Source organism: Sardina pilchardus, chromosome 20, assembly GCF_963854185.1.
Source record: "Sardina pilchardus chromosome 20, fSarPil1.1, whole genome shotgun sequence".
NCBI lineage: Eukaryota > Metazoa > Chordata > Actinopteri > Clupeiformes > Clupeidae > Sardina > Sardina pilchardus.
Window position 1 is genome coordinate 4,264,968 of NC_085013.1, and position 132,500 is coordinate 4,397,467.

General features: G+C 43.0%; 8 protein-coding genes across 13 annotated transcripts in view; 7 read left to right on the forward strand and 1 right to left on the reverse strand.

Annotated features, from left to right (window-relative positions):
• Positions 1-12,434: 12,434 nt before the first annotated feature.
• rpap1 (RNA polymerase II associated protein 1) lies at positions 12,435-37,205 on the reverse strand. Its single transcript, XM_062523251.1, has 25 exons — positions 37,105-37,205; positions 36,491-36,685; positions 36,167-36,315; positions 35,926-36,018; positions 35,645-35,828; positions 35,096-35,257; positions 34,189-34,431; positions 33,180-33,295; positions 32,651-32,749; positions 32,190-32,291; positions 30,132-30,299; positions 29,510-29,689; positions 29,052-29,186; positions 26,871-27,041; positions 26,156-26,313; positions 25,651-25,824; positions 23,538-23,733; positions 22,930-23,039; positions 22,319-22,514; positions 20,950-21,096; positions 20,219-20,361; positions 16,695-17,487; positions 14,962-15,138; positions 13,536-13,592; positions 12,435-12,913 (listed from the first exon to the last, which is right to left on the reverse strand). The coding sequence occupies exons 2-25, from the start codon at positions 36,678-36,680 to the stop codon at positions 12,734-12,736; spliced, it is 4,323 nt and encodes a 1,440-aa protein (XP_062379235.1). The 5' UTR covers positions 36,681-36,685; positions 37,105-37,205; the 3' UTR covers positions 12,435-12,733.
• Positions 37,206-38,083: 878 nt separating this feature from the next.
• On the forward strand, positions 38,084-44,740 carry si:dkey-13p1.4 (transmembrane protein 151B). The gene is made up of 2 exons (XM_062523445.1): positions 38,084-38,188; positions 43,112-44,740. Exons 1-2 carry the CDS (start codon positions 38,084-38,086, stop codon positions 44,738-44,740), a joined length of 1,734 nt encoding a protein of 577 aa, XP_062379429.1.
• A 1,507-nt stretch (positions 44,741-46,247) lies between these two features.
• heatr4 (HEAT repeat containing 4) lies at positions 46,248-54,660 on the forward strand. 2 transcript variants are annotated; one of them, XM_062523118.1, is made up of 17 exons: positions 46,248-46,376; positions 46,689-47,475; positions 47,723-47,910; positions 48,424-48,582; positions 49,024-49,227; positions 49,400-49,543; positions 49,832-50,008; positions 50,427-50,596; positions 50,717-50,821; positions 50,986-51,104; positions 51,668-51,848; positions 52,225-52,294; positions 52,826-53,015; positions 53,228-53,306; positions 53,646-53,811; positions 54,077-54,138; positions 54,525-54,660. In XM_062523118.1, exons 2-17 carry the CDS (start codon positions 46,727-46,729, stop codon positions 54,573-54,575), a joined length of 2,814 nt encoding a protein of 937 aa, XP_062379102.1. In that variant the 5' UTR covers positions 46,248-46,376; positions 46,689-46,726; the 3' UTR covers positions 54,576-54,660. The 2 variants fall into 2 exon arrangements, with proteins under 2 accessions (XP_062379102.1, XP_062379101.1); XM_062523117.1 differs by having other exon boundaries at positions 46,259-46,376; positions 46,652-47,475.
• Positions 54,661-55,125: 465 nt separating this feature from the next.
• On the forward strand, positions 55,126-62,329 carry lrrc57 (leucine rich repeat containing 57). The gene is made up of 6 exons (XM_062523365.1): positions 55,126-55,408; positions 55,918-56,161; positions 56,357-56,492; positions 56,799-57,067; positions 57,981-58,166; positions 61,235-62,329. Exons 2-6 carry the CDS (start codon positions 56,078-56,080, stop codon positions 61,274-61,276), a joined length of 717 nt encoding a protein of 238 aa, XP_062379349.1. The 5' UTR covers positions 55,126-55,408; positions 55,918-56,077; the 3' UTR covers positions 61,277-62,329.
• A 1,664-nt stretch (positions 62,330-63,993) lies between these two features.
• tyro3 (TYRO3 protein tyrosine kinase) lies at positions 63,994-84,041 on the forward strand. The gene is made up of 19 exons (XM_062523208.1): positions 63,994-64,390; positions 65,373-65,559; positions 67,668-67,768; positions 68,553-68,723; positions 71,183-71,269; positions 71,535-71,650; positions 72,339-72,528; positions 73,912-74,054; positions 77,707-77,845; positions 78,328-78,454; positions 79,053-79,147; positions 79,275-79,370; positions 79,861-79,941; positions 80,135-80,227; positions 80,599-80,720; positions 81,052-81,161; positions 81,272-81,431; positions 81,760-81,896; positions 82,238-84,041. The coding sequence occupies exons 1-19, from the start codon at positions 64,330-64,332 to the stop codon at positions 82,650-82,652; spliced, it is 2,631 nt and encodes an 876-aa protein (XP_062379192.1). The 5' UTR covers positions 63,994-64,329; the 3' UTR covers positions 82,653-84,041.
• Positions 84,042-92,732: 8,691 nt separating this feature from the next.
• mgaa (MAX dimerization protein MGA a) lies at positions 92,733-119,193 on the forward strand. 3 transcript variants are annotated; one of them, XM_062522797.1, is made up of 25 exons: positions 92,733-92,808; positions 99,248-100,410; positions 101,092-102,415; positions 102,580-102,658; positions 102,762-102,872; positions 103,078-103,203; positions 103,362-103,463; positions 103,716-104,404; positions 105,074-105,392; positions 105,487-105,647; positions 105,804-105,881; positions 106,140-106,170; positions 106,591-106,653; positions 107,720-108,285; positions 108,494-108,737; positions 109,088-109,432; positions 111,014-111,280; positions 111,585-112,996; positions 113,198-113,277; positions 113,939-114,098; positions 114,590-114,701; positions 114,988-115,311; positions 115,628-115,810; positions 116,073-116,180; positions 116,514-119,193. In XM_062522797.1, exons 2-25 carry the CDS (start codon positions 99,320-99,322, stop codon positions 117,398-117,400), a joined length of 8,862 nt encoding a protein of 2,953 aa, XP_062378781.1. In that variant the 5' UTR covers positions 92,733-92,808; positions 99,248-99,319; the 3' UTR covers positions 117,401-119,193. The 3 variants fall into 3 exon arrangements, with proteins under 3 accessions (XP_062378781.1, XP_062378783.1, XP_062378782.1); XM_062522799.1 differs by lacking the exon at positions 109,088-109,432; XM_062522798.1 differs by lacking the exon at positions 106,591-106,653.
• Positions 119,194-121,011: 1,818 nt separating this feature from the next.
• On the forward strand, positions 121,012-122,112 carry LOC134067953 (C-C chemokine receptor type 1). The gene has a single exon (XM_062523446.1). The coding sequence runs from the start codon at positions 121,012-121,014 to the stop codon at positions 122,110-122,112; it is 1,101 nt and encodes a 366-aa protein (XP_062379430.1).
• A 1,366-nt stretch (positions 122,113-123,478) lies between these two features.
• Positions 123,479-132,500, forward strand: part of mapkbp1 (mitogen-activated protein kinase binding protein 1) — a 53,591-nt gene continuing 44,569 nt past the window's right edge. The window contains exons 1-3 of one of the 3 annotated variants that reach the window (XM_062522900.1): positions 123,479-123,707; positions 123,852-123,965; positions 128,457-128,548. In XM_062522900.1, coding sequence (XP_062378884.1) covers positions 123,852-123,965; positions 128,457-128,548 — 206 coding nt within the window. In that variant the 5' untranslated portion in view covers positions 123,479-123,707. Of the gene's footprint in view, positions 123,966-127,159; positions 127,307-128,456; positions 128,549-132,500 lie in introns of those variants that run through there. The other 2 variants (XM_062522899.1, XM_062522901.1) reach the window with 2 other exon arrangements.

Sequence of the window (132,500 nt, forward strand, 5' to 3'; positions counted from 1 at the left end):
AAGAGCATCTCTTCCCGCTCAATCATTCACTCAGGCAAAGGGGAGGGCTGTTTTATGTCCATCACGATCCAGTTCTCTTTCTCTGTCCAGCAACGGGGACATAACTGCCATATGCGGCACACTGATCATCTGAAACGTTTCACTTGCGCTAAGTGACAGGTTTATTTGAGCTCCCTGGCATCGCAGCGCGGCGGGAGATTTATGCAGATGAAGGTCGCATTTCCCCGTATACGAGATGGACTGGCCAGGGCTCGGAGGCTACTCTCCATCAGCGTAACTCTCCGCCGACACAAACCGCTCCAGAGCCCATACATCAAAAGCAGTTTAAATCAAAAGCGCTAAACAGCCCACTTGCACCACAGTAGCTTTTCCACTGGCCGCTTGCACAAAGCACTGATTTAGGTCTTAACCGGTTTATGGCGCCTCTTTTACCAAATCTACTCGACTCAGCGTAAATTGGTCACCTTGAGTCACCACTAGGAGAAATGATTCAGACAGGCCTTGTAGGGATCAGTGGACAGTAGGAGAGGTTAATAAATGTTTCATGGTCCGCTTGAATACCAAGGGGGAGAATGCGTATGACTGGAGGGACTTTGGGAAGGACCTTGAATGCAGAGTGCTTATTACTTACACTAACAACTCCATGTGCAATCCATTTAAACCTTCTTTATTCAGCAGGGTCTGACAGAAACACTATCCATCATAAAAGACAAAACCACTGCCTTCTGACAAATAAACTCCCTGGGAGTCCAAGTGAGTGTGTGCGTGTGTGTGTATGTGTGTGTGTGTGTTCAGATTTTTTCTTCTCCTTGAATACTGCTGGTAGCTACTGGTGAATACATTAAATTTACTCATACTGCTTTTGATCAGCTTCCAGTTGAGAAAAAAAGGTAACACTTTACTGGATAGTCCACACACTGTTGAGATTCAAGTTGTTGTTGAATTACTGAGCATCACCTTAACCAAACCCAACCCCTAACCTTTACCATACATTGCAGTTCACAGAATGCCAACAAGACAGTTTGTTGATAATCTGCCTGAGCATGTGTAGATAGTATCCAACTAATAGGTGACCCAAACATTCAAACCCTGAAGGTTTGAGACAGTTGTATTCTAAAGGTACAGTAATTGTAATAACTTTGTTATTACACATGCATAGAGCTAACACATGCACAGAGCTTCACTGCACAGATAGTGCATAAGTAAATCCGAAGAAACTCCAACCATTGAACTTGTTAAGATTACATTTCTTTGCGTTGGTCAATACAGACTGCCCTGGGAGAGGACTGGAGGTCGCTGGCTTGCTGGGCTGGGAGATTTGCTATAGATGTGACAAGTGTTTTTCTCTTCTAAGACTGTTTACAGTTTACAGTTTGAATTGAAGGTAGAAATACTGCCGCCCGTGTGTTTACGTCCCTGTCCCCGAGTTCCTTTCTTATTAAATCACAAGTGCCTGTGCATCTCAGTGTAATTTGCTGCAAAGGCAAATGTTTCTTTCTTTCTTTTTTTTTTTTGAAAGCAGCAGAATGCTGGACAACATTACACAGGAGGCATCCACTATTCACTTCCCAAATGGATTCTATCCTCAGTTTACTCCAGAAGAATCCTGCAGCAATTCGAGTCATTTTTATAGCTTGTCTATAGAGCCAGCGTTTTGGAACGAGAGAGAGGGTGGACAGAGACCGTGATGACCAATGGAAGGCTTGACTTGGGGCTGTAGAGTGGAGCAGTCCACAGTCCGACTGCTTGTTTTTTTTTTAAGCGGGACAGTCTGGGATGTCGGGGGATTCAATGGCGGCTTTGTGAGAGGCCCGAGCCATCAGCGGAGCATCACGTCCACAAGCTAATATAATCAGTCGCCGTGCATTACTAGCCAGGGTAATGACATTAGAACCTGGTGACACCAATTTGGCCCACTTAAGGGAGGGGGTCCCGGTGACGGCCCACCCCTCGTAAAAACAGGGTCAGAACCACCCGTGAGGACCCACCTGAGAGAAACAGAGTGAGAGAGAGAATGAGAGAGAGGGGGGAAGAGAGAGAGAGAGAATGAGTGAGTGAGAAAGAGGGAGAGAGAGACAGAGTAAGAGAGAGAGAGAAAGAGTGAGAGAGAGAGAATGAGAGAGAGGGGGGAAGAGAGAAAGAGAGTGAGTGAGGGAGAAAGAGGGAGAGAGAGACAGAGTAAGAGAGAGAGAAAGAGTGAGAGAGAGAATGAGAGAGAAAGAGAATGAGTGAGTGAGAAAGAAGAAGGAGAGAGACAGAGTAAGAGAGAGAGTGAGAGAGAGAGAGAATGAGAGGGGGAAGAATGAGAGAGTGAGAAAGAAAGAGTGAGAGAGAAACAGAGTAAGAGAGAGAGAAAGAAACGTGGGTGTCGCACCAACACAGCATACCCAGCTGAACCGGCACAGGAACTGTACGGTGCGGATGGCGTTCTGGTGACAACCCTGCTGCACAGCTCCCCATCCTTTACAGCGGGATGCAGTGTCATCATGAAGGATAGGAAGCTAACGTTCCATGGATGTTGGGAGGCAGACATCCACTTTAGCTTTTTTTCCATGTGATTTAAGAAATGATAGCGACCGTGATAGATAGTCGCCAGCGAGGAGAGCGAGCGAGAGGGAGAGGAGAGACAGAAAGATAGAGAGGAGACAGAGGGAGAGCAATTGCACTGATCAGATTTTGGAGAAAACTAGGTTACAGGGAGGGTCATCCAAGTGACGAAGGGATGCGAACGCTTTGCATGTAAATAAGACTGAGCGGGAGTTGGAAAGCGCAACAACAAAAAAAAAGATATACATCAGATATGAGAATGACTAATACACGCTGTCTTTTTTTTTTTTTTTTTAAAGCAATAGCGGAACGAAACATAGGAAAAATAAAATAGGCCGCCGCACTCGTCCCGCTTCCATGATATGACAGTTGGCCACTCGTCTGAGTCACCCACATAACTGTCTGCATCTGCGAATTCGCACAAGTAGCCAGGAGCCAGTCGGTGTGGCCACCAACCAAAACCCAAGGGATGGGGAAGGGGATGGGCGCCTGCCAGCACACCACATTTGTTGCATGCCAAGGCCTCGTTTCAGGGGCACCCAAACTATTCTCTCCAGCCTGGGCTGAACTCACTTATAAGACTTTTTAGGTATTTTCCATTACCCTTACGACTCCGAGGGGCCACATGACCAACCTGGAGAGATATCGCTCCTTTTTTTTTGTAAAACTCATTTCGCTGTTAATGCAATCATTTTTAGGAAACTGAGCCATATTGGTTTATTTCCTGGGCCCTACGATTATTAGCCGCACAAGCTAGTTAGACGAATGCACAACATCCTGTGGATTTTTCCTCAATTTCATGCACCCTCTTAACAAACAGGAAGAACTAGATTAGATTATCTGTGCAATAAAAAACGCCACGGGAAGTCCAGAGACATTATGCGTGTGCCACTCAGAAATGAGGTAAAATGGGCAAATTTACTGTAACAATGCCCATGACCAGGAAGATGGCCTGAATGTATCATGCATCCTGTGACGTTATGCCTTATCAAGATGAAACTGGCATTTCATGTTTGGTGATATCGCCAGCTACATTGTTCAGCGAAGCAAGCACAAAACACTCTTTGTGTAGCTGTGAGTGACAGGGCCGGGGCTGAGCCAAATAGTGGTTCCTTATGTGAAATGATTAACAGTCTTTGTGAAAAGAAAAAAAAATTAGACTCGGGCTTTCTTTTTCCTCTCCTCGAATAATACATGAAGATACAACGTTTTTTTTTTTGTCGAAACTGATGCCCATCTCTGGACTGGTGTCTGTGGCTACATTGTGCTTTAGACTTTAAAGATTAAACAAGATTGAGCGCAGTGATAAACAATGGCAATGCTGTCTTTGTGGCTTTTGCTGTCTCTAACTTTTTTTATCCTTAATTTTCCACATGCCTTGGCAGCGTTCGTCGAAGGACATGTTTTTCATTTTCCCCCAAATCAAGAGCGTTTGCAACTCAAAGCTTCGAATGACATTTGCTCTTGAAAGGAATCAACTCTGTGATCCTTAAATCTGTGGCATAATCAAAGAATAAGAACTGGGAGGAAGGTCCTGCTGGGTCAAATCCAGCTCACTCACAAATACTATGGAAGACGCATGAATTTAGAGAATGAAGACATCATTTTCCATGGAACCTTGCTGTGTCCGTCTTTTTTTTTTCCCAATGTGTTTATTAGATTTTCTTTTTTTTTTTAACACGAACATGGCATACACAGAGTCAAACAAGACATGTCAACAGATCAGAAACAATAATAATAATAATAATAATAAAAATAAAAAATAAAACAAAGGACAGAGGAATAGAAAAAAAAAAAACCACACATTAATACGGCACGTACTCAATGGTACAGAGGCAGGCATTACATAGGCTCTAGATTAGCTATACTAGAATCATTGGCCATACTAGTAGAGGGGTGTTACTATACATTACTGTAGGGTCCTCAAAAAGAGTGGACCCTGTACGAACTCCATAAATGATGTCCACATTTCTTCAAAGAGTGAATATTGCCCTTTAAGTGAATATGTTATTCTTTCCATTGCTAAAACTTGTATAATGTCATCAAGCCAACATTTCACATTAGGTCTCAGCAGAGACTTCCAGCCTTTTGCAACAGTCCGTCTAGCTTCAAGCAGGCAGAGAGTGACCATTTTCCTGTTGGCTTTGCTGAGATTAGTGTCCTTTGGTACAAGACCCAGAATGCACATTTTGGGGCACAAAGGAAGATCCACCTCGGTTGTTGAAGAAAGAACATCAACAACCTCCTTCCAGAATTCTTGTAGCTTTGCACAAGCCCACAAGCAATGAAAAAGAGTACCCTTATATGTCCCACATTTAACACACACATCAGGAATATTCACATTAAAACGATGCAAAACTTCCGGAGTGATATACATCCTCATAAGCCACTTGTATTGTATCAATCTGAAACCTGAATTAGATGTTTGCTTTTGAGATTGGGCACATACGGTTTGCCAGTCAGACTCTGATAATTCATCCCCTAAATCGGCACACCAAGCAAGTCTCCTGTCCTCAGAGGCTTCACTGGAACCCAAAACTAAAATCTTATAGAAGATGGAAATAAGGCCTCTCTGGGGTGGGTTCACTACTATATTTTCTATTTCTGATAGTCTAGGCAAGGACAACATGTTTTGAGTCTTATAAACAAAGTCTCTGACTTGAAGGTATTTAAAAAAATACTTAGATGGTAGATCAAAAATCTGTCTCATATTATCAAATGACATAAAAATGCCATCTTGGAAGAGGTCGGCTATTTTCCCTATACCTTTGTCAGCCCATAGTTTGAAACCCTTGTCTTTCGCTGCTGGAGAAAAATTACAATTTCCCCAGATGGGTGAGAATTGAGATAACTTGAAGGAAGAGTTTAAATATTTATGTACTTCATGCCACACATAGATTGCATTTGCTACAAACGGATTACTTGTTGTTTTCTTTAATACATCAGGTTTTGCAGAGTATAGGTATAATTGCAAAGGAAGGCTAGTAGAAGTGGCATTTTCTATTGACACCCATGAGTGGATTGAATTTGGTCTAAACCAGAAAGAGGTTGTCCAAAGCTGGCAAGCCCAAAAGTACCATTTCAGGTTGGGGAGTTTCAACCCTCCTCTCTCATACGGCAAGTACAGCAAGGAAAGGCGAAGTCTGGCCTGTTTGTTATTCCATATAAAGTTGCGGAAAATTTTAGTCATATTTGAGAAGAAGTGTGTTGGTGGCGGAAGTGGTATGCATTGAAACAAATAAAGAAATTTAGGCAAGATATTCATTTTAAGAATATTGATCCGGCCTATCATAGAGAATGGCATTGTTGTCCATCTGTTAATTAGAGTAGTCACTGCTGTTACCACTGGGTTATAGTTAGTGCACACAAGGTCCTCTATTTTAGGAGTAATTTTGATTCCCAGATAGGTAAAACGTTCTGTATTCTTAAAGGGGGTGTGAATCGGGGGGCAAATTCTCTCTGAATGATTAAGAAAAAGGATATTTGACTTGGATTCATTTACTTTATATCCAGAGTATGACCCAAACTCATCTATGATCTTGAGAAGGTTTGGAATTGAACAACGTAGTTCTGACATGAATAATACTATATCATCCGCAAAAAGACCTATTTTATTCTCAATATCCCTTATTCTGATCCCAGTAATACCCCTGCTCACTCTGACAGCAATAGCTAGAGGCTCGATTGCTAACGCAAACAAGAGAGGAGACAGGGGGCACCCCTGCCTGGTCCCACGTTGGAGTTCGAAGGGCTGAGAAGTTATATAATTAGTCATGACTGCAGCGGTAGGGGAGCGATAAAGCATCATCACGCAATTGCAGAAAAACTCACCAAACCCAAATCGTCGCAGGACTTCAAAGAGATAGTTATGCTCTACCCTATCGAACGCTTTTTCAGCATCCAATGCGACTAATGCTGTGTCTGTGCAATCCTTTTTCTCATGTATAACATTTAACACCCTTCGGATGTTATGGAAAGCTTGACGTCCTTTTATGAAGCCATTTTGGTCTGGCGCTATCAAAGACGGAAGATGGTTCTCGAGGCGTCTTGCTAGAACCTTTGCAATAAGTTTTGCGTCAGAGTTTATTAAAGATATTGGACGATAAGATCCACAATTTGTGTGAGGCTTATCTGGTTTTAATATCAGTGTTATCAGAGCATTGTACAAGGAGGGAGGCAGTAGTCCGTCCGCATGAATTGACTCGGCTAACATGTCAAAAAGCGGTGGCACAAGCAACTCCTTAAAGCGCTTATAAATATCAATGGGAAGTCCGTCGGGACCCGACGCCTTCCCTCCGCTCATAAAAATCACCGCATCAAACAGTTCCTCCTTCGTGATCGGAGACTCCAACTTCAATTTCACCTCCTCCTCCAAAACCGGAATTGGAAGTTGGTCTAAGAACGCATTGAGATCACTGATTGAGTACTGAGATTCGGACGTATAAAGATTCTTATAGTACTCTTGGAAAGCGCTGTTAATCTCATTTGGATTCGTTGTTACCCCCCCTTCCACCTCAATCTCAGTAATAGATCTTTCGTTTTGCATCGCTTTAATGCGCCAGGCCAATAGCTTCCCCGCTGCCTCTCCCTGGTCATAGTATGTTTGTTTTAACCGTGCAATACTATTTAAGGCCTTGTTGGCGGTAAGATCATTATACTTAGCCCTGGTTTCTGAGAGCTTTTGTACAGTCTCTGGAGTATTATTTACAGATAACTCACTTTCTAGTTCTTTAATATCTCGTTCAAGTTCAGTCATAAGTAAATGCGTTTGATTTGATTTGTTACTCGTATAGCTAATCATTTGACCTCTAATATACACTTTAAAGGCTTCCCATCTGATGGATGCTGATGTTTCGTTTGTGTTTACAGCAAAGAATACCTCAATATTCGTTTCAACAAATTTTAGAAATGACTGGTCTTGTAACCATCTCGGACCAAGCCTACAGGCGGTCGACCCTCTCGTGGAGGTGAGACGGTAGTAAAGAAACATTAGGGCGTGATCTGATATGACAATACCTTTATATCCACAATCCTGTATATTCGTTGTAAGAGATTTTGAAATTAAGAAATAATCAATGCGTGATTGCGTTTGGTGAGTATTTGACTGGCAGGAATATTCCCGTAAAGTAGGATTCCTGGTTCTCCAGATATCACTTAGATTTAGATCAGACATAAAGTGGTCTATCACTTTGCGGGATTGAGTATGAGATGAGTCTATTCCGGTTGATCGATCTAGTTCTGGGCACAGTGTGCAATTAAAATCACCTCCCATTATAATTTCACCCTGAAAGGAGGATATTGACATGAATAAATTGCTAAAGAATGAGGCGTCATCATTGTTGGGCCCGTATATATTCACAAAAATAATTTCCTGATTCAGCAGTGAGCCCCTGACTACAACGAATCTGCCCCCCGGATCTTGGTGGAATTTGTGCATCCTAAAGGGTACCGATTTGTGGATAAGGATCGCCACTCCTCTAGCATGGGTAGAGTAGCACGAGGCAATCACCTGACCTGGCCATCTCTTTCTTATGCGAGGTATCTCATCTGGGAGCAAATGAATTTCTTGTAGAAATGCGACTTTTGTTTGAAGATGTTTAAGTCTGGACAATACTTGTTTAATCTTAACTAATTTTCTCAAACCCCTGACGTTCCATGATGCAATGTTGAGGACAGTAGGCCTAGACATTATTATAGCCTATAGAGATTTTAAGCTCAGACCTTCCTTTAACAGACCTCTGACCAAAGTACCCGCCTAACAGTGTGCAAAAACAACAAAAATCAAGAAAAATAACACACATAGCAAACACCCCCTCTCGAGAACGGAGAAGGAGCTCTCCTGAATCCCTACGCCCCCTATTTGCGTAGACCCCTCTTTCCCTCATAGCCTTAGTTCGAACCACCAGCACCGATCCTTAATAAAGGAGCAGACACAAACAATGAACAAAATAGTGTCGAACCCACGTCTGGCCAAATAGTCGAATGAATATAAAAAACAAAAAACCGTATGCAGAATATTCTTCAGTCGAATAAGCTAGTTTGGCCCACCCCATCATCATCTAACCAATGTAAAATAATCTCTATAGTACGGTATTCAACAAGTGGGCCACTGATTTTGAAACCCGTCTTTAACAACAGTCTCTTGAAGTAGTCTTACCAAAGGGTTATGCCGTTATTTCAGACTTAACTGCAGGCTCAGTCCAAGTTATTTGCGGTCAGAGACCGTTCCGTCTGGATCTCCTTAGCGAAGGCCTCCGCTGCTGCTGGAGACAGGAACGAGTGCACTTTACCCTTGTAGTAGATTCTCATCTTTGCTGGGAACTGTAATCCAAACTCGATGTCGAGCCCGTGTAGTTGGCTTTTCACCGCGTCGAACATTTTCCTCTGCTGCTGGACCTCCGCTGAAAGGTCAGGAAAGAACATCAGACGCTTCCCCTCGAATAGTATAGTTTTCTTCTTCCGTGCAGCTTTCATCACCCGGTCTCGGTCCATCAACCAGCGAAACTTCACAAGGATCACCGGTGGAGCAGGTCTTCGATTTGGATCATTAGTGCTGCTCTTACTTGGTAGCCTGAAGGCTTGGTCGACGGATGGGGAGTTCGGGAAGTTGTCTGGACCAAGGATCTCAGGTAGCCACCCACCGAGGAATGATACTAAGTCGCCTTGCTCAGTATTTTCGGGCAAGCCCACTATTCTCAGGTTTAGGCGACGTTGGCGATTTTCCATGGACTCCATCGACTTGGTGAGAGCTAACAGCTTCCGTTGGGTTGTTGCGTTGCCCTTCTCAAAGTTATTCAGTCGGTCCTCTGCAGCACTTATTCGGGTTTCTGTGATGTTAATTCTTTCCGTAATCGAATTGATAGCTTCTTTAATACCGTGGTTTGAGGAGATTACCTCTTGAAGCTGTGCAGAAAAGTCTTTTCGAAGAGCATGGATAGCTGCAAGAATGCCTTCATCTCTTGGATGGGGTAAGTCAGTTACCTCAAGTTCCTCTGTGTCCTGCGTTAACATTAGCTGATTTGGACTAGCTAAGTTGTCGCCCTCCTGTTTTTCGCTTTTCTTATCTTTTCCTTTCGGTTTATTCGGCATTGTCTTTCTCGTGTATAACTTGAACTTTTAACAATCGTCCTAACTCACTCAAGTCTTTAAACAAACGGTTTTATATATTTATAAAGAAGATATTGCCAGAGCACATGGGTTCTGTGACTTCTCAGGTCCACGCCATAACCGGAAGCCTGCTGTGTCCGTCTTGACTCGATACCTTAGTATCTACTGACAGATCATACTGTACTTCCTCTTAAATAGTTTTTGTAGGATATAAGTGTCCCACCGGAGTTAGGCTCTCCAAAGTGCTGCGGCCTTAACCTTGTCTGTTTCCATGCGAGACAGAGGGGGAGTTTTCTCTTCTTTTTGGAAAACTACTGAGTATCTGTCCTCTGTCAAGTTTAGATTGTGTAAATTGTTTTAGCAGACAGTCCCCACCTACTCTCACCAGATGCAGCTTGACGGGAAATTAACAGTAGGGTTATTAGGGGGCACTTACAACGAAAAAGAGCAGTCAGCATTCCAGGGAGGTTATCACAATTGGAAACGCAATGGAAGTTAAATCCAACTGATGTGTTGAGAGGTCAAAGCCAAGCACGAGAGCTTCCAAGATTAACGTCTTGAGGCGTCAAAAAGACCGAGATATTTACATTTCTCTGAAATACAAGGGTGGTTCTCACGAGACGGGGGCTACTTCATGCTCGGCCCATTCATCCAAGATCAACAAAGCAGGCGCTCCTGTATCAAAACCGGCCAAGTCTTACCAACTGACCATAGCGGAGTTGTCATGTTGAAAGGGGCAAGAAGAAAAGCAGAGAGAACACACAGTGATATGGAGACCCACAAATCAACCAGGAATTGCTGAATGGCTCTCAACCATTACACAATCATGATTCAAGGAGGTTAAACTAAGCTACAACAAGGCTCCTGAGGTACAGTGAAGAACATCTGCACTGTTTTACTGGAGAGACTGACACAACTTTATATTGTCCTTGGCTTTGTTAACGCCTTTACATTTTTTACTAGCATGAAGTTTTACAAGGTCTTTAAAAATGACCATTCTGCTCTATTCAATCTTTTGCATATGTTCTCATATAGACACTCAGGCCGTTAGCACACCTTTTTTTTTAGGTAGAAAAATCTCTAGAAAAAGCTTTTTATTGATATGTGGATGGTGTGTGTAAAAGGCCTTTATAGGAGTGCGACGGCAGGATTCAGCGGTTGTGCGATTCGTTCCCAGCGCGTGGAGAACTCAGCAACCCCTGCTCACCGGACAATGCGGACCAGATGCAAGTGGAGACCGTGTGATTAGTATTAGATGAAATCCACAGGAGGTTGCATTGTGTTGCACGACTGGCAACCGTAGAATCAACATTCCTTGTGGGAGCAAACAAGAAGCCTTGGACAAAAAAAAAAAAAAAAGTTGAGAAAACAGCAAAAGACATGTCTCTCTCTGTCTCTGCAAGTCACACAGAAACCCCAACATTGATGCTTTCGAAAAACAAAAATGGACAAACAACCTGAAGGAGGAGGAGGAGGAGGAGGAGGAGGTGGGAGTGGGAGGGATGAAGGTTCACCACCAACCTGCCAAGCCTCGAGCACCACACGAAACCACAAACAACCAACATGCATGACCGCTCGTGTGCAGACTGGGGTAGATTGGCTCTTGATTCCTTGGCTTTCGAAGCACACAACTAACTGACACAACAACAAGGAGATCATTGGGAACATAAAGAATTACAGCCGAGGACAAGAATGCAAACAAAAACAGTCGTCATGGTAAGTGTGGGAAAAGCAGGCGGGAAAGGCTGCGAAGAGAGTGACATCCAGTGCTGACCAACCAGATTGCTGCATTGTAAAGCCAGATCCTTATGGTGTGCCGCCGCCAGCCATACCTTGGTAGGACTGGAAAGAACAACCAACCCATTGTCTGCCACAGCCCGTGGGCATTTTCCAAATTTGATTTTGGGCAGGCATTTGTTCAGTCGCCTCAGTGAGAGAGAAATGGGAGTGAATCTGGTTAAAAGTTAGCAGGAACTTTCTCAGAAAGACATTATCTTCCCTGGACTACTGCTGCAAGATACTGCGGTGGGGGTAGAGAGAGGAACCAACAATGACCTGTTGTCTTCCTGCCTTGACATTAAAAGTGCATTCGAATTTATTTTGTAACTCTCTCCCAAAAACATGATTTGGGCTCGACAAAGGGCTTTGTTTTCCTCTAAATTGCTTGGCTCTTCTCGTAGCTTCTCCAAATTTATTTGTGCTGGGGGCTGGAGTCAGGCACTGGCCCATGGTCTCCCTTGCACTGATATACTGTTCACTTACAGAGGCCCCCTGTGTGTCTGTGTCTTTAAAATACGGCTTGCTATGTGACTGATTGCTTTACCTGCTAAGCTAAGTTACCTTTCAAACTTGGCCCCGCAGCTCTGTGCTGTGTGATTTATATACGTGTGCAAGTGTGTGTGTGTGTGTGTGTGTGGGTGTGCAGTTTCATATAGTGCATGGTATGAAAATGCAGTAATGCCTGAGGCATTGTGTGGCTTACATTTTTCATGAAGAGTCCATGTGTGAAAGCTTGTGTTATATATGCGCACTAATGCACAGAGTTCACTCGCACATACTCATTAACGTCGCTGTCCCACTGTGCAAACCACATATGCAGCTCCACTTAAATCTTCTCCCATTTCCATAATCTTTGAAATATGACAACCGACTCACACATCTATACATAAAGCAGCTTTACTTACAAAAAGGCATTTGTATCCACGTTTGACACAGATGCTCAAGTGCATGTCCAGACTTCACTAGCACTGTACTGACATCCCCCCACCCCCACCCCCCACACACATTCTATTATTCCTCCAGTAGACCTCTGATATTCACCTACAAAAAGGGAGCAGACGTAGATACCATCTTTGCCCATATAGGTAGATCCCGATCTCGTTATATAAGCGATGATGGCAGCTTTGGGTCCTTTTTAATAGGCAAACTTCGGAGGTCTATGGAGACCTATGCAGTCTCTCCATCCCCTTTCCCCCACTGGAAACCTCTGCAGTCTCCTCCATCAGGTGCCAGCAGAGCCGAGGTGTGAGCCTCATGCCCGTCTGCTCCTCTGGTCTCAGTCTGCCTCAGTTGGCATCAGTCAGGGGTTTCTGCTGGTCTGCCCTGCGGCAAGGGCGGCAGTGCCAGCGGTGCCCTCCTCCAGACCCAGCTGCTTCTCCAGCCAGCGTGCCCGCAGGGGAGGCAGTCGCTCGTAGGTGAGGAAGCCCAGCTCGCTCTGCTGCTGCGGGAGCTTGTAGTGGAGCAGGTGGGCCCTCAACACCTGAAGCCCAAAACGACGACAGGAGGGAAAAAAAAGAGAGAGAGAATGCAGAAACAGATGTTAGAGGAGGAAGACGGAGGGAAGGAGAGAGTGTGTCTGAGAGAGAGAGAGAGAGAGAGAGAGAGAGAGAAAAAGAGGTGAGAGAGGGAGAGAAAGGGAGAGAGAAAAGAGAGGGAGGAAAAGAGATGAGAGAGAAAGGAGGAGAACAGGCATAGCATATGGAATGGAAGGGGATGGTAGTAGGGGTGGGGGGGGCTCTATAGGGGAAACAGACATGAAGAGACATACAGTAAGAGAGCATGACAAGAGACAGGAAAAGGGAGGGCAAATAGATGAGTTAAATAGAGGAGGGGGGAGGGGGGCAGTGAGGGACGAGAGACCAAGAGATCAAGAGAGATCAAGGCAAAGATCAGAGAGAAGAGGAGCACGGATAGAGCAAGACGGAGAGGACAGGAAAGAGAGAGAAAGAGGTAGATTACAGAGCGAAATAATAGAGATGGGATGGCAGAGGAAGAGAGAGGGATGGAGGTGGTCAGGCAGGATGCCCGTAGGGGAGAGAGAGAGAGAGAGAGAGAGAGGGGGGGGGGGAGAGGAAGTTACCTCTCTCCCCTGATCAACCTACCTCATCTGTCAGGTAGTAAGTCTTTCTCAACAGGCTGCGACGCGTCGCCTCGACCTCCTGCACCAGGGGAGACAGACACACACATACACATACATCACATCAGCCCCACCACATTATGAGGCTGTCTACAGAAAATGGCACGGAGTTAGATAAACAGCACAGGCCATTTTTCAAAAACAGCTCGAAAACTGAGTGGGGTATTCACCGGGGAAAGGGGAAGGGTGTGTGTGTGGGGGGGGGGTGGGGGGGGGGGGGGGGGGGGGGTGAGCGGGTAGAGAAGCGCTTCAGGGGCACTGATACCACAAAGGCCATTTTGGATCTGTGGATCTGTGAACGTGATTGAGACACACACGGTCCTCGCATATACATCATGTCCTAGCGAAGAGGCAGAGATCTACATTCGGACACTTCCCCGAGGCGAACCGTAAGTCATGGCGGAGAGGAGCTCCTGAATTGTCTCCTAATGCCTTAGGCTACAGGGCTGTTTTAAAATGGAAAACGAATGAGGCAAAATGCTGAGGCAAAGGCAGGGTCAAGGTGTCCTACTGCTGCTGATATGCATGACTAAAAAAACACACATCTTAGCTGTCAAGAGGCTTTGTAGGCACGAGTGTCCATTTTCTATGAGGATGGAAAAAAAATAAGATGATATCCCGCTTATTTAAGAGAGGCAATTTCACACATGGGGGATCACAGTATAAGCTTGTGAGCTGTTCTTCCTTGACAAAATGGAGTAGCTGTTTGAGTTGACTGAATTTTGTCATAAACAACTCTATGGTGTGAAATGTTGAATAGGCTTGGTTGTTGATTGGCCACCTGCAGCACAAGCAATTGAACACCTCTCCTGTGTAAATATGAAAAGAAATGGATCGTGGTTCAACAGTTTGACAGTGTGGCTCACTGAAAATAACTAAAGCGCACAGAGAAGCACTGTCCACTGAACACCTGAAGAGTAAGTTAATGTGATCTTCAGTTGAAACAAATGAAATTGCTACCTTTTTCATTGTAGCTGAAGGCCAGGGTGATTTCTCAAGCACATACAATTAGGATTAACCTTACCCACTAGTTATATATAGTTGGTAAGGCTAGGATAAAAAAAATAGGTGCAAACAACGTGTGTGAGTGTGTATGAGGAATTCTATACCATATTAAGTGTATGAGTGTGAATGTGAATGAGTGAGTGAGTGAAACAGAAAAATAGTGAATACTAGACGTGTGGTATGGTTATGAGCAGATTTGTGTGTGTGTGTGTGTGTGTGTGTGTGTGTGTGAGAGAGAGAGTGTGTGTGAAAGAGAGAGAGAGAGAGTGAGTGAGTGAGTAAGTGAGAGAAAAAGAGACAGCTAGCAAATGCAAAAATCCAAGTGTATTTGTGTTTGTGTGTGTGTGTGTGTGTGTGTGTGTGTGTGTGTGTGTGTGTGTACACACCTGAGCTGCTGGCTCCTGGGAGAAGATGAAGGTGTTGACATGGGCCACAGCCACCACGTACAGCACGGGGCACCAGGCTCGGCGCAGCGTGCAGGTCACCAGCGCCCGGAAGTAGAGACGCAGCAGTGGCACCGACTCCTCAGGCGGACTCGTGTAGTTCTCCAGTGGAGCAGGCAGCTGTGGACAGACAAATACAAACAACAACAACAATAACAATATCAATCCAGCAACAGTTAACAATTCAACAACACCTGGTTTAGGAACATAATCACTCCTTTTTTTATTATTAAGTCACCCACTTTCAGCATTAATGGATTTCCCTAATTTGTTTTTAACGATTTATTTAACAATTAAGTGACCACTTTAATGCAAACAGCATTTCTGAGATTTTCCAGTCTGGTTTTTGCCCCCATCATAGCTCAGGGACAGCACCAGTCAAGCTGGTCAATGACCTTAGAATGAGCCCAGATGAGAACAAAGTTTCAATTCTAGCACTTGTAAACCCGTACTCTAGCACTTGTAGTACCCGTATCTGATAGGGCTGACCACAGTGTCCTCATTAGCGGTCTGCAAATCTGGGCTGGCCCTTCTGGCAAAGTCCTAGACTGGTTCAACACCTATCTGTCTAGCAGAGACTTTCATATCTCTCTTGGTGAACACTGCTCAACAAACACTACCATTTCATGTGGGGTTCCTCAAAGATCCATTCAGGGCCCAGTACCATTCAGTCTCTACATGCTGCCATTGGGAAACACAAACAGTTAAGCAGATGACACACAACACCACATGAGGCCAGCCCCATTGATAAACTGGACAAGACTCAGGGTTTCTCATGTAGAGCTACAGTAACTACCAGATGAAGAGGCTGGCTAACTTGAGCTCCTCTTGCTAAGAACCACGGTGTGCTCCTGGACCTTGATTTGAACCTAGAACCCAACATCTGCTGCCAAAAACTGCTTTTATCAGTTTTAACATTCGAAATAACAGATGCAGATCGTTGCTGAACGTTACAGATGCAGTCCATAAACAGGATCAGAAAGTTAGCCCACATCACACCTGAATATTTTTAAATGATTTTTAAGATTATTTTATTGATTTTCAAATTGCTCAATGGTCTAGCGCCCCAATACTTGTCAGACATGCTTTTACCATACACTCCCTCAAGACCACTCAGATCAGCTGCCACTTGTCTGACCATTAACCATTCCAGAGTTGAAGACAAAAAAGGGGGGCAGCAGCTTTTAGTGCATATGGTCCCCATCTTTCAACCTTTTCACCAACATTTTTCGTCTAGCTTTTATCTTTTCATCTATTTGACCAATTTCATTCATTTATTCTTTTATTAATCTTACTTCTGACTCATATTTATCCTATATCTATCTATGATACAGATAAAGGCCTTTATCTTTAGAGTGTACAATAAATGATGTTGAGTATATATGATCATCTAGGAGCTCCCTCTTCTGGTGAATACTATGAAGTGCATATTATATGTGAACTTTTAAAACGACAAAAATCACCAGCTCTGCTAACATTCAGGCAATGGGCCAACTATGAGGACAACTGCATACTGCACCAACCGGATTCTGTTCATAAACAAATGAACATTTGGCTGAATGGTTGAATGAGTGAAAGACTGTCTTGGCAGAATGAATGACGGCAGCAAAGTGAAGATAATGGATGAAGCACTGCTGTGTTGATGAATGAGCGGTGAGTGGCTGTGCGTTATTTACCTTCTGCAGCGGGACGCGGAGCGAGCGCAGCAGGCCCACGTGCTCGCCGAACACGGCCAGCCTCATGATAGCGCTGTACCGGCGCTGAAGGGGCAGCAGCAGGAAGCGGCCAAACAGCACGTCCCCGAACGACACGGCCTCGTACTGGGCCAGCAGTGCCTCGTACAGGTCGTGGAAGGACGCCTGGCCCGGCGGGGGCACCTCGAGGTCCAGCGCCGCCAGCCTCCGGGGACGCGTGAGCGCCCCGAACAGGGCCCCGGTGAGGCGCTGCACGGGGGGCTCCAGGAAGAGGTCACTGGAGGCCAGGAAGACGCAGGCCAGCCGCGCCAGCTTGGCCACGGGGGGCACGACCCTCAGCGCCCCCTCCCTCCAGCTCTCCAGCAGCAGGAGCCACTGGAGGCAGTGGACGACCGACGCCAGCGAGCCAGCCGGGAGAGACTCGGTGTCCATGCCGCCGCCGCCTCCGCTTCGGTCCGATTGGCCCATGCGCTCATACAGGCTGACGAGCGGCAGGAAGGGCCAATCGGAGGGCAGGGAGGGCCCGGTGGAGAGGTCGGGGAGGAGGAGGGACCGGAGCCAGGGCGTGCGGCCCAGGTGGAGGTTGCGGGAGGCCAGGACCAGGGGCTCGGAGTGGGCCAGGTGAGTGAGGTAGCAGCCGCGGAGGGAGGGGAGGTGGCCGCAGGCGTCCCGGAGGAGAGGGCCGAGAGGAGGGCTGGCGGGGGGAGAGGAGACCCCTTCCTGGAGATGGAGCTCAGCAAGAGCAGCTGCCTCTGGACCTCCACTGGTGCCCTCACTAACAAGAGAAAGGAAGACAGAAAGAAAGAAAGAAAGAAAGAAAGAAAGAAAGAAGGAGGGGTAAGGGAGGGGTGCAAGGGGTAATCTGAGAAACACTTATTTACACGCTGACATGGACATTAAAGCAGACTACACTCTTTAAAAAAAGGTTCTTGGGGTGCTATATAGAACCAAGCAGGCTTTAAAGAACCCTTAGGGGTTCCGTTGATGAACCCTTCAAAATGGTTTAAAGAGCCATTTTGGGGTGCCATATGAAGCATGCAATACAGAACCATTTTTGGTTCTAAATAGCACCCTCTCAATCACAAACGGAAGAAGTTGGTGTCAGAAAATGTTAGTCATTAAAGCATCCCTATCAGAACCCCTATGCCAGCAAAACCAAAGCAGGATTGTAAATGTTCCACAGCAGTCATGTTGTTTTACTAAAGAGCAGACATATGAAAATCTTAAAACTTTGACCAAAAACAAACATCACAGCCTTGATGATTGTTTCCACACATATTCCGAGTTAAACAATTATGGTGGGCATTACGGTTTATTTGAAAAGCTGCAAAATTATATGAGTGCATACTCCCAGTGTTTGTTTTTCGAATCACAATGTAAACCTTAAACCCAACAGGTTTAAATTAAAGCCCTGCACGCAGAAAACGGTCCCATCACCTTGCAGCGGCATGGGCAAATTAAGCATGTCCAAAATCCAGTGTTTGATTCATAAAACTTAGAGAGCTGTCAGCTTTTTCTGCTGAGCATCAACATTTTTGGCCTTGCCCTTGTGCACCGAGACTGTGGACTAGTTGGTTTATAGAAAGAAATGACATCTGTGTATTGGTTTGTTTATAACACTGACCAGAGTAATGAGCATCAGGCCTGCTAATGAGACCGTGTTAGCCTTGTCTGGTTCACAGGCAACTGTGGATGGTTTTGCTTTCAAATTATTTTCTAACAAATGAAAGTGCTTCATCAAGCCAGCCCATACAAGCTGGCTGCTAAAGACACGGAACATGAGTGTAATTTGAAGTCTTTTCTACAAAGGGAAAAAAGGATGTTTACAAGATTTGCGTTCTATTTAAAACTTCTTAGATCCCCAAACACCAGTTTATTGTCAGCTTTCTGACAGACAGAATAGCTAATGGGAACATTCATGATGGCTTAGACGTCAATTAAAAATAACATCCTGTGAGGGATTATAAACAAACATACAATTTGGCTAAATTCACAATAGTCTAAGCAAGACAAATGCATTATCAAGCACTCATCCAAAAACTTGTTTGCTAATCACAAACATGGTTACATTTTAGGAATAGCATACTGTATATGCTTGCGGAAAATCTCTTAAAACATTCAAGCTGGTTCAGGAAAATGATTTTTTTTCATTTTTATGGAGGACCTGACACTTTTTATGGCTGTTTGCTGTTCTGAACTGAGTATCTGCATAAATGAGTGCTGATCTGTGGAACTCGTCTGCAATCAAAACCGGACTGAACCATCACATTTGTGCACAATTGGCTTTTACAAGCTAAAGGATGGCGCGGGTGTGGGGATATGCCTGGGTATGGGTAAATACGTGATCAAAGCCTCTCCACTTCATTCTGCCTCACAAAAAAGAACAAAAACACCTGTTTGAGTCGTACTTCCTGGGACATTCCATGCCAGCGTGGGGCAAATTAACTGTAGTCAGGCCAGCCTCTGTTTACCAACTAAAATTAAGGGAATCGAAGCATAATATGCACCAGATGCGTAAGGAAGTCAGCGCACGGGCGTAGAGGATATCTACTATTCCTCCTCAGTTTAATCTTGACTCTAACAAAGTCATCCAGCCATGCTGACGCTTTAGCAGACTGCTTCTTGCACATCGGGAGAGGCTTAGGGATGACAGGAGTCAGACCACTTTCACTGATCTCGCAACAGTGTTTGTGCATCTCTATGGTGCCATCACACGTGTGTATTTCCGTGGTGCCCTGCCTGTCATCTCCAAGCTCAGAAGGCAGCGGATTTTATTTATAGTTTGCTCATGGTGTGCTCCTTTGCCCGCCATGCATCTTTTATGTGCTGTTCTATTCCGGAACACAAACACATTAATGTTTGATGAGGCTGAACTTGTTGGTGGCCTTGGGGAAAGGTACATCTGTGTGTGTTTAGGTGTGTGTGTGTGTGTGTGTGTGTGTGTGTGCGTGCGTGTGTGCGTGCGTGTGTGTGTGAGAGAGAGACAGAATGTTTGATTTTCAGTTTATCCCTTGAACAGTTTCAATGGTAGCTATATATGGATCATTACTCTAACAAAAGGAAACGGAGCATGCACAGAGCATGCAACTGGAGACAATCTGCCCTGGCAGGAAATGGATCCTGGCAAAACAATGAAATGTCTACTTAGACAGATGCTGGAAAAACAGTGTATGTTGAACTAACTAATCATCGGCAGTAACAGATACCGGTACAACAATAAAAACAGGTCTGGTGGAGTTATGTGGTAAATGTTTAGGTCTCTACTGTCAAGAGCAAAACTGCACAAGCTAATCTCAATTTCTTTCTTTCTTTTTTTTTTTTTTTTTTTTAAAAAAGGCCTACCTAGCCGCAGTAAACTATGTTCTTTGCTATGGTCCTAACAGCAACCAGACGACTTTGGCAAAGTCAATGTAGGTTTTCTAAATCTGCTGCACCACAAGGGACAGCTTTGTCAGTGATTGACTAGAGAAAGGAAAGTCATTGATTGCAAGAGAAAGGGAACTCACGGTATGAAGGCCTGATTGAAGACGATGGAGGACATCAGTTCATGCGCCATGTATTCACTTCCTGGTAGTAGCCACGGAAGCATCACCAGGGCAACCTGATGGAAAAGGGAGGCGTGCTTGGCAACTTCGGGATCGACGGGTACCTGAAAGACAATTTAGTAACATTGCAGGGATCTTAAAACAATGCACACAGCACACACAATTAAAACAAATACACATACATATTGCTCATGAAACTAGGATATCTAGAGTGCCCTTAGTAACTTGAGAGGGACAAGAAATTGGTTCCCAGAAACATGCATACTGGCATGCTGGTACTAGGTACTCAAATAAACTAAAAGGTCAATTCACCTGAGGAAGGTCCATGACCGAAACGTTGTGAATTCTAAATAAATGTATGCATGCGTAATGGACAGTGTGCAGGATTCTGTTTTACAAGTTTAACTGGGTAACCTATTCCGACGCACCTGTCCCCACAAAAGAGGTGTGCAAAAGCGTTTTGTAAACAGAGGTTCTCAAATCAAATGCTCTGGAATACAATTACTACTTGAAGAATGCATGCGGGCACACACACACACACACACACACATGAAAACACACACACACACACACACACACACACACACACACACACACACACACACACACACACACACACACACACACACACACACACACACACACACACACACACACACACACACACACACACACACACACACACACTGTACCAGTCTGTATGCCAGGCGGAGCAGCAGGTAGAGCAGGTGGTGCTCGTGCCGGAGGAGCCAGGCGCTGCTGTGGGAGAGAGTGGGCATGGCCTGGGCACAGCCGCGCAGGTACACCAGCACAGGGTCCGCCAGGAGCAGCACGCTGACCTGGGGTCAGAGCAGAAGGCCAAAAAGACAACGCAGGTTAGACAGTTTAGGATCACGAAACAAGGACTATGGGGATGATTTTCAAGATCTTACAAAGGTGAGTGAGCTTCAGAAATTTCTAAGCTGATCTTTTTCTGGAGGGCAGTCTGAAATGTCTGAAATGGTTTGGCAGACATTTCTCAAGCCCGAATCTGGATCGCAATAAGGCCGTTTCCACAGCAGGAACTCAGGAGTAGTTACTGTATGAAGGGTCTCATACGTGTGTGCATATTTGGCCAAAGCTAAGAATTTGCTAGCTGTAGCAAAAATGGCTCAATAAGCTCAATAATAAATTAAGCTCCCAATACAGTTCCTTTTCATTATTTAGTAACGTTTCAGGCTTTACAGCCTTTCCTCAGACTTCCTAATGTTTAAACCCAGCACTGTAACTGAACATGTAAGCAACGTTCTAGTAAGTTGGATGTTAGGATTTAACAGCAGTGTGGTGTCAGTTTTTTTTGTAACTCCCATTCATCGAAGTAGCATCGCGATCACAAAAGCTGCATTGGTGGGTCCTGTAGGTCCATGTAAGCAGTGGAGACATAACAGCTGAAATGGCTGAATAGCGAGGAACTCCTTTACATGGCCCCCCACTACCTGGGTAGTGTGCAGAGTTCCTGCGATGGAAACCCGACTAATGTGTCTCATAACAGAGTGCCCACACTGTATACCGTTTCTGATTAAAAAAACACCAATATTGGTCACTAGATGGCAGCACAAAACACATTTGAAAGGGAGGTCCTTTCAGTCAGATTAGGTCATTATTTTACAGTTTATAGTACATGCACTAGGGTCATGGCTAAATTGCCTCTGTTTCTACTGTATAAGAAGTACAAGAGAGAGAGAACACTGCCAGTATAAAGCATCATGGCTAGATTGCCTCTGTAGATATAGATAGATAGATAGATAGATAGATACTATATCGATCCCCAAGGGGAAATTAAAAAAATCTGTCTTTACTGTATAAGGGCATAGAAGTATAAGAGAGGAGAACACTGCCAGTACAAAGCATCATGGCTAGATTGCCTCTGTAGATAAAGATAGATAGATAGATAGATAGATAGATAGATAGATAGATAGATACTATATTGAATATTGAAAAAAATCTGTCTTTACTGTATAAGGGCATAGAAGTATAAGAGAGGAGAACACAGCCAGCATGAAGCGTTAAAGCGCTCTTCACCTTCTTGGCCAGGCCCTTGTGTATGCCTGTGATGGTGTCCAGGAGGTAGCACAGGCTGGTGAGGAAGGGGAAGGGGGATCCTGGGCCCACCAGGCCGCCTCTGTTCCTGTCGCCAGAGCAGGCCAGCCCCGGCAGGCAGGCCAGGGTCTCCGGCCCCGGGCAGCAGGAGGACGGGTTGCACACAGCTGAGCGGGACCTGGAGCATCCGGGGGGGGGGGGGGGGGGGGTCAGTGACTCAACGCAACAAAAAAACATGCCTAAAATTGAAAAACTTCGGAGTGGCAAGGTCACATGAAGGAAGATGTAGTCCACTTTAAAAAACACACACACACACACACACACACACACACACACACTCACTGAAACATTCTAAACCACTAATGAGCCTGCAAACAAGAGCCATTTGATTAGAATGCGACCGCACACACACACACACACAAAGCAATACTAACACAAGATGAATTTTCAAACACTTTTTCATTAAAGCACATGCTACACTCTGTCACTGAAACATTGTAAGCCACTGATGAGCCTAGGATACAATTTCATTTGAATGCGTAAATGAAAGCAGAGCACCAGAGCATAGCCACACAGTCTGTCGGATGGCTTACTTGAGGCTGTCCATCATGCGGTGCACTGCCTGATGGGAGATCAGCGGCAGCAGCACGTCTGCGGTGAGAGACTCCAGCTCCTGCAGACACTCCACCGGCTGGAAGCAGCTCTGGTGTCAAAACACACAACACACATTACATACCACTGCTCCGGCTCCCTCAAGAACTCACTCAAGATTAATAAGGGATCCTTCTCTCTCACACTCTCTCTCTAGGTACCCATCTCTTTCTCTCTTTCTTCTCACAAAATAGCACTGCAATCTTTCTTTCTATGTGGAAATATGAGGCAAACAAAAGAAAACCGTAAGAAACATAGGCATAGCCTTTGTTCTGACGTGTTCCCATCAATCTCGTAATATTCGCTTGAACGATTTAGGGAGTTCTTGGCAGGTCATAGAGAACTGGAAGTCACAGTAAATGGAAGAAATCTGTCTTTTTTATTATCTTCACACATGGTGACACACCGTCTGTTTAACAGCTTAACGGTGACACACCATTTTTAACAGCTTAATTCACTCAGTACAAAAGAAAAATCTCTCGTGTGCTTTTTGAACATCTACATTTAAAAAAAAACAAACACTCATCTCCGGCTGTGTCACAGCACTCACCTGTAGGGAGAGCTGTGAATAGAAGGCCCCCAGGTAGAGCAGGTAAGAGGGAAGCAGACGCAGCGAGCTCTCCAGCCTCCCCAGGCCAGCCAGGCCCTCCATGCAGCCTTTCAGCTGACCAAACACAGTGGGCTGCAGTCCAGCCACATGACCCCACGCCACCGGCGGGGGAGGAGGGCACTCAGACCCTTGGGGACTGTGAAATAAAATGCAATAATTGCATTACATTAGATCAGGGCTGTACACTGCGAGCAGGTCGTCGCATTTGCGCGCAAATATATATTAGTGCGAATATAAAATTTAAAATGCTCGCACACGTGCGAGTACTGATTTCAACCCTTTCATTCGCATTTTGCTCCTAAAATGAATCCACACCAAGTGGATGAAAGTATAGTACAATTTTCGCGCATCTAATTTCAGAGTTGACAACTCTTACGCACCTGGCTAGACACTCATGCTTTCAGCATCAACCTCGCAAGAAATGTCACTCCAAATCCAGTCTTCTTTTTTCTTCAATCTGTTCGTAATTAGTTGGTGACTATGCGATTACCGGTGAAACGGTAAAAATGCTATAAATGATAAATAATGTTGACTGTAACAATTACCGTGTTCATTTCAAATAGGCTATTATTATCACGGTTGATATAGCTAAAGTGGAAACCGTGCGTTAAATTCCTCCCAGCTTCACCCAAGCCTGCATTTGACATAGGCCTGGTAGACTTCTATGAAACAAAGATGGTATCCTGATTCAGTTGTCTAAATGATGTATAACCACGGTTCGGTGTAGGCTACATCTGCTTTAAAAAGGCGGAACATATTCATCGCAAATATGCGCTGTATCATAGCCACTCTGCGTCTTTTTATGGCTACATTGATCACATTAAATCCATTCCACTAACGTTATCAGGAGGAGAATACCGTAACGTTTTAGTTTTCAGCACTGGTTGTCACTCATTGGATAGCCTATAACATATAAAGGCTATACCAGATTCCAAGACATGGTAGAGTAAGTTAAGCACGCAGCCAACTAAAGATGACCAAGACAAAAGTGAACGGACAACTCATAATGCCATGCTACGGTGGCTACCTAAATCATAGAAGTTCACATTGCTGGACACTCATCTTTTCTATTACACCGGAAATATTTGTCTTTCCCGTTGTAAGTATTTTGAATTTTTGAATATATAACATTCATGTTATTGAATGAAAACATATAGGCTAGGCTATCCTTGAACTATGCGTTTATATTTTCCTAAAACCGAATGAAATCTAATTATGTCCACGTAGCCTATACGGTACTGCTTAAAGTGACAGGCACTCGATTAGACCTACACACCACCCCTGTAATATCATTAAAGACAAGTGTTAGTGTAATCAATATGAAGTATTCAAATTACTTTGAATTTTAAGCTATAAGTAATTATGCAGAACCGTTAATGCTATTAATTGTTAACAAAATGTATACAAATTCTGAATTCAAAATATGAAATAGAAACCAGACAACCCATTTTCTGTGTGTGTGCAGGGTTTGAGCAGAGACTAGGATTGCCACTGCTGTGAATGATCTGTATCCTGCTTAAGGCAATAAGGTTTTCAAGGAAATTTCATAGTGCTCCTAAAAATTTTTCTGTGCTCCTAAATTTTTTCATTTAGGAGCACCTATGCTCCTAGTGAAAAAGCTAAGCGTACAGCCCTGCATTAGATGATTTAAACGATGCAGGCATAAAGCCCAAAGCTGCTAACAGTACACTGCAGATGTAGATGTTTTCATCAGTACAGTACATATGCCCAGGGGTTCAAGACCTTGGGCTTTTTTTTTTGCTGGAAGGTTTACTTACAAAATATGCAAGCTGCTAGTACCTTTTTACGCAAGAAAAATGATGTAGGTCATTATGTTTACAAGGGCTTTACTCAGCGAAATGTGAAATGTAATGACCCATAAAACTTCTGTTTTGTAGTGCATGAACAGGAGCAGGATTAAGTGCTGCTGCACAAAAGCATGAGCCGTCGCACACAAGGGTAGTCTGTATCTCCAGCCAATTCCTCCAGTCGAATGGGGGGGTGAGTGGGTTTCTCCAGGTGAACGGGGACCCCACACACCCTCCGGTCTCACCTGGCCAGGGCGGCCTGCAGTTCCTGGTGGCAGCCCGCGGTGTGCGTGACCTGGGTGAGCAGCGCCAGGATGGCCTGGGCTCTCTGGAGCTCCAGCAGGTGCAGCAGATGATCGGAGGAGGAACTGGGTCGAGGAAAGGACTGCAGCGCTTTCATCAGAACCGGGTACAGATCACTGCAAGGGAGACAAACGGGGGAGATGATGATTTACTCCAGTGCACAGATGACCAGATGCACAGCTCACCTGCTCAGGCTTTCAGGAGAGACTGATGTGTTTCATCAAGCATGCAATCCTGCTCATCTGAAAAGCAAACCTAAAACCTCATCACGCTATCTTGAGATAACACTGAACACCTTTCATATAATGGCAAGAGCCAGTAACAGATGTTTTTAAGGAGATCAAGTGATAAATCAATAGAAGGAAAGTGATTCCAGACATTCAGCCTTCTAATCTGTTCAGTGTTCCGGTTCCGGTGGGTTACCTCACCTGTGGTTCTCATTCTCACCTGTACAAATTGCAGGCCTGTCCATAGCTGGCGGCTACAGTCCACATCCTGTAGGCCTCTGTGCTGCAGCGAAGTGCCTCTCCTGCCTCTAGCAGCAGCTCGCCTGGTTCCACTGACAGGAAGAGTGACAAACGCTCTTTCCCACCCAGCGAGTGCAGCTGGAAGCGCACAAAAAGTATTCACAGTATGTTAAAGTTGACTACAGTCATTTCCTGTGTATAAGACCGCATTGTGTATAAGCCGCAGTGCAGTGTTTTATACAAGTTAAAAGAAAGAAAAGAAAACCATATTAGTACCATATTAACTATCCCCATGTGTTTACCTCATAGCTGAAGAAATTTTGCAAAGTCAATGTATAAGCCGCGGCTAATAGTTGGGAAATGATGGTAGTTATAGTTGACTGGTATCTATCAGACACTTGGATCCAAAGCAACTCGCAGCAGACCTGGGACGACTACTTGTCAGGCGATGACACTACCACAGACTACTACAAACCACTCCACCACAGATCACTTCAAGAGATCAGGAAAAATCAAACAGTGCAATATCACCTCATACTGATGGCAAACTGACTGCCTAAATGGAAAATTACAGAGCGCTGAAACCAGCAAATGCCACTGCTGACAGAAGTGTGATGGCACCTTTGTCAACATGGATGTGTTAATTGGCTAACTGCGTCGGTGACAGTCGGCCGTGCCACTCATGCCACACTCACCAGCCTGGCACAGACGTGCCGTCCCGCTGTGCCCAGCACACAGAGGAGCTTCATCGCCATGGCAACGGGCAGCCCGTACAAAGAGTGTGGAGCAGGTGAGGTTGGCGGGGCCCAGGAGGCAGGAAGGAACTCTGACATCACGGTATCCATCAGACGGGGACAGTCCAGAATCTACAGTTACCAAGGCGACGAGGAGAATGCCGATAGACAGGTTAGTGCTACACGCAGTAGTCGAGTTGTTAAAAAATGGCAGGGGGGATGGTGGATTTTAAAATGCACATCTGGGTATTAGTCTTGTAGGGGGTATGAGGGTCCTCCCCCAGAAAAAAAATAATTTTTAAGATGCAATTTCCTGTATTCTAGTCCATTTATAGCGTGACCTGCTGGACATTGGCAAATCCTAAATTTCTTCCAATTCATGTACATTTTATGAGTCACTAACATTTTAGATCATGTCTACGTCGAGTTGCTAAAATTGATCCCAGTTCAGAGTAACATTATCACTTAAATATACTAAATATATATCAGATCTGAATTAGTGAACCAGACATCAATTTTAATGCATTCAATGATGACTTGTTATAATTACCAATCTAGCCAAGTTAAATGGAAGCAACAAAAAAAGTTGAGACTTTTTGCTTTCACTCTGGAATTCTACCACCATACAGTAGCCTAGAACAGAAACTTTAATTGCCACACATCAATGTTGGTGGGATACTTTTTAGCTCAGTCTCAGTCTTACGTTCTACCTTTAAAAATGAAAACAAAAGCATATTCTTTGTGCCTAAGCTACCTACACAGCGGACTAATAATTCTAAAGATGAACAGATGCTCAGACGTTTGTCTCTTCAGCCACCTCGTGACATTGTCTATTTGCTGAACCGCACACTACAAAACTATTCTTTCGTGTGAGTGAGGATGCATTCATACATCACTCTGAATAAGATGACCTAAAAAGTTGGACAACATTGCGTTAGCTCGCCATGAGCCGCTACGGTAGCCTATCCTTTCCAATTACATTATGGCAAGTTTGTTCAGAAACAGCTGGAGTGAACACCTAGCTCTCGCTAGCGGGCTAGGTACCTTCACTTTAGCAAACAAGGGAGACTGGGCGTTTCAGGTTTGAGTCTAAGGTTGCTTTCACACTAGGTCCGTTTAGCTGGACCGGACCCGAGTGCGGTTACTTCTGCCTTAGTTGGTCTCTGTTCACATTACATGTTTGTCTGCGGACCCGGGTCCGTTTGCGTCATAAGCAACACGAACTTCCAGAATTCTGTTTACAAAATATCACTTACCAACACAGCAAAAGGCAGTGCAATGAAGAGGACAAAGGTAAAGATTCTTTAGAATCTTTTGAACGTTTGCTTAGCAACCTTCTCCAGCGTTCTAGCGAACCGGACCCCAGACCACCTTTTCAGGCGGACCCGGGTCCGGTCCCGGGTCCGCACCTGAGTTCGGTACGGTTGCGTTCACACTATCAAAAACAACCAAACGAACCCGGGTCCGGTCCAGCGGACCTAGTGTGAATGGGCCCTAAATGTACTCTTTCTAATTCATCAACATTTTGTCCTCTTAATAAAGCCGACGTCCCTTAGATCAAACTTTGCTTGTCGCTTGGCCATGATGCTGCTGAATGAAATCACCTGTCGTGTCGTGCGCATAGACAGTAAAAGAAGGCTGCATGCTTCTACAGTATATGTCGCTGATTGCCGTGACAATAGGAGGAGCATGCCCCTCGTCCACAGTATTTTAGCCTCGATGTGCGCAAAAGCTAAATGTTGAAAATGAAATAGTGGTGATATTTCCACATTCATTGAAAAATTACAGGGGATGGGGAGGGGGATGGCCGTTTCAGAGGGGGGATGATTTTGACCATATCAATTCCAAAGGGGGATGCCATCCCCCCTCATCCCCCCTCAACTCGACTACTGGCTACACGTCTCCATCTGTGTGCATGCCTAATATCTCTTTGTGGAAATTCCTATTCAGTGTCAAGAAATCAAATACCTGTCAACTAGGCCTCAATTCTCTATTGCTTTTAAATATGAAAGTGTGTGTGTGTGTGTTTGTGTGTGTGTGTGTGTGTGTGTGTGTGTGTGTGTGTGTGTGTGTGTGTGTGTGTGTGTATGTATGTGTGTGTGTGTGTGTGTGTGTATGTATGTCTATATGTGTGTATCTGACCTGTGTGGCAACAGCAGTAGAGTGGCGAGCGATCCGCACCAGCACCTCCAGCAGGTCCAGCACCACCCGTGGAGACGGACGCACCACCTCCAAGATGTAGCGCACCCGTGACAGCACCTTCATCTTCAACAGGCCCTTTTTAACACGCCACACAACAACATTATGTTATCACAATGTAATTACAACACTTTGAGATTACAAAGTGATGCCTTCGATAACTCGCGTGCAGTGTTTTCTGTATAATATACTGTACAATGTATATTTCAGTGACGCTGACGAAGATGTAATCAACGTTAGTCTTTTTTTTTTTTTTGCTGTGCACCGTTGCATTAAAAAACTTTTTTTTTTAAAGTCTCAAAAACGTATGTGCTGCTCTGGTATCCTTCCTCAATGTATATTTCATGTTTGAAGGACAAAAGAGTCAAAACAAAGCACAACAGCCAGGAAACCATTAACACCTTGATGATGTCCTGCCGCGCCACCTCATGGTCGGACTTCCTCTCCTCCTTCTCTTTCTCCGTCTCTCTGACATTCATCCCCTCTTCCTCATCATCATCCTCCTCTTCCTCCATGGTGGTGGGCAGGAGTGGAAAGGAGGCCATCCCCAGCAGCCAAGAGAAGGTCACATCTCGACTGTCCTGTGGCACACACCCAAATGCATACAACTGAATAGATAGATGGTCATCTCACTGTGAACACAAACATGACTTTTTCAACAATGTACCTGTCCAATTTGGGCTTATGTTTCACTTTTTAAAGGGATGGCCTTAAAAGGCAAGGTGCTTCTCTGTACAGCTATGCTCAAAGATAGTCCTGACAGACTATAGTTACGTACAGTAATAATGTCATTTCCCGACTATAAGCCGCGGCTTATACATTGATTTTGCAAAATGTCTTCCACTATGGGGGTAAATACAGGGGGGCAGTTAAAATGGTGTTAATATGGTTTTGTTTCTTTTAACTTGCATAAAATACTGTCCTGCGGCTTATACACAATGCAGCTTATATGCAGGAAATTACTGTACGTTATCAGTTCAAAGTTCAAGTTCCAATCACATCTTAACAACATGAGTCAGTCACCTCGTCATCGGTGGACACCAGCAGAGCGTGTAGGGCCTGCACGGCGGCTGCAATCACCCCCTCCACACCGTCATCCAGCGAGAAGCGCAGCAGGAAGAGCAGCCCTGCATCCAGCAGGGTGGACAGAACACTGCCCTTCAGCACTGAGGTGAAGGCCCCTGCGCGAGCCTGCCCAAAGAGACAGGGAGAGAATCAGATAACAAATATATATTCTTCAACATATTCTGTCTTTCAGTAATTCAGTAGTAATTACAACAAATTAGATCGTTTTAAGCTCAGTCGTATGAAAGCTTTTTGCCTATTTAATATGAGGCATCTACAACAGAGGATTAGTACGACGGAGGATTAGTGCAACATGAAAATAATATTTTTTCAATAACTTCGAGAATAAAGTCATAATGTGACGAGAATAAAGTCATTAATTACGAGAATAAAGTCATTAAGTATGAGAATAAAGTCGTTTATTACCGAGAATAAAGTAATTAATTATGAGAATAAAGTCGTCTATTATCCTCGCAGGACTGAAGTTTCAGTTTCATGAATGAGCCGGATCTGCGTTTCTACAAAACTAGCTCACGAGGTTTCAAACTTAGACCCACAAAGCACAAGTGGTCATTAAGTAGGCTATTGTCAATAGAAACATGTTAAAGTTATAGGTTGACAATATATAAAGATAAACGGTAAATGAATGAAAGAGAACCTGTGTTTACTGACGTGACAGAAATGTCTGCAAAGTTTGTGTAAATGAAAGGGCTCTCTGCCTCATACCCTCACCACACACACTATGCGCGGGACGGCCCGAAACCTGCGGGACCCGGGGGTTAGCCCGTGGGTTGGGTGGGCCAGGTTGGTTTTTATAGGAGGAAATCGCGGGTTGCGGCCGGGTTGGGTCAAAATATCCATAATTTACCTATACATTTTATGTAGGCTATCAATTCGTAGGCTTTTTTTTGGTGTGAGCTTGAGATGTAGCCTATTCTCCTTGTCTCATCTGTCATGCACACGGTAACAGATCTCCCAAAGTCTTTTGTGCGCAGCTAAAAATGTATTCATAGACCGTTTATCTATATATTGTCAACCTATAACTTTAACATGTTTCTATTGACACTGGCCTACTGACCACTTGTGCTTTGTGGGTCTAAGTTTGAAACCTCGTGAGCTAGTTTTGTAGAAACATTCATGAAACTGAAACTTGAGTCCTGCAAGGATAATAAACGACTTTATTCTCATAATTAATGACTTTATTCTCGTAATTAATTACTTTATTCTCGTAATAAATGACTTTATTCTCATAATTAATGACTTTATTCTCGTAATTAGTTACTTTATTCTCGTAAGATTATGACTTTATTCTCGAAGTTATTGAAACAATATTATTTTCATGTGGCACTGATCCTCCGCCGTAGATTAGCCACGTATAATATCAAACTTTTTTTATATTAATAACCACTATAATCTATCCAATAGCAGACTCTACTCCATCTTACTCTTACAGAAATAAAGGACATTCTGCTATGACGTCTAGGGGAATCTGAGGGATAATGCTGTTTTTATCTGGGGAAATCTGAGGGAGAATATTGTTTTTGCTGTTTGTTTGTACCTGAAGAAAGTGGAATAGAGCATTTTGTTCACTATTCCCATATGTGGTTTAATGTTCTGCATTTCTCACTAGGCCCTAGTAGGTCAATTTGACACTAAAAATGTGCTCCTACGTTGCAACCTTGTCTGATATCTGTACTGTTCCTAAAAATGGATAAGGTAAGGCGTCATGTTTTACATCAAAAAAACATTTGCGTCATTGATTAGGGTAGACTGGATGGCTCCTGACTTTGCCACAGTTACTGTATGATTATCTACCCTTTACTGTTGTGTACAGTGTTGTGTATAGTTACCCTAACTCCTATCTCCTTGTCTAGTTAAAACAGTTGATCTTTAGGTGAAGTCATGCTGTCTCTCCCTTGATGCGCATCACTGTAAATAAAACTCTGTTCCTGATTTTTCCTACCATTGGTCTGACTGGGTCTTCATTCATCTGTGGTATCAAAATGACCATCATACCTTAGTGATGATGTTGGCTAGTGTGCTGAGGGCCAGTGTGCGCTGCTGGATCACCAGACTGCGAGAGAGAATGAAGAGCTCCTGCAAAGAGTAACCTGCCAACTAATAGAGAGAGAGAGAGAGAGAGGGAGAGAGAGAGAGAGAGAGAGAGAGAGAGAAAATGGGGGTGAGGGGGTCAGGTGAAGTAAAGACAAAAAGTTCAGCAAAAATGTAAAGCACCGTCACAAGAGAGAGAGGCATTTCAACACTCACTGAACACCAATGACTGTGGCAAACAGTAGTAGAGTTGAGATGAGTTCTGGCTTCACAAAGTCAAAGTAGGCAAGGTAGCAATAATCAATAGAATCTACCTGTTTCGAACAGACTTCTTTTTAAATCAATGATCATTTGATGAAACTAATGGCTTGGTTCATAGTTCTCAGTCCTCTATGAAAGCTTGTCTCTGCCCTGGCTGCATTTACCTCAGGCTCGTCTCCATGGTGATGCAAGCCCAGATGTGTAGGCAGGTCTTCCGTTGGAGGGATGAGGTTACCAGCAAAGTCGAACCGCGCCTGCATGGCCTAGACGAGACACAAACAAGCCAGGCAAGCTGAAAAACGGTTTCCGAGCAGCTACTTTGCGGACCATTACCCTCCCTATCAATCCCATTTAGAACTATAAAGGGGGAGAAAAGCATTAATCGCAACTAAATTTATTCTGCTTACAAGAGTCCAATCGTCTTAATGTTGCTCTAAGTACTAATAGAGTGAAATAGCCAGTCGGGGGGAAAAGGTCTTGCTCCTGTTGCTCCTATACCAGGGCTTGTTAACTGATTGTGACAGAGAGACCTCCATTTTGACAAAAAAAAGCAACTTGAGTACCAGCACAGAATAAGAAGACTCCCACAATGGCACTATTATTTAACACATGGTCAGGGACAACCAGTTATGTCTCCATAGACCAGGGTTGCTCTAAACTCTAGCACTACTTCTGTTTGTATGCCTCTCTCACCTTCTTCGTTCCTTTTCGTCTGGGTCGGGGCAGGTCTTTGGTCCACTCTAGTTTGTCCGGCTCCAGTTTGTCCATGTGCACCCAATCCTTTTGGGGCTTCAGTGGCAGGTCCTCCTCTATGGTTTGTGAAGGAGGCAATGCTTTAATTAATAAACTTGCAGCATGACAATGGCAACGATATTTCCTATGGAGTGACAGGTCATTATAGAGATAATAAAATAGCATTTTACTGATACACAAAACATATTCATAGGAATCCATCAAAATGAACACACCACCACCATTACACTTCACATTGTCCCTTTTTAATATGGAGGGGAGAAAAAAAAATACTCTAGATGGAAAAGAAACCGTACAGCCAAATCCACAAACCCCCCCAGGACAGGGAAAAAAAACAGCGTGAACTATGTCCCGGCAAGAGACGCATAAATCTTAGGACTCATGTTCATATGTATGAACCTCCACCGTTTGCCTACATTACCCAAAATGAATTTCAGCGCTCGCCACGGCCAGCGCAGCACTAATCAGGCTAATTGAAATCAATGCAGTATCAGTCCAGGGATTCAAGTCACGCAGACATGCCTTTAGGTTCTGCCAAACGTACATTACTGTATTATATGCAATTAAGTTGCAGGGGTAGGGGGAAAAAGAGAACAGCCAGCAATTCAGACACACTGGCACAGCCAGAGCTATGGCAAAACACCTTGTACTTGTTATGTTCTGTAATAATTTAATAATACAGCTATACTAGGAACAGTCCCAAAAAATGTGAATCTATCAGGCTCCTCTGCAGTTTTATAAGCCATCTATTCACTAAAATGAATTAAAAAATATATATATATAAAAAAAAAAACATTTTGAAATCAAACTTTAAAATAGCTCTTCTTTTGAGCATCGAATTATAAAACGACAATGTTTTTTTGTGAAAGGAGCTATACAAATGTAACTTGTTATTTATTAAAATGCACATCCATACCGGACATTCTCACACATATCAATACAGCCTCACCTGTGATTTGCTGGGTTGCTTCAGGCTCCTCTGCATCCTCTGCATCCTCTTCATCCTTCATGTCTACTTGCAATGTTTCCTGCCTGATATCTGTGACGTCCTTGACCGAAACAGGGGACACGCCTGAGGTCCTCTCTTCCCTGACCCCACCATTCTGAGCATTGTAATCCGACTGCCCCACCGGACCAGAATCGGACATTTTCTGCACCTTACGAGACCTCACAAAGTCCACCAGCCTGGGATCTGGAGAAAGGGAAGACCACATCAACCATGAAGCCAGTAACTAGTGATTATTTGACATGGCAAACTAAAACACAACTAGAAGAGAAGATTACATGTAATCACAGCTTTTGACAACTACGGACAAACAGGCCTGACATTGTCAACCAGCTTATAATGGCCTTAGTTCTACATTCAAATGAGAAACAATAGTTTCATTAGAAACATTAACTTCCAGGCTTAACTCCCGGAAGAAGGCATGTAGCCGAAACGCATCAGAGTTTTTAGAAGGTTAATATGACCAAGCCATAACAATAAAGGCTTTTTAACTTAACGAGAGTGCCTTGGAGTTTCTTTGTTTGTTGAGAAACAAACATTATTCAGAAAATCACTGGAGACCCTACACAGAATTACAAAGGAAATGGATAAGACATTGGTGCAAATAAGAAAGACCTCGAAAATGGAAATACCCTGAAATAGCATTTGTTTTAAATGTGTCCTATTGTTTCAGGTCCTCATAATCTTGCATACACTATAAACTATCCAAAGACTGCTTTTAGTACCATTGAGACCTCCAGAGGAGTAGCCAGATCATTTTGCATTGGATGAACTCAGCGACATTGGTATCTTTAACAGGAGGCTGAGCCAACACACAATAACTCTCTCGCTCTCTCTCTCTCTCTCTCACCAAGCTGTGCCAGCAGCTTGCTCTGCTCCTCCAGGATCTCCTCCCGGGTCATGCCGGACAGACGCGCCTGGTTCTCCTGGTGAATCTTCACCCTCTCCTGATCACTGCCCCCCTGCATCAGGCCCTGCCCCGACACTAGGGCAGGCCCGGCATTTACACCTGCTGGAAAGGGAAATAAACAATCCGAAAGTGTATGCTCTCCTTCATCCACCCATTCACCCACTCAATCATTCACTCACACACCAATACACATACACACACACACACACACACACACACACACACACACAATCATACACTGAACATACTGAAAATAATATGTCTTACATGCATGCATCCAAAATCTAAAACTCGCAAAGCTGACCTCCCCTAAAAATATCCCATTAAATAAGGAGATATGGATGCCAATGCACAAACAAGTTAAGTGGATGGTGTCTTGCCAAAGACTGACAAACTGAATTGCTAACAGAGGAGCACTCCTTTCGGTTTTGGCAGGGATCCCCTTGGTGTCCTTCCCTGCATTTCAAATCAAGCGAGAGTTCTACTTACCACCCATTCCAGGTGGTGTGTCTAATTCCATGCTGGCGGTGGATGCAACACTTTGGGGTGATTGTGCCTTAGGAACAACAGAGATTGATGTCTGTTGTGATGGTAGTCTTCCCTCTTTGGCCCTCTGTGCAGCAATCTGACGGGCAAAAATGCTCTTCCTAGTTCCAGGGACAGTGCTTTTGCCCTGGAAAATGAAACAGCAATCAATTGGTCTCACATAAGCTCTGAAACATTTTGCTCTTGCTAAAGGCTTGAGTAAATTTGCACTCTCTTTTGATTACCTGAATAATGCCTTCAGATCGATGCATAACTTTTGGAAACGCAATGCCAGTAACAGCTGGAAGGCATACTGGCACAGTGCTCGTGTCTCTTTCCTAAAAGAAAGATGAGAAAAGGCCTATTTGAGTTTTCTTCCCACACAAAGGACTGAAAGACGATTAATGACAGGAATGGAGAAACCAAAACAAAATGTTGGACATTTAAAAAAAATACATTAAAAAAAAATCATAGAGTATCACTGACGACTATCTTGGAGAGAACAGCACTGATGTGTGTGTCATGTCTGTCCAGCCTCTCCTCTGCATCTTCATCTTCAAAGCGTACTTGGGCTTTTTTGAAGCGTGACTTCTTCGGGGGTGCAGGTGTCAGGGAGGGGATTTCATCTGGAAGATCTTTGAGCAGATAAGACAGAATTAGACCATTGTACATCATCTGAATTAGCCTTAGCTCAGCTTCAAAAGCAAAAAACAACTTTTCGTTTAAAAAATGTATTCTGTCAGATTTTGAGAGGAAAGAAACTGCTGAGGATTTACTGTATTAGTCATCTGAGAGATTGGACTTGGATACCTTCGATGGTGACGACATCTTTCTGGGTGTCCTCTCCTTTGCCTGGGTCACCCGTCCCCTGTTCGCCTCGGCGCTTGTCAGGACGTCGCACTACATTGACAACTGATGGTGAGGTACCTGATGACAGAAACCGTTCCTGCTCACGTAGGAGATCTTCCTCTGAGTCGGTGGGTTTGGGACGTCGCAACATCCCTCCTTCGGAGAATGACAAAACCCTTAAGGACAATGCAACATCTGCTACATCACAGTATCATCTGTTAACGTTGCACAGATTTGCGCAGATTCAGCTAAACTTTGAGTGAGTATAGCCTATGCAATATCAAGCTCGTGTTAAAGACCATGATTACTGCTGCTACTTAACGTTATACGCATGGCAAAGACTATCTGATGTTAGGACTATGTGACAGGTGTTGCCTGTTCCAAACTTAACCATTGATGAAGCTGCCTGAACTCATGTATCAACCATCAACGTGAACTATCATGGGACCCTGAAGTTGTTGCTAACAGATTCCTTTCCTTTTCGAATGCTAGTTAGCTCATTTCTAACGCGATCGACTACCAAAAATGCAAATAAATTGTATGACAAAAAGAGTGGATGGCATAAATATGTTTACCTTCATTTGCCTATAAATGATTTAACCTGGAATATGTAATACAAAGAAATATGTGCTCCTGCTGCTGTTCACGTTAACTTCAAATCCAGCGTGTGTTGACATGACACAATGGATGGACTTCCTGTTCATACATATTTGTCAAAATAAAAGTTCGAACACTACTTCGTAATTCTTGAGGGGTTTTTTGTTTTTCGTTAAATTGACAGATCGACGGCTTCACACAGGACCACAAAATTAAAGAAAGAACATTGCACTTTATTAATAGTTTCACTGTGAGCTTAGGCCACCTGCAACCATTTTAGTCATAATGTTAACATTTCTTAGAGGTCCATGCTAAACAATAAGCCATTGTTTTATTTTTTAGTTTTATTTTTTTTAGTTTTATTTTTACTTTTTGCAGATTCGTTTGCATTCAACTGAAATTGATTTCTTAGAGTGGTACAGACAGTAACATTCATTAGGCTACCTATAAATGTAAGCCTATTTATTATTAGCCTAAGTCTAAACAAGTGTAAATCTTCTATAGGCCTAAGCATTATTTTTTTGTTTGTTTGTTTTTGTTTTCATTGTTGAAACAGCTATAGTCTGTAAGTTCATCATTCTCCCCCATGAGAAATGTGAGGAATGCCCATAATATGCATGCGCCGTCGCCGAGCAGCCTCTCGATCTGCAAACTATTCGTTGCGCTGTTGGAGAGCGCGCATGCCAGCCGATGTGGTCAGCATCAGGACCGCAAGCAGCGACTGTGGGCTTCTTTTTTTCCCCACTGTCCTTGAACATGCTGGGAAGCCTCTGCAGTCCCCCGATCCCCGCCCCTCAGCCCCGCGCGATGGGAACACCCTGCGGGATCCCCAGTATCCCTTGGCTTTTGGCCCAGCTGTGCTAGGTTTAGAAGTTGTGCCTTTGCCGCTGCTGCCGGCATTGGGAAAGACAGGTCCGAAGTAGTGGTGGCTTGAGTGTGCGATGTCCAGCCAGCAGAATGTTGTCTCCAGATTTGGAAACTGATACGACTGCGGAAGACACATTGGCCAGCTCCCCGAACGCAGAGACGGACACGCCGGCAAGTCTGGATGTTCGGGAGGAGGTAAGGTATAGCGTGCTTGCACACCGGGATGGTGATGGTCCTGTTCTCATCCGATGCCAGACGGATTAGCCTAGATGAAGATGCTGATGTGCGCGCTATTTCATTTTCTAAATTAACAATGCAGTGGCTTTTCCCCATCTAAACGCTCGGCACTGAAATTATATTGTCTGGTGATCAGGTTTAACGCACTCCAAACTGTCCTCTTTTCTGTGCAGATCTACAAACTCCAACTTAAAACTGTTCTAGTTATGATGTCATTGTCGTCTAACTTATTGGTTAGTATTCAAGGAGGCCGACTCTCTTGGTGCATGGATATTAGAGAGGACCACAAAGTGAATGCACTTGCCAACAGACATAACATCATCACAGTGTTTTGGTTGTGGGATCTGCTTTGTGTATATTCACCTGCTGGGCTTCTGTAAAGCTCAGATATGAGTTGTCAGTTTTTTTTTTCTGGTGACAGAACACAGCTGAAGCGAATGCCTCTGCAGATAATCTCCTTAAAAGTTGCCCATGGCTGAAAGCCGATAAATACCCCCTGAAGTGACTGTCTGAAATTGACAATCCATCAGCAGACACTAAACACCCCACCACTGATTTCAGGCTAAGCCCAGTAAATGGATGTGTGCAGAAGAGCGTTATCCATCCCAGTATGTGATGGCACAGTTCAGGGTCTAATTCAGTTTGGGGGCACATGAAGACTGTTCCCATATTTCCGATGCACAATTCCAGACCCTTGTCCAGGTAAAATGTCATTCCATCTTGTCAGATGAATTTCGCATGGACCATTTGCTTCTTTTCTATCCAGCCCTTTTCCTTTTTGTAAATGTAATTTATTTATTTTTAGCCCTATTTTTGTCAGTGTTGTGCACTACACGTGGACCCGTGAGCACACCCTGATGCCAGTGCTATTTTTGAAGTGTGACTCTTCGAGATGTGTCTCTGGATAGCTCATCTGAGTCAGTCTGCCCAGTGGAGCCAGGCCACTGTCATGTATGACCATCCTCTGAATCACCCACATCAAAGGGGCGCGCATCACTTCTCATAGCCTCTGGTTTTGTAGTGACACAGACCTACAACTGCCTCTTAAGATGACTGATGACTATTGTATTAGTGCTTTACTGTCTGGGAACACTATTAAAGTGTGAATTAAAGAAATGGGTCAGACCTTTAAATACCAATCATCACTGCTCCTTCCTCCCAGTGACAAAAGAGGATCTCTTTCATCCCTTTGAAGAGTCAACTCATGCAGGCAAGATCAATGCACAACTCCACATATAATCACAATGTGGGTTTGTGATGCATCCCCAACGGAGCATCACCAAACTGATATTAAGTACAAGAATGTCGTAACCTACAGTTCAGAATGTGTGAAGCCTCCTGCCTGCTTACCTGCTTGGCTCCTTATCCCCCCTGCTGCCGATGGGCAGCAGCATCAATGGATAAGGGCATGACTGGGCAGCTCAGAAAGGACGAAAAAAAAAACACCCTGTGCTGAAAATAAGAAATTAGCTGGTGGTCCAAACTGCTAGTGTGAGCATTTTTTCAGCCCAGGCTGGGCATAGCAGAGCTATTGCACTAAACACTGCAGCCTAAAAGGTTGCAAGTGCATGCTACTAACATGTTGTTTGGGTCAGAGATTTAGTGTGATTATACACATTGAAGAGACAGTGTTGTGTGTGCCACATTGAATTTCTCATAATTTAGCAGACATCAGTGGTTAAGATGCACCACTCCTCATGTTTGACGGGGATTTGTGGGCTGCATTACGGCCACTCTTCCCCGGGGTTTAATGCAAGTGCGGCAGCTTCATTAAGGAATCACTCCTCATCACACCGGTAACTAAATGAACTTTACTCAGTGGCGAGCTGTCTGTCTGACCGGGGAGAAAACCCACTTTGATAGATCAATGCTCCCGCTGTGTGCACCGAAACAAAGTGGGGACTGAAGAGGGATGGTGCCCTAACACCACGCTGGTCTTGAACGATTCAAAAAAAGCCCAGCAGTTTTAGATATAGCACAGTTCATTCACTCGTCTGCCTGGAGCTACCAAGGATTTACTGTACTGTTTTCTGTCACAGTGGGGAGTGAGTAGCATGTGGGGTGCTGGCTTTTGAGCATGTGTTTGCCATCCTCTTCCATGGGACAACTTAATTATTAATGTTACACAGCCCCGTTCGTGCCCTGAAAAACCATTCAGCTTGAATGAATTTCAAACACAATGGTATCACATGTGCTTCACTTACAAACATATTCATTGTATGTCCAGGATCATAAAAGAGATGTTTGATTTAAGAACAGAAAGTGAGGTGAATGAAGCGGGAATCTGGTGAGATAAAAGTGTCGTGAATGATTACAAGCTACATAATACAAGATAATATAACACCATTATCACACAAAGTGATGGTACTGCAAATGTACCGTAGCTGTCCTCCTATCATTGGGTATTTATTCATTATTCATGCCATATCAGACAGAAGACATTTTTGGGGCGGCTAACATTTTGTCTTTTCTGTGAAGCTTTGAAGTTGGAACTAGAAACTAAATTGACCTTACCCAGTCGAGGCTTTTTTTTCCTGAAAATTCAGAAAATCGGAAATGAGGAGGTTGATTAACCCCCAACCCAACCAATGTATTTGAATGCTCTGTCTCTGTCACTCTGAGGTCTTTGTTCACTCTTTTCCCATCTTGAGTTAAATTTTCATGATGTTTCATGTCATATGCTGACCTCAAGGCAGACACATTGTGTGTGCAAATGGGAACAATACATGGTTAAAAATGATGGGTCATTTCATCCTTGAAGAACAGGAAATACAATCGGCAACACTTGAGCTCCTCCATGTATTGACACACAGATGCTGCTGTCTGAAATCAATGGATACAGAGCACTCTGTGTTTATCAATCAGTCATGAATGAGGGTATTTTAAATGCTGATAGCCTGTAAAAAAACAACTTTAAAAGATTGGTGTTGCCTTTTGCTAGATATGCTCTCTGAACATTGGAGTTAAGTAATGTTATATCAATCGGACCACACTTACAAGGAGGTACTTAGTGATTTAGTTATATGGTGAATGCAATAGTGCTGAATTGCTTGATGCTGAATCCTTGAATCATCCTTAATCACTAGCAATTTATGGTTTGAAATAGGAAGCATCTTGAAATTCAGAATTGCAGTCAACCCACCAAGCTGCTATAGTTTACAGTGCCTATAGAAAGTCATCATACCCTTTTGAAATAGTTACTTTTTTTGTCTTACAGCCTGAAATCAAAACCCATTTTAAAAAAAATCTTTTCCAGTTTTATTAACAAATTTAGCTGTACAACATCAAAATAATGAAAAAAAAGTAAACAGTTCTGAAAATTAATAAAAAATGAAAAACTAGAATAACAGGGTTGGAAAAGTCATCATACCCCTGACTTAATACTTTGTAAAGCTTCCTTTTGCTTTCATTACAGCCATCAATCTGTTTGGATATGTCTCTATTATAGCTTTGCACACCTAGATAGGGGAATATTTGCCCAATTTTCCGTACAGAAATGTTAAAATTTAGTCAAATTCTATAGGGAATGGCGATGGACTGCTCTCTTCAAGTCAATCCACATATTTTCTATAGGATTTAAGTCAGGGCTCTGACTTTGCCACTCAAGGATATTCACCATCCTATCCTTAAGCCACTGCTTTGTTCTTTTGGCAGTATGTTTAGGATTGTTGTCGTGTTGGAAGGCGAATGACCTCCCCATCCTCAGCTGTCTAGGAGAGGGACGCAGGTTTTCCTTAAGAATGTGGGTGTACTTGGCATTATCCATTTTCCCTTCTATCCTGACCAATTGCCCAGTTCCCGCTGAAAAGAAACATCCCCACAACATAATGTTGCCCCCACCCTGCTTCACACTAGGTATGGTGTGTTTTGGGTGGTGTACTGTGTTGGTTTTCGCCAAACATTGCGCTTGGAGTTCAGTGCAAAAACACATCTGGAATATTCTGCTACCATGTGGAAAAAGCTTATATGGTCAGATGAGACTAAGATCGAACTTTTTGGAGACTAAGATTGAAGTTTTTGGACTGAGCTCCAGGCGCTAACCAAACACAGTATACACACCCAAACACACCCAAAACACACCATACCTACTTTGAAGCATGGTGGGGGCAACATTATGTTTTGGGGATGTTTCTCTTCAGCGGGGACTGGGCAATTGGTCAGGATAGAAGGGAAAACGGATGCTGCCAAGTACACCAAAATTCTTGAGGAAAACCTGCGTCCCTCTCCTAAACAGCTGAGGATGGGGAGGTCATTCGCCTTCCAACACGACAAAAATCCTAAACATACTGCCAAAAGAACAAAGCAGTGGCTTAAGGATAGGATGGTGAATATCCTTGAGTGGCAAAGTCAGAGCCCTGACTTAAATCCTATAGAAAATATGTGGATTGACTTGAAGAGAGCAGTCCATCGCCATTCCCTACAGAATTTGACTACATTTTAACAATTCTGCACGGAAAATTGTGTGCAAAGCTATAATAGAGACATATCCAAACAGATTGATGGCTGTAATGAAAGCAAAAGGAAGCTTTACAAAGTATTAAGTCAGGGGTATGATGACTTTTCCAACCCTGTTATTCTAGTTTTTAATTTTTTATTAATTTTCAGAACTGTTGACTTTTTTTTCATTATTTTGATGTTGTACAGCTATATTTGTAAATAAAACTGGAAAAGATTTGTTTTTAAAATGGGTTTTGATTTCAGACTGTAAGACAAAAAAAGTAACTATTTCAAAAGGGTATGATAACTTTCTATAGGCACTGTATCTGTTAAGTGTTAGTCTAGCTATTTATATGTAAGTAATATGCAGGCATTGTATAGTTTACCTATTAAGTGTAGCCCTGCTATGTGACTTGTGTGCGTTTGTGTTCTGTATCTGTGCAGCAGCGGCCAGTGAAGCAGTCTCTCAGTGCGTCCATGTGTCGGGATTCCCATTGGCGCTGCCTGCTGCTCTCGCTCCTCATGTACAGCTGCCTGGGCGCCGTGGCCTGGTGTCAACTCACCAGCGTGACCAAGCTGAGCTTTGACTCGTCCGCCACCTCCTCCCTGACCGCCTCCATCAACTCCATGCGCGGCGGCGGCGGACCGGGCCGCTCCATGATCTACCACGACAGCCCGTGCGCCGACGGCTACGTCTACATCCCGCTGGCGTTCCTGCTCATGCTGTACGCGGTGTACCTGGTGGAGTGCTGGCACTGCCAGGTGCGCAGCGAGCTCCAGACGCGCGCCGACGTGGAGAGCGTGTACGAGCGCGTGCTGCGCATGCGCCAGGCGCGGCCCTGCATCTGGTGGAAGGCCATCAGCTACCACTTCGTGCGCCGCACCCGGCAGGTGACGCGCTACCGCAACGGCGACGCCTACACCACCACGCAGGTGTACCACGAGCGCGTCAACACGCACGTGGCCGAGGGCGAGTTCGACTACAACCTCTGCGGCATGCGGGACGTCTCGCGGGACCTGCAGGGCCTGGAGGGCCACTCGGCCACGCGCCTCCGCTTCACCAAGTGCTTCAGCTTCGCCGGCGCCGGGCCCGAAAACGCCTACCTCAACCAGCGCGCGCGCTTCTTCTCCGAGATCGAGGGCCTGGACGACTACATGGAGGCGCGCGAGGGGATGCAGCTGAAGAACGTGGATTTTAAAGAGCACCTCTTGGCCTACGTGGACCTGGACCGGCTGCCGTGGTACGCCTCCCACGTGGCCTTCTGGCTGGCCGCCATGCTGATGCTCTCGTGGCCGCTGAGGGTGCTGATCGAGTACCGCACCGCCTACGTGCACTACCGCGTGGAGAAGCTGTTCGGGCTGGAGTACAGCAGCCCCTCGCCGGAAGAGGAGGAGGAGGAGGTTCCGATGCGGAACGGCCTGCCGGCCTGCAGCCTGCCCCGGGCGGAGACGCTGGACAGCACGGAGCTGGAGTGGCACATCCGCTCCAACCGCCAGCTCATCCCGAGCTACTCGGAGGCCATGCTGATGACCGTGGGGGCCTCGGGCCAGACCGAGTGCCGCTCCTCTGCCAACTGCCTCCTGCTGGACAACCGGCCGGCTCGGAGCTACGGGACGCTGGTGCAGGACTGCGAGCATTGCCGGCGCCTCCAGGGCGGCGCCAGAGCTGCCGGCGGTGGCGGTGGGACAGAGGGTGGCCCCACAAGGCGGATGGCACTGCTGAGCTCCAGCTGCTCGTCCATCTTCTCGCGGCACGCCTTCCACTCGCGGCTGTCGCTGGACACGTCGCGCTTCTCGCTGTGCCGCATGTACGGCTCGCAGCACACGGTGGGCCTCTGGCGAAGCCGCAGCAGCACGCTGACCGGCGGCGGCGGCGAGCACTGCTGCCCGGACGAACAGTGTTGCCGCTCCTACTCCAGTCAGATGGCGCTCAATGACAGCCCGCCCACGTACCGCGACGCGCGCTTCTTCCCCGTGCTTATCGTGCACCGGCCCGAGGGCTGCGGGGACGCCAGCGAGGTGCGGCGGTACTACGTGCGCCGAGGGTCTTGTTGCCTCGAGACCTCGCTGTGAGGATAATCTTTGACTCTGATGCAGCCAAGTGGTTTTGAGGGCAGCCAAGTGATTGTGAGCACTATATTACACACTTGATTGTGGAGGGAACAAAGTGCCCAAACACACAGCAAAGGGATTCAACTTTCTATCAGTTTCTGCCAAGGAGATACATAGAAATTTTGCTGTCCTTAAGATAATACAGTCAAGGCGACAGGACACACTAATCACCAAATGCTATTTAATTTAATAGCTCATTTTCTTCTGTGATTTGCTGTGAGAAAATGAACAGAAAACCAAATATACCCCTATTGTGTTATCAGGGTACTATAGACACAAATCTTCATCGTCTGGCTTCTCCAAAGGGCTGGATTTATGCAGAACCATTAAATACTTGACAGATCAGTCATGAAAACAAACACTGTAAGTTATTCCCTAATAGAGGGACTACTTACTCTAGATGTAGCCTATATCATAACTAACATCTAGAAACAACCATTACAAAAATGGCCTTGGCGTAAAACTATTATGTGCACAACCTCATGTCAGTAGTCAACCTCAAAAGTTTAGCAGTTACCATTGAAAAAAGAGTGACCAGATAGAACTGACTTGAACAGAGCGTGGAACTGGTAACTCTGTATATCATTTAGTGGAAGTGGAGTTCAAAGGGATGTTGTTGATTAGAAATAGAAGCATTGGTGAGTTGTCACCAGATTCTGTCTGTGGCAGATGCAGATGCAATCCGTGAATGAAATTTGTCACTGAAATGACCATAAAGTTGATTAAAAATGTGCACTCTTGTCATAATGTAGCAAACTCAATTCTGGCCCTATGAGATTACCTTGACAATTATATGTTTTTCCCCAGTGAAACTGCTTATTTTAATGCATGTAGGCTACTTACAATGTGATGGTGCTTCATTGGTCATGCTGTGTCAACAGTGTAGCATGCTTTTTTATATATTTGTTTTATACAGAGTTGTATGTATGGGCATATATCTTTGTGTTATGGGTTTCAGAGTAGCCTACTCTTCAAATGAAACTGCATGAATAAGATATTTTACCTGTGGCGACCATTTTTAAATAAAAAATGTTCACCCTCAATTTTTTAATTTCCTTTTAGCCTAGGACTTGAGAAATGAGAATGAATTGCAAACGGGCATTAAAATGCAATGTTAGACCAATAAAGAATTTCTGGCACTAGTTAAATTGTTTAATATCCATAAACCATGGTTTGGCCTGGGTATGTTTTTGTTGTTGTTCTGGAGGCTCTAGTCCACATACTGTAGGCCTATTCCCAATTTGCATGCCACTGCTTCTGTAGCCTGGACCAGTGAGATTACACATACTGTAGATAAAGATGTAGGCCTAATATGTACATAGTTATAGTTAGACATTGCTGATGGTCTTCTCCATAATATTATACACATTGATTTTCACATGTAATTTGAAACCTGCAACTGCAACCACAAACCACAAGAAGGCCACCACCTAATCCTCTCGTTGGCATGACAACGTCAACATTCTCCCAGAGCATAAATCTGGAAGGAGTAAAGGCACATACGGTGTATGTTGCAAAATTCCCACACAAGTATGCTATTGCAAGTAGATTAATAGAGTGTTTCGCATCGGGTACAGTTGAAGTTATCAGTTTGAAGGTAATGTATTTATTTTTAAGTGAAGACTAAATTACCATACAGGTGTTATGATTTTAGCGTGGCTAGGTAGCATCAGGCTACGTCGTGATGTCAGAAACAAGTGAGAAGGAGGAGTTGAGGACGGATGAAGTGTTATCCTTTGCATAGCTGAATAAACCATGACGTTACAACGTTATAGAATCTACATACATTGCAGTTGACTTACAAAATGATATTCACTTTCTCTTTCCTTACTAAAGAACATTTTTTTTTACTTTCCTACCCATATAATGTAGGCTAGCCTATAATGAAAATGTTTTGAGCATCACAAAGGGAAACCTGGCTGTCAAGTCACTCTAGCTAGCCCAAACATGGATGTTTTCCAGCGTGCCAAAGTCAAGGCCAGGTCCCAAAAGAATCCACGTGGTCATAAACTTTACAGGCAACTCCTCAGCAATGCTTCCCATGGCATTACCTTCTCCGAAGATGTTATTATGGAGATGGGACCAGAGACTGTGCCTTACAGCAAAGCCAACTTCCACTGTTTGTATCATGCATCTGGTCCACTGGCACCAATTCCCAAACAAAACAGTAAAAAGAAAACATGGATTAAACCGTGTCACTCCAAAGATGAAGAAGAGATCCTTGTGGACGCGACTCGTCTTCTACCATTGGAGCCTCCATCAATTGCTCCACTAGCTGCCAAAGAGTCCCTAACTTTTCCCATTACACAGGAGAACATGGCAGATGCCATCAGAAGAACAGGTTTACGTTGGGCTCCTAACATCTATAGCTGTCTGAAGCAGACCACAAGGAGTGATAAAGACGACAAACCCAGGATGGAAATTAAGTGGGATGAGTTTGTACTGAAACAACTTACTAAGACCAGTGCAAAGTGGATTGTCAGCCAGCAAATTCCCAACCACTGCATGGATAAGCCTAGGCTTCAGTCAATGCTGAGGAGGAAGTATGGGTCGGCCAGTGCGACAGACCTGGTGAATGACGACCCCATGAGTGAGCAGGACTTCTGCTGTTTTGTAGAGCTGCGAAAGCCCATTGCAGAGCTGAAAGGGGCTCTCAAAAAGAGCATAGCTGAGACACCATTGCCAGTGTATTACAGGCAAGTCACCATGCATACATTTCATTCATAGCCTACTACTATACTTAAAAGACACCGCTTTGGATCTCTGAGTATTTTGTACAAGACACAACTTCTTTCCAATTTTGTGTTAAAAACATTGTTCCAGAGAATTAAAATGGATCTTTTTATGGTACTTTTTTTGCTCAGTATCGTAACTGTCTGACTCTCTGAAGTGCTTGTTTCTTCAACATTTCATCTGTGTGTTTCTCGTCCTTCTCCCTCTCAGGGTGCAGGGCTACTCCTGCTCGACCACCACCACGGATAAACCTGGTGGGGTAAACCAAACAGCAGGAGATGTGGTGGTCAAACGCATTGAGCCTCCTCAAACTCCCACTCTGCAGGACAGCCTGAACCCACGGGCAGGCAAATTTGTCTATCACACCGACAACAATTTTGAGCAGCAGCTCCACTTGGGTAAGTTTGCCTATTGTTACCTCCGCCAAGGAGGTTGTGTTATTATGGGTTTGTTTGTTTGTCTGTCTGTCTGTCTGTTTGTTTGTTCACAAGATAACTCCAAAAGTTATGGATGGATTTCGATGACATTTTTAGGGAAAGTTTGAAATGACTGAAGGAAGAAACAATTACATTTTGGGAGTGATCCGTATCACCGCCTGGATCCAGACCAGGAGGCGGTTATGTTTTCGCATGGCGGAGGTTTGCGCCGTCTGAGTGCTTTTCTAGTTTTTGTTTTGCCTTTATTTTGATAGGATAGTGAGAGACTGACCGGAAGTGAGTGGGAGAGAGAGATAGGGTGGGATTGGGGAATGACCCAGGTAGGACACGGGCCTGGGTCCCCATGCACGTTATTCCCACAATGCTCCCCTGTCTATTGTTTTTAATAACTGTAGTCAATGTTTTTATTATTGTCTATTATATTATTTGTCATTTGTCATTCATAAGTGATGTAAGTGAAATCTGTCTCTATAGGGATAGCAAAGCCAGTGCATCAGCTACTCACAAAGAACCATGACCGAATTATCATGGACAACCACTCCGAGTACCAGAAGCATCTTCAGGAGTCCTACCCTAGTGGACCCCAAACATTTCTGACGGCACTGAAGGAGATGAAAGTACCACAGAGAGAAGGTCGGTCACTGAGAAATATTATTTACAAAGACAACCGGATATCTGTTATAGACACGCATACAGACACTGAAATGCACATACATACACACACACACACACACACACACACACACATACATACATACTGTATATACACACACACACACACACACACACACACACACACACACACACACACAAATACACACTAAAGGTTTAGGTGGTTAACCAAACAGCATCCGTCTGTACAGGTATGCAGAATCAATTTCAGGACTTTTTCTTGTGAGTCTCAGCTGGTAGATGTTAGAAAGAAGAAAGAAAAAGAAAGCTTAAACAAACTGGATTGATTGGTGGATGGACCATCAATAATAAACTGTCAGTGATGTGATTTAGTGCAGTAGTGTATTAAACTAGGTAAATAAGTTAAATACAGTAAGTTAATATTTGCATGTACATCATCAGTTATTGGACGAACTGAGAGGGGTCTGCGGAGATGGGTGGCACTGCCTACCAGTGCTGACTACGCCACAGAGATTGGGCTGATACCACCTGACAACAGCGACACGGTTACCGTGACACCCAAACAGCAACGGCGCTATGAGCCCATGACGGAACATTCCTCCCTTCGCATTGCTGTGGAGGAGTGGAGAAGCGCATGGAAAATCAGTATGTCGTTATGAAGTTAACAGTTAACAAAGACCAGGAAATATTATCTCTCTCTTATCTGACAAACAACTAAATCTGTCTGACAAATAACTTGTATGAATAAATTACACACATTTTGTGTGTTTGTTTATTTCACTAAAAATAAACCATCCTCTCTTTCTGTCCCATTCAGAAACCACGTGGCAAAGTGTGACCATAGAGGGCCTGAAAAGAGCCCTCACTGACATGCACTATCACGTCCGCTTGGGAGCCATAGCAACCTGCGCTTCAGGAGCTGTGAACAGGCCAAGGGCTGTGGAGAATTCGATAGATGCCGGTGAGCCTTTGGGTTGTTGAGTTTTTGTTTGTAAGTAAACCCTTTTGGTCATTTGGTCATTCCTGATTACAAGTTCATAGAGACATAGATTGCAGATACAGGACAGTTCAAATGTAATTTTGGTTGCCTCTGTTTGGTTGCCATGCTGGGCATTGTGAATGGGAATTTCCTCCCTGAAAATGGTGCTCTGTAAGGGTGCTAAGACAGAATGGTCGAAACAGATAGCAGACGATTGTTGTGTGTTGTTGATGTTGTTGTTGTGGTGATCTCACTGTCTGCTCGTCTCAGCTCAGTTTGGGCGCAGCTGGGACGTGCATCCGGTTCCTCCGGAGCTACTGCCGCTGATTGTGGCGGCACTGGACGACCCCATCAGGAGGGTACAGATGGCAGCAGCCGTGTGCCACTACGCCATGGGCACACCTGACGCCAAGGCCAGAGAAATACTCCGCAGTGCCCTGCATGAAGGTGAGACTGTAAGACTATAGCTGTGTTCACTCACTTACTCAAAATAACACTCACACACTTGATCACGCACTCTTTATATAGTGTTTTGGACAAACAGCACTACAAAATACCTGGTTCACTCCATACATAGTGCCCTATACAGTGAATGAGTGAACATTTCGAACACAGCCTGTGATATCCACAGACTGCAAAACATCCTTTTGAATGCACTCTTGAAGTCGAGTCATGCTGAAAAATAAAATGCAGGGATAGTTCCAAGGGAAAGCTTGCAAGCAGTAAAAGTCATCTTTTAATTAATCTCTTAATTAAGCTCTTTTAATAAATAACACAATAACACCCAAAGGCTTACTTTGATGGCGATCCTCTGTTCTCTAAATGAAATGATGTTAACATTAGCAGGGCTTGTGTGCTTGGTTAGATTTCGCAGGTCTGGGTGCAGACAGCTGGATAGCAGCTCAGCTCCTAGCCATGGAGGGAGAGGCCAGCAGGGCTGTCATTCAGAGGCTTCTGTCTCAGCACTTCCAGAGTGAGGCTAAGACGGACAGGGAGCAGGCAACCTCGCTCCTCTCCAGTCTCAGCAGTAAGACGGTGCGTTCTGCCTCCTGCCACATCAATCCTTTTCCGCACGCTTAATTTATAACAGCCTACTTAACCCATCCGGCGGCCTCCTGGGGGGGCTCTCATGCACGTTAAACACTGACTCCGTAGACTCTAGTGCGCTCTCTGCTGGCGGAGAAGCTGAACTGTGTCGACTGGAGGACCAGGGTGCTGACCTGTGACACCATCTCTCAACTGAAGGGTCCATTGAACAAGGTACAGCTACCCATCCATTTATGAGAGCAGTTCTGATACAAATATAGTCATCAAGACTGTTTTATGTATACATCACACACCATAATTTATTACATTATTATACTCATGTATGTAATGTGTTACTATGCAGGGACCTAATGCAATTAGATGTGCCCTTATCCTAGGACCTTGCAGACAAGATGATCCATCTGATGTGGAATGACTGGCATGGTAAAGTAAGACAGAAAGCAGCACAGGCCCTAGGCAAGCTGGGGATGGGAAGACAAGTGCACAACGAACTGAGGTACTCAGCAAACACTCAATAATTCATCAATACACCCTTATACATATTTACTGTTCTAGAGATAGTCCTGCTGTTAGCAAACAAAGAGCAGAACAACAAGGAGAATCAGAAGCCAACGCTTTGTGAAGACATCTTTTTTGATGTTGCCATATTTTTCATAAACTATTGAAAGAGGTCATAGAGGTAGAAAAGAAACAAAGACCAAAAGAGTTGAACCTCAAAATGGTATCTCAGCCAATTCTGCTATAGCATTACAGAATTATCCAAATTTGAAAAATGTGCACATGAAAACAAGAATTTCACTCAGAGCTGTAAACTATGTACTTTGTATTATACATAGTCATAGTCACATACTCTAGCACTGAACTGAATTTGCCTCATCAACTCCATGAATTTAATTTCCAGGAAGCTCATATACTGATGTGTACATCCTGTACACTGGAAATCACATTGGCTTTCATCAAAGCTTCCATTACACACCATGAAAATGGTTCAATACCCTTTGTTGACTAGTAAGTAATTGGCAGGGTCGCCCCAAATGACTCCCTCCTGTTCTCCCTCAGCGAGAAGCTGGAAGAAGGTTTAGGTTCCAGGCGCGTGGAGGCGTTGGTGCTCATGAGTCAGCTGCGCATCATGACCGCCAAGCTGCTGCCGTCCTTTCTGCTTTGCCTGAACGACAGCTTTGTGGCCGTCCGCAAACAGGCCTGCCACGTCGCCGGAGAACTCATGTTGAGGGACAATATGGTGAGGGTTATGGAGACACTGCTGTGATGGTGGTGGGGCGTGTTGTTCTGAAATACTGTGTAGTGTTTGTATGATGAGAAGAAGGCAATACATAGCCTTATTCCTCTTTATATTAATATATATTTATATCCTCAGAATATCTAATTTCTGGGTCAATAGATTACGCGCTAACATGCAACTGACTCAAAGTATTATTAAAGACCATTTTGTCTTTTTCCATAGGAGAAGAGAAACGTTCAACTTTGTGTTAGTATAGTCTATATTAGTCTATATAGAGTCTGTATCATATACTACAATTATGTAGACAAGCTGATTCAGCACCAGTTTTGGCCTCACAGACCACACTCATTGTCTTGATGTGATTTTTATATTTTAGATCATGAATCAACTTCTACACTTGATGCAGAATGACCCTGCTTGGGAGGTAAAAGTTGCAGCAATTTCTGGTGAGAACATTTCTGATGTCTGTTGAGAACATTTCTGATTAATTAAACTAAATGGGCCTCTTCCACACTACAAACGTCAGCATGTCAACATGACACGCTTCCCCAAAACAGCTCAAAAACACTTGTATTTTTTTTTTAACAAATCTGCCATGGTGACCCTCTACCTTGTTGTAAGATAATTTGAAGTAAATCAGACCAGTACTTTATAAGTTATATACAGTTTAACTTTTATATAATTTTAATACAATTTTATCAATCGGATCAAAGTTTTTACTCAGGCCGAATTCCTGTTACGATTTGTTGTTAAGTTTGAGAGCATCGACAGTAGGCTCACATTAGAAGACATCACATTGAACAGTCCAGCCCCGGTCTGATCTGTCTAGATTTCTTGCATGTCAGATTTTTTTGTCTTGTAGTGTGAGCAATGCTGTGTGAGAACAGCACGTTATCACATACTGTATCACACATCGTATCACAACTGAAAAAGAAAAAACAGTGCTTTTTGGCTTAAGATGTATTGTGTTGTTTCAGCCCTGGCAAGGATCAGGTGCCTTACGAACAGCCTGCAGAACCTCCTCCTGTGGGCCCTGCACCATGAGCTGGAGCCCAAGGTGCGCATCGCTGCCTGCGAGGCCCTGATGAAGTTGAGGGTGGAGGGCCCAGATCTCCAGCAGGTCCTGCAGGAGCGCTCTGTGCTGGAGCCCAATCCCCACGTGCGGGGGTAAAATGGCAGACAGAGACTCAAATTTCCCTGCATTTTCCTTCATTTTTTAACAAAACCTTGTAGTTGCAAAATGCGACCTTAAGTAAATTTCCCAGAGCAACTTTTCAGCATCTTAAACATCCTTTAACTTCGGACATTCTATCTGTGAAAATGTAAGTATTTGAGTAGTTCTCCCTATCTCCTTACCTGTTTTTTCTTTGATTCTTTAGAAAAATCGAATTGTTACTGAAAATACATGGTTACAATCTTGATGGGGACAAGGGCATGGTCCACAAAATCAAAGATCAGGTAATGGTCTATCATTTCTACATAAGGTTACTGTATGTCACCCAATCATATTATGTATAACTTTTTCAGTCATAGTCATAGTCCTTTACAATAGTGATAATATCTGGCGGATTTGATGAGAGATGAGGTCATTGTGTGATATTGTATATTTAGTAAACTTAAAACCATATTTTACAACAACTACTGTATATATAAGACTTAATCCGTTGTTTGTCAAACAAATCCATGTGACATCAAGATACCCCTGTCCCACACCTAATGCTGTCGTATATCCATCTGAGAATAGAACACTGACCAAATAAATGGACCAATCTCTTTGTTCCACTGTTGTTCATGAAGGTCCATAAGCTGTGTACCAAGGAGATCATAACACAGAAAGTGATGATTTTGAAGGAGCTGGAGTCACAGCAGGGGAACAGGGGGAAGCTTCTGGGGCCCCAGGACGACAACTCAGAAACATCAGACAGCCAAGTCCTAGCTGCGCTGCTTTATGAGCAGTTTAAAAGTTAGGAGATTTGTGATTAAGAAGTTTTTATGGATTGTTTTTTTTAGACAAACAAACCGAACAAGGAAATCCTTTTTCATAAGATTAACACTGCAAATGAACTATTATTGAATAGCAAAATATTATTGAATCACTTTCAAAGGTTTTACATATTTGATTTGATTTTTTGATTTAATCTTTTACTTAAAAGCATTATTATCATGGTTATTTCTGTTGTTGCTAGAATTATTCTTTTAAGAACTTACATGATTTTTTTACCCCTCAGGTTGCAAACCTGCATTCCTTACAGAAGTGGAGTCCACACCTAACATTAACATGGATAGAAAGGTATGATATTAAATGATATTACCACAGATTTAGCAGTGAATTATCTTGCTGTCAGATTATATTCTGATGTTTGTGTCAACAGAAATGGTCAGGATCCCATAATTTACCTAATTTATATAAAACAGTGGTTCTAATAAACAGTTATATGTATAGTCCTGGGTATGCTTTAATTTTTCATCTAGTGGTTTTGCATACCCTCACAGTGCATTTGCATTCCCCTCAAAATACCATTCATTTTGTGAGGAATGCTACATTTATTTTGAGGGAATTACAATTCCCACGTACAAAACAACAACAACAACAACAACAACAACAACAAAAACAGTAAAACAGACATCTTGGTCCCTGTGTTTGTTTTGTTCTCACAGCTTTTACTGAATCCTTAGTCCACAGATGCAGACCAACAAGAGGATGACAAGGAACCTTCCGAAACATAACCCAACAGAGCAAACATCGGCTTCACATATTGTTGTAAGTCAGTAAAGGTACAAGAAGATCCATTAAAGGGTTTTGATATCTCTATCTTTGAGTCATGTTTTCAACAGATGTATGTGAAAAGCATTTCCATTATGTTTTAATGATTGTAGGATCATTTCAGCTGTGAGATGAGAGAGAATCACAATAAATGTGTGTGTCTAATAACTGATTATCTTGTTTTCCTGTCATGCTGTGTAAACATTACAATTACAAGTTACAGAACAGATGTTCCATTCATTAAAGTGGCCTCGGCTTTTATGTCTGGTCTAAAAGCTTACTTTACAGTAGTTCCCACCAAAAGTTGTACAATGAGACTATAGGAATTTCGGCTTTGCTCATAGGTAATATTAAAAGGGATTGTCATAGTCTGGAGGCTGTGTACATTGGCCTACTTTATTATTGCCATTCTCTGTCATTACACTTCTCCACCATGAGTGCACACTAGGGTTGGGTCAGACCAGTGAGTGCTGCATATAATTAAAGATACAATGAACTTTACTGCCACCAAGCGTTGTGGAGCTAAATATTCTCATAGTATCATAACTGGTTTATCTCACTCCGTGTGGTGTTGTGAGACATCGAGCTGACCATTTTCAAGTTTATTTTCAACGGTTTCTAATTGTATTCATTTAGAGAAATATCGTAAGCGTTTGGGTTTGCCTTGGAGATGAAGAAACACTTAACAAATGTTGGATAAGCATTCAACTTTGGTTCTATCAAGACTCTTTTCTGTTAGCTGTCCTATGTTGGCTAGCGAGCTAGCTACGCTGGCATCAGTCCACGAAGCCATCAAGTAAGTACTACCTTGCTATCGTCCATTTTTAGGCTATAATTTACATTTTACAATATACCGATAGTCATTCGTATGTTTCTGAACTCTATCGTTGCTTACATTGTGATGTTTGTCTGTTAATCCGGGTTGTTTATGACAGGAAGCACACAGTAAGTGAGGGATTATGAACTCAAATCCAGGGTGTTGTCAATTCAGCCTCCATGTGTTTTTCATGAATGTAACGTTGCGCACGACGTTGAATGCAATAAAGTTTATTACGTCAATGAGATGTCGTGAGTAGCCGAAATGTAATGTGAGAAATGACACGTCAGGCTGCCAACTTGCTGAGCGTTAGCTCACTGCAGAGTAGGCTACAGCATGACGCCCCAGAGCAGAATGAGTCAGGAACTGTATCAGTGGTGTACTGCTCAAGTTATGTAAATTTCGCATGGAAATACTGTTGCTGACTTGCCGTGAATGAGTATGGTTATGCTTATACTATAATGGCCTTTGTTTCCTCTTTGTAATAGGATTTGAACTTCATCATCCTAGAAGACGTGAAGACCAAAGGCTTGAAAGGAGATACCCAACAAGCCTTTAAGGTTAAAGGCTCAAGCTTCTGGTGGACTCATTGCAAATTGATCTCAAAATCTATTCAGCCAGGCCCGCATCAGCGGATATCAGCAGTAAATGGGTAACAGTGCGCTCAAAGCACACCTGGAAACGTCCCAGAAAACTGGCGTCTTTCAGCTGACTGGCAAAGGTCTCCTGGAGGTAGGTGTTGTTATCAACGACTCCAATGCCATGCAGGTCGTCTTGTTCTGTAGCAAATCAATATGTGAATCCTTGATTGTATTGCCCTTGACCAGCCTAAGGACACCTTATTCGTCTTTATTACAGCATTGACCATGAAGGTGTACTGTATACACCGCATAGTCAGCCTCTCAAACCTTTTTTTGTTTATTGCAGTTTCCTGAGGAGCTTCAAAGGTTGACTGGGAACCTGCGCACTGTCGACCTCTCGAATAACAAGATAGAGGCGCTGCCTCCATTCATAGGAAATTTTTTACACTTAAAGAGTCTTAACCTCAACGGAAACAAGCTAAGTGAGTCAGAAATCCACATCTGAATGAATGGGATTGGAAAAATGTCCTCATTGATTTTTCTCTAAGTTTCTTCATGCACTTCATGTTGTTTTTACTTCCTCCTCCTGAAAGGGTTTCTGTGCAATGCATTATTGATGCATAATTGTTATGCTTGTGCATTATCCATTTTCCTAATGCACATGCATTTTGTTGTTCTCTGGCAATTATACTACAGTAGATTGATGAATTACGTTTGGCATAGGAACTTGTGGTTGGTCACTCAATCATCACTGTGTATCTGTCTTTTCTTCCTGGTTGTGCACACAGCATCTTTGCCCAGTGAACTCGGGAAGCTTAAGAAGCTGGAAACCCTTTTGCTGAATGGCAACCAGCTGCAGACTCTTCCAGCCTGCGTGGGCCAACTGAAGGCCCTGCGCACCCTCAGCCTCTCGGGGAACCAGCTGCGGGAGCTCCCCAGTGGCCTAGGCACCTTGCGTCACCTGGATGTGTTGGACGTATCCAAGAACCGTATCCAGGCCCTGCCTGCAGAAGTGGCCGAACTGCAGGCCATTGAGATCAACCTCAACCAGAACCAGGTTTTTCATTTTGCCATTCTTAAGGTCCTTGGGAGTTGTGTTTGTAGCTGTAAATTCCATGCGATTTTAGAAATTGCATAGTGGCGCTGTTGGTAAATGTTTGAAAGGTTATACCAGTGTAATTGAATAGTATACAATGAGTATTAATGTATTTATGTAAAATAGAACACATTTTCTTTCTGGATTTGACACCTCAAACTACATTGACATAATGCTGCCTTGTAACACATCAGCCTGCAGCAAGTGAAAGGGTGTGACCAGCAAGGCAGAGTTAAAAGGGAAAGTGGCATCTAACCAAACCACAAATTGTAGTTCCTATTTATATGGAGTGCACAGATCAAATGGATCACCATCTTCTGCATGCACTGTGGGCTAAGATTGGGGTTCACATTTGCAAGAAGTATGAGGTCCTTTAAATTTGCAGTTCAAAAATAGTCCAAAATATCTGCTGTTTTCTTTGTATATTGCATGACATGTACGAGTAAGAACATAGCTGCTTAGTCTTTGGCCTATGAACAGGAAGGATAAAAACAAATTAGCCCATTTCACAAGATGTCGCCAGACTCGCCACTGTGTAAACTAACTTCCTCTGGAACAGCTCAGTCTACAGGAAAGACAGAAACAGGAAGATTTTACAGGATTGTTTTACCCTGCCAATTAAGCCATCATTAACATCAACTAGGCCAGACACCTGGACACTGTGAAATGGGCTTATTGGTCTCGTACATATCTGTGTGCAGGTTTCTGAGCAGAACTCTTGGCTTTGTGTCTGTGAACATGTTTGAAAATGTGTCTTGTTTACATGTGCTAATATTTTGATACTCATTTCTTTCTCTTGTTCTGTCTTTTTTTCTCTCTCTCTCCCTCTCTCTCCCTCTCTCGCTCTCTCTCTTTCCTCATGTTTCTCGGTCAGATCTCCACGGTCTCCCCAGAGGTGTCGCGCTGTGAGCGGCTGAAGGTGCTGCGTCTTGAGGAGAACTGCCTGGAGCTCAACTCCATCCCCATCTCCATCCTCACCGAGTCCCAGGTGTCCCTCATCTCTCTGGAGGGCAACCTGTTTGAAGTCAAGATGATGCGCGACCTCGAGGGTTATGACAAGGTAAGAGAGGGTGGATATGAATTTCCCCTCTGACTAAGAGACACAGATGTATTTGCTGGGGTGGATTTCATTGTTGTTGTTGTTGTTGTCATGAAACAGAACTTTGACAGGTGAACAATTTTTTTTTGCTTTGTTTGTTTTTCTGCATTGCTTTCTAGTATGTGTCTATGAGCTTAGCAGATATTTTATGCAAATAAACAAAATTACTATCTGAAGAAATGTGCATAGCAGTTTAGGGTTTGCAGGTATTTGATATGCCAATATTTTGCAGCTCATATTGGCTATTGGCTAATTGCTCTTTCTATATAAAAAAAGCTGTTGTGTGCATGTGGAAGCATTGATCTGTTTCTCACCAATATTTATGCACAAAGGCTTGCCCATGTTATTACACGAGCAAATGGATTTTGGCAAGTTACTAAATACAGGTGAAATTAGAATATTGTGAAAAAGTCAGTTTATCTGAACTATACTGAACCAGACTGAGAGACCATCTAAACTTCTAAAGGCTCAGGAACCCCTTTGCAGGTGGTTTGGATTAATTAGCTGATTAGAGTGTGACACTTTGAGCCCACAATAATGATTTTGAATTTGGGGTTTTCATAAAATGTAAGCCTTACTCCTCTCGCTTTGCATGTAATGAGTCTATACAATCTATTAGTTTCACGTTTTAAGTTGAATTACTGAGATAAATGAACTTTGGCACGATATTAAACATTTTTGAGTTTCACCTGTAAGCTTTAGTTAAACTTTAGACTTTGCACTTTTCCCCTCATTTAATTTAGGGTCCCATGTCTCTCCTGTACCAGAAGTAACCTATTACTCATTATTATTGTTTATATTGTTATGGCCTACTTGTAAAATGTCCGTTCTACCCTTTGTGTCTTCATTTCTGTTTGGAGTAGGCTTAAAATATACCACATTTATTTTAAATTCATTCATTTAATCATCATTAATTTATTATTGGCTGATGCTACCCTGGCTAGCGCCTGAGACGTGGTCTGGCAACCAGACGTTCATTTTCTCGTATTTGAAAAAATGCCCAGATCCGTTCATTGGGCGCCACGGATGTCTATCAAATGCGTCACTATGTGCATATAGTGCGTTCATGCACATCGGACCTTCGGAAATTTCTGACCTCCGATAGCGGAAAAATGACATGATATAATTTTTTTGCTCGGAGACTCGTGTGGAAGTTTTGTGCCCCGAGGTGTCTGACTTGACGTCACTATCATATTCTCCAACCACGACGGCCTCCCTTGCAACAACACAAGAGGTGAATTTCACTGTCATTACGAATAGGCAAGGCAATTTGTCACTAAATTAACAACACAGATAGAAACACTCGCCCAAGACATTTTCCTTCTTGTTCAACCATACTAAGCAGTTGTAATAGCGTATTTATGCGTTTCTTGTATTTATTTTCCGAACTGATCTCATGAACACACTTTTTTCGGAGGTCGGGACTTTTTAAAGGCGGGTCCTCCGAGGTTCCGAGCTGCATGAACGCACTAATAGCTCATCATGGTCTTGCTTACTCCCCTGTTCTGTGATTGGTCGCCAACATCAGGCGAAAATTTGGGTGTTCGTTTCCAGACTGCCTTAGCAGCGGGAATGAAATCACCGCGCAAGGCAGGATGGGAACACCCAGGCTAGGCTGATGCTATGGCTTGTATTATCATAGACCGCCTGCAGTAGGCTCAGAAATACTTTTCTTTTTCCAGAACGGACTCATTATGCCATTTCTACAGTGCCAACTTTGGAATGCAGTCTTCAGATGTTTTTTTAATCCAAGGTTCACTGGATGTGACGCAGTGTTGTTTAAAAACAAGATTAGGATTAGGCGTTGGCAAGGATCAGACAGTTCTTGTTCTAATTTCCTGTCATAATATCAGAATATTTGAAATCTGGAGTCATATGTCTCCTGAGCAGTAAACATAACAAGCTTAGTGTGATTTGCTGTCAACCTACATTAGTTTGTTGTGAAGTTCATGTTGCATGACATGTGTGTGTCTTGTAGTTATGAATTGACCATTGATTTATAAGCCCTTGCTGTCACTGTACCATTTATATGACTCTATAAGTGGCTGGTTACCTTGTAAGTAAGTAGCCTAGGCTTAAGCGTTTATTTATATGGTGCATTTTTCACAAGTACATTTCCAGGAGAGGATCTTTGCCTGTAACTGTGACTTATCACAAGTGAAACACAAGGTGTAATACATTTAACTTGTGATTTTTTCCCCCATTATATGAGTCCATTGGTTAAATTTAGCCAACTGAATATGTCCATGGGCAATGACTTCTCTTTGTGTGAACAGCAGGCAGCATGGTGACTTTAAACATACCAGCCCAGTAGCCTTGCCGGCAGTGTGGAGAGCACTGGAAACAAAGATTAGCAGCTCGGTGGACTTTTGACAGCCACAGATCCTCATGCTAGTTTGATATTACCAGTTCAGAGTTCCTGGGCTGTCTTTCAATCCAGACACCAGGGGGTATTCCAAGTACATGGTTTAGCGACAAACCTGAGTAAGTGATTAAACCTCCAAATAGAAGAGCTGTATGGCTTCATTCCCCTAACAAAATAATGCCATAGGGCTCTTGCTGTAGGAGGTTTACCACTTACTATGAGTTAACGTACCCAGATATGTCATGAAACCACGTACTTGGAATACCTCCCAGGTATCTAGCATAGCAGCTCTCAGACTAGTCATAACTCGGTGGACTCGTTGCAGTGACGTATATCTCAGAGAGTAGACCTACAGCAGTCCTGAGCGTTCTGACACAGTAACTGCAGGGTGCATTGAAAAAGATATATGAATATATATATGTATTTTATACCGTACTGTTTTACTTCAGAAATCATGTGGAAGCTTGAATTTATTTCTTTTTTATGTCATGAGGCATCAGCATTATGGCATTATGAGGCATTATGTCAGCAAAACATCCATGTTTTTACCATCACATATTTTTTTTTTTGTATTCATGAGTCAGCCTTATGTGACACTTACAGTAGACACTCAAAATCCTTTCCTTCTCTTTTTCTTATCCGTGACTCATCTTTCCCACTTTAGTACATGGAACGCTTCACTGCAACCAAGAAGAAGTTTACCTGAACATGCAGAAATTGGGACAGGCTGAGTGGACTGACGGCCTCTCGACTGTTTCAGGCTACACACTGCGCTCGTCCCTGGTCCACGGCCCTGTGGTCGTGTCTCCTGGCATGGCTATGGCAGCGGTGTGTTCACGTGAAACGAAGATGGACAAGAGAGAACAAGGACTACTTCACAGCAGGCTAGAGCTACTTACTTCAAGACTGCTTACTTACTGTACATGGGGTAGCGTTTCTCCTCATATAGTACAAACACTGCACATCAACTAAAGAGAAAGCAAGCAAGAGAGCATCTCTTAAAACCACTCCAGGGATAACATATGCTCCTGACACAGAAGCCATGTTCATTTACAGTAGCCTACATATGTATGCCTATGCCATCAGGCTTAACAACGGGATAAACACAATAATCACTCTTCAGTACTACAGGTATTTATGAGAAAAGCTGTATTTGTGTAGCCATCCTTGCTCTTGAGTTCATATGCGCTTTGTGGAGTTTAGGGCCATGTCTGCAAATGTCTGTTGACCACTAACATAATATGCCATGCTTCAAATGCTTTAGTCTGAATGATGTCCAATGCCCACTAACAACCTCAGTCAACAGAGGATGCAGGTTTTTATGCAAGATATTGATTATAATATAGATTATATTTTTAAATGTCTTGACCAGTGTGATGTCAGAGTATTTATTTTTCTCGATGTGTTGATATTGTTTTCCTGCTTAGATGGGGGAGGTTGCTGGAGAAGGAAGGTATGCTTATTTTAGTGTTGATTCAGCACAAAAGCTGTGTAAAGTGGAACATGCAGGATTGCATACTGTACAGTACAGTAGAGCAACTTCTTGTCTACAGTATATGCATTCACACTGGTAGAACATAATTAAACCCACACTGCTGTACAGCTCAGTGCAAGTCAAGCTTACAGTAATAACTAATGTTTGCATTATTATTTAATGTTCTTGTCAGTGTTAATAGCTGTGTGCAAGAAGTTGCCATTTTATGTACATTGATGTCATGCTTGTTGCACCTTCTAAGATGAATGAAGTATATTAATAACCGTTCCGTTTCAGGTTTTACTTGAATATTCAGATTATTTACCCCTTAAACATGTACATACTACATAACTATTAATATGAGATGCTTCCTCTACACTTTTCTATGACAGATGTGTTGTGCATTTGTGATTCAGTTCACAACGTACTGTTAGAATTTCAATGAATTCCATGTCTTAAGTATTTTATGAGTTACCCAGTTTCATTAAGATAAAAGATTGTATCAGGACTTAGCAGAAATTGCATCCAAAAACGGTCGGTCATGTATAATGATATATTTTTAACAAATAAACACTATTCAGCTTCACGTGTATAAGTGAGCAAACCTGTCTGGGAATGTAAGTAAGGTCATTTCAGTCCATCAGTCATATGATCAATACCTTAATCTAAACCCTAACATAGATATTTGTTTTACAGGTTTAGCCTAGTGCCCTATATGTGGCACTAGTTTAGCCCAATATACTTTTTTTTCTTGATGTGGCAACATGTCCTGTTTGGTAGCATCCCTAAGCAGACATTTGTTTTTTTTCTATCAGGCTCAATGTAAGGATCTGAAAGAAAACCGTCAAACTTTGAGGAAACGGCTGAATGTAGTCAAAGTACAATTTATCGAGTTTGACCCTGTAGATAGGCCTAATCCATACCATAGTACGATGACCATGAGACACAGTGAGCAGCAAATAAAATATTTACAGTAATTTCCCGCATATAAGCCACATTGTGTATAAGCCGCAGGACAGTGTTTTATGCAAGTTAAAACAAACAAAACCATATCAATACCATATTAACTGCCCCCTTGTATTAACCTCATAGCTGAAGAAATTTTGCAAAACCAATGTATAAGCCGCGGCTAATAGTCGGGAAATACGATAAGACCTTCACAGCAATTCCAAATAGCATAGTTCATTTAATTTTAAATGGTCTATAACTGATTAACACAATATTTATCAGTGCTTATGGTCTGATTCCATTAACCTGTTGGCAGTTAGACAAACTCTGACTCTTAAATGTATGTGGTATTTTGTTCTAATAGACTTAGACTTTTGGTAGACTTTTTGCATTTTCTATGATATGTTTTTGTTTTAAGGTGCCTTAATTCCAATTGCCATAATGTATTTCAGTCGGCTTATTCTTGTTTTCCTTGTGTCCACGTGTTGTGAATGGGTATGATGGTGACCATGGAGCTCTGGAGTATTCGCCATGCAACGTCCCAATTGTCATTTTAATTAGGACGGTCCATTTCTTTGTCCCAAACGTGTACATCAGTTTTTTTTTTATTAGCCTATGCCTGAAAATAAGAGTTAGCAGGGCCTGAATGCTCTATGTAATCAGGTCAGTCTTAATATTACTAAAAAAAAAAAAACAGAATTTAAGCAAACTGCCAAAGCGTAAAAGCCCTTTGTAGGACTATCTCGTTGTATCTTTATAATAATAATAATAATATATATAAAACGTGATAGGTCATGAAATATGATTATATACTAATCTTCTGTATTCTATGAAATAGCATACCTACCTGGAAAATGTCGTGTTTTCCATGGAACGTTCATTTTGGGTATATGGGAGTTGTTGTCTATCCCATTGAATATTCTCCGCGGCGTCCCTAGGCGGCATTCTTGCACAACCCCCACTTCACACTAGTAAAGCACACTTCAGTCCAATCACTTCTGAGATTGCTACCCGGGGAGGACGTTAACACACGGCTCACGACGTCTTGGAGAAAGTGGTGACACTTGTTTAGGGAGTATGGCTTCAGCTGTACATGGAATTTCAGCGTTGTGTTTTCATTTAACTACATTATGAAGAGTTATTTTTTCCGGTCTAATGACTTTTGAGGATCCCGCAAGTTGTCGCTTTTCTATAGCTTATGGAGTCGCCGTTCTATGTCTATGGTCGCCGCTCTGACGGGACATGTAACAAACACGGAATATAACAATTCCGCTCGCGGGTTATGTTGTTTGGGAGGAAGAATTCGATCCAGAGGAGCGCACGTAGTGCTTTAGAGGATGAAAATGCAGATTTCTTTTTGCATACTTCTTATTCTCCTTAACAATGTGGAAGTACATGGTAAGTCATCTAAGTTTCACAGCACATAAAGAACTTGCGGGTCAAGTGGTGGTGTTTTGGGGAATCAAGGTCTGTTTTGTATGAATTTGAACACGTTCTTTTTAAGATTCCTATGGGATTGGGATGATGATGCATTTGTACATTTTGATATCCTTCTCGAAACCCCAAAGTACTTGATTTCAGTCTGTTCAAATTGGAAATTGGTCCATGTCTTGTCCACGTCCTCAGCTGACTTGTTATCACTGATAAATTGTTGCTGCAGCATGCTTGTAAAATGTAGTGATAGCCTACCACAGACGCCAGCCTCACGAGGCTATAGTGATAACCTACCAAAGATGCCTACCTCACAAGGAGGCGCCTTGTTTACTGGAAATCATTCCCAACCAAGTCGAGTTGCATATAAGATAACGTAGACTAGGTGTGCCTTTATTACAGAAACAAGTCTTTCTGGTATAAAAGTAAGTTTCTCTCTCTCTCTCACACACACACACACACACACATACACTATGTGCTACTCTGGTAAGGCATTTTCACTGTGAGAATATTGGTATTGATAGTTGATTTGTCTTCACTGTCACCCAGCTGTATTGGATCACAGTGATGCGCTTTGAGACTGTTGCAGCTTGGAAACACATGACGTATGCTGGACCCAGCAGTCAAGAGCAAGCACATCAGCCAAGCTCTATGGAAAAGCTCAGGCACAAAGGGCACTAAGATACACCCTCTCTCTCGCACACACAAACACACAAAAGCCTCTTGCTGAAAGTACATGAAACGTTCTCTTCCTATTCATTTCACAAACCTCAAAGACTATTCCCAGCTAATTAAGGACACTCACAACATCTACTGTTGGCCTTCCAAATGAGAGCCTATCCCTTTGCTTGCTGTTGACCATTACTGTGTTTGTTAAAACATACCTGGTTCAGCCTGTGTTCTCCACCTGTGTATTGGAAGTCATGAAGCATTGTGTGGTCCTTGTCAGGATTGCGGTTCACCAAGAGCCCGGCCAATATCACGGTGACCCAAGGCAACATGGCCCGTCTAGGCTGTGCCATCGAAGGCCTCATGGATGAGCCAGACATTGTGTGGATGAAGGACGGGGAGAAGCTGTACAGCACAGACCAGATGTACATTACTCTGGAGGCCCAGCACTGGGAGACCTTCTACAGGTATGCTATTATTAAGGAGCCTGCTACATAGTGGGATTAGAAAGACAAAGACAGTGTGATGTTTGGATGGTGTCGTTAAATGCTGTGGTTGACCTGTTTGGATAGCGTCTGCATTAACATGTGACCCATTTGATACTTTTTGTCATTCACTGTAAGAATACAAAGGAGCTCTTCACACTCTGCAGCTGTTTGAGAGACGGTTATCTGTCCCTGGTTAATTCATGTTTATTTGGCTTGAGCATTTGGGCAAATGAATTCTAAACCAAATAGTTCACCCAGTGCCTGGGGATTCTTCTACTCTCAGAGGAGTGTTGCTGTTAATCACAATATTATTCATCCCCATGCCAAATTTTGTATTGCAAGCCAAATTTATACTGAAAATGTATATTGACAAAAGACAAGGTGCATCTAAAAAATAGAATATTGTGGGAAAAGTCCATTGCCCTCACAAGACTCTGTTATAGACTCAGGAAACCATTTCTGGTGTTTGACTTAATTCACTGATTAGAGCTCTTCATTCCAACATTTGTGTATTATAAATTCGTTATTGTATGTTTTGAGAGTCTGGATTTGAGCTGTTCGCTGTAATAATCAAGATTTAAACAAAACAAAAACTCCTTGAAATATTTCACTATATGTGTAATGAATCTAGATTATATGATACAGTAGTTGCGCTGAAATCACAGGAAACTAATTTTAGATGCATCTGTACATCATGCTAGAGATATACATGACAAAAATAGCTAGTCAAATAAGAAACTGAACAAATTGGCATGTTTATAAATAATTATTTGGAGGAATTGCAATTATGTGTTTGTCACTTCCACATTTCCTCAATGTTTGTTGATATTAAAAGACTCGGGCTGACATTGGTCCCAGGAGGTTGTCGGTAGGTGTGTGACCTCTGGCTTGCTGACATAACCTAGGGCACATTATTCATTAGCCACGACCCTGTGATCCTCTGTTGATGCGAACCTTTGTAGACCACTGAAGTGTGTGCTGTACCTTGTGCATTCACATCATATTTTCAGCCTGCTTTTGAGTGTGAAAAGCCCCTCCGTGTTTATAAGTACAACTTCAGAGATGGGCAGCATGTTGGCGTGCCATGTTTTGGTGTAGGTTCCGTCTGTGTACAGAAACAGTCTTTGTACAACCATAAATACGGGCAGAGACACTGCTCTCATCTTTAAAGCCTTTTTTTTCTGTGACATACTAGAATTCATTACGGAGACGGAGGTAGAAGGTGGAGGGGGTGGGAGGAGTAGAAGGAGTTGCTTGAGAAGGGATGGTGGGGCGCAGATCCAGGCTGGTTTAATCAGCTTTAAATAGCTTTCTGTTCAGCAGAGCTTGTAAGTAGCCAGACATAAAGTGGGGGTCCACCCCTGGCAGGTACAGCTATAGCTCCTGCTCCATGGTTGAAGGAGGACTGGAATGTGGTCAGGCCCCCCTTGTGAGTAACGCTTAGTTCTCTGGACTGCCGGTAACGTGACCGGGCACGACATCGGCGGATGCGGTCATTGCCGTTAAGCTCCTGCACGAGTGCCAGGCAGTCCACAGTACATAGGTCTGAAGTTATTCTAAAGTCTTGGTGCACACGACACGTCACAATAAAAGGTCATTCATGTAGAGAGAGCAGCAGCATGTTTATATTTCTATGACGCCCAGTCTGCAAGTGGGTCAAAGGAATGGTGTTAACAAGCGTGTAAGAATTTCCTAGGTCTCCTACATAGTGGCACGTCTGTCTGGAAGTCTTGTGGGTACTGGAACCAAAAGAGCAGTGTAAAGATTCTTTTGGTGTCTGGATTAGGGGCTACATTCAAATAATGCACTACTGTGGATTCTTACTGGCCTCGGCCCTGTTGCAGCACCCAGTAGGTTTTCATCATGCTCATTCTCTTTCACTTAATGACCTGCATTCTGCTTGTCTCATCCTTATCTCACATACCGTACTATGAACTTTGTATGTATAGCTCATGCTGAGTATTAATTATTTACTGTAATGACTACATTCTGCCTGTCTCATTCTTATCTGATACATTATGTACTGTATGTAGTCCATACTCCATATTGCATAATAATGTACTGTTTCACTGCATCCACATCTGTAGTGTGAAGAGCGTGCAGCAGCAGGATGCAGGACAGTACTGGTGTGAGGTTGAGTTACATGGAAAAGCCATTGCGTCTGAACCGGCTTGGATTACAGTCGAAGGTACTGAAACATTTAACCCTTTTATTTTGTCTGTCTACTCTTATAGAATGATATTATCGTGAAGGCTTAGCAGGTGTGATATTACACATGCCCAAATATGCGTGTTGTTTGACTGGGATTGGATTTTGCCCTGCAGCTCAGGCTGGAAGCCTCTATTTTTCTATCTCTACAAATCTGCGGGGACCCATCAGAAACTGGCTTATCCACCTGGCGCACACTTTTCGTTGGTCTGATTGGCTGAAGGAATATCCAGATGCGAGAGTCAGTCATTTGAACTATGCCCGTTGATCACGCCTCTTGTGCAGTGGAACATACCGTGCAGACTCCCCAGACTACTGTTCAATCTTAAAAGATTGAGCTTGGTCTGCTGATAGCCAGGCTAGAGTATTGTGTCTGCCACACTCAAACATTGAAACATTGCTGCTTGATAGAGGCAGTGGCAGAGTGCTCATCAGACTTCCAACAAGGTCTCTAAGATTATATTGGATCTGTCTGGCATTTGTTACAGTTTACTCTATGTACATCCAGCCAAAAAGGTTGTTCAGAAAGTATTAAGATATTAAGATGCTTTGTTGTGAACCATTCTATGTTTTGTAACACAGAAGTGGAACGTTTTTATGCAAAGTTACAAACGTAACTTCGAATTACTAAAAGAGAACATGGGAAGTCACCTTTTTTTGGAGGAATTGTGCCTTCCTTAACAGTCCACTCAGTGCCATATTCAGACTCTCCTGACACCCTCTTCAACAATCCACTCCCTGCCCCCTGACATCCTCTCCTGCAGGTGTCCCCCACTTTGTGCTGGAGCCCCAGGATGTTGCCACTTTCCCCGGAGTCCCCTTCAACCTCACCTGTGCCGCCGTGGGGCCCCCCGACCCTGTGGAGGTGCTGTGGTGGCTGGGAGGGGTGCAGGTGGGGGATGCCATGTCCTCCCCGTCCGTGCTGCACGTTCCTGGTAAGACTGACTCACCCTTTTATTTCTCTCAAGTCATAATTAATTTGGGTGGAGGTGACTCATGACTCATGATTCGTGACTCATGAGTCACCTCCACTACGCCTGTATTGATCTGAATGAATAATTGCAGAAGCTGCTGTACAGCGAGATGTTATTGGTAGTGTCAGAGGGCTGGCATAGAGGGGGATGAGCTCATTTCTTACAAGAATGTGGGACATGTTTTATTAGCAGAGCTGTTGTCTTTCAGGCTGGTCATCACTAGCCAGGTAGCACCCAGGTAGTGCCATATTGATTTTGTATATGCATTACTATCAATGTCTATGTAGGTGTGTGAGAATAGCCTGTAAGCATAACACAAGTGATGAGTGGCAGTAGGCCTGCTTGGTTGTCCATTATTCACTCTGTGGCAATGTGAGAAAAGTGGCTGCTTTTTATATAATAGGTAGCTGGTTAATGAATGATAGGCAGATGACATTACTCTGATATCTGCACGGAGTACTACTTTAGTCACATGATCTGTACGCATGGCTGGGCAGGAATGATCAGCAGGCCTCTCTAGAATCAGCAAAAGGGCTTTCTGCTGGGGTGTTATGTCTACGCTGGTGTTTGCTGGTAAACATTCACTATGGGTGTGACAAGGGCATAGTTAGCTATAGGTTAAATAACAACTCCACCAGCAGTATGGAAGCCCAACCTATGGAAGGGTTATTAATCACTTTGAACAATATCACATCAGAAATCCTTATGTGGATGTATGTTATAAGTCTCATATGTTTATGTTCATTGTGTGGTTCACCAAGCCTTTCCATGTGTTCACTGTGTGACTGATGTCTGCTACTTCTGTAGAAGGGGGAAATTGTCATCAAATTATAGGGTCTTGGAGTGGGATAATTGGAAACAGCCCAAGCATTCAAATGCTGGGCACGTCTTGAGCTGTCTCAGTACAAGAAAGTCATCTTTATTTGTCTGTGTTGCAAGTTTGATGTTGTTGTGAAACTGTGCTAAGCTAGGAGCTGTTTTTATTCACATCATGAACTCATCAGTAAGTTGTTTCAGTAAGTTGTTTTTTGGTATCTCAGTGCCGTGAGTGAAAATAAAAAGGTTATTAGTCATGAGTTTCCCCCTCACTTACTCCACACAAATTTGCACTGTGACCTTGCAGTGTTTGCCTTCCTATTGTGGCTGCTTAAAATCTGGACTCTCCTAATCTTCCTTTTGTACTTCCTGTGCACTTCCTGGACTTTCAGCGCCTACTTACTTTCTATGGTACTTGTCATGGTGATCTGTCACACTTTATTCAATGGCTTTCTTGTAACCTATTTAGCCTGTTGCTTGGTTTTTGCTTTTACATCTACCTTACTTTTAAGTTACGTTAGATAACATTGTTAGAATAGATACAAGAAATTAGAAATGTGCAAATCTTGATCTGTTTGGTCACTTTCATCTGTTCATTTTCAAAATATGAAAATCTAATGCGACTTTCACAACAAGAAAATGAGTATCCATGGTCATTTGCATTGCTTGCTTCTGGTGCTACCTTATCAGTGAGAATGCTTTGGACCATTGCTAGACATCACTAATGGACTCTCCTCATTGTGATGCTTCCTTGCTAACAGGCTGCATTAGGAGAGGATCGATGTTATTCAGCAGCAAGGCTGTAGCAGCGATACATTTTCCATTTTAAGAAGTGTCGTTTTCCCAGAACAGCACATTTATTGAATCAGTCTGTCGGCTGATCTGTCTGACAAACACTCAGCCATGAGAGTGCAGTCGTCAACAGGGAAGACTGCCGTGTCTGCGTGTATGCTTGTGTCATGCAGGTTTGTCATACCAGAGGGCAGCTACTTGGTTGAGGATTTCATGTGATAATTGAGAGAGCTGTAAACAGCAGTTTACAGTTTACAGCTCTCCTGTGAGATTTGTGTGGGTTTTCTGTGAAGACCAGGAAGAATTTAGTAGCCTACGTATTGAGACAAGTAAAGACAAGTGACTGAGACGTCAGGTGCATAGCCTCAGGCATATTCTCTGGAAATGTGGTGCTCCTGTATGCTCTCCTCCATTTAGTCATTCAGTTTCGAACATGCGAACAGATTGCGTGAGCATGACCATATGTCCCTTATATAAATGTTTTTATTATTGTGTTAAAATATTTAATCTTCACATCAATAGTTAATATTGGTCAGTATAGGTTAAGATAACGGTCTCTAAACTATGTTATCCTTGGTTTTCTTATCCTTGTTTTTCGTATCCTTGGATTCCAGCCGTTTGTGCTACCCTTTGGCATGTATTATCTTAGTAGTTATGCTTTGAGTGTGTGATTGTTTCAGCCATGTGGTCCTCCTCACTCATCACTGTGCTGGCTCAGAGATCTTGAGTCACTGCATGTGGCCCTGGAAAACTTCATTTAGCATTCCTCCTGTCACTACTCAAACGGTTTGTTGTTGTTTTCTCTCTTCCAGGCATCAATGAGAGCATCAAGTTTTACTGCGAGGCCAAGAACGCCAGGGGAATCTCTGTGTCCCGCACAGGCACCGTGCATATAAAAGGTTGGGTGAGAACTGTGACATTTGCTTAGAAACATCTTTTCAGTTGTTTAGGAAATTAAAATGAATCGACTTAAAATAGTTAAAGTAAACATTAATGAAGAGCAGCAGAAGTGTCTAGCCTGTCAACGACTTCCACATCAGCTGTTGCTTAAAATGTTTTTGTTGTAGGCCTGTTGAAAATATTGCTCTTCCAATTGGCAAATGCTATACCGTGTTTATCTTTGTAACCTCCACTTGAACCTGTGTGTTTTTGTTTTGTGTGTAGTGCTGCCGGGGATCCCGAAAGATATTCAGGTGATCCAGTCGTTGGAGAGCAACATCACTCTGATGTGGTCACCTGGATTCACTGGTCACTCAGACCTGTTGAACTGCACCATACAGGTACTGAAGCCTCCATCCACCGATGAGATGTTCTGTGTTTTGTCAGCTACTTGTATTACCCTTTGCATGACCCGACTGAAGAAAGTATAAAGCATGATTACTTGAAGCAGTCTAACGGCTAATCTGCTGCAGTCCAAACAACCCATCTGAGCAGTTCTTGGATCGGGAACAGGTCGCACATTCCTGAAGGCCCTGTGGTCGTGGCCTGTGGTTATTATCGGTTCCTTGCTGGAAGCTACATGTCATAACATGTCATAGTCATCCTCTGTGACTGCCGATCCGATCCTTTGTTGTTGTTGTTGTTGTTGTTGTCCTCCAGTTAGTCTCTGCTTTGGCTTGTTTGTGCCCCAGCGCTTTTGAGTGGCCCACAGCAGAGTCATGTAAACAGCTCAGAGCGACAATAAGCAAGTGACTGGGCCTGCGCCAGGAAATTGCTTTCGCCCCCGTCGACCCCAAGTGGCCGCTCCAGCCGCTGTGCTTTTGTTTTTTAGCCCCGAAGTGATGGCCGCACTTCCTCCCAGTCTTGTCGTCCGCTCTCAACCCCACATCCCCCCACCCCATACCCCGACCCCTGTATTATCTCCACACGTAGACACAGGAAGAGGATGAAGCATATGTTATAGAGAGCTTTCAGATGGTGTGCTTGTGAGTGGAATGACCGCATCCCTTTCCTTTTTAAAAAACACAGATGTCGAAGATGTCTAAGGTCCCTGGGCGGAAGATTGCTCTTCCGGAGCGCCGCACGCTGGTGCCGCCATTCCAGGTGGTGATTGGTGGACTTCAGTGGCACTCCAACTACAGCACGCGAATCCGCTGTGCCAATGAAGTGGGACCCTCCCGCTTTTCACCCTGGGTCAACTTTCAGACCCCTGAATCAGGTATGGCAATGACATATTTGTCTCCTCCGTTACCTTTTTGTTAGTTTCTGAACAGGTTTCACTGTGAAATTTGAGGTGTATCATTCCAGTATATCATTTATTCTTCCTATGCAGTCAAGTAAATGGCAGCACCATTATAGAAACAGATTGTGATCTACAGGATGAATTTGCCATATACAGTTCACTCCATAGTCAACAGTATTGCTGCACCATTGGTATACTTTCACAACACCCAACAGTAACCAAGTTGAGTGATGTATTCAGTAGTTTTATACACAGAAGCATGATCATATTTCTTTCAGCCAAACTGTCACAGTTTTAACCATTCCGAACATTGTAATTCAAATCCTCTCATGATTTCCAAACGGCAAAGGGGTAATGTCAATAGATGATGTCAGTAGATTCTTCAGTCTACTTCAGTATGCTTTTTTTCTTTGTCAGGGTGTGTGACAAACAGAGTTCATAAACATGAGCCACAGGATCAGTTCCACTTTAGCTGTAAACATTTCAGGCACACGCGAGGGCTGTCAGTAAATCTCGCTGGGCTCGCTGGGCCTCCAGTGCTGCTGGGGCCTGAGAAACCACGCTGCTGCTTGGAGGTCTGTTGTGGGATGGCTGTCTCTGGGTAAACAAATAGAGGGGGAAGCTTGTCAGGGAGGCCCCCGATCTGCCCCCTCCAGTCACAACCTCCCGCCCCTCGTGCACTCGGAGCTCTCTGTGCGGCACAGCTGCGCTGGATGAGGGGTGGGTGGGTGGGTGTTGGAAGGCTGGTGGTGATGTTGAGGGGGTGGTTGAGTGTGTGGGTGGAGGTGGGAGAGGGGTTCTGATGGTGACCCTGTTTGCATGTTTGTAAATGGGCAGTGCTGGCGCTCGGCCAGTGGATTCCAGCCTTGCTGGTACAATGGTTCATTGTGCATGGCCCCAATCCATTTCAATGTGCTCCTCTCGCGAACACACATACGTTGATTGCGCCCTCTGTAGGCTGAGCTCATCACTGCACCCTGGTGTGTGAGGTGCTGTTGAAGTGAAAGAACGTAAGGGTGCGCCAGTTGTTAGACTGTGTACAACTTTTACTCATATGGTTCATGAGTGTGCTGGTAATCACAAATATGTCCCATGTGAAGAAAAGTGCTGTATCAATTGTCCTCTTAATAACTGAAATTGATCAGTGTTTTGCTCTTTTAAGAGAGATATAAGACCTGAATGTGTCGGTGCAGAATAATTGAATGGTTGTGTTCAGTAGAATGCAACTTTGGGTTAGGCTTGGCTTATCACATTAGTCGGTAGGCACTACCGTTCAACAAAATTCCATTTTTTTTTCTTGCTTGCAAAATGTTTTAATGTTTGTTGTGGCTACTTTAACTGTTTTGTCACTTAAAACAGTGCCCTTGGCTGCACCCAAGAACCTCACCTTTGACCTGTCGGAACAGCAGCTGACCTTGACCTGGGCAGCCCTGGAAGAAGAGGAACTTGGAGGGCAGCTTCAGGCCTACAAGGTGCAGTGGAGCCTGGGAGGAGAGAGCCAGGTACCCATCAGTACACAACTGTACAAGTGTCTTGAAAAGCACTTTATAGATCAAATGTATTATTATTATTATTATTATTATTACTATTAAGTATAGGAACATACTGTATGACAACAAGGTGTAACCCCTATTTGCAGTGCATACGACAGAGTACATGGCAACAAGATTTTAGATTTGCAAAGCAGGTTATTTAATATAAAGCCAGAACATACAAGGACAAGAGGAAGTATGTGAACCCTTTGTAATTGGTTTTCTACATTAATTGCAGAATTCAATTAAAATGAATTAAATGTGATCTGATGGTCACATTCTGATGGTATTTGTTTTACCTCATTGACAGTTCTGCACTGTGCATTTTTTGTTGTCTTGGCTGAGTTCCCACTTCTAAGTACACCAGCATGGTACTAAATCATTTGTATGACAATTTGTTGATCTGCGAGCTGATACATATTTCAACTCTTTGAGATTACCCTGTAGCCTTTTCCAGCTTCATAAAGATCAACAATTCTTTGTAGGTCTCCTGAGATACAGTACGTATTTGTCTGACAAGGCAGGGTTGACATCAGATATGCTTGAGGTCGCTTAGCCTACTTTTTCCACCCAGCATTGTTAAAGGAATTCTAAAAGCGACCTAGGCTCTATTTACAGTAGATACCACAGAAGTGTAATCATATTTTGAACTTTGTCAATGGTATGAAATACTGTTTGTTTTCTGACGTGCTAGCTTGCCCGCAGACTTCTATTGCAGACCATTTCATTGCTAATGAAATCAAAAGTCTTGCTCAAAACTTCAACTCCACCAGTTCGTTTATACTCTGGAGTATTCCTTGAAAGTTTGAATGATGTATTCAATATTGACAAGAGACATTTTAGTGTAAACAGACTGTTTGTTCATTATTGTAATTCAGTTGTCAGAGGCTCTGACAATATTTAAGACACATTTATACCTTAAAGAGTCACTTCACCCCATAACTCCACCCATTTCACATTTCTGAAAACGGCTTTGAAAATGGGCGAGACGTTCTGAAATTTGGAGAGAGAGTGCAGCACTGCTGCAACCAATCAACCATGGTGATTTCGTGTCAATCTGGGAATGAGTGCTGCCATGGAGGTATTATAAGAACTGGAGAGAGGGACTAAGTCCCGCCCCCATTCATTTCAATGGCCGATGCTAGGCTAGCTACTTCAGCCAAAAAAGTTTGAAATTGGCCGCAGCCATCTTTGAGAAAATGGCGTTCCATGGGTGTCCATTTCCGTCACCAGCTAGAATGAGCCAATTAGGTTCCACGTTACAACGAGACAACATAGGTACATCGTTGATGAAGATTGGAGAGTGAGAGAAGGTGTTCGTGAACGAGCTCCTATCGTTACAGGCGCAAATGTATTTAATTATTTGAGTTGGGAAGGTGGTGGAGAAGTTTGCCCCTTGTCTCGAAATCCTATAATGTGATATTCATATGTCATGATATAATAAACATGGCGAGTCAATATTGAGCAAGAATTCACTTAGCATACACATAAATATGATCCCCACAGTAAATGCTTTGAACTGACTGTAGCCTAGGATGTTATGTGCGCAATAGGCTGTCTACCCGACGAAAATTACTCTTAATAAGTAGACATGGGATGTAAGAAACGTGTGGATACCAGATATGCTATTTGTGCTGCACCCAGTGTGAATTTGCAGTTTAAACCTACATTTGCAGACAGACGAAATGAAGCCAGCGCATATTATAGGCTTACCGGTAGAAGCGCGCATCCATGTGTTATGTTTCGAGCAGCATGCATTTTAAGTCTGCTGTCACTGTCGGAAACTTTTGCCGTTATCTACTGTAGGCTGTGACCCTCAACGCTGCGTTGTTATGAACTAGGCTACAGGTCTGCAGCTGAGTGTTTTAAAATAGTTTTCATAGCCTAGCCTACACGACAGCGAGTAGCTTAATAATGGGTTTAGTTAGAGAATTTCTTCGCATTTCCTAGAATGTCTTATCATACCTTGCCAACTCATACATAGTCTAATGCAAATAATAGTAACCTATTAGAACGACATTTGCTTTTTTCTTTTATTCACAAAGCCTGGTATAATGATAATGCACAGGCATCAAGTATCGGTAACTTAATCCTAGTCGTCAGTCATTTTATTTAGAATGCGTTATCAACATGGACGCGCGAGGACGCTCGTGCCGAAATCGAAACTCGTGCATGAGCTGAGACAGCTCGTGCATGCGCTGGTGCCGGATATGGTACAACCATGGAACGCCATTTTTTCAAAGATGTCGGCGGCCAAATGACATGCTAACTGGCTGAAGCTAACCCTCCAAATCCTGACCCCCTGAGTGCTGCAGACATGGCTTATCACAGGTAGGCTAATCAGGGCGGCAGGTGTTGGGGCGTTTCAGTCCTAATTTGTAACGACCCGGTGACGTAGTGTCGGACTAGAAGTGCAGGACAACGTCAGCATTCCAATAGTATTTTGGACCAACATGCCATGGCATGTTTTCAAACGGTAGTATGCGTGAGAGAGCAATATCTCCAATACAAAATCAGACGAAATGTTACTTTTGTCGAGAAACACGAATTTTGTCAATATTAACCCTGGTAATAGTACAGTTCACCACTTATAAGTATTTTCAATCAATCAACAGCTCAAAAAACCTATTTTAGGGTGCAGTGACCCTTTAATGCAGGCACTTCTAAAGGGTTCCCTTACTTTTTCTTGACATTGTAAATACATTTGACTGTAAAAACAGTTCTACCAACAACACAAATAAATGTCCTGCTGATAGTTTTGGTTTAGTTATAGAAGCATTCAGAAACCAATGAACACTTGAAGACGGCCTTCTGTAGATTTGGTCTTGTGAATGGTCGCTACATTTTCATGAATGAGCTTGTTTTTTGTTCAGCTGGATCGGTTCAGAGGCTCTAACAACATGACCTCATTTCATTGTACCAGTCACCCTCTTATAAACAGTCATGAGATTAAGAGCAGTAACCAGGCTCACTTTTCTGTTTCTCTTAAGTGGGTATCGGATGTGTGGAACCACACTTACCACATTTAGTCTTGAGTGAATGGCTTGTTATTACAGTATGTAGGGTACACACCCTTAAAATGGGTGTATCTGAGGATATGTTTTCTGTTTTAGTTAATCCTCTGTTAATGAAAGTTCTCGATGAGCTCATGTACTGTATTGTTTAATGTAGTATTTTCAGTAGACATTTATCGGTAGGTTACTTTAGCATTTGGGTCCATGCACTTATCAGGTCCATTGCACATATTGCTAGTCATCACGGTTGCTGGATAAATGTGATCTTGTCAGTTACTAGGAAGTAGAATTCAATTTGAAATGTAGTGGTTGAAATCTGTGAGATTATTTCAAATGCCAGGCAGAAATGAAATCATTGCAATTAGTTACCCTTTCTTATACATTAATTTAATGTAAATCATTTATTTCATATTAACTTTAGAAAGCCTGGAGCCCGGTATCATTTTTAAGACGATATGAAATGAGATTAAGTTTCGGGGTTTTTTTTCATGAAAAATGTAAATGTAAATTTCAACGTAAAATGAAACATTTGATCATTTTGAGCCGGACCACTTCACTGGACATGCATAAAGGTCATACCCCCCCCCCCCCCCCCCTTTATTACCCAGGACGCATTGCTGTATAAGGAGAATGTGGCCCACTTGTCCGGTGGAGGTCGCTTCTTCAACGCTACGTTCCAGGTAGCAGCGTGTACAGTGGTGGGATGTGGGCCCTGGAGCCACCCTGTGCTGGTCATGCCTGCCTCTGGTAAGTGCACCTGGTTCACATTCACAAAATTGACGTAATTGAAGTAAAATCTAATCTGATATCTGTTAATCACATTCTTACCTAATTTTTCACATTCACAGTCACATTCACATCGTCACATATACCATCTCCTGATTTTTTATTTTCGTTCTCATTTTCCTTTCACTGCCAGTTGTAGGGCATCACAAAATCATTGCAATTATCAATTAATTTGAAACTGAAAATGTTCTATGCATTTCAATCCTTGTGTGGGACATGTATTGTTTTAATTATTCACAATAATTAAATAGTTTTATTTTTGCTTTATAAAGTACCCACAATTACAGTTCTCTTAACATCGCCTCTTCAACCTGCATGACTGAGTGCTATAAAACTGTATTTATGCTTTGTCTGGGCGGTGTTAGTGTGATGGCTATTTGTTTTTATGGGCCTTTGTGTGTGTGTTGTGACGATAGCTGTGTGTGTTGTTTGTGGTACCTCAGCTCTGCACGGACACACTGAGCGGGGGCACATGTGGGTGGGGCTGCTGCTTGGCCTCCTGGTGGCCACCATGGTGGGCCTCCTCCTCGCCGTGCTCGTCAAACGCAGGGGCAAGGAGACACAGTTTGGGTAAGAGTGTGGCATGCCATGCCATTTTTTTTATTACATAAATAATATATCCCACCCATCTCCTACTATTTGGCGTAGGTGAATGGACAGGATCAGTAATTAATTTATGTCATTCACATGGTTACATGTTTATAAAAGAGAAAACAAAAAATCACATAGCGGGCCTACTGTTGACCCGACTGTTTTAAAGGTGATTAATAAAGCAGACCACTGTAGCATTATGACTGTTTCATATTCATTGTATTTTTTTTTTTTTTTTTTTAAGATTATTTTTTGGGCTTTCTATGCCTTTATTTGGACAGGACAGTAGAGAGAATGACAGGAAGTGAGTGGGAGAGAGTCGGGGTGGGATCTGGAAAGGACCACGGGGCGGGAATCGAACCCGGGTCGCCAGCGTACGGTGCAGGTGCCCCAGCCAGTTGCGCCACTGCCGGGGCATATTCATTGTAGTTGAAAACTAAATGAAACTCGAATTGAATCGACATCCTGGTTGGCCAGCAGAATGACGCATGTACCCTGCATATGGCTCTGTTTATTTTATTTATTTATTTTTTAAGTGCAATGCTTGCAAACCAATACCTCAACTTTAAACCCATAGGTCTGTCTTCAAGCCACCAGGCACGGAGACCTCAGTCACTTTCATAGCGGCCAGGTCTTTCAACAGGCAGTGTGCAGAGCTTCCGGAATCCACCTGTAAGTTTTGAATGCTGGCACCAAACACAAATAAGGGTGCCTCTATTTCCACTTGCTTATCTCAGTGGAGTAGAGTTGATTGTTAACTGAAAATGACTGACTGAATGTTACCTCTGTGTCCCCCTAGTGGACCACCTGGGAATCAACGAGGACCTGAAGACAAAACTGCAAGATGTCTTGATTTCTGAAAGACTGTTAACACTGGGCCATATGCTCGGAAAAGGTTTGTAATTATTACAATTATTATTGCAAAAGGTTTGTAATTCTTACGCTGATCAGTTTGATGTGTTCACTTGTATCAGACAGTGTAAGAGATGGTTTGAATCCCGGCGCTGAGGTGCAAGGCTGAGGTTTTACTGTAAGCGGGGCTGCAGTTGCCCCTGTGTGTGTACCCAAAATACTGCTCACCCTTGGAAGTGCTGATCAAGCGAAGACTCGTGTTGAAGAAATACTTCTTCAACACGAGGCTGCTGGTCCTTAGTGACACTTGATGTGTCTGATAAAAACTTCATTGTTGCATGTCATGAAATATGTATTGCTGTAGCATCAAGGAGTGAAGTGTCCTTGGCTACAAAAACATGCCCTAAGGCATGAACTGAATAACCCAAAGACTGAGTTGGTTTCTGTTGGTAAAATAAATATGTCTTCCTGGAGGTGGAATAGGGTCGCGTGCGTCCCTTATCGTTATCTGTAATGCAATGTGTTTTTGTTAGGAGAGTTTGGGTCGGTGAGGGAGGCGTTTTTGAAGATGGAGGACAGCACTGTTCAGAAGGTGGCGGTGAAAGTCCTCAAAAGTGAGTTTGTGTCCTCATACCACACTCATCTCTTCTACCACACATGGATTGTGTGATAGCATTCAAAGCCTTCAGCAGGCTCCTGATATCAAACACAGTGTCAATCCAGGGTTGGAATGTAGCATTTTTGTCTGTTAGTTTTTCCAATTTCTGTTCCTAAACTATTATATGCATATTGTTGTTCATGTTTCAGCTGACATCAGTTCTTCAAGTGACATCGAACAGTGCCTTAAAGAAGCTGCCTATATGAAGGATTTCCATCACCCCAATGTCATCCAACTCATAGGTTAGTTCATTTTCACAATGTAAAACATTTCACATCAGACAATTTATCCAGTTAAATTAAGCAAACTGTGTTTAACACTTTTTTAGCTAGAAGTTCTATGTTGAATGGAAAATGAATAAATAGAATCAACAGAAATAGGAAAATGTAAACATACAAATATAAGGTTGTAAACATTATAATTCCCATTTTTGTGATGTGTTCAAATTGTTAGATTCAGTCATGAAGACGTAAATAAGCTGTAAATGAGCTGTCTCATTCAAGCAGTTCAAGGACATATAGTGGAAGACATAAGGTTACTTTGGCCTTGTTGGTGTCTATTATTATTATATTTAACCTTAAACTTGTTTGTACAATTTCTGTCTTCCACCCAGGGGTGAGTCTGCATCGCCGTCCACAGCAACGATTGCCCATCCCCATGGTGATTCTTCCCTTCATGAAGCACGGGGACCTGCACACGTTTCTCCTTATGTCACGCCTAGGGGATGAGCCCTTCGTGAGTGATCCAGTTTGTTTGTTTCTTAATTGGTTCTAGTCAGGCAAAAGACCCACATGCTAAGTCGTATAGCCTGAAACCCTTACGGAAATAAATACTGAAATGACCTCCGACCAGGATATTGCTTCTTGCTCACTGTGTGCAATTTATAACATATCTGGCCTCACGTTCAAGATGCTTCAGGATATTTCCTCTGAACACGGTATCTGTTTGCTTATAACAATATTATAATGATATCCTACAGGCAACAGTGAATTGTTTTGGAAATTCGGTGAGGGTTAAGTGAAAACTCATGTGCTTGAGTCAGCTTGTCTCTGTCTCTGTCTTGCAGACGCTATCGCTTCAAACGCTGATCCAGTTCATGCTGGATATTGCCCGGGGGATGGAGTATCTTAGCAGCAAAAGCATCATCCACAGGGACCTGGCAGCTCGAAACTGCATGTAAGTTAGTTTAGTGAGGAACCTACCTGGAACTGGGCATACTCACATGTGTGTGTACCCTACATAATATCATATAGTCCCCACATTAAAGACCTCTTTTGTGATTTTAGGCTAAATGAAAACATGACTGTGTGTGTGGCGGACTTTGGCCTGTCAAAGAAAATCTACAGCGGTGACTACTACAGACAAGGCTCTGTGTCCAAGCTGCCTGTCAAGTGGATTGCACTGGAAAGCCTTGCTGACAACGTCTACACTACTCAGAGTGATGTGGTAATCATCTACAGTCTCATCTTTGGAAAATATAGAGATACATGATATGTACAGTATATAGAGGTGGCTTCAGAATCTGCTTTATTCAACACAATGTACAATGTACAGAGGAATTTGACTTTGTGAGAAAACCCAGTGAAACAAACCCAGTAGAATGAGGCACAAAAACAAGTCCTATATAAAGCACACCAATACCTAGAGAGAGCCCATTTGATCTCTTGTAGGTCTATTCACACATTGTGCTGAACTAAAATTGAACCAAACATTAGTAATTTAATCCTAATCAAAATGGTAAGAAGTGTCTCTCTCTCTCTCTCTCTTCTCTCAGTGGGCATTTGGAGTGACCATGTGGGAGATTATGGCCCGTGGACAAACCCCTTACCCTGGGGTAGAGAACTCTGAGATCTACGAGTACCTCATCAAAGGAGAAAGGCTCAAGAAGCCTCCAGACTGCCGTGATGACATGTGAGTTTGTATGTTTATTTTACACAGGCCATGGAAGACATTCCCCCTGGAAGTGCTATGTATTTAATGGAAGCTTTACTCTTTAATTCATACATACATTTTAATTCATACATAACATACATAACATACATTTTACTAGGCTCAGTCAAAAAAGAATGTGTATTGACATTATTTAGGTCAAATGTCTTTCATGCACTCTACATAAGCATAAATACAAGTTGGAGTGAAATATTTATATGCTAACTCTAGTGGGCCCTATAACTACTTAAGGTACTCATGTACTATACTGGTCCATCATCACATGCACTTTCCAGTCTCTGAACTCTTAACTTTGTTTTCAGCTACGAGATCATGCACAGTTGCTGGAGCCCCGTGCCCAAGTGCCGTCCCAGCTTCCAGCAGCTGATCGACCAGCTGGAAAGCTTGTGGGGTGGGCTCTCTCCAGCGCCCTGCAAGGAGCCGCAGCTCTACGTCAACTTGGAAGGGGACGACCTGGACGGGGGTGCCGAGCAGCCGGCCGGGGCCTCCTCGGGCCCAGAGCCTGGAGGGTCCTGGAGAGTGCCCTGGCAGTGCGTGGGCATGGAGGAGGACGACAAAGACTGGCTGATGGTGTCGTCAGGGGCAGCACTGGCCATTGGCGGAGACTACCGCTACATTATCGGTCCCCGGTGTGGGCTGGATGATGAGGGCAGGCCTCTGGATGGACTCTCGGAGGACATCAAGGACGAAGACGATGATGCGGTTGTTAATGTTTGATTGATTCATCGTTCATCATTCATCGCTTGGTCATCGTTGTTGCCTTCATTTCCCCTCGCCATCAGTGAACACTTTTTACTCATGTGGAAGGACTGAAGAGTGATCACACAGCTGCGACTACAGAAGACTACACTGTTAGTAACTGACTTTTGAAGGAAATGGAGAAAATGTGTTGGAAGATTTTAAGGATTTTGTAACAAATATTTCCTCCCATACTGTGACGTTACTGTGGAGACACCACACAAAAGAAAAACTCTCACAAGCAACAATCATGCTGCTGTTCATACGATGAAATAATGATCTTACACAAATCTCAAGTAGCATTTTCACATGAGTCAGTGTTTGTAATTAAGGTTCAGTGTAATTTTTATATGACCAGAAGACTGCTTAGAGGCACATTTTAGAAGGGGTCACAAATTCAGATTATTAATGAGATTGTAGAAGCACTTTTGGGGACCGTGTCCCGCTGTTTGGAACATTGCCGAGGCTGTCCAGCCAACTTTTCTGGACCTTGGCAGCATGCTAAATGCAAAGTATGCTGCCCTTTTTCATAAATATTGTTGATACGTGACCATTGGCAAGCAACTATACATGGGAATACATTTCTAACATTCTGAACATTACACAGTCAACAATTAATGTCACAACAAGGGACATTTTGTAATTTCCTATAGTTTTACAATTTCTTATTTTTAACCCAGTCTTAAATTTGTGTGGACTGTAAATACAAATTCAGGTTTAATGATGACACACCTTTTTGAGAAATCATACAATTGTGTGTAAGTTGCAAGTTTCCAGCTTAGGTTAATTAGTTTGGAACTTATAGCATTCCATGTATTGGATATCAAGGGAAGTGTACTTTTGTTTTTTTTCTGTAATGTGTTACATGTGAAAGGGCTTGATGTTTAAGCAGGAAGAACATCCAAAATAGAGTTCATGCCAGTTTTCAAGATTGCAGGTCATGCAAGATTTCAGTTCAGTGGCCATTGGTCTGGTGCGAAGCTATCGACTTGAAGTAAAGTTTTACTGCTGATTTTTATCAATTAATGTAATTAATCTAATAGCTTTTTTAGATATTTCCAGCTTGACATTGTTCTGTGTTTCTATTTTCCATCCAAGATGAGTGGAATCTTGCATAACATTAAGCTTTGTGTCTGTTATGTTACGACCACTCTGTGGTGACATGGTGAGATTACAAGCTTAATGTTCTGCAACCCCTTTAATGACTTTTGATGCCATTTGAGTGATGTTAGTATAATCATTCCAACATTTTGAACTTTTTTTGTCTTTCTGCATTCCATTATATAGTCAAACTCTCATATAGTAAAATATTACAACTCACTACAATTGAAAACAATGATCAGAAACCAATAAAGTCCCTTGCTGAGATTGCTCACCCTCATTAAATGTCACCACTCATGTAGCATGTGTGTTAACCACAATTGTCATTGTTATCTCAACTAGTCAATATTAGTTGGATGGATAAGATGGATGCTCTTCACTAGTGCATAATATTTTAGATGTTGTCATATAGGCTACTTGTGGCAAGGGAGTACCCAATATAAATGCTGACCTGAAAAGGTTATGGCCACGAAACATGCATTTTAGCGCTGATATACTCAAGGAGTAATTACCATAATGTACTGTATAAAATGGTAATATCTGGGGTGCTAGACATATTTTAAACATCCTTGAATGCATATGGTACATTAGATTGAAGCTGTGAATATGCAGATAAATTCCACTTATTTATGGCACAATGGAGCTGTGGATGTTTCTGGGTTTGGGACTTACAAGTTCAAAAGTTTTTTTGTTGTCCTAAATAAACATGCACAACGAGCATATCATAATGATCTGACAGAACACATGCAAGGATTATTTTTGTATTCTTTGTTTCAGGTATCCGTACATTTCATGTCTAATAATGGACTATACTACAAAAATGAATATAAATATTTGAATTGTGAAATCTTAGTATGCTTTTCAGAGTTACATTATTATTTTGAGTCTTGAAAGAATTCTGTTTTAGACAGCAAAAACTGCTATTGTGCCTTTAACTAAACTGGGTCTTTGAAGTATAGGGCCCCAATTTAGGCTAAATGACAGGCAACATGCGACACCCAAATAGCTAATTCAATTGATTTAACTATCAATTTGATAATTTAGTACCAAGAGCTATCATAAGCACAAACAGTGTGTCTGCTCAATACTCCAACACACCACACGATGGCTTTAGGTCATGATGCGTGAGATACTTTGCTTGTTGCCTGACTTTGCCGGTCATTTTGATTAAGGCCTAATTTATTTCTCTTTTTTTTTCTTTTACAAAATGCTGGTTGCTGATTTAGATTACAATAACAACAGATTAGTATTATGATAAATATTCTATTCTGTTTCTAGTCAGGGCAAAGCTCTCTCCATGTGACAGCTTTTGCCCCTAAAGATATAAAGATTTGTGTTGCATTATGAAAAGTTATAAATTGCTTTTCATTTTCTGCATGTTAGACTGTGAAAGGTTTACTTATTAACTGAAATTTAGATAATTTACTTTATGTGCTACCTTTAAAAATCAATACACAAAAGGCAAATTCGACATGAAGCTTTTGAGTATGCCTTCCAGAGATGGGAGTAAGTCACACATATGCAAGTCTCAAGCAAGTCTCAAGTCTTAACCTTCAAGTCTCAAGCAAGTCCCAAGTCGTTTTTGTGAGGGTCGAGTCAAGTCAAGTCAAGTCAAGTCATAGCTTAGGTCGAGTCAAGTCAAGTCAAGTCATAGCTTAGGTCAAGCAAGTCACAAGTCAAGTCATATAATAAGCTGGAAGACAACCGTCTGAAAACTTGAAGAGATGGCAGCCTAAGTTTTATGTAGCCCTCCTTTGCACAAAAGGGCTAACAAATAGAAGAAGGGGATATAAGGCTAAAGAATAATTACAAATACTCACTAGGACCAGCAGGATCAGAATTACTAGGAACGACTACAGGGCCTGGTGTACCAAATTACCAGACAGAGTACTCAACACGGTAGTTTATCATGGGAACAGCAGCTCATGTTTTCATTGCATAATATTCCATTAATAAATACCATACGGAAATGAAATGGAGGCACTTCTACAGTATGTTAGGCTACTACGATTTACTCTTGAAAGTGGCCCATTTCTCATTTATGTCATACATCTCTCATATACTTATACATACATTAACAGTAATAGGGTTTGTGCATGTTGTTTGGCTGTTATACTTTATGATTTAACAACAATAAAAGCAGCTAGCGCTAACAAACTAACAGCTGATACATTGATGTGGTAGACCAGGGATGGGCAACTTTCATGACTAAGAGGGCCACAATTTTTTATCATCACCATCAGAGGGCCAAATGTGGCTGCGCACTTTCGCACATCTGACATGAGAGAAGCTACAAAATAATTCTGAATAAGAATTAAATGTATATAACATACAGTATAGGCTACACATTTCATTTTTGTCATGCTCAAATGCATTTTTAATAGGCCTATACATTCCCTAACGACAAATACAAGTATTTTACAGCCACATGAGTGAAAAGTATTAATTTCAGTGCAAAGGGCTCACATAAATCACCATTCAATGATAGCACAAAACTGAAAACCAGTTAGTGCAACATAGCCTCATATTCAATGCATTTACATATGCTCCCACTCCATTTTTAAGAATGTATTTCCTAACGTCCACGGTGAGAGTGAGCCTACTCTCATCCAACGCAAAGAAGTAGCCTAGGCCTACTTGCAGTCTTGCATGATTTGTCTCAGCTTCCCCTCGACATTATCGAGAATGTCAACAATTATGTGCGTCGGGACAAAGACCGTTTCGAAGTTTTTATCTCCACCAATGAGGTTATGTTTTTATTGGGGTTTGTTGGTTTGTCTGTATACATGTTTGTTTGTTCGCAAGATAACTCAAAAAGTTATGGATGGATGCAAGAGGAGGTGATGTGTTCGCTTGGAGGAGGTTTGCGCACTCTGAGTGATTTTCAGATACCGTATTTCAGTCAAATTGTCTGTTATTTGATATAGGCGGGATCAATGTGAAACCAAGTCAACATGATAAAACTTAATGTGATGCAAACAGTAAGCTCTTGTCACGTTTGACTGATGGAGATGGGATGTTAGCTGCCAGCTAACGTTAGATTAAAAAATAATGTGAAATTAGCTAGAGACATTTCTTACTTTTATTTGTGTAGTCGGAAATGGTGGATAACATTTGACGTGGTGCTGGATGTGTCGGATATGTTTGCGCTGCATACCTTGCACTCGGCGAATCGTTTCTTTTGTTGAATTGAATAGTCTTTAAATCCAAATGTTATGATTTTGGGAACTGGTAACAGCTTCCATCTTCTAAACCCCGACCGCTCTACTGTATAATAGCGGGCGCCAGAGCGGTATGGCTCTGGCGGGCGCGTCACCTAGCACCTAGTAGAGAGGTTGCCAGGTTCGCCCACATGCAACAGGAAATATCCAATCGAAAATAGTTTTTATTATTATTATTCTCCAATTAACCAAGACAGCAATGACTTGTCGAGTCATTGCATGCAAGTCTAAGTCAAGTCTCAAGTCATGAGTAGCAAGTCCAAGTCAAGTCAAGTCTTTTCTCACTGTTGATCAAGCAAGTCACAAGTCCTCAATCTGGCGACTTAAGTCTGACTCGAGTCAAGTCACTAGACTCGAGTCCCCCATCTCTGATGCCTTCACCCGCTTTAACCTCCAGTGCATTGGAGTGACCCTCACAACCGTACAGCATTTGTAGTGAATAACTAACATTTGTAATGAGTAACAATGCTAGGTCTGAGGATCTGTCATGCCCTCGGACATACATTGCACAGAATGCACACTGTATTACCTGTAAGCACTCATGTAATCTTGACATTTGACCCCATGACTAGAGTAGTCCATCAAGGCTTTATAATAAAACCCCATTTCCTAAAAAGTTGGGACACTGTGTAAAATGTAAATAAAAACAGAATGGAATGATTTTCAGATAATGTGAACTCATATTTAATTGAGAATACTAAAGACAATACATCAATTGTTGAATTTGATGCCAGCAAGACATTAGACAAAGTTGGGACTGGGAGAGGGGCACATTTACCTGTGATGCTTCAACTCAATAACAGTTAAAACAGTGTAAATGTTTGGTAACTGTGGAGACTGTCAACTGTCTTGAGTCTTTATTGTATTTTTCTTTCTATGATGCATGCACACAGTGTGACAGGTCTGTGACAGGTCTGTGACAGTGTGACCATTTCTGTGCCCCTCACGCAGTTCGCACACCCACCAACCAGAAGTGTTGAAAGTCCTGTTCCTATTTTATATCTTCTTCCATTTCTATTTTCACAGTCAACCAGCCCATGCAGTTCAACTACAGGAATTACAAAGAAAAAAACAATGAACAATAACAAAAATGGCAGACCACAGGCATAAACGCCCCAAGTTACAGGGAATGTTGGCACTTTGCATAACCTTAATGCACTTAATTATTGTGGATGCCAGAAGAGCACTATGTATGCTAAAATGACATCTGAGCCTTTTTTGACAGACTAAAGTTGCATACCTCCATTTTATGGCACCTATAAGGGGAGACCATTGCATCATCAATACGTCCTTTTAAGACCACCAAATGGCAGTCTGAATTTTTCGAACAGAAACTATTTTTGTGGGCAGCCTACCCTGAACAAACTCCTATTTTGCTAAACCAGTTGTGTTCAATTAGGCTACTTCTGTGGCGATCTATCTTCCCCAGCCTAGTTAATTATGATGCTTTGTTGTGGTTTAAAACAAAAAAGAGAATGACGTTCATTTATGCCAAGCCATTACATTTTTATCAATAAAAAAACTGCTAAGATTGCTATTTGCAACAGCACTAGCAAGTTGCAACAATGAACAGGTGCACCATGAAGACCATAGAGCTCTCCAAAAAGGTCACAGACAAATTCCTAGAGAAGTCGACCTACATGTTGGTTTATACAAAAATATGCAAAACATTCAATTTCCCACAAGTTCCTAAGATCAAGAGCAGAGATTGTTTGTTCAGTGTGTTGGAAAGGTCTGAAAGAAAAAAATGAAGCTATTTTGAAGATGAAAGGCATCTGGAAAACTAGAGTACCCTCTAAAGAGAGGGTACTCTCCATTGGGAAACATTTTCGTATCGTAATGGGCATATACTAGCCTGGCTCCACCTTCCTACTTCCCCATAATTTCCCCATAAATTTCCCTTCAGTACATCGGCTGGGTCTGTGGTATATTCGCAAGTTTTCTCCAGCTAAAAATGTGCAGGTCCAATCAGCGAAAAGAGGGAGTAGCAGAGAATGATGACGTTGAGGTCGTGCTAGTTTGAGCATGACATGCGTCACGACCAAACGTTAACGATTGCTTATGGCAGATCCAGAGTGGCTCTGGGCAGATTCAGTAGTTTTAAACTTCAACAGAGTACCCACCCTCAAGGAAGTTAACACTTGGCAAAGGAAAGTGGCCAGACTATGTACATTATGAAATGTACGAGAGTTTGATAGGACCAGGCTAACCATAGACTTTGAAATCATTGGTTCAGCCTACCCAATCACATCGTTTAGGGGATTTTGTTAACATGACCTCTTACTTCACCTAACCTCTACAAACTGATCATAAACTCCATCGCCTACCACTAAGCAAATCTTTCCTATATAAATGTACACATTGTTCCGACTGCAATTTTTTTTGGGATTATCATTACTATTACTGTGTTTATTAAAGCCACTTTACATTTTGAAACTAACATCCTCTGGAGCCACCAGGATGGAGGGCCAATCAGTGGCGAGAAAGGATCCTAAAACTAATTGAGAGGAGCAAGGCTAGCATGATAGCATCTCAGTGAGATGAAAATGAGCGGAGATAATAAACGGGCGGAGCCAATGCCACTGGAAGACTCCCCAAATATTTGGAAGAAGCTACTGCAGATGAGACTAGATTTGCCCATCAAGATAAACAGCATGTGAAGCTCAAACCCAACACTGCTTATCTCTCTGAGAACATCATCCCATAGTGAAGCATGGTGGTGGCAGCATCTGCTGGGCATGTTTTTCAACAGTAGGGAAAGGAGAAATACTCACAATTGAAGGTACCATGGATAAAACTTGTTAAAACTTGTTTCTACAGAGTCTTGAATATTTTCACAAGGCCCTGGACATAGCACACTGTTGGATATAAATATGTAAAAACTATTTGAAAACCAGGTTGACTCAATTCCTTCTGGCCCTTTTACCTGACTGCTGTGTTGAGTTTTAATTGTATACTTGTCAGCAGCTCTTTACATTGTTATTACATGTTGTTTGAACTAGGAAAACACTCAATTGGTTTGAATTACATTCATTGACATTCATTCAGTGTGTTTGGGCAAGGGCGCATGTCAGAATTACAACTGGCGTACCACAGATATCGGTACTTGGGCCCATTCAATTTTCTATTTGCACTACATGATCCTTAGCCGAGATCATGCACTAAAAGGATCCTCCTTTGACGGTTCTGCAGATCATATGTGACAACATACTTTCTACATGCCTCAGTGATATTTCAGTCATCTTCAGCCCAATCTCAACAATCCAGTTATCCTATGAAATATTAACATTCATTTTATTTCATCACTGACTCCAGCTAAAACGTCATGTGACACATAGGCCCTACTGTAACTTGAGTCTCATAATAGATGTCTGATTTAATTTCTCTGTGCATGGTAGTTTCTGTTGCAAGGTCTTATTAATCTACAATATTAGAATGTCAAGATAATAAACTAGAAAAGCACTCATGAGAGCGCAGACCTCCCCCTGTATTGTTACCTCCGCAAGGAGTTTGTTTTCATCAGAGTTTGTTTGTCTGTCTGTTTGTTAGCAAGATAACTCAAAAAGTAGGCTAATGGATGGATTTCGATGCCATTTTCAGGGAATGTCGGGATTCCGGAGGCGTTCCGCCTAGTGGTTTAATGGCATGGTATGGCCACGTGGTGGTGATCTGAATAGTTTAGGTTCAAATGTATGACAACCTATGAAGAACAATACAGGGAGGTCTGCGCTCTCAGACTGCTTGGGTTGTCATACATTTGAACCAAAACTATTCAGATCGCCACCACGTGGCCATACCATGCCATTACACTACTGAGTGAAACACATAAACGCCTCCGGAATCCCGACGGTGATACAGATCACTCCCAAAAATTAATCGCTTCGTCCTTGGGTCATTTCTGACCTTCCCTCGATTTAATCAAAATTCATCCATTACTTTTTTTAGTTATCTTGCTGACAAACAGACAACGGATTTGCAACTGCACATTTGGTCTTAATGTTGCTCCTATAGGCTACTCCTTGACCTTTCCGTAGCTGCAAGAATTCAATCTAAATCTCCTAATAGTGCCTATAACCACTAGATCAGCAACACCCCAATTAAACACTTTGATTCTATGAGTGTCTGTTATCTCTGCCTTCCATCAGCACCAAGATACCACAGATCAGAACTTTTTTCATGCATGGTTCTTTTTGTGTATGTGTGTGTATTAGTTTTTATATTAGGCCTATTCTTTAGGTCATATCACATCATTAAGGGTCTTACAATGTAATTGTAATTCTCAAAAACGTAAAGTGCACTAGTATGATCAGCTATGATATGACATAGTATGTTCAACATTGCTAATTTTTGTATCAAGTCGCCCGGCACATTTCACAGTAGCCTACACATTTAAATTGGTGTACAACGGTATCTCAGCATTCCCTGGTGCATTGTGAGAGCTCAGCATTCTTTCGGCACCTTATATTTTATTTATGACCTACCTCAGTTCCTGGATGAATTAAATACAGTGTAATAACATGTTACAAATAAACAGAATTTTATTCGGACAAAGTTTACATGTGACCGTGATATAAAAAGTGGGTCTGGTGAGTCAGTTGAAGGACAATACCGGACAATCCGAGAACCTGTGGCTCCATTATTTTTATTTGTCGCAGGTGCCTGCTGAGTCTACCATACATTTCTCTGAAAGATAAATATTTATACAATGTCTCATTTATTTATATTTTTTTGTATATACATCACAATGATCTGTGCCTCAACGCTGCATCATCACTCAATCTCCCATGATAATTAAGCTATTTACCCGTAGTCACTGTACATTTCCAAAACTCTCTAGGCTGTCACAAAATGGCGCACACTAAAAGCTCTGGAAAACTGTCGGACAGGCTATTTTGCGCAAAATTACAAATCATCTACAAAAAAACAAAACACCAACAATCTGGAACTAGATGTAGGTCGTGTTGCTAAGCTAGCCATACGTTGTAGGCTATATCACCAATTTATTTTGTGACCAACATGAGCAAAATATCCAGCTTCCACAATCGCACAATCTCTAACATAGGCCTACATTACATTGAGCAGCTTAAGCTTGCTGATTTTACCTTCAGTTTTGAATAAGATCTAACCTGATAGGCTACCTCCAAAGGCACTTGGCCCACCAACTTTTTTTGCCTACACTTATAGTGGGCGTCACTAGCCTGCCGTCCTCTGGATCAAGATCTGGAAAATAGTTCGCATGCTCTCTTTTCACACCTCATTGTCAGATACCACAGCAAAACACGATGTGTCCAGAGTAAGGTGTATGAGTTGCATCGTGCAAGACCTTTCAAGAACAGCTGTACCTTAACGTTAGACGGACACAGACAACACCATCGAAAGATAAGAGTCGCAATTCTTGACGCCATAATGTACGGAATGACCCTACAAAAAATACAACAACATGCAGCGTGAAATTCAATAAACAGGCGACAAGACGTGAACGGAGCACATACAATACGTTAGCCTCTCTCGATTGAAAACGAACAGCCTATGTAAAATAGAAGAAATATCTGTCATCTACACCCTGTGCGTTTGCATCTGAAGGTTTGCACAATTTCAATACAATCGAGTTGTTCGCTATGGCTGAGCGTGCGCACACGTGAACGTGCTACCGCTGGAGATGTGACGTATCCTACGACAGCACGTACGCTGGCTTCGGCTGGGTGAGACGCACACAGTAATAATGTTCGAAGTGGGGAGAGAAAGAAACGACGACCAAGGAATTCAAGAAGAAACGAACGTTGTCCGCTTTGAAACATTTGATATTGCAAAAGGTAAACAGTTGATTTGAATCTAGGGATGGCGTAGAGAAGATATAGAGAAAATGGATTCACCACGTGTATTACGTGTTGTAGATTACCCCAAAGCTGTGCTGGTCTTCTATGGTCTTCCATCGTGTTGGCTCAGGGATTCACGCGCCATTCGGGTTGGTTGCAGAATGCACGCGCCAGTGTAGGATGTAGCGCTAGGCCTGTAGCCTCTGAAGGCTCTTTGTATGGGATGAATCAGGCCTCGTGTTGTTGTTTTGCTGCTGATTTGAGAATCGTGTTCAGTTTAAGTAGACACTCAAATCAAATATGTGCAAGTCATTGTGTAGTTATCCCCAAAATGTTAGAAATGCTATGGTAAACAAACAAGCCACGGCAACCAATCTCATGTCATGAGCTAGCCATTCCAGTTATTTTGATCATTGCATTGGTTCAATGTTCAATCGCAGTCTTCAATGCTTGTCTGTAAATTTAATGCACGAGTAAGGGCTTTGATGACAATAGCTGATATTTATATGATCAGTAATCTAATTAGAGTGATTGATTCACACCGATAGAAGATTTTGACGGCGGTTGTACGACCCTCGTGAAGAGGCTCTTTAGTAAAGTTAATGAAACAGTAGGCCTAATGGTAATGTTTGGCCTAATAATAGGCTACGTTGCTGTGGCGTTCTGCCCAAGAAGGCCTATGGCGTTATTGAAGATCAAAAATAGGTGTTGGCAATAGGCGTAGCAGTTTATAATGTTCGTATATAAAATATTTCCACTGGTCACGGCTTAGAACGCCTGCTTGTTTTTTCTCTTCATTTACAAGTTAGCAATAGCCTATTAGCGACAGAGGATCTATGTCAAAGTAAAATGTTCACGAATGGTAAGTATCATTTAAGTTCTTGCATTTAAAGGACAATTAATTGTCTCAGACCAAATCTTAGAGTATACTCTCATTTGTACTCATAACAGATGCAGATAAAACATAACCTTAACAAATGCCCGTATAGTGATGCCAGCGACTTATTTAGCTAATGTTAGGTTGAATGGACATATAGCTTTCCTCAATGAACAAACAAGATTTGTTTTTCTGACATTAGTGTAATTACAAAACTGTCAGTGCAGATCAGCTGATTGGAGTACATTAATGTTTCATGTTATTTTCATTTTGAAATGGACGCACATTGATTTAGACATAGGACAAACCTCAGAATGTTTGAGAAGATTTCAGACTGAAGTGTGGAACAAGAAATGGTGTATGAGTTGAATGTGTTTTGGCCAATTATTTCACATAACGTATGCCATTCACACATTATATTCTCATAAGCTCAGCCCCACCACTTGCCCTGACTCAAACCCACAAACAGCAGCACCTCGGGTTGGGAGTCAAGCGTGCTAGTATTGAGCCATTGAACAATTGAGCAATTAAGCTCTCTCACTAGCACAACTCTTAAGGCGTTGGGAAGGAGGTTTACACAACGTACATACTGCACAGCTATGTACCAGCTAGCTACTGTTACACTCACCTCTCTAAACCTCACTCCCAGTCCGAGTCACAGCCCCAGTGTAACCTGTGTTGTGTTGAATGTGCGATTCAGCCCTGCATTTGCACAGACTCGAACCAACAAACAGCAGCACCTCGGATTGGGAGGCAAGCGTGCTAGCAATTGAACCAAAAGCCTGCAGCCTGCTAGCTCTCTCTCTCTAGCACAACTCTTAAGGCATTAGGAGGGAGGTTTACACCCCGTACATACTGCACAGCTATATACCAGCTGGCTACCGTTAGCCCACAGTCACATTAGCTACGAGAGACGGCAACAAAGCGGCAGGCTGCCATTCATTTTCAATGGGAGTGGACGTTTGCCAGCGACAAGCGACGAGCTTGCCGCTGCCACGAGCATGGCGGGGCCAAAATAGACAAGAAGTCGATTTTATGCAAATGTTGAGTGACGCGGCAAATCGACTGCCAATCGGAGTGAAGGCAGCGTGACGTTCCTTGTTTGAAAGCGAAGTCGACCATTTTATCCAAGATGGCGGAGCTAACGTAGCCTGGAGACCAGACTCTCTTCTTCGCAGAGAGTCTGGCCTAGATCCATTGGCAAACGTTTATTTCCTGGTTTGTGGACGCTTGTCTGAAGTTTGAATTCATCGGAGTTCAATCACTAACGTTTGGTACTGATCACCACGGGGAACACAATGATAACGATAGGCTTGAAACTTAAATTTAATCTCTCTTGAGAGATGCACTTGCTGGAATAAAAGAAGCTGAATCAAGGCAAGCTATACCAGACGGAGTATGAAGAGAAATGAAATTGAGCGGAAGTACGTAGTCTGGCGGAGCCAGGCTAGAGTTAACTAATAGAAGACAGTATTTCTGTACTAACGTTCTAAAGTTCAGGGTTTGTTGCCTTATATTTTGCCACATCTAGTGAGAAATATGAACTTTTAAATCCAAAAAGCCAGGTTTTGTAACTAAAAATATATATCTGAAGTTATACGAGCTATCTATCAGCAACCTAACATGTAGAAATCGATAGCCATCAATCACCCGCGAAGCACCTCTCCACTCAACGGCAAGTTGGTGGAGTTGTCTCTTGTTGCTAATGTGACTGTGGGGTTACACTCACCTCTCTAAACCTCACTCCCAGTCCAAGTCACGGCCTCCGTGTAACCTGTGTTATGTTGAATCCTCAAACAGCAGTTTACACAGCGTGTACTGCACAGCTATGCACCAGCTAGCTACCATTACACCGTTTCTCCCTCAACCGTGTAGTTGGCTAATCACTCCCGAACCTTCCACCCTCATGCACATGTTGGCCTATACTGACAAACTTGCTCTGTCTTAATTTTTCAATGTGAAATTTTAAGGAAAAAAACCTCTGCAAACTTGCAGGTCACTATAGGCGTTTTTTCACCGAAAACGAACCTGGTGTTGAACTGGTGCCGTTCAGAATTCTTTGAACCGTGGTGCTATCTAGTGAACCAGCCCGCATTTACACCAGTTCTGAACAGAACCAAGGATGTGTCATCAACAATGGGTGGTGCATGCAAAATCAAAAGTTAATGAGATGCATAAACGGGAGAATGATATGACCAGTTGTCCCATAAAAACGGCAGAAACTAGCTGTTTAAAATGCTAGTCAACGTCTGCAGTGTAATGCTAGTTGAATCGTTTTGTTTACTCATGGCAACAGTTGATATGGACGGAAAACTCATGCTTTTAGCCTTCTTCCCTCTGAAAGACGCAATGACACGCCCACTCCTGTTCGCAGGAAAAACCAACTATTTTTTGGTTCAACTTCCGAACCAAGGTGCCACGTTCCGAACCGGCTTTTGTTTGGTGAAAACGCGACTAACGGTTCAAATGTTGGTTCGCGAACGGGAACGGAGCCGGTTCTCTGTCGGTGAAAAAAGGCCTTATGTGTGAATAGTTGGTTTTGGTCTGGAGACCTACCACATACAAAAAGTGTTCAATATTGCACAGAGTGAATCTCAACTGTTTTTACATTTGTTTCTGTCCAATTTTATCTGCTTTTATCAGCTCAGAATTTTCGGGTTTGGGCGAAATCGGTGTACTGTAAACATAAACATGTGATCTGGGCTTTCATTTCAATGGTGATCTGGGCCAAATCTGTAAACCACATAAAATACTGCACCGCTTACAAATAAAAGGTTGAAGCTGAAGCCTCTATTGGGAACAGCAGACCAAGCTGATGGTCAGATGTCTGGTAATGTCTGGCCAGTCAGTCTGTAGCCAATTGGTACGGTGTTCTCAGCTCAGTCCAAAACACTGATGTACCTCTGTCAACTAGTTCTTGTTGGAGCCATCAGGGAAAGGGTTGCTGTAATTGGCTGTTTGGCTTGCCTACTTGTTGCTAAGAAGCACAGTGTAATCATCAGATATTCCGGTGAGGAGATGCATAGCGCCGTCATTCCATATCAGATATTTGGACATTCTGACCTCCGATTGAGGAAAAATGACTTGAATGCAAAGTGCGGTCGGATTTTTTGCTCGGAGACTCGTGCAGAAGTCTGACATCACTATCTTATTCTCCAATAACGGCTGCCTCCCTTGCAGCAACACAAGGCGAATTTCACTCTTATTACAAATAGGCAAGATCATTTATCACTAAATGAACACAGATAGAAACCCTCACCGAGACATTGTCCTTCAAGCTAAACCATAGTTCTAATGCAGTTCTAATAACGTATTTATGCATTTCCTGTAGGCCAGGCCTATTTGTATTCCGAGCTGATATCATTAACAAACTTTTTTCTGAGGGAGGGATTTTTAAAGTACGATCCTTAGAGTTTTACGGTCTGCATGAAGGCAGTATCAATCCTGATAGTTATTAGCATTTAGTTTCTAGATGACTGGATCTAAGGAGATGACAGTTTTACATTTTTCCCCCTGAGCGTCTTTCTCTCTTCCTGACAAGAAGAAACTGACAATGGCTGTGTAATTTGCAAATTGTTATCAAACATATTATTCATTAGAAGTAGATATATTGCACTATTACACTTTGGCCCTCATTTATCAACCGAGTGTAGAAACCAACGTAGATCTGAGCACAAAAATCATCTTACGATGGAGATCACGTGTGATTCATGAAACTTTCTTATTACTCCAATTGCAGCGTCAGAATAAACATTCACATTCATTATATGACCAAAAGAGAACTTGACTTCGAGTCTGGCACTGCTTTGTTTACGTTTAAATCTGCACTCATATATCCGCAAGTAGCTAACATGTTAGTTGACTGGTTATTATGCATTAGTGCTAATTGAAGTAAGTCAATTTCGCCCCCAAACTCTATCTCTAATGCTATCAACCATGAATAGACCCTAGGTTGTATTTGCTATTACTTTAAGGGAGGAGTCCATTCCTTTGTTCAATGGACAAGCCTTTTTTATAAAAATCAAGTGTACCTGTAGATGAGTTTTTAGGGTTAATCAATGGCTGGAGTGTTTTTTAATCAGTTCACCCTCTAAGTACCAACGTTTTTGTGCAAATTGAAGCAGATATACACCAAATGGTGAATAACATGTGTCTCTGATCATTGGTCTTGGGCCTAGTCTGGTTCTGAAGGAGAATATTTGACTTTTGGAGATGTGATCGCTCATCTATTGACAGCAATGGTCATGGTGCATCTGTCAGTGGAGGTGCGTTTTTGCATTTTGCGTGACACGTTAGTTTCCACCAAGCATACAATATTTATTTAGACAACACAGACATTTAGACACTCCATCCAACATAGCTGGAGGAGGCAGTGATCATAGTGTCTAATGGACGTGGTGCAGACAGCTGGGGTTGTAAAAATAGGGCTCTGAAGAACTACAAAGTTACCCAAGATAGGAACAGAATTAATAGCCTACTTAATGGTAGGCTGTAGTGGGCTTGGTGGTTTTACAGTAGGTGCACATAGATCTACAATTGCCACGTTTGCGTGATGTTTTTTAATTCCTAACTAATTATTCGGAATAGGGCTCGGGCACACACGTTGCATTCTAGGAATATTGCCGCCATGTTGGTAGCACACCGAACGTAATAATCCATTCATTCAGATGCAGAAGACAAGAAGCAGAAAATGTATAGTATTAGCGATTCTTTTCCTCTTGCGATCGTGGGTTGCGCTGTTACACCCCACTACACAGCAACATACGACCAAGAAGGCAAAAACGTAAGAGGAACATTCTAACAGGCGGGAGTAAATCCTTACAAGGTGCATAGTAAACTAAGGAGTGAGGCTGCCAACATGGCTGCCCGCAAAGTTTTCACGTCACGATCCCGAGCCCTATTAAATAGTTCAGAATTAAAATATTCTCCTTCGAGTTTACATGGAAATTATAGAGTAATAATTCGGAATTGAAGTTTATAATGAAAATATATATTTTCCTTTATCTCATTCCACTCAACGCCTGGGGATTGGGAAGGGGTTCTGATTGGACAGGCGGCGCGCGAACGTAGCCTAATTAAGGTCTACCGGAAGAAAACAAACATTACGCCATGAACACAAACATAATAAGAACAGTTTTCGCAGTCATTATAATAATAGGCCTACTATTTAAACAGCAGCTCAAGAATAGTATCACGCTTCACGTATGCCAGCTGAAGAGAAGAGAAGAGTGTCGGAGAAGGGAGGAAGAAGACAAACGACGTGTAATGCGTCATTTGGGAATGAAACGAGCATGTGCTTACGAGCATGCGCTGAACAAAAGGAATAAACTTTAAGAAGAATAAAAGTTTACATGATCAAGGAATCAATTAATTACGCTTTAAAATCGGAATAAACCACCGTCTTACTTGGGAATTAAGTGTAATTCCGAATAATCATTTCCATGCGCTGCGAAGAACACTGATATATGTACTGATATATGTGTATCTTTTATTTGGACACAGTGCCAAAATCAACAGTGCTCTAACATATTTGTTATTTTATCTCTTTTTGTGTTAAAGGATGTTGATCGATCAAAGACGCAGTCAGAGGTAGAAGGGGCGTGAAGCCCTCCCGATGTCCCTCATAATCTCATGGCAGAGAAGAAGCAGACAGTAATGGTGCTTCGAGAGGACGGGGCTACTGCCCCGGGCGTGGCCCCAACCACTGCTGCTGCATCATCCTTTTTTGTAGACCTCAAGCCAGGGCAGACCATTGAAGGAGGCAAAGATAAGGAAGCTCTGGAGGCTAGTGGAGAACCTGATGGTGTTATGAAACCATCCCTAGGTTTGGTAGCAGGAAGTCCTTATGCAGTCACTTCCACATTATCCTCAGACTCAAACTCTAACCACCATCCTGAGAATTTGCCCCCAGAGGCTACAACCAAGGGCATCACAGTTACTCTGGATAACAATAACATGTGGAATGAGTTCTTTCGCTGCAAGACGGAGATGATTCTAACCAAGCAAGGTAGACGAATGTTTCCGTCTTGCCGGTATCGTATTTCTGGGATGGAGCCCTTCCAGAGCTACCTCCTGATCATGGATATTGCTCCAATGGACAACCATCGCTATAAATGGAGTGATCATCGCTGGGAGCCGAATGGAAAAAGTGATCCTCATGTGTCAGGAAGGGTCTTCATCCACCCAGAGTCCCCTGCTTCCGGTCACTACTGGATGCAGAGTCCCGTGTCATTTTATAAGCTCAAGCTTACGAATAATGTCATGGACCAAGATGGCCATGTCGTTTTGCACTCCATGCATCGATACTTGCCGCGGCTGCACATAGTTCCTGCTGACAAGCAAACCGATGCAATCGACGTGAATGGCCCAGATGTCATGACCTTCCTTTTTCCACAAACAGAATTTTTCGCTGTAACGGCTTACCAGAACCTGAGTATCACACAACTCAAAATCGACTATAACCCTTTTGCAAAGGGTTTTCGGGAAGATGCTTCCAACTTGCGCAGCTTAATGCCTAAGCTAGGATCCCCAAGTGCGTCAGCGGAAGGTGAAAGTAAGAATGAAAAGGAGCTTGGACCCATTAAAAACAGTCTCAAAGCGCTGTTTGCAAAAAGGGTCCCTGTTGAAAAAATCACTAAGGAACAAGAACCTCCAGCCGTGAAGGAGGGTGGGGTTGACTGCGCCAATAGTAATTTCCAGCCATCAGTCGTGATTGAGAAAAGGTAAGTGATGTAATGACATAAAAATGTGGGCTCTTTGTCTGAAAACGGAATGAATCTGTTAACTGAATAAATGTCAGCATAAACAATACTGGTGATGAATGTTGTCCCCTTTTGTGGAATAACACTATTCTTTTTTTTTTGTGATCAAATGTTTTGGTATTGCATTATTCTTAAGGTGGAAATACAGTGATAACACACAAAACATTGTCACTCCTGACATAATCAGACAACTCCTGGCATAATCAGACAATTCTCTGAGCAGCTGTATTTCTGTAGAATTGTAGAAAAACATTATAATAAGGAAAGAAAGAACTTTTTTAGACCAATACATATTCAATTATTGAAGAATTTCCCACAAGTTATTGATTTGTGGTCTTAATAACTTGTTTTGAAATGTACTTTCTTGAACTTTGATATATTATGTATACTATTATGTAGTCATGTGACTAGAGATGTGATCAATGCAGTGAAAACATATCATACACGTTTTACCCTTGATTACCTATGATTTATATTAAAAAAAATAGAAAAAATTGAAGCATTATTGAAATGTGAAGGCCAACAGCCCTTTATTTACTTCGGGGAAATGAATAGCTTTTAATCCTGGTGTCAGATATTACCAAAACCCCTTTTACCGCATGAGGTGATCAGTATTGTCAAGTTGTTTTTGTCTGCTTTCAGTATTGTGAAAAGACGTCCAAGTACCTTGTCTGAGCTGTTTCAAGGGACCCCACTTAAACTGAGAAGGACAGCCCCTGAGAGCAGTGGTCCCAGTAGCACCTTGAAGAAAAAAAACAATGGCTGTGTTAACACTCGGGCCAGCCTTGATCCTGAGAAGGCACCGCAAAAGGATGTACAGTCAAAATCTGTTGTGAAGGAGGAGTTACCCACAGATTTGAAATCAAAGGAGGATTCTGAACAGGCTCCTGATGTATCCAATTCTGTTCATGAGCCCACAACTGATCATTCATTTGTTACACAGGAAAAAGGACAGAAGGTTCCCAGCATTTCATTAATGGAGACTGGTTCTGGTATAAAGGTCGACAACTCCGAAGAAGACAGCCAGAATAAATCTGTTCCACAAAAACGAGCAGGTGCTGCGGCTTTACCCCTTCTTGCATTGTTTTTTCAGCAACTCAAATCAAAGCCAAAATCAGGTAAACTCACTCCAAAACCTGATGATCCTTTACTCTCTGAAAAGCTCAAATCACAACCCAAACCTGTCGATCTTGTCCAGAAACCTGATACTGCTGGGTCAGCTTGTTCGTCACCCTCAACGAGTATTGTTTTAAAATCTAATTCCACACACCCTTCGGAATCATGTACTCAACTGGTTGACACCCATACCTCACCAACACTGACTCCTGTCTCATCCAATAAAACTGTGGAAAGCATTGCTGTCGATGCCCCGTCAGAATGTTTGACATCTATAAAAACTGATAACAAAGCGTTTGTCAAAACATTCCCTGAAATCCAGACTTCACTGTTCACTGAGACACATACATCACAGTCCACTACAGAGCCCTCTGACACTGACACAGCTCCCACTACAAAATCTGATGAACCTAAATCACAGTCCTCGATTACAAGTGCCTCTGAAGTCCCTGTGAACCATTCTACTACCTTTGCCACACCATCACCATTGTCATGTGAAGCTGATGGCCCTGCCTCAGCACCTGATTCACCATCATCCCCAGTCTTTTCATATGGTAGCCCTGCACCTTCATCTGACCAAGAATCGGTAGATCGTCTTCCTGATGAACTGCTGGAAGTCAGTAAGCAAGACAATGGCAATGAAGCGAGTGGTGGAACTGGTGTGGCTTCCCTTGTGGTCAACACTAGCAACCAGGTATCTGTGGGGAAAAAGCCCAAGGGGAGACCCAGGAAAGGCAGAAAACGCAAACAGCCTGAGGAGCCGCTGGTGGTTAGTGGTCCTACCGACGTCCGCATGCAACCCAGTCTTGAAGATGTGGAAGGCCAATTATTTGTCTCCTTTACCTCAAAGGTAACTACGTATACTACATATTTAAGTCCAAAAGCAATATAAGGCTGTAATTGGTTGTTTTAGTCGTCTTTGAGGCTTATTGAATTTTTCTCTGAAGTCATGGTACAGTATTCATCGTTAATGATGGCAATGAGTAACAGGTGAAATTTCATTGTACTTAACAGGAGGCTCTTGCAGTTCATCTGGATGACGATGATGACGAATCTCCACCGCCACAATTGCCTGAGGTTATGGAAAAGCCAGGTACAGTACATCTCAACAACAGCAAATATTCCACTGTAAGTAGTAGAATACAGTCATTTTGGTCATTCAAAGCGATTAACATTCTGATGTCTTTTTGCAACAGTTGAATCCCCTGAGGCCATGGCTGAACGAATCGCCTCATTAGAGAAGGCCCTCGTTCAAGATTTAAAGGTCATGAAACACAAACAGGTCATCCACCCAGTTCTACAGGAAGGTAAGACCTATTAGCCTGTGGTCGTACGGCTCTTGATTACACTCTGAATACTGTAGGAGCACAGTTTGTAAAAAAAAAAAGAAGAGAGAAAGTTGCATATTGAATCAAATTAAGTGTTATGTAGAAATAAATCACACACAAATCACACTTGATCACCATGAATGAAGCAGGTAATTTGCAATCCGTTTTTGTCTTCTTTTTAAAGTTGGTCTGAAGTTGAATATACTTGATCAGATCTTAGCCATTGATCTGGTGTATTTGGGTGTGGAATTACCGATTCCCCCTGCTTCTCCGTGTCCTAGTACAAGCTCAGGGAGTGTGTCATCACAACGTAAGTATAACATGGAAAATCCCATAATTCATAAGCCATAATCCATCTGTTCATTAAATTGATATATCCCTCATAGGTTTTTCCGTTGTTTCTTGTATGACCTTGTATGACCTCCCTGACTTCACTCACATTATAACTTAATGTGTCTGTGGACATAGTCCCTTTTGTTTCTAGGACTGGAAAAACAACAGATATCACCAAAATCAAAGGCTGGAGGGATAAATTTGCCACACCAGACCCTAAAGAGTCACCTCCTGAAGGTAGAACAACACTTCATAAACATTCAACCTCCAGCTAATCTGCCATCAGGCCATATTCAAACAGTACCTGCCACCATAGTGCCATCAAAACGGCATAAATTGCCATTCTGGTTAGACGCTAGCTGCATTTCGTTGTCTGTGTACTTGTACTCGGTACAATGACAATAAAGTTGACTCTAATCTATTCTAATCTAAAAAAAAAGTTATAGCACTTGTAGGTGAATTATAAAGTTTTTTTTTTCCTGTTTGAAGGTGGTAACAGCTCAGATGCAACACTGAAGAATCGGTCTGCCTTCTGCAGTGACATGCTAGATGAGTATCTGGCCAGTGAAGGAAAGCTCATAGACGAGCGTGTGGCCAGTTTCTCCACGGGCATCGTCACCCCTGTTTCTTACCAGATGCCCACCAAAAGCAGTAGTTACGTGCGGACACTGGACAGTGTGCTGAAGAAGAGGGCACCCGCATCAGTCACTCCCACCCCCAAATCTGTTCCACCTGTTACCCCAGCTGCCTCCCAAACCAAAAAGGCCAAGGTAACTCCGAAGACGCAGAAGTCAGGAGCAAGCACGGCTCGCAGGTCATCCAGGACAACCACTCCCAAGGCAAACCCCCCAACAGCTCACCCATCTTCGTCCACAACTGATACTCAAGACGCCCTTGTCAGCAAAAAGTCATCATCCAAGGTCAAAAACACCCTAAAGCCACCAAGATCAGAGACGCTGTCAATCAAGGCTGCAGTGAAGAGTAACACTGGAGTCACCAAGGCTGGTCAGTCAGACACCAAGGCAGGTAGCTCTGTCTGGGGGCGTGATGTGACCCTGCCTCGCACTGTGTTGAAGCTGCTGGAGGTGGAAGATGGATCGGTGTGGGAAGGGAAAGAGCGCACATTTGTTACAGAGGAGCGGGCCTCCATTGCACTAGCAGCCCTAGCGTCTGCCATGGTACTGATGTGTACTTTTAATTTCACTTTAATGATGAGATTGTTGGTGTCTGTTTCTGTGCAAATATCTCAGATAGATATGTTTAATATGTTTGCAATTTGTTTTGAATGTTAAATTATGGTACACTTTTATGAAGTTGGAAGACAATAACCCAGAACATTGTAGAAGATTTCAGTGCTGATTTAGATGTTGAAAACATGTAATGAGGATATGCAAAAGATTAAAGCAGGGGGTCAGGAACCCTTGGCTCACTAATTTGGGCTAAGGTTTTTGTCACGGCAAATAAGTGGCTAAATTATTACACTTAGTGAGTCAATCCAACATGAAACACCAAAGACTGTAATTGTTTTTCTAAACGATAGCACCTTTTCTAAATTAGTTTGAGCTCCGTCTGTACCAAAGCGAAATATAAATGGGATAATGTGGCGCGACACTGAATGATGTGGACAATCGGCAAGGCATACTAAGAAAAACGCATACAAAGATCTGTAGTGGAATGTTTGCTTCCTAGTGTAGTATTTGCCTAAAAATGAGTATCTTGTTATGAGCCTTCAGTACTTTCCAGTGGATGAGTAATTTCATCTGCCTCTTGGTAAGATTAGATGTAGTATAACTGTGGTATATATTATAATTAATACTCTTTTCACCTGCTGTCTCCTCACCTCCCAGGGAGTTGTAGGGGAAAACAAGTCGGCCATGCCAATCATCAAACGTCGAGCACCACCCTGCCTCCGTGCCCACTGCCGTCTGGGCTGTGTGTGTGCCAGCCTGGTCCAGGAGCGGCGCCACAACCACTGTGGAAAACCAGAGTGCATGCTGGGATGCAACTGCCTTCGGCATAAAGTTGTTTTGCTCAAGAGCTCCAAGCATGAGGAGACGACTGAGGGCTCTAGAGAGTCTCCAGTGTCTCAAACCTTGACGGAGGACGAGGAGGGCTCCATCAAAATGAAGAGGAAGAAGAAGAAAAAGAACAAATCTCTGGCTTATGGTAAGGCCTGTGTTTCCCAAATTAGGATAACGTTAAGTGATATTGCTCCTGTTCTGACTGTTTATTTATTTAATTCTCTCTCTGTGATGTATAGTGCTCACAGACCCCCCAGTAACCTCAGAGCCAGCCACTCGTGTGAGAACAATCTGGAAGGCTGAAGAGGCCGACGCTGATCAAGATGAGCTGCACATCCCCACTCCAGTCTACCTCCCCTGCCCTCTACGTTATGATATTAAATCAGACTCTGAGGACGTGGTAAGAGCTCTTGTCTAAACAATTACATGTCTTCACACATACAAAGATAAAAATACAAAGCCCAGTATTTTACCCGTCACTTCTGTCGTATACATTCTGAAGTGCTAAATGCTTTGGATTTGACTTGCTTGTAATGCAGTTGACATTTTTCCGTAGGACAACGATGAGGGCATGATGACTTGTGCACGTATCCGGCCCTATGAAGGCAAGACCTCAAAGGAGTCTAACAGAAAGGTGAAGTTATGGGCTCTTGTATGAAACTGTAGCATACAGTAACTGATTCAGCTTGTTATGGCTTTATTTGCATGTATGGTTTTGAAGAAAGAGGTTGCTATCTGAATATAAATGCTTGCTATATGCCATAGATTGCCTGTCATTGTGAATGACATTTTTTACTTTCTTGTTGCAGTTTAATTTTCTTTTGATTTTGACTTTTAGAGGAAACAATACCTTTGGGCCCTCTTAACGTTTTTCTTTTAAATTGCATTTCAGGAAGAGAACATGTCCGTAGACTCAGCAGATGGTATGTATTGTATACACTAATACATTCCATATCTATTTCCTTACAAGCATGTCATAGTGCTGACATGTACTGACAAGTGTCACATTGTGACACAAAATGTCTACCCATTTTAAAATCCCTAAAAATGTTTGGCATCACATAAAGTAGGACACAATTAATTCAATATGGCATAATGTTGTGCACCAAGACAGAATGGCATTATGCAACACAAAACCATATGTGTGCATGGAATCACAACAACAACATATCATACAATATAATAGACTCACATGACTTCGGAGAATGGGAATGTTGACGAGAGGAATAATTGGGAAAGTTGGAGGGGTATTATGATGCTAGAGGTACAGGCCTACAATCAATGTTGGTGGAGCATGTTGTAGTGTTCAGAACCTACTACTCTAAAAGTCCTGTCACCCATAGACTGGACACCAGAGGCAGGTACAGAAAGCAGGCTGGAGTCAGAAGAGAATAGTGAACAAGAGGGTGAGTATGAATGAAAGAGGGAAGAGGTTTCCATGCTACAATGGAATATTCAAAATAGTCATGCTTGAGGGAATCCCTGTTTGTTATCTTGAACCCTGACAGGGTTCTGGAAAAGGATCCATGCACTCCTCTGGTACAAAATAAAAAAAGCTATATTTTAATGGCTTTTTTACAATCATATTCTTGAAAACATGTACTATACATGTTGAAAGTGAGCCAATTAGTATGCCCTGAAGAGCTGTCCATACTACAGTGGAATATTCAAAGTAGTCATGCTTATGGGAATCCCTGCTGTTATCTTGAACTCTCCCATTTTTCTGGAAAGGATCTGTGCACTCGTCTGGCACAAAAATAGAAAAGCCCATATTTTGCTGGCTATTTCATGATGAAATTATTAAAAAAAAACAAGCACCATACCGAAAGTGACCTGAGTAATATATACTCTGAAGACGTGTCCATACCACAACGGAATATTCAAAGTAGCTGTGCTTGTGGGCAGTCACTGTTGTTATCTTGAACCCTCCCCCAAGTTTCTGAAAAATGATCAATGCACTCTGGTACAAAATATAAAAAAGCCTTTATTTTACCAACTGTTTCATGATGAAATTCTTACAAACATTTACCATACATGAGCTGAGTAGTATACTCTGAAGAAACCTGTTTGTGCAGCTAGGTGTGGGTGAACTTGCTTCAGAGACTAGGTCAAGTACAAAGCACCAAGTACTCAATAATGGATAAGGTACCAGATTAGTGGCAACACTATCAATTGTAGTTGACTGGAACAGGCAGGTGATGATCAGGTCATGCTGGTCCTTACAAATTATTATGGGAACATAAATCGCCTACCCTCTTTATACAGACCAAAACACAATGAGTTATGTGCTGTTTTAGAAAGTCACGGTGATTGAAAGCCAAGAGGAGTTGGACAGTAGATGCCTTTAGTGAGACAATGAACAGAATTAAGACCGTTTCAAGTGGTGGCAGAAGCCATAAAATGGTAACCAGTAGAAATGGTAATACAGTAACCTGTAGAAATTGACAGTCTGTATTTTTTCTTCCCCATCAGAGAGTGGTCATGGTGATGAGCCAGAGCCTGGTGAGTACACACATGGCCCCTCCAAGCGTCTGGAAGTCGTGTCCGAATGCAACTGGGACCGACGGACAGACCGCACGTACATCATGCGGGTTCTGTGCGAGCACATGGACAAGGACCGCCTGAAGACGCCCTTCTGGATCGGCAAATACCGCATCCAGCCCATCTCGCAGACTGTGGTGGATGAGGGCCAGGGTCCCTGCGTCAACTACAAGGTCCTCATCTCACAGCCGCAGCTTGGCTTACTGAAGGATAAGATCCAGACTCGTATAGAGACCAACACACCGGCTGCACCTGTGGAGAAAGCTGCTCCTGCTCAACAGAAGCCCGCGGAACAGCAGAAACCAGCAGAACAGCAGAAGCCAGATCCAAGGCCAAAACCCACACCTGAGCCGAAGATTGAGCCAAGACCAAAGCCCAGAGTGATGGAGCCCTTGCCCAAACTAAAACCAGATCAAGGCCTCCCTTTCCTGGCTGGTGTCCCTACAGCGGGTCTGCTTATTGCCCAACAAAAAAGTGGAGAAGGCTGTCCTGTCACGGTATGTTCCTACATAATATTGCACTTATATGCGGCATATGCTATGCTACAATTCGCTATCACTGCAGTACAGATTTTAAGTGTTTGTCAGCAACTCTTCTGTTTTGGTCTTCGATATTTCATACACTATATTTTCAGAACAAAACTGAAACTGCTGCATATTAGTGTAAAATATTTCACATGCTCATACCATTCTTATCTGTCTCCAGGTGAATGGAAAACCGTACCCTAAAGCCAGACTACAGCTTGGTCACATGGGAGCACTTCACCCAGCCAACAGGCTTGCTGCATACATCACAGGCCGTCTGGACCCTGTGAATCTACCAGGGTATCCAAAATCTCAAGCCCAAGCTACAAGCACGGGCAATGGCACAGTTGCAACTACTGCTAGTGATGCAGTGGTTACCTCTGTCACTACAACAACAGCAACTTCTCTGCTTCAAAAATCCACAGGTGAGCCATCCCTTGGTTTTTTTTATATGTGTATATATAGTTGGGGACAGTGGAAGCATGGATTTGGATGGATTGAATGGATTTGGATTGAATCAGATACAGGACGTACCAACAATCTTGATTCCAAAAAGTTGCCTCTAAATGGATATATAAAATGTAACACATCCTTTGTACTGTACAGTGCACCAACTTATTGTTAAGTACTCACTATAGGCAAGACATACTGGTAAAAAAAAACATATTCCAAGGGGACAATGGCTCTTCCCAATCTTCTGCATGTAATGAAACTGATTACTATCTTGATTGTATGGGGAGTGTCAACCAACTCCTGAATGTGTTCCTCTATACAGTGACCAAGCCCTCTGTGGGAAAGGTCTACACCCAGTTTGTGGTCAACCAGCTCTGCTCCCAGCAGCAGAAGCTGCCGTGCACTGGGGGTGCTCAGCTGTTGGGCAGTGTTCAGAAAGTAGTCTTATCTTCCAACCCCGTGGTTGTGGTGGGCCACCATGTTGCCGCCCAGAGTACCCAAAAAGAACAAGGGTCTGGGGGCAACAAAGGACCTATCGTCGTCACTCTGTCTCCAAGCAAACAGGCCCCACAGAAGGGCTCTGTTGGCACCTTGGCGTCCTCGGTATCCTCGGTCACAACAGCTGTTACTACCACTACTACTACTACAACCTCTGGAGGCACCTCAGGTACTGGTCCGGTCATCCGCGTCCATGCCTTGTAGTCCTGGCGACAAAAGTCACTTGACAAAAGCTGGGGTTAGGCAGTGTGTTTGATTTCTATGGCCACTTTTGTACTACTTTGTACTTTGATAGATTGCTGAGCCCCGCCCCACCCTTAGTTACTGTTGCTAACTCGGACAAACGTTACCAAAGCTGACTAGAACTGCAATGAGAGCTGTTAGCACGTCTGTAGAAACAAACACTAAAGAAGTGTTGTTTGAGACTTAAGGATCTGATTTCTCTAAACATCCGTCAACCGTCTCCAGTATCTCATGGAGGGATATGTAAAAGATTCAAATCTAGCTTTTTGGTGGATGACGGACATGGACGGGAGATGTTATTCACTGTTTGCTAAGTTAACGTTAACAAAGTTAACAAACCCCATAACATCTGCAGCTAGCTTGTCTATTGTTCAGTGAACTCTCTGCACCTCCAATTTAAGCTTATCATTACCATCCACCGCATGTTGGAGTTAATTCTGTCCTATTGGCTCCCAGTATTTGGCTAACAATTGCTATGTGATGTCATTGGGACATTAGCAATGATTAGCTGACTGTGCTACTGTACTAACCCGGTCAACAAAAGCATGTCTTCACTCTCTGATTGGTTGACCAGAATTATGACGCATCAACTCCAATTCAAAAGTTTAGCTGTACATGCCGTCCTGGAGGACAAATATTATTTTGTTTTTAAACCCCAATTTGTTGAGTGATGCTTGTCGCCAGGATTGTAAAGGGGCCTTCAAAATGCTCCTGCCCTTGCTAAGCTTGTCTACTTGCAGAGAACAAACTCTGCCAGTTATGCGCCACTGCCACTGCTGTCATGCTCTGGTGTGTTTGTCCTGACCCTTCATACACATTTCAATCTCATTCATCAGCCCATATCAGGGTAGCCCTGCCCCCCTCTTGGAGTGTCCAGATTCACCTTGAATTCTTGAACCATCTGACACAGCTTAACAAAACACATACACGCACTAGTGAATTGCGCTGTGTTGGTTATTACTAGAGTAAATGGCAGAAAAGAGGGCAGCAGTTCTCCCTGATGACTGGGTTTCTTTACAGCACACAATGCTCTTACCCGTGCTCCTGCTGCTTAAGTGTGACTTTCCTGCAAGTAAGACCATATTGTGCTCCGTGCCCACAAAGGTGATTATGTGATTTCGGGTGATGCTTCCTTTCTTTGTGTGTCTGTTTTTTTGTGTGTGATTGTTGTGATTGCTTTTTATTATCTTGGATGTGGTGAATTGGTGTGCTTTTTTTTCTTTGGTGCGCATGATTGACCTGGTTTGCTTTTTTGTGATTTATTATTGTGCTTGATGATTCTTCTTATTTTGCTGTATAAACATGTTGAATATACCTATGATCCATCTAGATAATCTGAAGCCAAGATAACATAAAGCTACATTATTCTATGGCATTGCACTCACCAATAAAAAAACAAAACAAATCTAATCCCCCCTCTCTCCAAAGGATATAACATGAGTCACTGTTGCTATTACTGTATGAAGAAGGCTCATGAACTCATTCTTGTCTGACTCCATGATTTTAGATGGGGCATCTCAACTCCAGGCGGTACTGAAAATCGTTCCTCGCCAGCAGCCAGGAGGGGTGTCCACTCCAGCTGTTAAGGCCGTCACCCCAGCAACAATTGGAGCCCGAAATATTGTGACCCAGAACACCAATCGAGTCTTGCTTCAGCCAGTTCGAACCAGCTCTGGGGCAACCCTCTACCGTAACCCCAACGGCCAGCTTGTTCAGCTCGTGCCCCTTAGCCAGCTGCGGAACCTTAAACCCAATTTTGTGCTGAAAGACCAGAGTGAGTACAGAGTACAAATAATAATCATACTCATGTAATAATAATAATTTATGCTTGACTCATTGTGGACCAGAATATACAGTGTATGAAATAACAAGACCTCAGAATCTTGATGGAAAAGATTTTGGTTAAAATAAACATCAAAGAAACAGATATTGATATTAGTCCTTAATGTATTGAAAGGGCAATTAAAGGTTTTATTTTTCTTTGGGTCTGCATTGTTGGTAACATTTTTGTATTGTGATGACTATGTGAAGGATTCTGATGTATTTCAACCAAATCTTTTATCTTTATGTTTTTCCAGAAGCTTTTGTGCGGTTACCCTCTCCAGTTGGCCTTGGAACCAAACCCAGAGGACAAACCCAGAGCGCTGTTTCTACACCTGTAACAAACACCTCAGGTGTACCACCGGCCATTGCCACCCCGACCAGCTCCTCCTCAGTCGCATCAGTCTCAAGCCAGAAGCCAATCACAACCAGTGCTCTGAGCGCTTCAGGTTCAACTACTAGCACTTCCCCACCAAAAGCAGCTAAGGTCCTCTCCCTGTCTGGCTCCTCTGCTTTCGCCATCAAAAAAACAGTCTCATCTGCGCTCAAAGGAGCTCCAGAGTTCTTAGGGGACACTGGAACCCACACTGTGAGGATTTTGCCAACCAGTCCTGGAACTCAAGGCTCTCTGGCTCGGGGGGCAGCTAAAATTGGAAGTGGAAGTTTTACCTTGCTTCAACCACCAACCAAGACCAGTATAGCTCTTGATAAAGTTAAAGTCTCAGTTGCCCCCGTATCAAGCAAACCTCCACTGGTGTTGGTTGTGGACAAACCCACAGCAGTTCCTGTGGTAGAAAAACCTGCCACAGATCCTTCACTGAGTAAACCCTCACCAGTTCCTGTTTTGGACAAACCTCCAGCAGTATTGCTGGTACATAAATTTGCAGAATCCAAACCAACAACAGCGTCGGGACCTTCAGCCTCTACAGTCCTTACATCGGTGAAAACTCCAGAAAACCAGAAGCTGTCAGACAAATCTCCAGAGGTTTTGGCAGTCCCAGATCAGGACAAACCTCCAACATCTGTAGTTCCAGAGAAACCTTTAGCGACAGACAAGTTGACAACAGTCCTTTCATCTAACAATGCTGATAAACTACCTGAAGGCCCTGTGTTGGACAAACCCGATGTGGTACCTGCATCAGGCAGTTCTGCATCTGTGAAAAACGGACAGGAAAGCATTGTCGCAGATACCACAGCAGAGGGTTCTCTTGGATCCCCAATAGATCTCTCTGCAGACCATAGCTATTCCAGTGATTCGGGTCTGACCAGCCCAGTTAAAGCTGATCAGCCGAAGCCGACTGGTCCTACCAACAACACTCTACCTGAAGATGGGAATACCCCCTCTGTCGAAACCTCAAAGGGAAACCCCTCTGTCTCTTTCCGGAGCAACCATATGCAGACTGAAAAGACTCTCCCCGATGGTGAGCCCATGCTATTTAAGGAGATGCTGGATCTAGCACTACTAAGCCCCTCGGTGGATAAAGTAGACACTATACACATTGACAGCGACGACCATGAAGATGAGGATTGTGTTGTTGTGTCAGAAAAGAAGCCAGCAATGGAGGAAGGAGAGATTGGCTCAGATGTTGAGATTGTGGGAGACACTTTCATCCTGACTGATGACTCTGATATGGACTCGGAGACGGATGAGTCTGTTTGCGTGATCAGTGTAAGATTCTGTACTGATTCTGATTCTGTTGTAGACTAATATAACTATACCAGAGCTGGTATTCTGTTGGTTCATTACATGTTTTTTTCTTAACCTTGTTCAGAATGCACTGTTCTTGGCATTTGTATACAATAGGTATTGAATGTTTGAGTGTATTTAGTGTTTTGATGTTTTGTTTTTTTCTTTTTTAACCCATTGTAGGATTATAGTGATGAGGACAACACTGTTGATGTTGAGACTGTGGATGTGTCAACTATGTCACATAACTCTGTTACATTACGGTAAGTAAAGCAGATCAGATTAAAATGTTAAGGTTATGCAACATTATATGGATGAATGTAAGGAGATGCATATACACACAGATCATATATTTTTTAAAATAATGTACAGAACTTAATCTATGTTAATGTCAATGTTAAAGTGAATGATTAACATTGACATTGGAGAGTACATTTATCCATATGGTCCATCTTATCCATCTCCAAAACTCTTCTAATGTCACAGCAATGCGTTTAGGTAGGTCAGAGAAGAGGGAATCCAATTACCAATGTTCTCAGGCCTGTATAGGAATCTAATGCTCTCAAATTACCTATTACATTTGCAGCAGTACTCTTCCATTGATTTGCATTATATGTAACACAGTGGTACAACTTGGTACAAAATGATATGACAAGATAACTGGCCTTGCACTAGCTGGTTTGCATGGTAACTGTAGTGGACATCTGGGCAACAGTAACAACATTTTCGACATTGCATTCACGACATTACGGCAGTTTTTCATTTGTCATTTTGTAACTTAAAAACGACTTAAAGCATCCTAAAAGGGCCTAAAATGAACACCAGGATGCTCAAATTCTCGATTCTGTTATGTAACTCTGTTAGCTTTTAACTGAACATGATGAATCAAACTGAAAATAAGCCCTCTTTGTTGTCTCATTGTAGTCAGAAGAGGGCGCCCATTTTGGAAAGGGCTCGAAGGCTTGAAGGCCACAAACACAATGAGAGGCTGCGCCGGAACTTCATGAGGCAGTCTTTCAGTAAGCTGCACCTGTCGCTGAGTATCTCTGACCCCAAGCCATCCAAAATATGCATCATCCAAGAGGTGAGAAGTTATTACCTCCGCCAAGGAGGTTATGTTTTCATCGGGGACCGTATGTTTGTTTGTCTGTCTGTCTGTTTGTTTGTCTTTCTGTTAGCAAGATAACTCAAAAAGTAATGGATGAATTCCGCTGAAATTATCAGGGAAAGTCAGACATGACCCAAGGAAAAAATAATTAAATTTTGGGAGTGATCCGTAACACTGTCAGGTTTCCGGAGCCCTTTATGTGTTTCGCTTAGTGGTGTAATGGCATGGTATGGCCACGTGGTGGCGATCGGAATAGTTTAGGTTCAAATGTATGACAACCTAGGAAGAATGATACAGGCGGAGGTCTGCGCTCTCTGAGTGCTTTTCTAGTTATTTATTTATTTTCAGTCTCTGTCATGTTGTGTGACTTGGTAAAATGATAATGACCCAATTTATTCTAAAAATTGCTGTATTTGTACAGCCAAAACTATTAGCTTTCTGATCATTTCTACGTGTTTTCTTTCAAGGCCACAAAACAAATTCGTGAACTTGAAACCCAGGAATTTTACTTGAGAACTGAAAAACATGTGCAGATTAAAAAGCAGAGGTTATACCTCAAGAAGATCTCAGAGTCCTCAGGTAAGCTAAACGTCACAAGTAATGCTCAGTAGTGGAATTATACCAGATACCAAAGTAATAATGAATATGATTGTAGGTTATTATGGTTGATTTATTCTTGCTCAATTCTTCATCTTTTTGTGATTTTCATAATGTGTTTGTACAGACATAGTGGCAAGTTTGAAGAAAAGTAGTTTAGCTATCCCTTGGTACCTACAGTACCTACCTGGCAACATGATGTGGTGATTTAAGGGCAAACAGAGCCACATCCAGTGTTAAAGTATTGTTCGGTTCTTATTGTCTACAGGGAAGTCTGAGGAGATGATTCTAAAAAAGCTACAGGAGATCAGCAGCAGGCAGAAGGTCATCGAGGAACAGAGAAAGCGGAAACAACAATTCCCTGAGTCAACACTACCGAAAGAACTAATGGTCTGCCCACCAGTCCCCAGCTCTGAAAAATCCACTTCCTTCACTCCTTCAGCCACGGTAGGCTCCGAACAAGGCCCTCATGCCAAGCGTCGGCCTGCCCAGCGGCCTACCCCTCCCCCAACCTACCAGGCTCCTTTGATACCTCCGGGTCCAGAGAAGCGGACTAAAATACTGCCCAACATCCTCAGTAAGAAGTCCAGAGGTCAGTATTCAATTGAACACCATTTCATTATTTGTTTATTCAGAGACGCCATTTGGTTGGCGCTCATTTTCATTTTATCTCGTGACCAAGTTTGAACCTTTTTTTCCCCCGCAATACTTCCATTAGCCATCAGTAGGTCATATCAGTATGGACTGAAATGTATTGAATCAATACCAGCACTTAAATTTTCATAGTTTTATACATGACTAGTAAAAGATTGTTAACCTCTCAAGTTTGCGGAGCCCTTTTGTACTTAAGTATTGTAACTAGATTTGTAACTGGATGTTGACCATTAACTCATTTTTCTTGTTTCTAGTCCCTCCAATAGAACCCCCAGCAGTTCCGCCAGCAGTTCCGCCACCAGTGCCCACTTCAGCGTTCGCGGTCATTAACCCAATGTTGCCTGGCCAGCAGATCATCACGCTGTCCAACCCCCTGCACTCTCTCCTGCCCCTGGCATCCCTTTCCAGCCTCCCGGGTCACAAGTCATCTACGCCAGGTATACCTTTACGTCTTTCATTTGTTTTATCTGTGAGTGTGTTGATGACCTGACTTCTTATTTGGATTAAGTGGCTGTTGTATTAGCTGCGTTAGGTTGTAGATTTTGGGCATTTGTTATAGTTTTGAACATAGCGTGGTTAGTATTTTACTGTTTGTCACGGCTAACTGTTTAATTGCGCTAAGACTGGCCTTGTTGTAGTGATTTCCGAGTGGTTGGTTCTCAGTGCTGATCAATTAGGCGTGTGCTGTTTTTCTCTAAGGTGTCGCTGCGGTGAGCATCAGAGTCCCAGCTGTGCCAAAGGCCATTCAGCTAGAGGGAACTCATTCCCTTGCGTCCGACCAAACTCCAAACGTGGACAAACCAGCAGGTATTTCGTAGTCAGAATGAAATTTAAATCCTTTTTTTTTTTTAAAGATATTTTTCTTTGTCATGGTTATCTCTGTTCCATAGTTCTCACACTCATTAAAACTGTTGAGAATGTTTGAGTTCTGAGACAAAGGCTTGAAATTAATTTTAGATCGATTTGTTTAGCATTATAATGAATGCTTTTGACCTGTGTACAGCCTAATATGATTGTCAAAATGGCAAATGTGTTTGAAATGGTGATGTGAGTCTTTATAACAATTCTACTGTCTGTTACAGTCTGTCAGCCTCCAGTGCTTTTCAGCATTTGTGATCAATGTTTTTAATAAACTTTCAGCGAATGCCGTCTGTCTACCCAAGATATTGACGGTCATGTCCCTGGTACCTGCCGTTGAAAACTCGGTCACTGGTAGTAATATCACAGTCCAGGAGAAGACTGATCCTGCTGTCTGCCTACCCCTGGCCCCAGTCAACACACCAGCCCCTCCGAGTACAGATGACCTGGAAGAGGGAGAGGTCCCGGATGGGCCGCTGACCACGGTCAGAGAGCTCACCGCTCATCTGAAGGCCTCAGCTGACCTAGAAGGTGACGAAGAAGAGGACGAAGGAGACGAGGAGGAAACCAATGAAGCGTTGAGGAAAGAGGGGAATGTCGACCCCACGCTGATGTCGCTGCTCAATGAGATTGTGTTCCTCAACCAGCAGTTGGGCAGCGATGGGTCCAAGCCGTCCACTCCGGGTGACGTCCCGCCAGCAGAGCCTGGTGAGGTCCTGGTGGACCGGCCGGCGGGTGTGGCACTGGACGATGAACGTTCCCTCAGCCCTTTGTTCCTCCGCCTGGACGATGATTCCGCGACCTCCACCCCAACGAAATCTAGTGACAAACCCCATAGGGCAGTGGATGATCCTGTCAAAGCAGCAGTCGGATCAGAACCAGTCGTGAAGGTCGCGCCCGCTTCCGGGCCCACTCCGCTGCTCACCCCTGCGCCGGTCCTTTCCACAACCACAAACGAACAGAATCCACCAACAACGCCTGGCGCTGTCAAAGGTGATTCATTGGCCCCGCCACCTCTCCTGCAGATGAAGGCAGGAAGTGTAGCGCCACCTGTGGCCCCGTCACTCAAAGACAACTTGTCATGGCGACCTATGCCCAAACTTGTTCCTTTGGGCTTGAAGGCCGCACCACAGGCATCTCTAAGTCGGGGAACTGGCTCAACCCAGTAGACGTTGACCTTGTTTAGTTTTGTTTTGGTTTGGTTTTGGGGTTTTTTGGTAGCGAAGCAATCAGGGATTTGTTCTTAATCTGATGTATATTTAAATTGACGGAAGAGAGACACTCATGTTTGTGTGTATTTTTGTTTCTGTTTGGCTTGTTTTTTAAAACAAGTACTACCTGATGTGCCTACCTGCTTATCCCAAAGACGTGTTTGTCCTAATTTCAGTAATATATCATAAAACAGGGAAAACATACGCATCTTAAGATGAGGAAGATACAGAAAATTCAGAAAGTATAGGAAATACTTGAACCTGCTGCTTTTCTTTTGGTTTGTGTTGAATCTTTTTTTTTTTTTTTTTTTTTAAAAAAAGCTTATATATTGTTTAGTTTTTTTGGTGTTTCAGTTACAGTTGTTTTTCCTCTTGTCAGAAAGAGGACATGCAATACATAACAACCTACTTGAAACATGAGATGTAAATGGCTTGTACGAAGTAGTTATGCCTCTGAGATGGAGTTGTGTTCATATGGCACTTTTTCTTCTAAACATTGTTTGCATTTTTATGTAGGTGTGGTGGGGTCTCTCCATATTGGAGCAGAGACCACCTTTAAAACATAGGTGATAACTAATAGGAGATAACTAAGCTAGTTCAAAGATGAATGTAAGTTTGACGGGATAGGTTTAGCCTTTGGGTGTGAGTCACTGCTCCCTTTGTTACACTTGAAACTGTACAGCAATTATTCACATCACAACAGTGTAAGAAAGGCCGTGCCCCTTGTGACTTTGTACAAACATCTGTAGGGAGATGCAGGGGCAGTTGACCTTTTGTGTGGACATTTGTTTGTCCAATGAAATGTGAAGCGTTAAGAGCTTGCCTATCTTAACACTTCACATCATCTTTTATCATGATTTTGAGAAACATACACTATGAAGCCCTTGAGGATGGCAATGTTTTAACACTAATAATGCAATAATACTTCAGTATAGTTCTCAGTATGGCGTCATGCCTTTTGTGCTTGTTCATCTTTTTACCCTTTGCTTGCTGGCTCAGAGAAGTGTAGGTTGTTATCACTGCAGTTATCAGTGGTCCACCATAGTTTGTGTGTAAGATTTCAAAGGGACTCGGACAAGTTTGTGAATCACCACCTATCAAAAGATTTTAGTCAAGCAATCCATCTCTATAATTGGTTGGTTAATGGTGAATTATGCCCTACAACTTTCTTTGCAGTCTACTAGGGTATTGAATTATTGTACAAAATAATGCACAGTTAAAACGCATAGGAACCCCATCACCAGTGTTCTCTACGTATCCATACAGTTTACTTTCAGTCATTCCTAAAAGCAACCTGAGCATACCGACACCGTGTGGGTTATTGTCGTTTCACTATAGGATAAATTCCTTATGCAAGTCTCGTGTTCAGTTTTTGCAATCTTTGGTTGCAGAAGTACAAAGTGCATATCTGTGTGTAAATATCTTGAGAGGGTCATTGCCTATAGTTCATTACTGTGAATACTGCAAGATTTAGCATGTACATTTTGTCAGTTTTTGTATGTTTATCGGTCACAATAAGAATTGTTTGGGGTTTCCTCAATGAATAAGCCTGATATGTCCAGTATGTGATGTTTGTTTATACTCTAAAAGAAAACGATCTGTAAATAAAGAGGGTTGTGTGCTGATTTTTGTACTAAGCTTGAAAATATTTTTGTAAGATGTCCATATGTAGACAGTGTTACACTGACTGACAGACCAGAACAAGAACTGAAGTGTCCTTGATGAGTAAATAAAGGTGTATGTTAAACTTGGATGGTACCCAGAGTGTGTTAATGCTTCCATGTCTGTGTCTGATTCTTGTGAACTTGATTTCTTAAGAACACCTCAGGAATCTCTTAAAATGTTGTACAAATGCATTTGGACTCAAAGATGGAACTGATCCGATTTTTGGTCAAAGTTCAAGGTCACCGTAATATCGTGTACATCCATTGTCTTTATCCTGACGTCTCAAGAACACTTTGATGGAATTTCATACAAAAGTCAACGTGAACTGAAACTTGAAAAGATGAACTGATCGGATTTTGATGGTCAAAGGTCAAGGCCTCTATGACCTCACATTCAACAAGATGTCAGAAACGCCTCAAGGGACATTCTTCAAATTTAGCAAAAACATTTACATGAGGTGCCTCTCATTTAGAGTTCATACGTCCTCCCTCGCTCCTCGGGCCTCGATCCTCACTGATGTACATAAAGAATGATGGGGCAGCAACAATGGTAGTCTATCCCTTCGTCTATCTTTCTTTATGTAGATCAGTGAGGATCGAGGCCCGAGGAGCGAGGGAGGACGTATAAACTCTAAATGAGAGGCACCCACCGACTTGACTTGAGGATAAACTGAGAAGATACCGGTGGACAAAAGGTCAGGATCACTGTGACCTCACAAAACTGACTGAGGCATGCAACCAAGCGTCGGTACATTTACCTAGATATTTGTAAGTGTGTATGTCTATTAAACCATGATAAGTACAATTGATTTAGCCTGGTCGCTCCCACCTAGATTTCTTTTCAGGGAGATACTAGTCTGGAACACCATAATTCACTAACATTTCCATCAGACTCCAAAAAGGTCAGGACAATCAGCAATGAGTGGGGATGGCGGAAAGTGGCTGTGGTAAATGGTAGTAGCAAGGCCTACAAACATCACAAATTGCAGTCGGAAGAATATGTCAATTTATGTACAGCAAAGGTAGACCTATCCACATTATTTACTGCCTGCCGATGCTGTTTCCTGTCAGTTTGTAACGTTTAGGGGGAAGTAGGAAGGGAAGAATCCTGATCGATAGGTTATATAGGTTGTACCAATGATTTCAGAGTTAACACTACTGTGTGTCCACATTCGTCACCATGCTAGTGTTGGAAATGTTTCCCAAACTTGAGTCCTGTCTTGTCCTATCCTATTCACAAAGTGTGGATGAATCTGGTTTTAACCAGGCAACAATTTATTAGTTGTAACACTGCAATGCACCCATTGTTACAGACAGTTAAAATGACCTGCACCTTTCACACGTGTTTTGTAGTCAACAGCCACTAACAATTGTTCTGGAAAAAACTTGGACTAATATCCATGTACACTAACCCTCAGTTGTGATGTTCTTGACATTTACATGGTACCTTTGAGATTGGTTATGGGGGGTGTAATTAAAATCTGATGACCTTCATGTAATGCTCTCTAAAAGCTTGAGTGAATTTTAGTTTCATGCAATCCCAAGCGACACAAAAGGACAGGAGACGGGGGTTTATAAACCCGGAGTAACAATGTGTTTGTGCCTTTGATCCTCAACTTCTTCTGATGGTGAGTTGTGTGGCATGTCTGTAGCACTGCATCTAGAAACTGAAAACCTCTTCAGTTCATCTTACATCTTATACTGATTTTAGACTTTTAAACTGCATAAGAATCAACTTGTTTTTAAACTGATTCTATGAAATAAAAATAGGAAGCATTCTCTTTTAGGCAATGCTAGTGTCACTATTGTTGAGGTAACTATCTTCAATCTCTTCAGGTTGCCTAATTCCTGACAATGTCTGAGCTAAATAACAGCGCATATTGGGCATGGACAAAAAATTGCACCATGTTAAGGGACTTGAGCCTGCCTCTGGTGCCTTATATGGACTGTAAATCCAACCGCCTGTACTTGGCCAGTGTCATTCCTCCCATCTTCTACATGTTGACTCTCTTGGGCATAGTCGGGAACCTGGGAAGTGTTTGGATCTGCCTGATTCACAACCGACCCTGGAGCATCGGCTCCATCGGGGTCCTGAACCTGGCACTGTGTGACCTGGCCTACCTGGTCTCTGTCGTACCCTGGGCGGTCTACATGAGCACGGACTACCACTGGACAATGAGCGAGTCCATGTGCATCCTGGTGAAGATCATATACTTTGTGGGGCTCACATCCAGCACCATGTTCATCTGTGCCATCAGCATTGACCGATTCCTGGCCATCGTGTTCCCCCTGGAGTCACGCATGATCCGCACGCCACGCAACGCCGTCCTGGTCTCCCTGCTCCTGTGGGCCATCACTATCCTCCTCATCTACCTCAGCCACCCTAACATCCTCTACTGGGTGCGCAGGAGGGACAAGATCCCCTTTTGTGGGGCGGTGGTCATTTCGAGGTACAGATCCACGGGGGCCACCTACAACCTACTGTCCTACTACTCTGTCCAGGTGTCTGTTCCCCTGTTGCTGGTCATCCCGTGCTATGTGAAGATAATGGCCCGCATGAAGCAGTCCCGGCAGCAGTGGAGTCAGGGTGGCGGTGGGGGTGGCAGCATTCATGGTCGGGACAAGACCATCTGGCTGATCTCAGTCTTCATTGCCAACTTCCTGGTGTGCTGGGTGCCGGGGCAGTTGCTGCACATCGTGGCCTGCATCATCTTCTTCACGCTCAACGACTGTAACAACACATGTTGGGTGGCACACGTGGTGAATCTGCTAATTGAGGCGTCACAGTTGCTGCAAGTCCTGAACGCTTGCCTGGATCCACTTATTTACCACACTCAACAGGGATTTGGGGAAATGGTGCGCAAGGGAGTGGACCGGGTGATGAGCCAGGGAAGGAAGTTTTGGCACATGGCAAAGAAAGAAGACTTTGGAGGAAAAACTGTGGAGCCCATCAGTGTGATCAAAATCAACAGCAGTCCTAAGAAAAAGAATAAGCTTGTTGGATGAAGTATGATTAAATGTAGGCTACTTTCCAAAGGGCTCATGTAACTGTAATTTGATTTAGATAAAATGCATTCTGGAGATGTGGTCAAGGTGTCATTTTAAGTAACTTAATCAAATATATGCATGTTTATTTAAAGGTAGCTTATAATCAATAAAAGTTGTATTTCCTCTCTGCCTGGCTGTCCTTTTTTTTTTTTTTTTCCCAGTCCCCTGGCCCCCCAATAAACCCATACTGCTTCTTATTCCAAAATCTAATTCTAATTTACTTTCAAAAGACAAGCGTTCGAACCATCATAAGCTTTATATAACAACCTAATTTGTCTTAAGGTCCTTACACACCAATTAGAAGAAGGAACGTGGCATGGTAAGTTGGAAATTAGGCAGCGCCGCATAAATTATTACAGTCTATGTCAAATTATCTGAGTACCATGTGTAAAGTCTTACTTCGTCACTAGGGGGCAGTGCTGTTGCTTTTAAGATGCAACTGGTTCTCTTGTAGGATGGTGAAGGGAAGGATGTAGTTGTGAAGACCACCATCTGATCGAAGTAGACACTTTACGAGGTTTATATATGTTGAATATTGCGTTACATGTAGGGCTGTGTACAGTTAAGTCAAAACCTGCATATCTGTAATTTGGGGTTCTGAGAGAAAGCTCTGCAAACAACTGATCAGCTGATCACAGACATGCGCCTGCTCTGTAACGTTGAGCAAGTTTTACATGCTGTTAGCAAGCTAATTCCAGATTTAATATATCTATGCCTGCCTTAACTGATTATACCACATCACATGCCTCAGTCTTTCCATCTGGGTGGATTCTGGTGAAGCACTGAAGAGACGCGAATTGTAAATCGTTTAAAACCTTCATTTCGCTAGCCACATACATTAGCTGTTTTGATACGAAGCTGGCTAGCTCAGTGCTTTTTTTCTGGACATACAGTAACGTCAGAGCCAGTTTATCTCTGGTAACGTTAGATTCATTCATGCCAGCTGCTAGAGACGAAGAGGAATGCAGGTTATATGTTATGAGCCTGGCCTAAGCCTGTGAATAAGAATATAATGGCAAGCTGTCAGAAAGATCTAAATCAAAGGTTGAGGTGAATTGTTTAGTTTATGATCAAATAGCCTCTCTGTTGGAAAGGATTTACGCCATCATAGCAAATGAGTTGAATGTGTAGCTAATGTCTATCAAAACGAGTGCCGAAAATCATATTCATTCGTCCAGGGTAAAGCTACTGTGAATACACCGGCTCGCAGCAGACAGCTGTAGCAAAGGATTTTTTTTCTCAGAGGCTTTAAGGGCTTCCGACCAACCAGATACAGTGCTGTGCTTTGCTGCTGCGTCGCTAAACGTGTTTGTCTGATTATAGGAGACGAGGAGGAGGAGATGGCACAAGACGCAGTTGGGCTGCGGAGTTCTATGAGCTGTTCATCAAAGAATCGCAGACTTTAGAAATGAAACATGGTTAATTTCTCTAAAATGCATTCAATGGAAACAGCATACTCGCGGGAGTCGACTAGGACCTGCACAACGGTCGGACAACATTCAGACACATTGGTTTCATAGGACGACGATAGCTAACCTGGTCTCAGTCCCAATGTACGGGCATATTAGGAAATATTATGAATAACTGGTTTTAATATAATAGGTAGCTACTACCCGTCTTTTGAGTTCCCCTCTGGACTATTTGAAGAGCTGTTTGGACTCATGAATTCTTCATTTATTCTTGACAAAAATTCCAAGATGACGGTGGAAGGTTCTACAATTAAAAGTCGGATTAAAAGTCTGCTGCGTTCACCATCTATAAAGCTGAGAAGAAGTAAACCTGGGAACAACAAGGAGAATCTCTCTAACAAGGTATGTAAGCTTAACCAGCTAGCCATATAGCTGACCAACCATCCGAACGCATTCGCCGGCAATATTGTCTACGATGCCGCATAGCCTACTCTACTGTATGTTACCATTTGCCAATTGCCCCATCTTTTGAACTTACACGATTACGAAACAGACTGTCTCGATATCTTATGTTACCCAAGCAGTTCTTTTAGAAATCAGCTGATTCTTGTAGTGTAATGAAATTTGACAGCTATTTGACAGGTTCGGATATTTTACCATTGTCAGTCAGACCATTTTCTAGGATGAAGGATGAAGCTTGATTGCAAGGTTGTCCTCTAGCCACGTTGTTGATGCATCGCCTAGTTTCTGCACAGGCAGAGAAATATGCATGATTCCCCCATTGGTGATCATGTCATTGATAAAGTATTGGCACAAGTAGCCTATAGGCACACACACACACACACACACACACACACACACACACACATACACACATACACACACACACACACACACACACACACACACACACACACACACACAGACAGACACAGACAAACAAACACCGTCCAGAAACTGCTGAATGGGAGTGAGGAGACTTTGTGTTTGGCACATGCTTTTGCCTGCCAGCTTGCAGACGTGCATGCTGTGGCCTATTAGGAGGATTCAATAACACCTTCTTAAAGACTCTGGGGTACCCTTTCAGTCAGTTGGCACTTTTTAATATGAAAACGGCATCTGCTTAAACCTAGGAAGATGTTGTAAACTAGAATCAAGGTTTAATCTTTTCTATGATTTGGCCGTTGAGACTGAACACACAGAGGTAAAATGTAAAAAAATATCACGAACCAGATGGGCTTCGTTTTGAAAAGATTGTTAATAAATCATCCCCTGTCAGTGGTGTGGCTATGTGTGTGGCTGCTAAGCCATGTCCTCCAGTCACTTTGAGAGTGTCATTCCTTCCTGATTGTCTGTGCAGTCCTACTTGGCGCACATAACTGCACTTTCCTGTCAAAGCTGTGGGGTGTTATTGATTTGAGAACTGTCTATGACCATGCCTCCTCAAGATAAATGGACTCATCACTCCAAATGTAAATGTACAGTTCCCACTGAAGGACTTTGGAATCAATCTTGGAATAAAATAAACCTGAAATGCCAAAATAACAGATCCTAGGCCTGTTATGCCTGCATAATCCTGTGGAGAGCTTTCAGTTACAGTTGTGCCTTATTGTCTCTCTGTCAGATTTGTCACAGATATTTGTATGACAGATATCTGTTTGTTGAAATGTGCCTACTCAACCAAGCAAGGCTGATTATTCACAAACAGATTGGAATTCATAGAATTTGTTATTTGATTCTCAAAACCACCATGCCTAATGATATTTCTTTTGATGATTTTACGTGATCGAGCAAGTAGTGGTTGCTGTCAGTCTGCGCGTTCTCTCTTTTGTGTCCATTGTTCTAAGTCCACAAAGCCAAAAGTTATTTTCATAGACAGACCATAATGACAAATATACAGGAAGTAGATTTCCATTTGTGGCATTGAGATACAAACGGTAAAGGTCATATTTTCTGTTATTGCATCCTGTATGAGGGATGTAATTTTCTAAACAATCCTGTCTAGTTGGATATTTACGCATAAATATGTAGCCTAGCACTTCACTTAGTGGTTGATTACCATGGAACAGTCTTTAAATCCATATCGGCTATTATATTACATTTTTTCGGATTTGGGACTTTCGGACTTTCTTTGTTATAGTGTGACAGAAGTGTAAATGAGGTACAAAATGTGAGTGAACATTTTAGCCAATTCCCAGAATTTGGCTAAATTAATCTTTTAAGCACATCCAATACACTAGTGCCACTGATAGGAGAGTGTGTAGGCTATTTTATTTTTCTATGTCAGAGCATGTGTGTGTGTGTGTGTGTGTGTGTGTGTGTGTGTGTGTGTGTGACTAATTTAGATTCACAGCAAGATATTAGGTGGATTTTAAAAGCTTGATGATAAACCTGCAGTTTGTATGAAAGGATGCCTTGCCAACAGAAATAGCCTGGATGTCTTTACAACTACCTCAGACAAAGGCTCCCCTCCAGAGTCTATCACCAGACAAAGGAAGATGAGCTTGAATGTGAATACTTATAGATCTGCAAGACCACCTCGAGGCAACTCTGATTTAGGCTAGAGAGTCGATAAGAAGCAGTCTTTCCTATCAGCACAGGGTGTTCTGTCTGGCTGGTCTATGTCTCAGTGGTATGTGTGTTATTCTCCGCCATTGGATGTAATGCCTTTAAGCAACACTGTATCCAAACTAACAACGAGAGTTTCAGCACCCAGGATTCACCTGAAAATGATTATGTTGTTATGTTGAAGGTTGGGCTTCAAACGATAGACATTGCTCTTACCTAGTAGACATAAAAAAAGATAAATAGTGATCCATGCACAAAACTTGATGCTGTTTTCCTATTTGGTCTTCTTCATGTAGGATTTTAAATCTTTAATCTGTACATTAGGCTATGTGTTTCAGGTTCTCTGTTTTTCAGTCTCGGGTTGCATGCAATAGGTACTTTTCTTCCCTCTTACAGTATGTAGGTCTTTGAAGTTTGTATACACCTGGCTCCACTTTTTCTAGCTTTTTGACTGGTGAAATTGAGGACAGAGTCAGCAGTGAGCTTCTTTGATTTATAGCAGAATAGGTCTGTGCAAAAAAAAAACCAGGCCATGTGTTTATCGCTGCTCAGTAAGCCAGGCACGCTAGCAAGGTTATTACCATGTGGCCCTGCTACAGGAGCACCAGAAATCACCTTGAGTCCATGACAAGCACTGAAAAGGGAGGGCGTGGAGTGGCGGTGTGTGCTTGATGAGACCTTGGCGATGAAAACACAAAATACGGGCTGCTGGTGGAAGCCGTGCAGTGTTTTCCACAGAAGTCAGAAGAAGTACGTTGTCATGTGATGAGCCTCCCTTGATCAACAAAAACAGTCAGCACAGCTGACACGTTCATTTGTGAGACACACAGTGACTGGGATGAACAGTGCTGTGTCCACGTGTTCGCTTAAGTTTATTTCTCTCTCTCTCTCTCTCTAGCTCTCTGTCTGCTTTCCCCTTCCTATAGTGAGTATGTGCATTCTTTTGTGAGAACAATGCACCTAACTTTTTAAATGGCTGATGGATTTGACCCAGACCTAGATCAGCTTGTTGACGTGGCGACACGAAGTGTCCAGTCAGGACTTACCCCTGGGCACAGCTGGACGCAGGCAGGGCTTCCCGTGGAAGGGGAAACGCACTGTGAGCTGCGAGTTTAAATGGGCACTTTGAGAAAATGCTGCAGCCGAGGAGAGTTTTTAAGCTCAGAGGACCCACTGTAAGTGCTGAGGCAAGCTAACGTTTGCTCGCTTTATCTAGCTTACTCTAAAGGTTGTTTTAATGCAGTGCTGGTGAAACAACCCAGCTGACACTTCTGATGATTTGAGGATTTTAACTTGCTTTTCAGGGCTTTTCTTGCCTTTAGCCTACACTATATTTCACTGTGCCTCAAATGTAAAGCACTTGTATTGCTGCATCATGTGTATGAAAGGTGCTATACAGCTCAGCTCTTTACTGTGGTTTGTAAGCTTCATATATGTTTTGCATATTTGCATGTGGTTAGCAGACCTTTAAGTTAAAAGCAGCATTATGTACAGTATGTTTGTTCCATGGGGACTAACCCCATGACCTTGTTTTTTTGGCTCTTTGAAAGAACTTTGATCTAGTAGTTGAGCTAGACTATAATTTTGTTGAGTATATGAAACAGATGGAGAAGGTGAATCCTGTGAATCCTGAAGTGACTGAACATTTTCAATTTAGATATCTTGGGATGTTTAAAAGATTATCTGTCAGCAAAGTTCCTCATGTCTTATTCCAGCTGGGTTGATTAAATCTGTAGCATGTTGTTCCTCATCATGTTACTGTACTTGGGCTAAAGTAGAGTCACTGCTCCCAGTCCATCAGTTGTCCAGATATCTTAACAAGTTACATAAGGCCTACTTGGCAATAGTGTTTGAAAGGCAGAGTTGATCAATGAGAGCTTCCGACGTGTTAAAACACTCAATATAAATCAACAAGGAACAAGGGAAGTGTGACCTACAGCACTGGAACAGTAAACTATGAAGCCCTTTTATGTGGAAATCTAGCATAGCTTTGTTGTTTCCAACTCCACTTTTTCCTTGTAAATATTGAGATAATAATCATACTTTTGAATCTTTCCTGCTTAGCTTTGTTGATGTCTTGGCAAATCACCATGGAACTGTGAACTGGTCTCTTAGTTACATTCCTCTATAAGCTTGCTTTGTGTGTCTCAGACTAGCTCGCCAAACATGCAAACGCTACCACAACAAAACAATCCAACTATCAGGTCAATGCTAGTCTCATGATAGCGACTGTTGTCAAGCTGTCCTCCATGCTTTGTCCACTGTTTGTGATAATACGGGTGGCCGTGTCCCTGTTGACGCCGTTCTCCCATGTTGCTTTCGCAGGTAACGCTCGAGAAGGTCTTGGGGATCACCACATTGGGGAACCGTGCGTTGGCCAGCGACCCGCGCTCAGGCCTGGTGGCCTACCCTGCAGGGTGAGTGTGAAGTCAGCAGCACTAACACACCGTTCACAGGAAACACAACAGAGAAAACGGCCAACAATAGATTCACTAAAGCGCCAAAGGAGATCAAAACCCAACAATATTTTCCATTGTAAGAGGGGGGGAAGACATGCTCTGCGTGATGCCATGCACGTTCTCTCTTGTGACTACTTGGGACAAATGTGAAAATGGATCTGGTCGGCTCCTTGGAGATTTCCGAGAGGCACTTGAATCAGTGGAGCAGTTTGCTGGTTTGAGAGATCATTATGTGTTGTGCTACTTGGTGACGGTTCAATGTTTTGTATACAGAATTCAGTGCCCAGATTTGACAGAGATTTGCTGAAGCTGCATTTTACGGTAGAGACAGAGCCACCGTTGTGCAGCATAGTGAATTGTCATTGCACGGTCTTGTTGTTAGCTGTGGCAGTACCGTATATAGATATTTTTCTTTACACACACACACACACACACACACACTCACACACACACACTCACACACACTGTTCCCTGTCAACTGTAAACTCAGTGTTCATTCTCTGTACTGGCCTTTTGTCAGTTTTTCCATTTGCCACTATTACACTTGTAATACATTCGTTGTCAGGCGAGACAGAATAAAAAAGCTCTGTAGTCTACAACCCTGCTCCTCCCCTCCCCCTTCTTTTCAAAGCATGCTTCAGGCAGGGATATCCCTGGTGAAAGACTGTTGAAGGAAAGAGACATGAATAAAAATGACAAAGGGAATTCTGAATGAACCCCAGCGCTGATCTGGAAACAGCCAGATGATTTAACTGGGCCCAGGGACTTGGGCTAGCATGGAGGCGATTCAACGGAAACTCGTCTCTCAGCACTCTCAGCTGTGCGTGTGTGTGTGTGTGTGTGTGTGTGTCTCTGTTTGAGAGTGTGTACGTGTGTGTGTGTGTGTGTGTGTCTCTCTGTTTGTGTGTGTGTGTTCGTGTGCGTGTGTATGTGCGTGTGTATGTTTATGTGTGTGTGTGTGTGTGTGTGTGTGTGTGTGTGTGTGTGTGTGTGTGTGTGTGTGTGTGTGTGTGTTTACCCATCAAGGGAAGCCATGTGGCGTGCTGCTGCTGCTGGAAGGAAACGCTGTCTCAGGCAGGAGGGGTTTAGCGCTCTGAGCTGGCCAGGCGTGAGCGAGTCCCTCGTGAGCTCCGCCGCAGAGACACGGGGAGGGAAATGCGTCTGCTGCCACACTCGACCTCAGAGGCTCCGGGGTTAATCCAGTGCTCACTAACTGCACACTCGTCCTCCAGAACCTGGGCTCAGTCACCGGCTCCAGTCTACAGTACATATCAGGCTTCACTGAAGAGATCAATCTGTTTGCCAATTAATTAAGTGATGCAAAGTCAACATATTGGTCAGTCAATGATCACCTGATTCTAACCAGCTGAAAGCTAATCAATGGTGTTTGGGGTAATGGAGAGAACTCGTGCTTTGATTTACAGTGTGCCTGGTACTCCCAGTACAAACACAGTATGTTATGCGTGTAATGTCCCACAGCATTCGTCCAAACAAAGAGTTTTGTCGCATTGGTAGCATATTTTTCTGTAGGACTATGTGAACTATTTGGAGAATGAATGGTATCCATTGTAACCCGTATAGTGGTCTACAGCAGAGGCTAAAACTGACCTTTATTTTGGATGAAGTAAACATTTTGTGTTCCGCTACATCCTGGCCTTTTTGAGCTGTACAGTAATTTAATTGTGTAACCTAAACAGGAGTTCCCTTCTAAGGCAGTCGAACTGGGAGTACTCTGTGTCCACATTGAAGATTTAATCACTGGTAACTTGGTTATCTGTGAATGGGTCCGCCCATGACGACGTCCAGTGCTTTTAATAGGTTGTTTTCAAAACCCCTCAGATCTCAGACGAGGGCCTTGGGACATACCAGACCATGAACTCTGACTCCAGACTCCTACAACATTACGACTCAAGAGACTACGGCTAAATGACTCCTGTTAGATTACAAAACAGTGTCTGTCCTTAGACAACTGAATTCAGTTTTGTGTCAGCATGTACTAGTTATATGTAATGGCCTTAGTTGGAATCTGAATTCCGCATGGACTTGAATGTGTCGTACAGGTTTTGCTAGTTCTCAGAAATGTTGTGCATCACATCCTTTCACTTTCTAAAGAGGCCAGGTTGTAGTAAGATTCGTGCGATGGGTGAGAGAGAGAGAGAGAGAGAGAGTAATAGAGAAAGAGAGAAAGAGAGAGAGACGGACAGCCCCCCCCGCCTGGCACATGGGGTTGCCGCTTAATCTCATTAAGCTTTGGTGCTCAGCTTGTGTAAAAAAAACAGTCCTCTCTCCTCTCTCCTCTCTCCTCGCCGGCCACTCGCCATCTCGTGAGTTCACGGTCCGCAGGGGAGCGTTCCCTTACGTACATCAGAGGACAGTCGGGCTACAGTAATGCGCCAGAGAGAAGCTCTGACTGGAACGTGATTCTGGGCCAGAACGTACTGTAGATGTAATGTCCAGACAAGCTACAGTAGCAAATATGCCAAGCTGACGAATTCCCATACGTGGGCGCTTGTTGTGCTCACCTAACCACACGTACACAAGCGCACACACACACACACACACACACACACACACACACACACACACAAGGTATGAGGATGTGTTAGTTTGAAAACTTGTTGGGACATACTGTAACACACGGAACAGGTACTGGGGGGTATTCCAAGTACGTGGTTTAGTATCTGGGTAAGTTAACTCAGAGGAAGTGGTAAACCTCCTAATAGAAGAGCTGTACCGCTTTATTCTCCTAACAAAACAATGCCATTGGGCTCTTGTTGTAGGAAGTTTACCACTTACTCTGAGTTAACTTACCCAGGTTTGTCACTAAACCACGTACTGGGAATACCCCCCAGATCCCTTGAGTAATCGGGTCCAGTATAGAAATAAATAAATAAATGCACGGAGCCTAGCTGTCAACAAGGACTCCCAAGTGCAGTCAATCAGTTCAGACAACTTGTAGCACCTTGGTAAGAGCGGTGCTGTGGTGTAGACCCGTGTGGGACCCCTGAGAGTCTTGGATCTGGACGCCATTAGGCTTCACTGTGTGTTTTTCATCTCAGCACGGCGTGAAATTGTGGAGCAACGGAGATCGATTGGCTTGGGAGAACGTCCACCTGGTTTTCTTGGGCCTTTTAGTTGATGATTGAAAGACACACACACACACACACACACACAAAGACACACAGACACACACACACACACACACATATGGTCTCACATCTGTGTGTGCACACAAGCCAGCTCTACATTTGATTATAAGCACTGTATTTGTGTGTGTCCACCGTCAAAGCAGAGTAGTTAAGTGGATTTTGCTGGAAGTTGCTGCGATGGCGTTCTTCTTTGAGGCTGTCAGTCTGAGGTCCTGGGTGGGCATACAGGCAATCCGATTGGCGGTGGACTGTTGACGGCACGCCGTTTATTTGAACCCCAATTTAGGCTGCAGCTCTCTGCTCTATTGTAACCCACCCTCGTTCTGCCCCCCTCCCTCCCTCCCTCCCTCCCGTTAATGCACTGTCAGCAGCTTATGGATTTGCTCAGGGACTCACAGTTGCTATCTGGCTGTTTCTGAGCAGGAACATGTGTGTGTATATGTGTGTGCGTGTATGTGTGTGTGTGTGTAAAGGGTCAATCGGCGAGCTCTTGCAGCTGTCGAAGAAGAAACTGGCCCTCTAGGGTATTGGCCAATAGGATTGTAGAGTGCAGTGATTCCATTACCAAGCCTGCACGGCTTTGTTGGAGTTGCTAAACGAATGCAATTGACTCGGAGAATGCAACCAGGCTCCAGAGCCCACTGTGTGCTGCCTGTGAAACACTCGCTACCACACACACACACACACACACACACGTTCATGGCCATAGTCAAATCTCTCCATGGCAATGGGTCATTTCGCTGCAGCGTTTTCCACTTCTC

Coding starts and splice junctions, on each gene's coding strand:
- mgaa (XM_062522797.1), top strand. CDS start 99,320: ATGGCAGAGAAGAAGCAGACAGTAATGGTGCTTCGAGAGGACGGGGCT. Junction 100,411..101,091: donor TCAGTCGTGATTGAGAAAAG/GTAAGTGATGTA, acceptor GTCTGCTTTCAG/TATTGTGAAAAGACGTCCAA. Junction 112,997..113,197: donor AGTCTGTTTGCGTGATCAGT/GTAAGATTCTGT, acceptor AACCCATTGTAG/GATTATAGTGATGAGGACAA.
- lrrc57 (XM_062523365.1), top strand. CDS start 56,078: ATGGGTAACAGTGCGCTCAAAGCACACCTGGAAACGTCCCAGAAAACT. Junction 56,493..56,798: donor CCTCAACGGAAACAAGCTAA/GTGAGTCAGAAA, acceptor TTGTGCACACAG/CATCTTTGCCCAGTGAACTC. Junction 57,068..57,980: donor TCAACCTCAACCAGAACCAG/GTTTTTCATTTT, acceptor TTTCTCGGTCAG/ATCTCCACGGTCTCCCCAGA.
- LOC134067953 (XM_062523446.1), top strand. CDS start 121,012: ATGTTAAGGGACTTGAGCCTGCCTCTGGTGCCTTATATGGACTGTAAA.
- tyro3 (XM_062523208.1), top strand. CDS start 64,330: ATGAAAATGCAGATTTCTTTTTGCATACTTCTTATTCTCCTTAACAAT. Junction 65,560..67,667: donor CACTGGGAGACCTTCTACAG/GTATGCTATTAT, acceptor CCACATCTGTAG/TGTGAAGAGCGTGCAGCAGC. Junction 77,846..78,327: donor GCTGGTCATGCCTGCCTCTG/GTAAGTGCACCT, acceptor GTGGTACCTCAG/CTCTGCACGGACACACTGAG.
- rpap1 (XM_062523251.1), bottom strand. CDS start 36,680: ATGTTGCGACGTCCCAAACCCACCGACTCAGAGGAAGATCTCCTACGT. Junction 34,432..35,095: donor CAAGCTGCTGGCACAGCTTG/GTGAGAGAGAGA, acceptor CCCTTTCTCCAG/ATCCCAGGCTGGTGGACTTT. Junction 26,314..26,870: donor GGCACGTCTGTGCCAGGCTG/GTGAGTGTGGCA, acceptor GTGCGCTTCCAG/CTGCACTCGCTGGGTGGGAA.
- si:dkey-13p1.4 (XM_062523445.1), top strand. CDS start 38,084: ATGTTGTCTCCAGATTTGGAAACTGATACGACTGCGGAAGACACATTG. Junction 38,189..43,111: donor GTCTGGATGTTCGGGAGGAG/GTAAGGTATAGC, acceptor GTATCTGTGCAG/CAGCGGCCAGTGAAGCAGTC.
- heatr4 (XM_062523118.1), top strand. CDS start 46,727: ATGGATGTTTTCCAGCGTGCCAAAGTCAAGGCCAGGTCCCAAAAGAAT. Junction 50,009..50,426: donor CCGCAGTGCCCTGCATGAAG/GTGAGACTGTAA, acceptor GTGCTTGGTTAG/ATTTCGCAGGTCTGGGTGCA. Junction 53,812..54,076: donor GCTTTATGAGCAGTTTAAAA/GTTAGGAGATTT, acceptor TTTACCCCTCAG/GTTGCAAACCTGCATTCCTT.